The 144,179-nt window shown below is 37.7% G+C and overlaps 6 protein-coding genes and 2 long non-coding RNA genes across 11 annotated transcripts; 2 read left to right on the top strand and 6 right to left on the bottom strand.

The window, feature by feature from the left end:
• Window positions 1-23,698: 23,698 nt before the first annotated feature.
• Window positions 23,699-34,119, bottom strand: iars2 (isoleucyl-tRNA synthetase 2, mitochondrial). The gene is made up of 23 exons (XM_039694134.2): window positions 33,827-34,119; window positions 33,519-33,641; window positions 33,202-33,355; window positions 32,962-33,110; window positions 32,321-32,370; window positions 32,111-32,220; window positions 31,910-32,000; window positions 31,706-31,821; window positions 31,450-31,619; window positions 31,265-31,355; window positions 31,025-31,176; window positions 30,206-30,366; window positions 30,023-30,125; window positions 29,330-29,423; window positions 29,080-29,188; window positions 28,820-28,922; window positions 28,615-28,740; window positions 27,997-28,128; window positions 27,808-27,914; window positions 27,566-27,711; window positions 27,283-27,473; window positions 26,056-26,200; window positions 23,699-24,584 (listed from the first exon to the last, which is right to left on the bottom strand). The coding sequence occupies exons 1-23, from the start codon at window positions 34,004-34,006 to the stop codon at window positions 24,439-24,441; spliced, it is 2,949 nt and encodes a 982-aa protein (XP_039550068.2). The 5' UTR covers window positions 34,007-34,119; the 3' UTR covers window positions 23,699-24,438.
• Window positions 34,120-35,519: 1,400 nt separating this feature from the next.
• Window positions 35,520-38,014, top strand: LOC120495291 (uncharacterized). Its single transcript, XR_005626026.2, has 3 exons — window positions 35,520-35,665; window positions 35,867-36,899; window positions 37,519-38,014. It is a non-coding gene; the product is annotated as an uncharacterized LOC120495291 (long non-coding RNA).
• Window positions 38,015-42,046: 4,032 nt separating this feature from the next.
• Window positions 42,047-48,973, bottom strand: qrsl1 (glutaminyl-tRNA amidotransferase subunit QRSL1). Its single transcript, XM_039694371.2, has 11 exons — window positions 48,779-48,973; window positions 48,334-48,493; window positions 48,154-48,252; window positions 47,959-48,055; window positions 47,621-47,782; window positions 47,001-47,176; window positions 46,804-46,916; window positions 45,884-46,076; window positions 45,595-45,712; window positions 43,780-43,985; window positions 42,047-42,622 (listed from the first exon to the last, which is right to left on the bottom strand). Exons 1-11 carry the CDS (start codon window positions 48,845-48,847, stop codon window positions 42,405-42,407), a joined length of 1,611 nt encoding a protein of 536 aa, XP_039550305.2. The 5' UTR covers window positions 48,848-48,973; the 3' UTR covers window positions 42,047-42,404.
• Window positions 48,974-49,105: 132 nt separating this feature from the next.
• rtn4ip1 (reticulon 4 interacting protein 1) lies at window positions 49,106-54,368 on the top strand. Its single transcript, XM_039694493.2, has 9 exons — window positions 49,106-49,337; window positions 49,927-50,078; window positions 50,174-50,242; window positions 50,374-50,498; window positions 50,962-51,010; window positions 51,173-51,309; window positions 51,403-51,586; window positions 52,331-52,423; window positions 54,173-54,368. Exons 1-9 carry the CDS (start codon window positions 49,106-49,108, stop codon window positions 54,293-54,295), a joined length of 1,164 nt encoding a protein of 387 aa, XP_039550427.1. The 3' UTR covers window positions 54,296-54,368.
• Window positions 54,369-60,970: 6,602 nt separating this feature from the next.
• Window positions 60,971-103,943, bottom strand: crybg1a (crystallin beta-gamma domain containing 1a). Of its 2 annotated transcripts, XM_039694705.2 has the most exons (22): window positions 103,525-103,943; window positions 83,374-83,521; window positions 77,579-78,744; window positions 71,661-76,344; window positions 71,158-71,196; window positions 70,868-70,986; window positions 70,599-70,773; window positions 70,285-70,424; window positions 69,337-69,463; window positions 69,192-69,227; window positions 68,184-68,365; window positions 67,913-68,039; window positions 67,586-67,731; window positions 65,048-65,174; window positions 64,898-64,927; window positions 64,452-64,564; window positions 64,215-64,347; window positions 63,472-63,611; window positions 63,228-63,351; window positions 62,619-62,777; window positions 62,370-62,532; window positions 60,971-61,391 (listed from the first exon to the last, which is right to left on the bottom strand). In XM_039694705.2, the coding sequence occupies exons 1-22, from the start codon at window positions 103,830-103,832 to the stop codon at window positions 61,303-61,305; spliced, it is 8,475 nt and encodes a 2,824-aa protein (XP_039550639.2). In that variant the 5' UTR covers window positions 103,833-103,943; the 3' UTR covers window positions 60,971-61,302. The 2 variants fall into 2 exon arrangements, with proteins under 2 accessions (XP_039550639.2, XP_088976500.1); XM_089120374.1 differs by lacking the exons at window positions 83,374-83,521; window positions 103,525-103,943 and adding an exon at window positions 80,656-81,090.
• Window positions 90,620-91,747, bottom strand: LOC148973565 (uncharacterized). The gene is made up of 2 exons (XR_016146689.1): window positions 91,274-91,747; window positions 90,620-90,727 (listed from the first exon to the last, which is right to left on the bottom strand). It is a non-coding gene; the product is annotated as an uncharacterized LOC148973565 (long non-coding RNA).
• Window positions 103,944-106,670: 2,727 nt separating the features above from the next.
• clic4 (CLIC family member 4) lies at window positions 106,671-128,283 on the bottom strand. The gene is made up of 5 exons (XM_089120373.1): window positions 127,962-128,283; window positions 112,059-112,168; window positions 109,659-109,993; window positions 107,405-107,586; window positions 106,671-107,238 (listed from the first exon to the last, which is right to left on the bottom strand). Exons 1-5 carry the CDS (start codon window positions 128,028-128,030, stop codon window positions 107,074-107,076), a joined length of 861 nt encoding a protein of 286 aa, XP_088976499.1. The 5' UTR covers window positions 128,031-128,283; the 3' UTR covers window positions 106,671-107,073.
• A 2,375-nt stretch (window positions 128,284-130,658) lies between these two features.
• Window positions 130,659-142,392, bottom strand: srrm1 (serine/arginine repetitive matrix 1). 3 transcript variants are annotated; one of them, XM_039695007.2, is made up of 17 exons: window positions 142,261-142,392; window positions 141,656-141,745; window positions 141,079-141,201; window positions 137,907-138,077; window positions 137,689-137,783; window positions 137,404-137,592; window positions 137,061-137,258; window positions 136,850-136,963; window positions 135,759-135,934; window positions 135,498-135,572; window positions 134,751-134,837; window positions 134,478-134,619; window positions 133,832-133,924; window positions 132,985-133,728; window positions 132,718-132,904; window positions 131,628-131,804; window positions 130,659-131,458 (listed from the first exon to the last, which is right to left on the bottom strand). In XM_039695007.2, exons 1-17 carry the CDS (start codon window positions 142,279-142,281, stop codon window positions 131,351-131,353), a joined length of 2,790 nt encoding a protein of 929 aa, XP_039550941.2. In that variant the 5' UTR covers window positions 142,282-142,392; the 3' UTR covers window positions 130,659-131,350. The 3 variants fall into 3 exon arrangements, with proteins under 3 accessions (XP_039550941.2, XP_039551018.2, XP_088976498.1); XM_039695084.2 differs by having other exon boundaries at window positions 130,659-131,451; XM_089120372.1 differs by lacking the exons at window positions 141,079-141,201; window positions 141,656-141,745; window positions 142,261-142,392 and adding an exon at window positions 140,636-140,766.
• Between the last annotated feature and the right edge of the window lie 1,787 nt (window positions 142,393-144,179).

The following is a 144,179-nucleotide window of genomic DNA, read 5'->3' as shown; positions in this document are numbered from 1 at the left end:
GCCTCCATTTTTGCACTCAGGTCAAAGTCTCACAGCCCTCTATCATAATCCAGAGTTTTGAGAAGATTGGAGAAACTTAATTTTTTGCCTAAAAACAAAAAAAAACAAAAGGGGTAACACTGTCGTTTTTTTTTTCGGGTCTAAATTTTGAATTCCGATATCTCAGCTCTGGAAATGTCTAGAGCCTCCATTTTTGCACTCAGGTCAAAGTCTCGTGGCCCTCTATCAGAATCCAGAGTTTTGAGAAGATTGGAGAAACTTAATTTTTCGCCCGAAAATGAAAAAAAACGAAAGGGGTAACACTGTCGTTTTTTTTTCGGGTCGAAATTTTGAATTTTGATATCTCAGCTCTGGAAGGGTCTAAAGCCTCCATTTTTGCACTCAGGTCAAAGTCTTGTGGCCCTCCATCATAATCCAGAGTTTTGAGAAGATTGGAGAAACTTAATTTTTCGCCCAAAAACGAAAAAAAACGAAAGGGGTAACACTGTCGTTTTTTTTTTCGGGTTGAAATTTTGAATTTCGATATCTCAGCTCTGGAAGGGTCTAGAGCCTCCATTTTTGCACTCAGGTCAAAGTCTCGTGGCCCTCTATCAGAATCCAGAGTTTTGAGAAGATTGGAGAAACTTAATTTTTCGCCCGAAAATGAAAAAAAAACGAAAGGGGTAACACTGTCGTTTTTTTTTCGGGTCGAAATTTTGAATTTTGATATCTCAGCTCTGGAAGGGTCTAAAGCCTCCATTTTTGCACTCTACTCAGGTCAAAGTCTTGTGGCCCTCCATCATAATCCAGAGTTTTGAGAAGATTGGAGAAACTTAATTTTTCGCCCAAAAACGGAAAAAAACGAAAGGGGTAACACTGTCGTTTTTTTTTCGGGTCGAAATTTTGAATTTCGATATCTCAGCTCTGGAAGGGTCTAAAGCCTCCATTTTTGCACTCAGGTCAAAGTCTCACAGCCCTCTATCATAATCCAGAGTTTTGAGAAGATTGGAGAAACTTAATTTTTCGCCCAAAAACGAAAAAAAACGAAAGGGGTAACACTGTCATTTTTTTTTCGGGTCGAAATTTTGAATTTCGATATCTCAGCTCTGGAAGGGTCTAGAGCCTCCATTTTTGCACTCAGGTCAAAGTCTCACAGCCCTCTATCATAATCCAGAGTTTTGAGAAGATTGGAGAAACTTAATTTTTCACCCAAAAACGAAAAAAAACGAAAGGGGTAACACTGTCGTTTTTTTTTCGGGTCGAAATTTTGAATTTCGATATCTCAGCTCTGGAAGGGTCTAGAGCCTCCATTTTTGCACTCAGGTCAAAGTCTCACAGCCCTCTATCATAATCCAGAGTTTTGAGAAGATTGGAGAAACTTAATTTTTCGCCCAAAAACGGAAAAAAACGAAAGGGGTAACACTGTCATTTTTTTTTTCGGGTCGAAATTTTGAATTTTGATATCTCAGCTCTGGAAGGGTCTAGATCCTCCATTTTTGCACTCAGGTCAAAGTCTCACAGCCCTCTATCATAATCCAGAGTTTTGAGAAGATTGGAGAAACTTAATTTTTCGCCCAAAAACGAAAAAAAACGAAAGGGGTAACACTGTCGTTTTTTTTTCGGGTCGAAATTTTGAATTTCGATATCTCAGCTCTGGAAGGGTCTAGAGCCTCCATTTTTGCACTCAGGTCAAAGTCTCACAGCCCTCTATCATAATCCAGAGTTTTGAGAAGATTGGAGAAACTTAATTTTTCGCCCGAAAATGAAAAAAAACAAAAGGGGTAACACTGTCGTTTTTTTTTCGGGTCGAAATTTTGAATTTTGATATCTCAGCTCTGGAAGGGTCTAGATCCTCCATTTTTGCACTCAGGTCAAAGTCTCACAGCCCTCTATCATAATCCAGAGTTTTGAGAAGATTGGAGAAACTTAATTTTTCGCCCCAAAAACGAAAAAAAACGAAAGGGGTAACACTGTCGTTTTTTTTTCGGGTCGAAATTTTGAATTTCGATATCTCAGCTCTGGAAGGGTCTAGAGCCTCCATTTTTGCACTCAGGTCAAAGTCTCACAGCCCTCTATCATAATCCAGAGTTTTGAGAAGATTGGAGAAACTTAATTTTTCGCCCAAAAATGAAAAAAAACGAAAGGGGTAACACTGTCGTTTTTTTTTTCGGGTCGAAATTTTGAATTCCGATATCTCAGCTCTGGAAATGTCTAGAGCCTCCATTTTTGCACTCAGGTCAAAGTCTCGTGGCCCTCTATCAGAATCCAGAGTTTTGAGAAGATTGGAGAAACTTAATTTTTCGCCCAAAACGAAAAAAAACAAAAGGGGTAACACTGTCGTTTTTTTTTCGGGTTGAAATTTTGAATTTCGATATCTCAGCTCTGGAAGGGTCTAGAGCCTCCATTTTTGCACTCAGGTCAAAGTCTCACAGCCCTCTATCATAATCCAGAGTTTTGAGAAGATTGGAGAAACTTAATTTTTCGCCCGAAAATGAAAAAAAACGAAAGGGGTAACACTGTCGTTTTTTTTTCACGTCGAAATTTTGAATTTTGATATCTCAGCTCTGGAAGGGTCTAGAGCCTCCATTTTTGCACTCAGGTCAAAGTCTCACAGCCCTCTATCATAATCCAGAGTTTTGAGAAGATTGGAGAAACTTAATTTTTCGCCCAAAAACGAAAAAAAACGAAAGGGGTAACACTGTCGGTTTTTTTCGGGTCGAAATTTTGAATTTCGATATCTCAGCTCTGGAAGGGTCTAGAGCCTCCATTTTTGCACTCAGGTCAAAGTCTCGTGGCCCTCTATCAGAATCCAGAGTTTTGAGAAGATTGGAGAAACTTAATTTTTCGCCCGAAAATGAAAAAAAACGAAAGGGGTAACACTGTCGTTTTTTTTTCGGGTCGAAATTTTGAATTTTGATATCTCAGCTCTGGAAGGGTCTAAAGCCTCCATTTTTGCACTCAGGTCAAAGTCTTGTGGCCCTCCATCATAATCCAGAGTTTTGAGAAGATTGGAGAAACTTAATTTTTCGCCCAAAAACGAAAAAAAACGAAAGGGGTAACACTGTCGTTTTTTTTTTTCGGGTTGAAATTTTGAATTTCGATATCTCAGCTCTGGAAGGGTCTAGAGCCTCCATTTTTGCACTCAGGTCAAAGTCTCACAGCCCTCTATCATAATCCAGAGTTTTGAGAAGATTGGAGAAACTTAATTTTTCGCCCAAAAACGAAAGGGGTAACACTGTCGTTTTTTTTTCGGGTCGAAATTTTGAATTTCGATATCTCAGCTCTGGAAGGGTCTAGAGCCTCCATTTTTGCACTCAGGTCAAAGTCTCACAGCCCTCTATCAGAATCCAGAGTTTTGAGAAGATTGGAGAAACTTAATTTTTCGCCCAAAACGAAAAAAAAACGAAAGGGGTAACACTGTCATTTTTTTTTTCAGGTCGAAATTTTGAATTTTGATATCTCAGCTCTGGAAGGGTCTAGATCCTCCATTTTTGCACTCAGGTCAAAGTCTCGTGGCCCTCTATCAGAATCCAGAGTTTTGAGAAGATTGGAGAAACTTAATTTTTCGCCCGAAAATGAAAAAAAACGAAAGGGGTAACACTGTCGTTTTTTTTTCGGGTCGAAATTTTGAATTTTGATATCTCAGCTCTGGAAGGGTCTAGATCCTCCATTTTTGCACTCAGGTCAAAGTCTCACAGCCCTCTATCATAATCCAGAGTTTTGAGAAGATTGGAGAAACTTAATTTTTCGCCCAAAAACGAAAAAAAAAACGAAAGGGGTAACACTGTCGTTTTTTTTTTCGGGTCGAAATTTTGAATTTCGATATCTCAGCTCTGGAAGGGTCTAAAGCCTCCATTTTTGCACTCAGGTCAAAGTCTCGTGGCCCTCTATCATAATTCAGAGTTTTGAGAAGATTGGAGAAACTTAATTTTTCGCCCAAAAACGATAAAAAACGAAAGGGGTAACACTGTCGTTTTTTTTTCGGGTCAAAATTTTGAATTTCGATATCTCAGCTCTGGAAGGGTCTAGAGCCTCCATTTTTGCACTCAGGTCAAAGTCTCACAGCCCTCTATCATAATCCAGAGTTTTGAGAAGATTGGAGAAACTTAATTTTTCGCCCAAAAACGAAAAAAAACGAAAGGGGTAACACTGTCGTTTTTTTTTCGGGTCGAAATTTTGAATTTCGATATCTCAGCTCTGGAAGGGTCTAGAGCCTCCATTTTTGCACTCAGGTCAAAGTCTCACAGCCCTCTATCATAATCCAGAGTTTTGAGAAGATTGGAGAAACGTAATTTTTCGCCCGAAAATGAAAAAAAACGAAAGGGGTAACACTGTCGTTTTTTTTTCGGGTCGAAATTTTGAATTTCGATATCTCAGCTCTGGAAGGGTCTAGAGCCTCCATTTTTGCACTCAGGTCAAAGTCTCACAGCCCTCTATCATAATCCAGAGTTTTGAGAAGATTGGAGAAAGTTAATTTTTCGCCCGAAAACGGAAAAAAACGAAAGGGGTAACACTGTCGTTTTTTTTTTCGGGTCGAAATTTTGAATTTCGATATCTCAGCTCTGGAAGGGTCTAAAGCCTCCATTTTTGCACTCAGGTCAAAGTCTCACAGCCCTCTATCATAATCCAGAGTTTTGAGAAGATTGGAGAAACTTAATTTTTCGCCCAAAAACGAAAAAAAACGAAAGGGGTAACACTGTCATTTTTTTTTCGGGTCGAAATTTTGAATTTCGATATCTCAGCTCTGGAAGGGTCTAGAGCCTCCATTTTTGCACTCAGGTCAAAGTCTCACAGCCCTCTATCATAATCCAGAGTTTTGAGAAGATTGGAGAAACTTAATTTTTCACCCAAAAACGAAAAAAAACGAAAGGGGTAACACTGTCGTTTTTTTTTCGGGTCGAAATTTTGAATTTCGATATCTCAGCTCTGGAAGGGTCTAGAGCCTCCATTTTTGCACTCAGGTCAAAGTCTCACAGCCCTCTATCATAATCCAGAGTTTTGAGAAGATTGGAGAAACTTAATTTTTCGCCCAAAAACGGAAAAAAACGAAAGGGGTAACACTGTCGTTTTTTTTTTCGGGTCGAAATTTTGAATTTTGATATCTCAGCTCTGGAAGGGTCTAGATCCTCCATTTTTGCACTCAGGTCAAAGTCTTACAGCCCTCTATCATAATCCAGAGTTTTGAGAAGATTGGAGAAACTTAATTTTTCGCCCAAAAACGAAAAAAAAACGAAAGGGGTAACACTGTCGTTTTTTTTTCGGGTCGAAAATTTGAATTTCGATATCTCAGCTCTGGAAGGGTCTAGAGCCTCCATTTTTGCACTCAGGTCAAAGTCTCACAGCCCTCTATCATAATCCAGAGTTTTGAGAAGATTGGAGAAACTTAATTTTTCGCCCGAAAATGAAAAAAAACAAAAGGGGTAACACTGTCGTTTTTTTTTTCGGGTCGAAATTTTGAATTTCGAAATCTCAGCTCTGGAAGGGTCTAGAGCCTCCATTTTTGCACTCAGGTCAAAGTCTCACAGCCCTCTATCATAATCCAGAGTTTTGAGAAGATTGGAGAAACGTAATTTTTCGCCCAAAAACGGAAAAAAACGAAAGGGGTAACACTGTCGTTTTTTTCGGGTCGAAATTTTGAATTTTGATATCTCAGCTCTGGAAGGGTCTAGATCCTCCATTTTTGCACTCAGGTCAAAGTCTCACAGCCCTCTATCATAATCCAGAGTTTTGAGAAGATTGGAGAAACTTAATCTTTCGCCCAAAAACGAAAAAAAACGAAAGGGGTAACACTGTCTTTTTTTTTCGGGTCGAAATTTTGAATTTCGATATCTCAGCTCTGGAAGGGTCTAGAGCCTCCATTTTTGCACTCAGGTCAAAGTCTCGTGGCCCTCTATCAGAATCCAGAGTTTTGAGAAGATTGGAGAAACTTAATTTTTCGCCCGAAAATGAAAAAAAACGAAAGGGGTAACACTGTCGTTTTTTTTTCGGGTCGAAATTTTGAATTTTGATATCTCAGCTCTGGAAGGGTCTAGATCCTCCATTTTTGCACTCAGGTCAAAGTCTCACAGCCCTCTATCATAATCCAGAGTTTTGAGAAGATTGGAGAAACTTAATTTTTCGCCCAATAACGAAAAAAAACGAAAGGGGTAACACTGTCGTTTTTTTTTTCGGGTCGAAATTTTGAATTCCGATATCTCAGCTCTGAAAATGTCTAGAGCCTCCATTTTTGCACTCAGGTCAAAGTCTCGTGGCCCTCTATCAGAATCCAGAGTTTTGAGAAGATTGGAGAAACTTAATTTTTCGCCCAAAACGAAAAAAAACGAAAGGGGTAACACTGTCGTTTTTTTTTCGGGTTGAAATTTTGAATTTCGATATCTCAGCTCTGGAAGGGTCTAGAGCCTCCATTTTTGCACTCAGATCAAAGTCTCACAGCCCTCTATCATAATCCAGAGTTTTGAGAAGATTGGAGAAACTTAATTTTTCGCCCAAAAACGAAAAAAAACGAAAGGGGTAACACTGTCGTTTTTTTTTCGGGTCGAAATTTTGAATTTCGATATCTCAGCTCTGGAAGGGTCTAGAGCCTCCATTTTTGCACTCAGGTCAAAGTCTCACAGCCCTCTATCATAATCCAGAGTTTTGAGAAGATTGGAGAAACTTAATTTTTCGCCCAAAAACGAAAAAAAACGAAAGGGGTAACACTGTCGTTTTTTTTTCGGGTCGAAATTTTGAATTTCGATATCTCAGCTCTGGAAGGGTCTAGAGCCTCCATTTTTGCACTCAGGTCAAAGTCTCACAGCCCTCTATCATAATCCAGAGTTTTGAGAAGATTGGAGAAACTTAATTTTTCGCCCGAAAATGAAAAAAAAACAAAAGGGGTAACACTGTCGTTTTTTTTTCGGGTCGAAATTTTGAATTTCGAAATCTCAGCTCTGGAAGGGTCTAGAGCCTCCATTTTTGCACTCAGGTCAAAGTCTCACAGCCCTCTATCATAATCCAGAGTTTTGAGAAGATTGGAGAAACGTAATTTTTCGCCCAAAAACGGAAAAAAACGAAAGGGGTAACACTGTCGTTTTTTTTTCGGGTCGAAATTTTGAATTTTGATATCTCAGCTCTGGAAGGGTCTAGATCCTCCATTTTTGCACTCAGGTCAAAGTCTCACAGCCCTCTATCATAATCCAGAGTTTTGAGAAGATTGGAGAAATTTAATCTTTCGCCCAAAAACGAAAAAAAACGAAAGGGGTAACACTGTCTTTTTTTTTCGGGTCGAAATTTTGAATTTCGATATCTCAGCTCTGGAAGGGTCTAGAGCCTCCATTTTTGCACTCAGGTCAAAGTCTCGTGGCCCTCTATCAGAATCCAGAGTTTTGAGAAGATTGGAGAAACTTAATTTTTCGCCCGAAAATGAAAAAAAAACGAAAGGGGTAACACTGTCGTTTTTTTTTCGGGTCGAAATTTTGAATTTTGATATCTCAGCTCTGGAAGGGTCTAGATCCTCCATTTTTGCACTCAGGTCAAAGTCTCACAGCCCTCTATCATAATCCAGAGTTTTGAGAAGATTGGAGAAACTTAATTTTTCGCCCAATAACGAAAAAAAACGAAAGGGGTAACACTGTCGTGTTTTTTTTTCGGGTCGAAATTTTGAATTTCGATATCTCAGCTCTGGAAGGGTCTAAAGCCTCCATTTTTGCACTCAGGTCAAAGTCTCGTGGCCCTCTATCAGAATCCAGAGTTTTGAGAAGATTGGAGAAACTTAATTTTTCGCCCAAAACGAAAAAAAACGAAAGGGGTAACACTGTCGGTTTTTTTTTCGGGTTGAAATTTTGAATTTCGATATCTCAGCTCTGGAAGGGTCTAGAGCCTCCATTTTTGCACTCAGGTCAAAGTCTCGTGGCCCTCTATCAGAATCCAGAGTTTTGAGAAGATTGGAGAAACTTAATTTTTCGCCCGAAAATGAAAAAAAACGAAAGGGGTAACACTGTCGTTTTTTTTCGGGTTGAAATTTTGAATTTCGATATCTCAGCTCTGGAAGGGTCTAGAGCCTCCATTTTTGCACTCAGGTCAAAGTCTCACAGCCCTCTAACATAATCCAGAGTTTTGAGAAGATTGGAGAAACTTAATTTTTCGCCCGAAAATGAAAAAAAACGAAAGGGGTAACACTGTCGTTTTTTTTTCACGTCGAAATTTTGAATTTTGATATCTCAGCTCTGGAAGGGTCTAGAGCCTCCATTTTTGCACTCAGGTCAAAGTCTCACAGCCCTCTATCATAATCCAGAGTTTTGAGAAGATTGGAGAAACTTAATTTTTCGCCTAAAAACAAAAAAAAAACAAAAGAGGTAACACTGTCGTTTTTTTTTTTCGGGTCTAAATTTTGAATTCCGATATCTCAGCTCTGGAAATGTCTAGAGCCTCCATTTTTGCACTCAGGTCAAAGTCTCGTGGCCCTCTATCATAATCCAGAGTTTTGAGAAGATTGGAGAAACTTAATTTTTCGCCCGAAAACGGAAAAAAACGAAAGGGGTAACACTGTCGTTTTTTTTTTTTCGGGTCGAAATTTTGAATTTCGATATCTCAGCTCTGGAAGGGTCTAGAGCCTCCATTTTTGCACTCAGGTCAAAGTCTCACAGCCCTCTATCATAATCCAGAGTTTTGAGAAGATTGGAGAAACTTAATTTTTCGCCCAAAAACGAAAAAAAACGAAAGGGGTAACACTGTCGTTTTTTTTTCAGGTCGAAATTTTGAATTTCGATATCTCAGCTCTGGAAGGGTCTAGAGCCTCCATTTTTGCACTCAGGTCAAAGTCTCACAGCCCTCTATCATAATCCAGAGTTTTGAGAAGATTGGAGAAACTTAATTTTTCGCCCGAAAATGAAAAAAAAACGAAAGGGGTAACACTGTCGTTTTTTTTTCGGGTCGAAATTTTGAATTTCGATATCTCAGCTCTGGAAGGGTCTAGAGCAGGGGTCCTTAACTAAATTGGCAAGAGGTCCACTAACCCAATGAGCCCAGTAAACGAGGGTCCGGACATGCAAAAACACCCGGCAAAATAAGTTCTTTCATTTTATTCAATTGTAACCATGTCAACAAATTGACAAAATCTTTGACAATAAAATCTTTATCTTTAAATGTATTCAACTGATTTTGTTGAAATTCATTCAAGTATTATTTCATTTTAGTGCAAATATTCAAATGTCAAACTTTTCATCATAAATAACAGCAACAGGAAGCATAATTTTTATTGGCAGATAATTTTCATTGAAAGTTGTGTGTCTTGTCTCGAAATGCCGCTTGATGTTTCCACTTATAACAACAGCAACAGACTCCGAACAAATAAGACACATGGGCCTCGTAGAGCTGTAAAAATGAACGCGTACACTTCAGTCCACTCATCTCGAAAGATGCGGTTTTCAGAGTCCACTTTTCTCATTTGACAAAGCCATAATAATCAATTCACAAATATCATAGTAATGTGTGTACAAGCCAAAGTTTGTGATCTCTCCAGAACCCGGCTCTTGCAAAGGACCTGACACACATAGCTGCCCGCGCGCACGCCTGTTCAAAAATTACTTTCGGTAAAAAATAATTTTATTTTTTTTCATAAACTTTTTAATAAAAATGTTTAGAGGTCCGGATAAAAAGGTATTGGGGTCCGGACCTGGACCCCGGTCCGCCAGTTGGGGACCCCTGGTCTAGAGCCTCCATTTTTGCACTCAGGTCAAAGTCTCACAGCCCTCTATCATAATCCAGAGTTTTGAGAAGATTGGAGAAACTTAATTTTTCGCCCGAAAACGGAAAAAAACGAAAGGGGTAACACTGTCGTTTTTTTTTTTCGGGTCGAAATTTTGAATTTCGATATCTCAGGTCTGGAAGGGTCTAAAGCCTCCATTTTTGCACTCAGGTCAAAGTCTCGTGGCCCTCTATCATAATTCAGAGTTTTGAGAAGATTGGAGAAACTTAATTTTTCGCCCAAAAACGAAAGGGGTAACACTGTCGTTTTTTTTTCGGGTCGAAATTTTGAATTTCGATATCTCAGCTCTGGAAGGGTCTAGAGCCTCCATTTTTGCACTCAGGTCAAAGTCTCACAGCCCTCTATCAGAATCCAGAGTTTTGAGAAGATTGGAGAAACTTAATTTTTCGCCCAAAACGAAACAAAAACGAAAGGGGTAACACTGTCATTTTTTTTTTCAGGTCGAAATTTTGAATTTTGATATCTCAGCTCTGGAAGGGTCTAGATCCTCCATTTTTGCACTCAGGTCAAAGTCTCGTGGCCCTCTATCAGAATCCAGAGTTTTGAGAAGATTGGAGAAACTTAATTTTTCGCCCGAAAATGAAAAAAAACGAAAGGGGTAACACTGTCGTTTTTTTTTCGGGTCGAAATTTTGAATTTTGATATCTCAGCTCTGGAAGGGTCTAGATCCTCCATTTTTGCACTCAGGTCAAAGTCTCACAGCCCTCTATCATAATCCAGAGTTTTGAGAAGATTGGAGAAACTTAATTTTTCGCCCAAAAACGAAAAAAAACGAAAGGGGTAACACTGTCGTTTTTTTTTCGGGTCGAAATTTTGAATTTCGATATCTCAGCTCTGGAAGGGTCTAAAGCCTCCATTTTTGCACTCAGGTCAAAGTCTCGTGGCCCTCTATCATAATTCAGAGTTTTGAGAAGATTGGAGAAACTTAATTTTTCGCCCAAAAACGATAAAAAACGAAAGGGGTAACACTGTCGTTTTTTTTTCGGGTCGAAATTTTGAATTTCGAAATCTCAGCTCTGGAAGGGTCTAGAGCCTCCATTTTTGCACTCAGGTCAAAGTCTCACAGCCCTCTATCATAATCCAGAGTTTTGAGAAGATTGGAGAAACGTAATTTTTCGCCCAAAAACGGAAAAAAACGAAAGGGGTAACACTGTCGTTTTTTTCGGGTCGAAATTTTGAATTTTGATATCTCAGCTCTGGAAGGGTCTAGATCCTCCATTTTTGCACTCAGGTCAAAGTCTCACAGCCCTCTATCATAATCCAGAGTTTTGAGAAGATTGGAGAAACTTAATCTTTCGCCCAAAAACGAAAAAAAACGAAAGGGGTAACACTGTCTTTTTTTTTCGGGTCGAAATTTTGAATTTCGATATCTCAGCTCTGGAAGGGTCTAGAGCCTCCATTTTTGCACTCAGGTCAAAGTCTCGTGGCCCTCTATCAGAATCCAGAGTTTTGAGAAGATTGGAGAAACTTAATTTTTCGCCCGAAAATGAAAAAAAACGAAAGGGGTAACACTGTCGTTTTTTTTTCGGGTCGAAATTTTGAATTTTGATATCTCAGCTCTGGAAGGGTCTAGATCCTCCATTTTTGCACTCAGGTCAAAGTCTCACAGCCCTCTATCATAATCCAGAGTTTTGAGAAGATTGGAGAAACTTAATTTTTCGCCCAATAACGAAAAAAAACGAAAGGGGTAACACTGTCGTTTTTTTTTTCGGGTCGAAATTTTGAATTCCGATATCTCAGCTCTGAAAATGTCTAGAGCCTCCATTTTTGCACTCAGGTCAAAGTCTCGTGGCCCTCTATCAGAATCCAGAGTTTTGAGAAGATTGGAGAAACTTAATTTTTCGCCCAAAACGAAAAAAAACGAAAGGGGTAACACTGTCGTTTTTTTTTCGGGTTGAAATTTTGAATTTCGATATCTCAGCTCTGGAAGGGTCTAGAGCCTCCATTTTTGCACTCAGATCAAAGTCTCACAGCCCTCTATCATAATCCAGAGTTTTGAGAAGATTGGAGAAACTTAATTTTTCGCCCAAAAACGAAAAAAAACGAAAGGGGTAACACTGTCGTTTTTTTTTCGGGTCGAAATTTTGAATTTCGATATCTCAGCTCTGGAAGGGTCTAGAGCCTCCATTTTTGCACTCAGGTCAAAGTCTCACAGCCCTCTATCATAATCCAGAGTTTTGAGAAGATTGGAGAAACTTAATTTTTCGCCCAAAAACGAAAAAAAACGAAAGGGGTAACACTGTCGTTTTTTTTTCGGGTCGAAATTTTGAATTTCGATATCTCAGCTCTGGAAGGGTCTAGAGCCTCCATTTTTGCACTCAGGTCAAAGTCTCACAGCCCTCTATCATAATCCAGAGTTTTGAGAAGATTGGAGAAACTTAATTTTTCGCCCGAAAATGAAAAAAAAACAAAAGGGGTAACACTGTCGTTTTTTTTTCGGGTCGAAATTTTGAATTTCGAAATCTCAGCTCTGGAAGGGTCTAGAGCCTCCATTTTTGCACTCAGGTCAAAGTCTCACAGCCCTCTATCATAATCCAGAGTTTTGAGAAGATTGGAGAAACGTAATTTTTCGCCCAAAAACGGAAAAAAACGAAAGGGGTAACACTGTCGTTTTTTTTTCGGGTCGAAATTTTGAATTTTGATATCTCAGCTCTGGAAGGGTCTAGATCCTCCATTTTTGCACTCAGGTCAAAGTCTCACAGCCCTCTATCATAATCCAGAGTTTTGAGAAGATTGGAGAAATTTAATCTTTCGCCCAAAAACGAAAAAAAACGAAAGGGGTAACACTGTCTTTTTTTTTCGGGTCGAAATTTTGAATTTCGATATCTCAGCTCTGGAAGGGTCTAGAGCCTCCATTTTTGCACTCAGGTCAAAGTCTCGTGGCCCTCTATCAGAATCCAGAGTTTTGAGAAGATTGGAGAAACTTAATTTTTCGCCCGAAAATGAAAAAAAAACGAAAGGGGTAACACTGTCGTTTTTTTTTTCGGGTCGAAATTTTGAATTTTGATATCTCAGCTCTGGAAGGGTCTAGATCCTCCATTTTTGCACTCAGGTCAAAGTCTCACAGCCCTCTATCATAATCCAGAGTTTTGAGAAGATTGGAGAAACTTAATTTTTCGCCCAATAACGAAAAAAAACGAAAGGGGTAACACTGTCGTGTTTTTTTTTCGGGTCGAAATTTTGAATTTCGATATCTCAGCTCTGGAAGGGTCTAAAGCCTCCATTTTTGCACTCAGGTCAAAGTCTCGTGGCCCTCTATCAGAATCCAGAGTTTTGAGAAGATTGGAGAAACTTAATTTTTCGCCCAAAACGAAAAAAAACGAAAGGGGTAACACTGTCGTTTTTTTTTCGGGTTGAAATTTTGAATTTCGATATCTCAGCTCTGGAAGGGTCTAGAGCCTCCATTTTTGCACTCAGGTCAAAGTCTCGTGGCCCTCTATCAGAATCCAGAGTTTTGAGAAGATTGGAGAAACTTAATTTTTCGCCCGAAAATGAAAAAAAACGAAAGGGGTAACACTGTCGTTTTTTTTTCGGGTTGAAATTTTGAATTTCGATATCTCAGCTCTGGAAGGGTCTAGAGCCTCCATTTTTGCACTCAGGTCAAAGTCTCACAGCCCTCTAACATAATCCAGAGTTTTGAGAAGATTGGAGAAACTTAATTTTTCGCCCGAAAATGAAAAAAAACGAAAGGGGTAACACTGTCGTTTTTTTTTCACGTCGAAATTTTGAATTTTGATATCTCAGCTCTGGAAGGGTCTAGAGCCTCCATTTTTGCACTCAGGTCAAAGTCTCACAGCCCTCTATCATAATCCAGAGTTTTGAGAAGATTGGAGAAACTTAATTTTTCGCCTAAAAACAAAAAAAAAAACAAAAGAGGTAACACTGTCGTTTTTTTTTTTCGGGTCTAAATTTTGAATTCCGATATCTCAGCTCTGGAAATGTCTAGAGCCTCCATTTTTGCACTCAGGTCAAAGTCTCGTGGCCCTCTATCATAATCCAGAGTTTTGAGAAGATTGGAGAAACTTAATTTTTCGCCCGAAAACGGAAAAAAACGAAAGGGGTAACACTGTCGTTTTTTTTTTTTCGGGTCGAAATTTTGAATTTCGATATCTCAGCTCTGGAAGGGTCTAGAGCCTCCATTTTTGCACTCAGGTCAAAGTCTCACAGCCCTCTATCATAATCCAGAGTTTTGAGAAGATTGGAGAAACTTAATTTTTCGCCCAAAAACGAAAAAAAACGAAAGGGGTAACACTGTCGTTTTTTTTTCAGGTCGAAATTTTGAATTTCGATATCTCAGCTCTGGAAGGGTCTAGAGCCTCCATTTTTGCACTCAGGTCAAAGTCTCACAGCCCTCTATCATAATCCAGAGTTTTGAGAAGATTGGAGAAACTTAATTTTTCGCCCGAAAATGAAAAAAAAACGAAAGGGGTAACACTGTCGTTTTTTTTTCGGGTCGAAATTTTGAATTTCGATATCTCAGCTCTGGAAGGGTCTAGAGCAGGGGTCCTTAACTAAATTGGCAAGAGGTCCACTAACCCAATGAGCCCAGTAAACGAGGGTCCGGACATGCAAAAACACCCGGCAAAATAAGTTCTTTCATTTTATTCAATTGTAACCATGTCAACAAATTGACAAAATCTTTGACAATAAAATCTTTATCTTTAAATGTATTCAACTGATTTTGTTGAAATTCATTCAAGTATTATTTCATTTTAGTGCAAATATTCAAATGTCAAACTTTTCATCATAAATAACAGCAACAGGAAGCATAATTTTTATTGGCAGATAATTTTCATTGAAAGTTGTGTGTCTTGTCTCGAAATGCCGCTTGATGTTTCCACTTATAACAACAGCAACAGACTCCGAACAAATAAGACACATGGGCCTCGTAGAGCTGTAAAAATGAACGCGTACACTTCAGTCCACTCATCTCGAAAGATGCGGTTTTCAGAGTCCACTTTTCTCATTTGACAAAGCCATAATAATCAATTCACAAATATCATAGTAATGTGTGTACAAGCCAAAGTTTGTGATCTCTCCAGAACCCGGCTCTTGCAAAGGACCTGACACACATAGCTGCCCGCGCGCACGCCTGTTCAAAAATTACTTTCGGTAAAAAATAATTTTATTTTTTTTCATAAACTTTTTAATAAAAATGTTTAGAGGTCCGGATAAAAAGGTATTGGGGTCCGGACCTGGACCCCGGTCCGCCAGTTGGGGACCCCTGGTCTAGAGCCTCCATTTTTGCACTCAGGTCAAAGTCTCACAGCCCTCTATCATAATCCAGAGTTTTGAGAAGATTGGAGAAACTTAATTTTTCGCCCGAAAACGGAAAAAAACGAAAGGGGTAACACTGTCGTTTTTTTTTTCGGGTCGAAATTTTGAATTTCGATATCTCAGGTCTGGAAGGGTCTAAAGCCTCCATTTTTGCACTCAGGTCAAAGTCTCGTGGCCCTCTATCATAATTCAGAGTTTTGAGAAGATTGGAGAAACTTAATTTTTCGCCCAAAAACGAAAGGGGTAACACTGTCGTTTTTTTTTCGGGTCGAAATTTTGAATTTCGATATCTCAGCTCTGGAAGGGTCTAGAGCCTCCATTTTTGCACTCAGGTCAAAGTCTCACAGCCCTCTATCAGAATCCAGAGTTTTGAGAAGATTGGAGAAACTTAATTTTTCGCCCAAAACGAAACAAAAACGAAAGGGGTAACACTGTCATTTTTTTTTTCAGGTCGAAATTTTGAATTTTGATATCTCAGCTCTGGAAGGGTCTAGATCCTCCATTTTTGCACTCAGGTCAAAGTCTCGTGGCCCTCTATCAGAATCCAGAGTTTTGAGAAGATTGGAGAAACTTAATTTTTCGCCCGAAAATGAAAAAAAACGAAAGGGGTAACACTGTCGTTTTTTTTTCGGGTCGAAATTTTGAATTTTGATATCTCAGCTCTGGAAGGGTCTAGATCCTCCATTTTTGCACTCAGGTCAAAGTCTCACAGCCCTCTATCATAATCCAGAGTTTTGAGAAGATTGGAGAAACTTAATTTTTCGCCCAAAAACGAAAAAAAACGAAAGGGGTAACACTGTCGTTTTTTTTTCGGGTCGAAATTTTGAATTTCGATATCTCAGCTCTGGAAGGGTCTAAAGCCTCCATTTTTGCACTCAGGTCAAAGTCTCGTGGCCCTCTATCATAATTCAGAGTTTTGAGAAGATTGGAGAAACTTAATTTTTCGCCCAAAAACGATAAAAAACGAAAGGGGTAACACTGTCGTTTTTTTTTCGGGTCGAAATTTTGAATTTCGATATCTCAGCTCTGGAAGGGTCTAGAGCCTCCATTTTTGCACTCAGGTCAAAGTCTCACAGCCCTCTATCATAATCCAGAGTTTTGAGAAGATTGGAGAAACTTAATTTTTCGCCCAAAAACGAAAAAAAACGAAAGGGGTAACACTGTCGTTTTTTTTTCGGGTCGAAATTTTGAATTTCGATATCTCAGCTCTGGAAGGGTCTAGAGCCTCCATTTTTGCACTCAGGTCAAAGTCTCACAGCCCTCTATCATAATCCAGAGTTTTGAGAAGATTGGAGAAACTTAATTTTTCGCCGAAAATGAAAAAAAACGAAAGGGGTAACACTGTCGGTTTTTTTTCGGGTCGAAATTTTGAATTTCGATATCTCAGCTCTGGAAGGGTCTAGAGCCTCCATTTTTGCACTCAGGTCAAAGTCTCACAGCCTTCTATCATAATCCAGAGTTTTGAGAAGATTGGAGAAAGTTAATTTTTCGCCCGAAAACGGAAAAAAACGAAAGGGGTAACACTGTCGTTTTTTTTTCGGGTCGAAATTTTGAATTTCGATATCTCAGCTCTGGAAGGGTCTAAAGCCTCCATTTTTGCACTCAGGTCAAAGTCTCACAGCCCTCTATCATAATCCAGAGTTTTGAGAAGATTGGAGAAACTTAATTTTTCGCCCAAAAACGAAAAAAAACGAAAGGGGTAACACTGTCGTTTTTTTTCGGGTCGAAATTTTGAATTTCGATATCTCAGCTCTGGAAGGGTCTAGAGCCTCCATTTTTGCACTCAGGTCAAAGTCTCACAGCCCTCTATCATAATCCAGAGTTTTGAGAAGATTGGAGAAACTTAATTTTTCGCCCAAAAATGAAAAAAAACGAAAGGGGTAACACTGTCGTTTTTTTTTCGGGTCGAAATTTTGAATTTCGATATCTCAGCTCTGGAAGGGTCTAGAGCCTCCATTTTTGCACTCAGGTCAAAGTCTCACAGCCCTCTATCATAATCCAGAGTTTTGAGAAGATTGGAGAAACTTAATTTTTCGCCCAAAAACGAAAAAAAACGAAAGGGGTAACACTGTCGTTTTTTTTTCGGGTCGAAATTTTGAATTTCGATATCTCAGCTCTGGAAGGGTCTAGAGCCTCCATTTTTGCACTCAGGTCAAAGTCTCACAGCCCTCTATCATAATCCAGAGTTTTGAGAAGATTGGAGAAACTTAATTTTTCGCCCGAAAATGAAAAAAAACGAAAGGGGTAACACTGTCGTTTTTTTTTCGGGTCGAAATTTTGAATTTCGATATCTAAGCTCTGGAAGGGTCTAGAGCCTCCATTTTTGCACTCAGGTCAAAGTCTCACAGCCCTCTATCATAATCCAGAGTTTTGAGAAGATTGGAGAAACTTAATTTTTCGCCCGAAAACGGAAAAAAACGAAAGGGGTAACACTGTCGTTTTTTTTTTTCGGTTCGAAATTTTGAATTTTGATATCTCAGCTCTGGAAGGGTCTAAAGCCTCCATTTTTGCACTCAGGTCAAAGTCTTGTGGCCCTCCATCATAATCCAGAGTTTTGAGAAGATTGGAGAAACTTAATTTTTCGCCCGAAAATGAAAAAAAAACGAAAGGGGTAACACTGTCGTTTTTTTTTCGGGTCGAAATTTTGAATTTTGATATCTCAGCTCTGGAAGGGTCTAAAGCCTCCATTTTTGCACTCAGGTCAAAGTCTTGTGGCCCTCCATCATAATCCAGAGTTTTGAGAAGATTGGAGAAACTTAATTTTTCGCCCAAAAACGAAAAAAAACGAAAGGGGTAACACTGTCGTTTTTTTTTTCGGGTTGAAATTTTGAATTTCGATATCTCAGCTCTGGAAGGGTCTAGAGCCTCCATTTTTGCACTCAGGTCAAAGTCTCACAGCCCTCTATCATAATCCAGAGTTTTGAGAAGATTGGAGAAACTTAATTTTTCGGCCAAAAACGAAAGGGGTAACACTGTCGTTTTTTTTTCGGGTCGAAATTTTGAATTTCGATATCTCAGCTCTGGAAGGGTCTAGAGCCTCCATTTTTGCACTCAGGTCAAAGTCTCACAGCCCTCTATCAGAATCCAGAGTTTTGAGAAGATTGGAGAAACTTAATTTTTCGCCCAAAACGAAACAAAAACGAAAGGGGTAACACTGTCATTTTTTTTTCAGGTCGAAATTTTGAATTTTGATATCTCAGCTCTGGAAGGGTCTAGATCCTCCATTTTTGCACTCAGGTCAAAGTCTCGTGGCCCTCTATCAGAATCCAGAGTTTTGAGAAGATTGGAGAAACTTAATTTTTCGCCCGAAAATGAAAAAAAACGAAAGGGGTAACACTGTCGTTTTTTTTTCGGGTCGAAATTTTGAATTTTGATATCTCAGCTCTGGAAGGGTCTAGATCCTCCATTTTTGCACTCAGGTCAAAGTCTCACAGCCCTCTATCATAATCCAGAGTTTTGAGAAGATTGGAGAAACTTAATTTTTCGCCCAAAAACGAAAAAAAACGAAAGGGGTAACACTGTCGTTTTTTTTTCGGGTCGAAATTTTGAATTTCGATATCTCAGCTCTGGAAGGGTCTAAAGCCTCCATTTTTGCACTCAGGTCAAAGTCTCACAGCCCTCTATCATAATCCAGAGTTTTGAGAAGATTGGAGAAACTTAATTTTTCGCCCAAAAACGAAAAAAAACGAAAGGGGTAACACTGTCGTTTTTTTTTCGGGTCGAAATTTTGAATTTCGATATCTCAGCTCTGGAAGGGTCTAAAGCCTCCATTTTTGCACTCAGGTCAAAGTCTCGTGGCCCTCTATCATAATTCAGAGTTTTGAGAAGATTGGAGAAACTTAATTTTTCGCCCAAAAACGATAAAAAACGAAAGGGGTAACACTGTCGTTTTTTTTTCGGGTCGAAATTTTGAATTTCGATATCTCAGCTCTGGAAGGGTCTAGAGCCTCCATTTTTGCACTCAGGTCAAAGTCTCACAGCCCTCTATCATAATCCAGAGTTTTGAGAAGATTGGAGAAACTTAATTTTTCGCCCAAAAACGAAAAAAAACGAAAGGGGTAACACTGTCGTTTTTTTTTTCGGGTCGAAATTTTGAATTTCGATATCTCAGCTCTGGAAGGGTCTAGAGCCTCCATTTTTGCACTCAGGTCAAAGTCTCACAGCCCTCTATCATAATCCAGAGTTTTGAAAAGATTGGAGAAACTTAATTTTTCGCCCAAAAACGAAAAAAAACGAAAGGGGTAACACTGTCGTTTTTTTTTCGGGTCGAAATTTTGAATTTCGATATCTCAGCTCTGGAAGGGTCTAGAGCCTCCATTTTTGCACTCAGGTCAAAGTCTCACAGCCCTCTATCATAATCCAGAGTTTTGAGAAGATTGGAGAAATTTAATTTTTCGCCCAAAAACGAAAAAAAACGAAAGGGGTAACACTGTCGTTTTTTTTTCGGGTCGAAATTTTGAATTTCGATATCTCAGCTCTGGAAGGGTCTAGAGCCTCCATTTTTGCACTCAGGTCAAAGTCTCACAGCCCTCTATCATAATCCAGAGTTTTGAGAAGATTGGAGAAACTTAATTTTTCGCCCAAAAACGGAAAAAAACGAAAGGGGTAACACTGTCGTTTTTTTTTCGGGTCGAAATTTTGAATTTTGATATCTCAGCTCTGGAAGGGTCTAGATCCTCCATTTTTGCACTCAGGTCAAAGTCTCACAGCCCTCTATCATAATCCAGAGTTTTGAGAAGATTGGAGAAACTTAATTTTTCGCCCAAAAACGAAAAAAAACGAAAGGGGTAACACTGTCGTTTTTTTTTCGGGTCGAAATTTTGAATTTCGATATCTCAGCTCTGGAAGGGTCTAGAGCCTCAATTTTTGCACTCGGGTCAAAGTCTCACAGCCCTCTATCATAATCCAGAGTTTTGAGAAGATTGGAGAAACTTAATTTTTCGCCCGAAAATGAAAAAAAACGAAAGGGGTAACACTGTCGTTTTTTTTTCGGGTCGAAATTTTGAATTTTGATATCTCAGCTCTGGAAGGGTCTAGATCCTCCATTTTTGCACTCAGGTCAAAGTCTCACAGCCCTCTATCATAATCCAGAGTTTTGAGAAGATTGGAGAAACTTAATTTTTCGCCCAAAAACGAAAAAAAACGAAAGGGGTAACACTGTCGTTTTTTTTTCGGGTCGAAATTTTGAATTTCGATATCTCAGCTCTGGAAGGGTCTAGAGCCTCCATTTTTGCACTCAGGTCAAAGTTTCACAGCCCTCTATCATAATCCAGAGTTTTGAGAAGATTGGAGAAACTTAATTTTTCGCCCGAAAATGAAAAAAAACGAAAGGGGTAACACTGTCGTTTTTTTTTCGGGTCGAAATTTTGAATTTCGATATCTCAGCTCTGGAAGGGTCTAGAGCCTCCATTTTTGCACTCAGGTCAAAGTCTCACAGCCCTCTATCATAATCCAGAGTTTTGAGAAGATTGGAGAAACTTAATTTTTCGCCCGAAAACGGAAAAAAACGAAAGGGGTAACACTGTCGTTTTTTTTTTCGGTTCGAAATTTTGAATTTTGATATCTCAGCTCTGGAAGGGTCTAAAGCCTCCATTTTTGCACTCAGGTCAAAGTCTTGTGGCCCTCCATCATAATCCAGAGTTTTGAGAAGATTGGAGAAACTTAATTTTTCGCCCAAAAACGGAAAAAAACGAAAGGGGTAACACTGTCGTTTTTTTTTCGGGTTGAAATTTTGAATTTCGATATCTCAGCTCTGGAAGGGTCTAGAGCCTCCATTTTTGCACTCAGGTCAAAGTCTCACAGCCCTCTATCATAATCCAGAGTTTTGAGAAGATTGGAGAAACTTAATTTTTCGCCCGAAAATGAAAAAAAACGAAAGGGGTAACACTGTCGTTTTTTTTTTCAGGTCGAAATTTTGAATTTTGATATCTCAGCTCTGGAAGGGTCTAGAGCCTCCATTTTTGCACTAAGGTCAAAGTCTCACAGCCCTCTATCATAATCCAGAGTTTTGAGAAGATTGGAGAAACTTAATTTTTCGCCTAAAAACAAAAAAAAACAAAAGGGGTAACACTGTCGTTTTTTTTTTCGGGTCGAAATTTTGAATTCCGATATCTCAGCTCTGGAAATGTCTAGAGCCTCCATTTTTGCACTCAGGTCAAAGTCTCGTGGCCCTCTATCAGAATCCAGAGTTTTGAGAAGATTGGAGAAACTTAATTTTTCGGCCGAAAATGAAAAAAAAAACGAAAGGGGTAACACTGTCGTTTTTGTTTCGGGTTGAAATTTTGAATTTCGATATCTCAGCTCTGGAAGGGTCTAGAGCCTCCATTTTTGCACTCAGGTCAAAGTCTCACAGCCCTCTAACATAATCCAGAGTTTTGAGAAGATTGGAGAAACTTAATTTTTCGCCCGAAAACGGAAAAAAACGAAAGGGGTAACACTGTCGTTTTTTTTTTCGGGTCGAAATTTTGAATTTCGATATCTCAGCTCTGGAAGGGTCTAAAGCCTCCATTTTTGCACTCAGGTCAAAGTCTCACAGCCCTCTATCATAATCCAGAGTTTTGAGAAGATTGGAGAAACTTAATTTTTCGCCCGAAAATGAAAAAAAACGAAAGGGGTAACACTGTCGTTTTTTTTTTTCGGGTCGAAATTTTGAATTTTGATATCTCAGCTCTGGAAGGGTCTAGATCCTCCATTTTTGCACTCAGGTCAAAGTCTCACAGCCCTCTATCATAATCCAGAGTTTTGAGAAGATTGGAGAAACTTAATTTTTCGCCCAAAAACGAAAAAAAACGAAAGGGGTAACACTGTCGTTTTTTTTTTCGGGTCGAAATTTTGAATTTCGATATCTCAGCTCTGGAAGGGTCTAGAGCCTCCATTTTTGCACTCAGGTCAAAGTCTCACAGCCCTCTATCATAATCCAGAGTTTTGAGAAGATTGGAGAAACTTAATTTTTCGCCCAAAAACGAAAAAAAAACGAAAGGGGTAACACTGTCGTTTTTTTTTCGGGTCGAAATTTTGAATTTCGATATCTCAGCTCTGGAAGGGTCTAGAGCCTCCATTTTTGCACTCAGGTCAAAGTCTCGTGGCCCTCTATCATAATCCAGAGTTTTGAGAAGATTGGAGAAACTTAATTTTTCGCCCGAAAACGGAAAAAAACGAAAGGGGTAACACTGTCGTTTTTTTTTCGGGTCGAAATTTTGAATTTTCATATCTCAGCTCTGGAAGGGTCTAGAGCCTCCATTTTTGCACTCAGGTCAAAGTCTCACAGCCCTCTATCATAATCCAGAGTTTTGAGAAGATTGGAGAAACTTAATTTTTTGCCCGAAAACGGAAAAAAACGAAAGGGGTAACACTGTCGTTTTTTTTTTTTTTTCAGGTCGAAATTATGAATTTCGATATCTCAGCTCTGGAAGGGTCTAGATCCTCCATTTTTGCACTCAGGTCGAAGTCTCACAGCCCTCTATCATAATCCAGAGTTTTGAGAAAAACCCTTTCGTTTTTTTTAGGGGTTTTTTTGATGCGAAAAAATAAGTTACTCCAATGTTCTTGAAACTCTTGATTCTGATAGAGGGCCATGGGACTTAGACCTGAATGCAAAAATGGAGGCTCTAAACCCTTCCTGAGCTCATATATTGAGATCCCACGTAGCATTTATGCCATTATAAATATCTCAATATCTCAGCTCTGGAAGTGTCTAGAGCCTCCATTTTCTGTCTCAGAGCAGTCAACTGATCAACAAAGTCGTCGAGATGCTCCCCGAAAACCACGCCCAGTATAGCCTTGCCCTCCACCTGCTGGATGCTGTGGACTCTTTACACGAAGAGCCCTGATATAGAGAAATGCATTGGAGGAGAAAGAATGAGATTCATGTTTTTAAATATTCCAGACTCAAAAACCTTCCCAGGAGCCTAAAGACCTGGATAACCATCCAGTCAGCAGCCTAAATAAATGCATCATCATCATCATTACTAATCTGCTTAATTTATCAGGCTTTAATCTTTTTTCCTGTCTGTCACTAAAATGTACAGTAAAATGTAAATATACAGTAGTCCTGTAATTAAAGAAGGGCGTTCTTTACAAGGAAGCCTTAAAATAATATTGTGCTTTAATCAGTATAATCAAAACATTACAGTGTATAAACACCATGAGGGGTATATTTTTCTAAAATATACCCCTCACATCTAAAATTTCAAATTTTAGATGTTCTCGTTCATTTATTCTGCCAATTAAATGTGTCTGTAATGTCTAATTGGTGCTGTTTATTAGTCAACAAGCACTAAAATGTCATCTGTTAATGTATGTTTATTTTAAATGTTCAACTTTAGGTGTGGTTGCAAGGTGAGAGAAAAGAAAGACCTCTTCTGTAGTGCTGACCTTTTATGCAGACCTGTACCAGCTGTGCCTGGCTGCTCATATTACATGTTACCAAAATTAAAGATAATTTCCGAGAACTGTTGTGCAGCTTATTGTCTTGAAAATGAAACTGGAGCATTAAATTATCAGCAACATGTCCTTAATGTGTTCATCAAATATGAGGAACATTGAGGTTCAAACGTGCTGGTTTTAAAAAAGTATTAGTTCTCACACAATTCAATAAAATAGATATTTTAGGGCCAATTAAACATTACAGTCCATGTAAACATAAGATTTAAATTTCATGACAGTGAGTGAACACATGAAGATTCACATTAAGAGACATTATCTTTTTTCTGTATGCATTGTTTATTGGCATAGCAATAAAACTCATGTCATAAAGCATAATTTACAGGTAAACAGAGAAACTAAAATTGAAAAACTCTCCTCGCACAGAGCCTCATTTATGAAAATAGCAGAATGAATGTCTACATTTTGTAAAGCCACTCTTTGATAAAACTGCCACATTCAATTGACGTCACAAAGAATGGTTTCACAAATTGCTTCTGCATGTTAAGTACATCTTCAATGCAAAATGTCACAATAAAATATACCCCCTAATGACTTGAATATACAGAAAGTACAGTTAAACGTGTTCAACCAAACCTTCCTTCCACCTCACACAAGCTCAAATTGACATATACAAACGCTCTTTTCAACGTACTGACAATAAGTTGGCTTAAACCTGTAGCAGAGAACTGCACTGTTAAATTTGTCAACTTAACACAGATCCCAGGTCAGAGCTTATATTGTAAGCATGATCTGAAATGGGATTTTGTATACGTTTTCTCAGTTGAGAATTTCCTGTTTGGTTTCCTTCTAAATTTTTGCTTTATTCTTTTATAACAGTTTGTCTCCTGTCCGACCCCTGAGTATCATGCTACCCCCCTCCCACAACTTCAGACAACTTTCTGTCTGTTACAATAGCAGCTTCATACTGGTCCATGGTAGCCCTTGTAGCCTTTTTCAACAAAGGAGGAGGAGGGCAAGTGGGTGGGCAGTAGTCATGGCAACAGTCAGGGTGATTACTTGGTATTTTCCAGCACGGTTTGGCATCGTGGGCAGAGGCAGTCTGCCTCATCTGCTGTGTATCGCCGACATCTCGGACAGCGTGAGAGAGAGGTGGGCATCGCGGCTACGCTGTATGAACTCTCTTCACGAATCATTCCCCCTTCAGAACACACAGATAAGCAGATCAATACCCAATTACTTTAGAGTTCCGAAATATTTCTAGGAATTGTATTAATTTTCTGTTTCTGAAGTAGTTTAAGTTTAGTTTAACTGCTTCTAAATGAAAACCAAATGTTGCCAATTGTATCTAAACCTGTGGTTCTCAACCTTTGTGACAGCATTGTCCAACACAACATTCAAAGCCCCAATATAAGGCAAGATATAAATATAATAAAAAATAAAAAGTATTTTGAAGTTTATTCAGAAATTGTGTTGGAGAATGAAATGTTTACTTAAAAGAGTGGCAAAGAAGGTGTTTTAAGAAGATGTATACTTTTGTTAATTCTTCAATCAGTTTAACTTAGTTCCTGCCTTTGCTTTGGAAGTATATGATTATGTTGCAATAAAGAAATGATGTAATGTCCTGCACACTCAAGAAAGGCTGTAAGAGTATTTTAAACCAACCAGCAAGGAAACTAAAATGTGCAGAAAACGTGCAGACGAGAATGTGTCATGTTCTGAATGCTATCTATTTGCATTCCAGGTGATCAGTTCAGTTTAAACTAATTTCCCTTTCGCCTTCAGAACTGCCTCAATTCTATTGGGTTGAGATCTGGTGACTGTGGGGCCATTTTTGTGCAGTGAACTCCTTGTCATGTTCAAGAAACCAATTTGAAATGATTCAAGCTTTGTGACATGGTGTATTATCCTGCTGGAAGTAGCCATCAGAGGATGGATAAAAGGTGGCCATAAAGGGATGGACATGGTCAGAAACAGTGCTCAGGTAGGCCGTGGCATTTAATCGAGACTCATCAGACAAGGCAACATTTTTCCAGTCTTCAACTGTCCAATTTTGGTGAGCTCTTGCAAATTGTAGCCTCTTTTTTCCTATTTGTAGAGGAGATGAGTGGTACCCGGTTGGGTGTTCTGCGGTTGTAGCCCATCTGCCTCAAGGTTGTGCGTGTTGTGGCTTCACAAATGCTTTGCTGCATACCTTGGTTGTAACGAGTGGTTATTTCAGTCAAAGTTGCTCTTCTATCAACTTGAATCAGTCGGCCCATTCTTCTGTGACCTCTTGGTTTAGTCCTCAGTTGTAAGTCGCTTTGGATAAAAGCGTCTGCTAAATGACTAAATGTAAATGTAAATAATCCTTTAGGTGAGTGTATGCTGCAGGTTGGAACTAGAAGTGCTAAAGATTTAAGTCATTCATTCATTTCATTTCATTTCATTCATTGGTGTTAGTGAACCTTTTTTAGTTTATATATATGGGTTGTATGCTTTGCTATTTGCATCTATTGTATTTATTGATGAGTAGTTTAGTTATTTATTTGTGAGTGGTTTTAACCGGACCTCAGTATCTAATTTCGTTCCAGCTCATGTACCATGGTTTGGAATGACAATAAAAATCCTTTACCATTACCTTTACCTTTAGTTTTTGTGATAGAAACACTGGGTAATTTAAAGCATCTCACCTTCCAGATTGATGAGGAACTTTCCTGTGCTTGTGACAGAATCCGATGACAAATCCCGCGGGAGGGAGTTTGTCAGCGTCGTGCGTGAGGCCATCATGAGCTCTGTCAGCTGAGAGCAGGTGGAAGTGGGCTCCTCTTGAAGAGACTGGCAGAAAAGGGTGGGGGAAAAAAACAACTTATAAAATGTAGGCGCAAGCAAATGAAGCACAATTATTATCTATTTAAAGTATCTATTATCTCTATTCATACCAATACAAATGTTTGTTATTAAAGCTACAGTCAGCAGCTTTTTTGTGTGTTAAAAAATTATCCAAAACACATATTTGACAAAATACATAATCAGCCAGTCTTCAAAACTATCTGCTTGCCTTAGCTCGATTCAAAGCGGTAAGTTTATAATAATATTTTTAATTCCATTGGTCCTTGTGGATTACCACGGGAAATTCGAGCATGTCTTTGCGTCATTACGTCACATTAGTACACATAAAAAAAGAGTCTCGGCTAGTATACGCTATATTGCGTGAGGATGTTGGAGGTGGAGATTTATAGCCTTTTCTCACAGCACTTGATATAATTAAACTTAACAATTTGATGGAGGGATCCAGAAAGGTTCAAACCACAATCATCAGTGACAACTAGAGATTCACCCGCTGTAAAATGCAAAAGACTTCGTTCGGACTTCGGAGTGGCTACAGAAAAAAAAAGAGATTGCAACCAGACCCATGCGAAAACATGTAGTCACGCAATGCTGACATTGTTAACATTAACAATTTGAGAACAAAGTATAATTTTTTATAAATAAATAAAAGTATAACAAAGTATAAAGTTTTGCATGATATGATAACTTATAAGCAGGGCCACACGCAATCTGCTGACTTTGTACGGGGTTACCCTGGTATCTATAAAAGAGCCACATACTGTCAAAAAATTGATTTGCATGTTCATTCAGCCTGTCTGCCATTTGTTATGATTTGGTCTAAACCAGGGGTATCAAACTCAATTCCTGGAGGGCCACTGTCCTCCAGTATTCAGTGCCAACCATCTCTAAAACAGCTGCCAAGAAGTTTCTAGTAATCCTGAAGACATTGATTAGCTCGTTCAAGTGGGTTGGAGCTCAACTCCAACTCTGAAGTACAGTGGCCCTTCAGGAGCCGAGTTTGACACTTCTGCTCTAAACGGACAAATCGCAAGCAAAAATTTAAATGAATTTCTGAATCCATGATGTACCTCCATGATTTCAAAGAACAGGCCGGGTTCAATGGCAATGATGAGGTCATACTCAGCAGCGTTACGTCCCGGAATAGACGACAGGAAGGAATCTCTGATAGCACATGCGCCCTCTACTGCTTCCTCCAGTCCTGGTTTCCGCCACACAGAATCGGTCTTAATCCAGCCACTACGAAACAAAGTGTCCCCCTCTACAGACAAAGAGAGAGTAATGAGAAGCATTACAGTGAGGTAGCTAGTCTGTAGCTGTAAAGCATCAGTTGCACAAAAATTGGGTGAGTACCATCATGTCCAGGAGAGTGCAGGTACACCTCCTCAGCGAGGTGAGGGAGGACAGGAGCGATAGAGCGACTCACTCCATCCAGAATCTCTTCTAGAACCGTTTGACACGACCTCCGACCAAGGGAGTCCTCAGGGTCACAATAAAGCCTGAGAGAGAGGCAGTGAGTGAGACGTTTTGCTTCGGAGCATAAAAAAATAGCTTAATTTTCGAACAGAAAGTTACATAATTGAATGAGTGGTTACCGATCTTTAATGATGCTGAAATAGAAGTTGGATAATTCTCTAGTGACAAAGGATTGCAGCAGGCGGATGACGCGGCCGCTGTCAAACTCGTTGTAGGCATCAGTTACCTACAGCACACACAACAACAATGGACAGCTGGTTTAAGCCCAGCCCGTACAAACATTGTAACCTGTTAACATTTAGACTCGCCTTCATGCTGAACTCTCTGAGCAGGTGTAGCATGTACTGATCTATGTAGTGCATTTGTTTAGTGTCCACAGCCTGGGAACGAGGATCAAATCCTTGGAGATTCCCCAAGAGAAACTTCAGTGTGTTCCTCAGCTGGTGACAGAGAATGGCAGGTTAATGAGAGGTCATTATCTCATAAACACTTCGATCTATACTTACTGTTCATAAATATGTGGTCGTTAAGATGTTTCGGAAAAATGTAATTTAAATTTACAAAGGATTAAAATACAGTAAAAATATAATATTGTGAAATTACTTTTCTATTTGCATACAGTTTCTTATTATTAATCAGTGTTGAATAGTTGTGCTATTTTTTGAGTAGACGGACAATTTTTTTTCCTGGATTCTTTGATAAACAGAAAGATTAAAAAGAACAGTGTTTTGAAAGAAAACTTTTGTAACATTATAAATGTCTTTACTCTAACTTTTGATCAATTTGATGAATCCTTGCTGAATCAAATTATTCATTTAAAAAAATAAATCTTACAGACCTTACTTAAACTTTAAAACAGTAGCATATATGTAAGAATCTCAAAGTGAATTCAAAATTAGCACTGACTGCTTTGATATGTGCCAGACCTTGTTGATGCTGTCTTTAGCAGCGTTCAGTGTGTTCGGTCCGATCTGAACCTCAGAAAACACGTTCGACTCTGCAACCCACCATCTCAAAACATCAGCACCATATGGAGGACAGACGGACAAGTCCTGAGAGAGAGAAATGGATGTTTGAAAACACTGACTGGATGACATCATTTAATTCTAGCATTGGTTGATCGTATCTCACCTTCCCTCCATTAATAACAACATCTGGGTCGACCACGTTGCCTATAGACTTGGACATTTTTTCTCCTCTCTCGCTCACAGCAAATCCATGGACCACTAGAGTTCTGAATACACACAGAAGGTAGGTGATTGGTATATTTTTTAACATATGTATTGGTCACATACACATGCAACAGCAGCAGCAATAAATACATTAACAACGCATATCCAATACAATGCTAAACTCTTTTGTGACGATAGAAATGCATTTTAATTACTCACTTGTAAGGGGCTTTATTTCGTACAGCTACACTGGTGAGGAGCGACGACTGAAACCAACCGCCGATTTGATCTTTCCCCTCCACATACGAGTCTGCACGCGGGTCTGATTCTGAAAGAGAGAGAAGTGACATAACACTACAATGCAACAAAGCATACCAAAGGACCCCAGACAAGCAATCAACAATATACTTATTGATTGCTTAAATAACCAGAAATACATGTATTGATAGGGACCACTTTGATGACTCACCCTGTAGTACAGCGGCCCATGAGACACCACTGTCAAACCAGATATCCAGGACATCTTCACCCCGCACATAATCAGATAGTGCACTTGCTTTACTCTGACAAAACACACAAACAATTTAGAACTTATACTAAATTTTATTCACTAGTTTACATTTCATTTTGCACTAAAGAGTATTTGTGGCATAAACATAAACAAAAGTTTGGGGTCAGTGAGATTTAAAAAAAAAATAATAGTAATAATAATTAGAAATTACACATTAAATTGATCAAAAGTAATAGTAAAGACTTTTTAAAATGAAGAAAATTGAAGAAAGCTAAAAAAATTTTTTAGCAGTTTCCATGAAAAAAAAAAAACGTAAATGTATCAGTTTTCATCATTGATAATAAGACATTTTTCTTGTGTTGCAAAACATCATATAATGATTTCTAAAGGGCCATGTGACACTGAAAACTGGAGTATGGATGCTGAAAATTCAGCTTTGCCATCACAGGAATAGTTTAATGACATTTTCAAATAGAAAGTAGTTATTTTAAATTGTAATATTTTACAATATTTACAACATTACAAATAAATCCAGACTTTGTGAGCATAAGAGGCTTCTTTAAAAAAAAAAGAAGAAACACACAAAAAAAAAAAAAAAAACACAATCCTACCGACTCAGAACATTTGAATGAAAATGTAGGGGAAAAGTACCTTCCGAAGAACCTCTGGAGTCAGAAATGTCTCCACTGGCTCCGCCCACCAGCTGTCACTTCCCTTCTCAGAGAAAACGTTAGCGATGTGTGTAACTGAATGTCTGAAGAAGAAGGAGGGAATTCTTAAACTTGCAGTTTATATGCATTTCTTCAGTATGTCTATGACAGTGTAAGTATATACTTGTTTAAGAGTGGCTCTCCTGTCTCTTTGTGGTAGAACACTGGGATGGGGACGCCCCAGCTCCTCTGCCGAGATATACACCAGTATGTTCTTCTGTCCAACATCGCCAACAAACTGGACCTAGCCGATTCAGGTATCACACGCACCTTCTGGAGGGCGTCCTATGCAAACACACTCACAGTTTATTTTATGCAGAAAACATATAACTGGAAATTTACTAGGAAATCGGTTAAATGTTTAATACTTCTAAGAAAAGTAACAAAAAAAAAAGAATAGAATAAATGCAGAATGTGCACTGACAAAAACATGTCCAAGTAAGTGTGAATGTGAAATACGCTCACTTCTCTCACTCACAAATAAAAAGTTACTTTTAACACACTTAAGTCAATTAATACTATTTTAGGAGGATCATGACATTTTTTGCATTGACACATTATTTCCACGACAATTTATATATAATTTCTTGCATGCAAAAAATGTCAGTCCTCCTACTTTACTCCACATTACAGTAATAATGAGAATGATTTTTTTTCAGCATCATGGTAATGATCATTTACTAGCTATGCAAAATAATAATAAATAAAAAAAGTCTCACTGTGGAACATGCATAATTTACTTGAAACAAATATAACAATAAATATTTGGGGGTGAATAATGACCAATTAAGGCAATAAAAAAAAACACCATTAGGAATACATTCTTGATTTTTTTTTTCACAGTACAGTAATGCGAATGAGGGTTTTTTCTGTATTATTCTGCAAAATATGACCCAGACATATTTTGATGGGTTTCATCCAGCTGCAGAGTATATTGCCTCACCTTAGCTTTGTCTTTGAGGCTGCCTGTGTTGATAAACCACTGTTTACTGGCTCTGGTAATGACTGGCTGTTTGGTCCTCCAGTCATACGGGTAACTGTGGACACAGTCCTCCTCCTTCAAAACTGCTCCCGCTGCCTGCAACATTGAGATTACTGTCCACACACACACCATTAGTTACATTCATTTTGATATATAATATTTATATAAATATTCTCACTTTCCTCCATCTTTCTCTCTCACCTGTGGCATTGCCTTCAGTCATTACGGATTTATTCTGCAGTTCAGCCCCAGCAAGTTCTGTAAACCTGCCTTCTTCATCCACCATGCACTCCTAGAAAGAGAGAGAGAGACAGCAAGTTTAAAATCAACAACAACCCAAGATTCTTCCTATTCCAGCATATATTGTACAGGTGTGGGTGACGTACTACTGGCAGATTAAAGTGTGTTGCAACACTGTAGTCCTCCATGCCATGAGCAGGAGCAGTGTGGACCAATCCAGTTCCCTTAGTCAAGGTCACATGATTAGCCGGCAACAAAGGCACTTCTTTTGAAGGAATTGTGGGATGCTGACAAACTCCACCTTCAAGATCTGACCCTGGAGATGAGAGAAAGAGAGGCAGATAAATGCTTAGGCCAGTTTAGTTCAGAAGGCATCGTTTTGGCCAACAACAGTGGATCTACCTGCGAACGTAGCCAAACTCTCCAGATTTGTCCCCAGTATAGAGGCGAGGTTGTTCATGCACTCGGTTGCCACTAGGAGTAGCTGCTCATTATCAGCTCGCTTCACTACAGAGTACCTGAGAAGAGGAAAAGCATGGGATCATGAACTTTTCCATGAAATCATATCATGTTCATCCCACAGATTCACAAGTGTGTGTGACTTACTGTACTTTGGGCATGTAACACACTGCCTGATTGGCTGGAATAGTCCATGGCTGGGTCGTCCATATCAAAACAGACACACGACCCCAACTTTCTAAATCACAGACGAAGATACTGACATCAGAAATAGGAACGTAACTTTAAATCTGTGTAGGTAATCTGTATAAAGCACATGGCACAGGTATAGACAGCATATACACACACCTGCTATGGAAGCGAGTTTGGCTGGCAGGGTGAGCAGGGGGAAAGTGACGTACAGAGCACGGCTCACGTGTTCTGGACAATACTCCAGCTCAGCTTCTGCAAGTGCAGTCCTTACAGAGGCAAATACAGCAGAAAAATATACCATATAAAAACTCAAAACCAAGGCAGCAAGGTCTTTATGTAATGCTGCAAACACTGAGCTTCTACTACCTGGATGATGGTGACCAGAAAACAGGCTTATAGTCCTGATAAATTAACCCCTGTACACAAAGAGAAGGGGAAAGTGAGAATCATTTCAATGACATGAGGGTAAGTACAGGTTTGGGGTCAGCAAAATAATAAAGAACTAATACTTTCAGCCAGCAAGGATGAACTTTTTATCATTTGACATTTGATCAAAAGTTAACCTTAACATTAAATAAAAATGACTGTACAATTTTTTTGTTTTGTTTTGAAATACTGTATTGCATGTGACGTTGCTGTGCGGCCGGTCATGAAAGCTTATCATTTTGTATCCGTTTTTAAGCATTGCGGTTTAAAAACAAGTGATTTTACACTGTTGAAGCGTAATAAGCAACTCATTTCGGAACATGTGTGCTGCTGTCCATGAAGCCGCTACTCATAGAGCCTGTGAGAACTGATTATAGCAGTTATTTTTGCTTCCTTACTGGGCTTGATTGTATTATTGTTAAATTGTAAAAATATATCACAATATTGTTTTTTTTTTAATCAAGTAAATGCAGCCAGGCTTCTTTAAAAAATATTTTAAAAATCCTATTCTTAACTCTTAACCTTGAAGACATGTCAGACAAACATGTCAAGCTGTGTTGTACAGAAAGAGCTTCTCTCACCTTGTTGTGCATCTCCAGGAAGACTTTAAGCTGGGCCGCTTCATATTTCCCATCAAAAGTATAATAACAATTGTCCCAGTCGGCCATCACGCCCCAGCGCTGGAACGCAGCACGCTGCCGAGAGATGGCCCTCTCTGCAAACTCCCGGGCTAAACGGAGAGCACAAAATAGCACATAAGCTTTTAATATTAAAACAAATGACTTTTTCACCAGAACATTCATTATACGTGACTTCCTGACCTTTCTGTCTGATCTGTAGAGGAGTCAGCCCACTGGTTCCCAGGTCTCCCAGTGCTTTGAGCTCAATGGGCAGCCCATGGCAGTCCCAGCCGGGCACATAGTGCACCAGCCTGCCTTTTAGCACTTCAAAACGGTTCCGGATGTCTTTGAGGATCTGCAGGAGAGATCACACAAAGACGTTGATGGGATATTATGAAGGTCATGAGAGTGTATCTTCATTCATATAGGTTTGGGGATATTATTGTATGATGTCTTTGAAGGATGTGGATCCAGGAACAACTACTTGTGTGACAATGAACTGACAGGAGGTAACTTGCCTTATTGAGAGCGTGCCCAACATGAGGGTCCCCGTTGGCATACGGTGGTCCATCATGAAGGCAGTACACCTTCTTAGCTTTTTTCTCTCTCTGCCATGTGTACAGCTGGTCAAAACCACATTTCTGGAGAACAACACAACAAAAAGTTCAAACACCAACACAAGACAAACAAGAGAATTGTGGCTATAGAAGTGCAGCAGAACTGTCAGAACTTAGTCATTCAGTGTGATTTGGGAACGCAACAAAACAGAACCGCTCAGTTTGCATGTGGCAGGTCCTGGATATGCTGTTAAATCTGACACTCTCACCTGCTGGATCTCGATCTCTCGTTCTAGAAGGTTTGGCCCGTTCACTTTCATGGGGAAGTCAGTGCGGGGCAGCAACACGGTGTCCCGGTACCGGCCCGCAGCGTCTCCGGAGCACAGACAGCGGAGTCCCCATCGAGCCACACCGCCGAAACCTACTGCCGAACGCCGAACCAGCAGCATGAGGGACTCTGACAGGTGAATTTCCGACCAGGGTGAGAGTTTGTTATGGGATGTGACCTCCTCCTCCGCATGGGCGGCACTCGATCGCAACCGGAATGACAGAAACGACGGAACTACGGAAGCCAGGAGGAGACATTCTCTCAACCATTCACATAAAACGAAAACGGCTTTTTCTTCTTGTGACTGCGGATTTGAAACGGAAGAGGGCGCTGTAGGGTCACTAATGTTGCAACCCGGTATCACGACAAGACGTGAAATAATTACGTTGGTCCACTTTGGAAAACGTGTAGATGTACGGTTTAACCCCCTCAAACGTGAAACTTACACGTTTGCGTTCATAGATATCATATAGAGAACCTTGCATAATATAATATAATAGCATAATATAATATATAGAGAAGCTATATATTATATAGACGAGGAGCATAAACGAGGAGCTGGGGGACGCCGGAAAAATAGACGTTTTACTCATTAGCTACTTCATTAAACGTGACATTTAGACGTTTTTCCCGGCGTGGATCAAGGCAAATGAATCCTTTTCACCTTGAAAATAATAAAAGTTTTTTGCATTTTAAATAAGAACATTTCTCAGTGAGCCTCAATAAAACAAAATTCAATTTTTCTCGGTTTAATGAAAACCAATAGGTCGTTATGGCAGAGGCGATTGCGTGTAGAATAATATCCGGGTATCTCTCCACTGGAACGTGTTAACGTAAACGTGTAAGTTTCACGTTTGAGGGGGTTAAACCGTGACATCTACACGTTTTCCAAAGTGGACCAACGTGATTATGTCATGTCTTGTTGTAATACCGGTTTGCACGTCTATAGGTTTTGTGGCCCATTACATCTAGAATGATATATAGTGTAGCCCACAGTCGAGAGTAAAACAGCCCAGTTTTATTAAGTCATGTTTGAAACATACATCTTAACGCGATTTTTATGAATAAATAATTATATATTTGAGTTGGGCCTACCAGTAACCCTCATGTAAACCCATTCCATTGCTCCAACAGAGACAAACTGATAAAATAAAATGTGTACCTTGCAATGAGTTGCTTTCGATACACATCCGCCAAATGCAAATCATTTTAACAGCTACCTCAAAATGATCATGTTTAAATGTATGTAATTCCAAGTTCAGTTCCTTTAGTCCAGGAAATGCTCATTTTGAGGTAGCTGTTAACAATAGAAATTTCTCTTCTAAGTCATTAAAGCTTTGACAGGGAAAAGATGTGTAGCCTACACCACAACCTGGGGTCAGTTGCATAAACAGCTAACTGTATCTCAATATCATATTAATTCGGTGATCCCCAGTTAGCTAAACGTAAGCTTTTTTGGGGGCAATATATTTTAAACAAAACAGTTTTTGTTATTCACTTGTGCTGAGTAGTGTAGGCCTACCTACTTGTTTTGTCAATGTAGCCAAGGGGCTAATTCTCCTCCCCCTTTTGGAGATCTTACCTGCAGCTAAATCTAATCTTGGGCGGGTGCTTTTGACGTCACTTGGAGAATAAAAGTTTCTGTCGTGCCTCCTCTGAGCACAGACCCTTGGTCCAGCAGTAAACTTCTCTGGAAGAAGACAACACAGGCACAAAAATGAATACAATTTGGATATTGTGCTTTGCGGTGCTGATCATAACCATACCATTTACAACACAGGTAGGCACTATGATTTTTTTTCCCCCATTTATTGTCTTCGGTTTTTAGAAGAGGATGGCAGGATTTGTTCACTAATTGTTTACTGTGTTCATGTTTTTCATTGCATCTATATAATTCACTACAATAAATAATGATAGCAAAATGCATCTACAAGCCCCAAAAACAGGTACTATTTTCTGACTTTCTTCATGTTTGGTTTAGGTGAGCTCTGATCAGAAGTCCGATAGTGGCTCTAATCCTTCCACAAATTCCAGTGCTGTAGGATTGGGTCCTGTGTCCACCACACTGTACATGCTGATCCCAGCAGCCACCCTGGGCTTCATCCACAGTAGATCCTGATGGATGGAGAGTGTTCGCCATAGATGACCAAAACTGAGACAGTGGCGAAATGGACAGAAGAGCAAATTTTCCAAAGTTCAAAAAGATATGACGCACAACAGCTCATTTTAAAGTGGATTTTTAACTAATGAAAATGAATACATCTGCTGCCTGCAACCCCATACAGAGGGTCCTCCAACTGAACCTCACCCTTGGGCTCTTTGTCATGTTTTGTCTAAAAGTCACTGTTTTAGGGAGGGCTCACATACTCAATGGCAACTTCTCTTGGAAGAGTTTGTTTCTCCTAGACTCAAAATATGTGATTTAGGTCAAGTAGGTTAAATAACTAGGCCTACTTAAATCATCAATCACTATGCATTTAAAATAACAGCCTAATTTCCATTTCTATAATGACATTGTGTACTACAAAATTTTACTATGAATATGATCAATGTAACCAATTTCAGAATGTGTCTCTACTGTATGCACAATTAAAGTGGATGATTGTATTTCTTGTATGTCATCTTTTATTCAATTTGGTATTAATGAGTTTTCTCTTTACACCGAGTATTAGTAATGCTTTAGATTCTAGTATGTAGAGTAGAAAACGGAAGTATAGATCGAAATCTATTAGAGAACTTTTTGAAAGCACAACTTTTATTTTGAGATCTCCTCAGACAGAGATGAAGTCTCTGTACAGAGGATGTGATCCTCCTCCAAAAACTGGTGGGTAGGTGTTTAAACACGTCAAAAATGTCAACCACTGTGAGAATAAAACTCCCTTCCTGTTCGGCATCACTAAACACAGACTCTCTTCCCCACAGAAACGTATCTGGAAGAAGGCAGCATAAAAATGAATAAAATATTGATATTGTGCCTTGGGATACTGATTACCTTACTTTGTTCAACTCAGCAGGTAGGCAATATGATTTGTTCATCTCTTGCATTAGAAGTTCTTCTAGCATTTTCCCCATCTTTCTCATTTATCATTGATCCTTTTGTTAATAAATTTTTATTAACCTATGATATATTTGGTAATAATTAGTTGTATGTGCATGCAAAATGTAGATTATACTAGAAAGGTGTCACCACTTCTCTTTATAACGTGTAGACGCAGAAGCTTGGGTCTTTTGCCGGAGTGGATTTACTTTTTACTTATACACATTACATTATAGTGTCTGTTAATTCAATAAGTGTCAATATCATTGGTTAAAAATATACCCACAACAATAATAATAGGCCTACCACATAAAGTGCATTTTTAAGCAGCTACTCCAAATAAACATTAATATAACATACACTGTTACAAAAAAAAAAATGGGGAAGGGTATCCTAAGGCACTCTGGATTAACATTAAAATTAACTGGCTTTCTTGAAAACAAAATTATTATTAAATATAGCAAAATCAACCTGACTAAACTTGGTTACAGCAACAAACATTATTTATGAGGTTCAGATCAGGCAGAAATTGTTCGGTAACAATTGTTCGGTATTGTTCGCTTGCATATTCTGACTTTTCTTTCATTTTGGTGTAGGCTAGCACTGGAAACACCACTGAATCAGTTTCTGATCCTTCTGTGGCCAGCGCTGCAGGATTAGGTCCGTGGTGGCCCACCGCGCTGTGCCTGCTGATCCCCATTCTGGCCTTCATCCAGTAGGTCCTAAACTGGTTGGAGAATGTTGTGATGACCGAGATCCAGTATCGGTCCAGTCACATGAAGAGCCAACTTTTCTACAATTCGTGAATAGAAGACACACAGAAGAGAGAAAGATGCCACAACAACTAAATTTAAAGGAAATGTACTTTCTCAGGACTGTACCGAGGGTCCTCCACACCCCAACAAAACCACACAATTGGGCTCACAGTTGTGTTTTGTCCCCATCAAGTCACAGTTTTAGATAGGTCTCACTTCTCTTGTAATCTGACCACTGTAATGCATTTCCTCCACAATGTTTTTGTAATGATTGTGATGAGCTATTAATTGGAATAATTAAGAATGTGTCTATGCACAATTAAAGTGGATGAATGTATATGTTTGCTTGTCATCTTTTATCCAAATTCATATTAGTGTGTTTTTAAAAATGCTATAAAAGAGTTTTATTCATGCATTTAGATCCCAGTATTGCACTGATATTATATAATTCTTTTAAGTCAGTTTGATCTTTGAAACAGACTGTCACTTTTTGGGCCAACCTGTGACTAAAGGAAATAAGGGGCAAGTGTGCAAGTGTTATTTCAGTTTTAACACTGAAAAGGCAGGTTACAAAACCCCCTTAGTTCCTATATACTTCTTTCTCTCCTCCCAGATTTAAGCATACTACTCTTCCATCTTCTATTATCTTATAAAAAAAATTCTTAGAGTACACTTAAGCTAAATTAAGCAATTTTAAACAACAGTTCCTGTTACTGTATTTAAGAGAATGAGGTCACTTTTGAGATGCTGATGTCTTTTTGTCACTGAGGTAATGGCATACAGTAAGTGTGAACTCACCCGAAACTCAAGAAGGGAACTTGGCTCATGTATGTTAGAAGTGTATAAAACAGCCTATCAATGGACATTCCTAGACGCACTCAAGATGTTTGATCAATAAAAGTAAGTATTTATTCTTAGGTTTCAATTACCTTGGGCCATTTCAATTAAAGACTGTATTGTTCCTCATAACGATCCCGTAGGAGCCAAAGTGAACAGAATGACTAAGCTGTGTTGAATATTTACAGTTAACATCATACATATGGTTTCTCATAAACAAGAGAGAATGTGGGATAATTTGCAGTGTATTTGACCCCTGATTTGGTCATGACCCCTGATTTGGTCAAGCCTTCAACGTGACTATTCTAGTGTTGATATGGAAATGGAAAACAAGGAAAATGTGTTCATGTGTTCAAGGAAAACAGTCTTTTACTTTTGTTCAAAAACACTAAAGTCCGATCACCACGATCTGAAAAGCTATTTCGGAGGAATCAGAACAATAAGGGTGTTTTGCCCCCGAGGTGAGAGCACAGACAAGCTAAACATCCTGTACCTCAACAGATCGAGATGACATGAATGAGAGCATTTGTAACCCTCCCTCTGTCTCTCTGATATCTTTCAGTCTGTTGTGTAAACATTAAGGCAGAACACTGTTTGTGTTGACTGAAGCTATCAATAATGGGCCTTTATTCAAGTCAGAGTGTCATTACAACAGTAGTTCTGCTGTTGGCTCCTTTGACTACCTCACGAGACCCCCGGCCACATCGGCCCTATAGGTCACCTCTTATTGCCCTAGGATAGGATAGTCCATCTTATTTCTTTTCTTGCTGAGATTCCCTCTTTCTTTTTTTGTATAACCTACAATCAAAATATCGGACAAAAAGTGAAAAGTTAAATGGTTGATCTGTGGTTATGTAATTGGAAACAGAAACCGATGCAGATCTTGTGTGGCTATACAAAAACCCACAGTAGTGGGTCAAATCACCCTACAGTGATAGTAATCTTTCAATCAGAGAACGTCTTAGTTAAGGTCTGTTTACACCAAGCATGATAACTAAGAACTAAAACTATAAAGTTTATCACAAGTTTTTCCTTTACCCATCTTTAAGCTAATAAGGCGTATTTGGCTTGCTGTCCGGAGTGTAGGGGCTCGAGAAGTCAGCTTCAACTCAAGCTTGGATAGCAAGCTTGTATATGGTAGCAAGATGCCTAAATTATGTTGGTGACAAAACAGCTGATGCCACAGCAAGATGAGCGGCTGTTTATATGCTCCGGCAGTTCATTTAAAGATTAGGTGGGTTCACACCTCCTGATATTACGTTGTGAACTTCACTAATAATGACTCTGATTCTATGAGCTGTAATGGTAATGACACAAGGAGCGATATCATTGGAATCACTTTCACAACAGCTTTTTTTCTCCAAATGATGAACAATGAGAACATTGAAAATTTAAAACTGTAATTCAAAAAATAATAATAAAACAATGTGTTAAATGGGTAAATCCAACAACCTTTTTTCTTCTGAATTAGCATGGCCACGATGCTACTAAAGTCTGACAATCACAATATTAACACAAGTGGTAAAGAGAAAGCCACAAGATGAACTAAAGTTCACAAGCAGCTTATCCACATGGTAAATACTAACATACTATTTCTAACAATCTATTAACAAAATAAGATAAAAGTAACAAAAAAAAAACAAAAAAAAACAACAACAACTGTCACATAGGGAATTCTATGAATGTCATTTTACAGCTTTTCAACATAAATTATACGATTTTACTTCCAAAAATGGTACAGATGGGGTTTGATTTGTTTTTCCCCGTAAAATTGTAAGGGAACTATACTGTTAACAGACTAACCGGTATTTAATGTAGCATTTTTATAGTCGTTTACAGATAAAATTAATTGCAAACATTTAGTGAAATTTTATCTATTTTCTCATATTATTAGGAATGATACATGCACTGAAGTGACGTCTAGAGACATTACAACACTGATTTCATTGATGGAAGTTGTTTTTGTTTCAGCCAATTGAAACTTAGGATCTAATTTGAGACTGTTTGAGAAAAGATGTGCAAAAAAATCAGTGAGACATTTTGTGTAACTGTGCCCATCATTTTTTGCCCCCATAACCTTTAATCAAAATAAATCTCCTCTTCTCTTCTTTGAGAACACGTTTTTTGGGCACGAGGGAGGTACAACCTGTCACTCACATGACATCATGACAACAGTAATCCACAACAATCCAATAAATTCTAAATGGAAACAAGTCCAGCCCTACACTGTTTCTGGTTTGAGAAGTGTTTACCCTGACTAATTCATGTGCAGTGACATCACATTTACCTTTGCTCGTTGAATTTTGAAGGGGCAAAATCCAGTCATTTCAATTGAAATCCATCCATGCCATCTAGAACTTCATGTGAAGATGAAAGATTCCCACAGGCATTTTTTTACAGTTGGTTCAAGTTGTTCAATTAAATTCACTGCGCTGCCACTGACTAACAGAAAGCTCATTTCTTTGAAAGAGACTTCCGTGTGAGCTATGTGTTGTGTGTGTGGTCACAGATGGTCAGTACATTTTTTTAATGTGGAATGAAATGGTTAAATGGAAACAAGTGTGCTTCTTCGTTGACTAAATTAGATACACCAGCTTCCTGTGGTGCTGCTGAGTGAATCACATTAAGTTTTAATAAAATAAAGAGCACCCTTCCAGCACTAATCAAAAGATACCACTGAACAAGAATGAGTGATTCCCGCTATACACAACATTAAGGGCAAATCTATAATTCACACTCTTTCATTTCCGGTCTAAGAAAGAATTTTAATTCGTTAGAAACAGGATGTGAGCACTTTCATAAAATGGTTAAAACAGCACCACATCTGCGGTTTGCTTGCAAACTTTTGCTTTGGTTGTGGTACAAACTGAACTCAGTATGGTTCTGATGGAGACTTACAACCATTCTCTTTGAATACAAGTTGTTTTACAAGCTTGCCCATATTGTATGACTGTATAAATGAGATTTATTTTACCTTCACTCAAGTTTTTCCTAAATTATTTATTTTTATGCTTTCACAATTACTGAGTAGTAACCACAGCTGCAGCAAAAGCTGCAATATAAGGATTACAGAAGGTCACTTTTAAGATCACAATAAGTTTATAATACAAAGCTATATATAATTATTTCAAATAAATTATATCACATACAATCGAATGCCGTGAAGGTGAAAGATTCCCTTTCTCAACCAGCTTAAGTTGTTCACTACATATTATTTGTGTCTGTCTATACATCTGGTCTATACATTGCTACGCTACTGACAAGTTGGCAACAGACATTTTTTGCCAGTGAAATTTCACCAAAATGTGACACGCACTGTCACTAATCCCTGTTTCCTCATGATGATGATATTCCTCATCAATAAAGAAAAAAAGAACTAGCCTAAAACAGCAGTTTTTGTCTCATCTAGATTTAAAAAAACAGCATAGCAAAAAATGATGTGTTGCGTGTATGTGAGTTTATATGTTTATAATACAATTCTATTTAATTAAAATAAATTATCACACATAATTAATTTATTAAAATTGGAATCTTTTTCCCAAATATGGTTCACACTTTATTGTCTCTATAATGTTTGACAAATAAAACAGTTATAAATTTCAACCTTAAGGATTTCTTGAGATATTTGCATTTTTATCTTTTATCAGCAGTAATGAATTCGGTGGCTCTACCTATGCCAATCCTGCAGAATAAATGTCACTTGAATTGAGTGAGCAAAGGAGAATGAATGATGCAGCCCAAAGTCCAAAATAGAGACTCCTATAGATCCAGTGTGCTGTTGCAGCATTTTCTGTGCATACTACAAAAAAAACATTCACACTTCATACTAAATTTATCTGCCAAAGGTTTCATTTCCTCCTAACTCTTTCCGTTCAGTCTTTGTGTGTTGGTTATAATCCTACTGTATGTGTCCTTTCTCTGAATGATTGGTCCAGCTCTCTCTTATTTGAGTCTTCATGAAAACGGACCAATGGAAAGTTGAGTTGTTGCTCCATCCAGTGGGCTACTGTCAACAACTTCCAGTCCTGTAGTGTCTGACCAATCAGCTGCAGGCCAATGGGAAGACCTCGGGGTGAAAGGGCTGTTGGCACTGTCACAGCAGGCAAACCTGTGGAGGAAATGCATATTAAAGGGTTAGTTCACCCAAAAATGAAAATTCTGTCAGTATTTACTCACCCTCATGTTGTTTCAACCCCTTAAGACCTTCGTTCATCTTCGGAACACAAATTAAGATATTTTAGATATTAAGATCGCTCCTGCATACAGTCCATAGGCTTCTTGAGGTACTGGCTCTTGCTGTCCCCGAAAAGTCATTAAAGACATCGTTAAAATAGTCCAAGTGACTACAGGGGCTCAATCTTAACTTTATCAAACGACGAGAACACTTTTGTGCGCAAAAAAACAACAAAAATAACGACTTTATTTCAACTATTCACTTCCTTCTCCATGAGCCTGTAAGTCAGTTAACGTAGTGTGATTGCGTAGAGCTACGTCACACGTAGGCTCACTATTGGCCGACGCTGGTCATGTGTGTGTAATGCGTGTGACGTACAATAACAGAAGCTTACGCTATTAAACTAGTAACCTGACTCGCGCAGAGGGAGAAATAAATGAATAGTTGAAATAAAGTCGTTATTTTTGTTGTTTTTTTGCGCACAAAAGTGTTCTCGTCGTTTGATAAAGTTAAGATTGAGCCCCTGTAGTCACTTGGACTATTTTAACGATGTCTTTAATGACTTTTCGAGGACAGCAAGAGCCAGTCCCTCAAGAAGCCTATGGACTGTATGCAGGAGCGATTTTAATATCTTAAATATCTTAATTTGTGTTCCGAAGATGAACGAAGGTCTTACGGGGTTGGAACAACATGAGGGTGAGTAAATACTGACAGAATTTTCATTTTTGGGTGAACTAACCCTTTAACAATATGGTATAGGACTTATTTTGGCTTTAAAAAAGATCACAAGAAGATGGATGGACTTTTGATTTGTTGTTTCATTGGCCCATTAAACTCAGCTGGGAGTTTGTTTATACTGCTTCAGGAGACAACCCTGCTGTACTCAGAAGTCATTTAGCTGGAGTTCACACGTCCTTGACGATTGTTGTGATCACGCAAAACTCCCTGAATTACCTCAAAACAGGTGATAAACAAACCACATGTGCACAGGTAAAACCAGATATGGACGTGCAAGGACATGCAGGATCTCTATTGAATCTCACTCCATTGAGAGGAGTAATTTCTATCTCATATCCACTTCCTGTGCATACCTGCCATGTTGACAGGCTGGGTGAAGACATCCTCCTGAGCACTGCGTGTTCGGTTGTCTTCCTGTATGAAGTCAGAGTAGCGGGGTGCATCGCTCAGAGTTGTGGGTGTGAGGAAAACGTCTATGCCAGAGCGGAAGACCGCTTTAAAGTCTTCAGTGATAAGACGGCGGGTTTGCTGGGCCTTCACAAAGTAACGCTCATAGTTCCTGAAAAGACAGGAAATGAAATGTGAAGATTTGAAACCCTGATATTTCTAACCACTCTATGAGAGCAAAAACCAAGGCAAAGCTGCATTAAAACATGCTACAGTACAGTAGGGTTGGATTGATACCATTTTTCTTCTTTAGCAAATCGATATTGCACCATGGTAACATTTTGTTAGTGCAACTTTTTTTGTACTTGTATGCAATGCCAAGCTACAATGTTCTGCATTTTGAAAATCTCTGTATAGGTGATTGACATTTCTTTTTTGGCGCTGTTTCCTGACAAAAAAAGTGCAGGCCATGTGTTAAAAATAACTTCTGCAAGTAGCTAAGACTCAAACTGGGAACTAATGTACACTACTGTCCAATAGTTTGGCATCGGTAAGATTTTGAAAGAAGTCTCTTGTGCTCACCAAGATTGCATTTATTTGATCAAATACAGTAAAAACTATGGAGTCTATAAAGGGACTTGGTGATCTCATCTCATATTTGTTCCCCTGAGAAACTTTGCATTTGCTCACAAAGAATTCAAATGTTTTGCAAGCGAACATAAATCTCTTGGGGGAACGCAAACATTCATTCATTCATTCATTCATTCAACACAGAGCATTGACAATTTTTCCTCTCATCTCATATTCTTTCCATCACCTTATCCCTTTAGTGGCTCCATAAAAACAGTAATAGTGTAAAATATTTTTACAATTGAAAATAACTGTTCTCTGTTTTATTGTACTTTTAAAATGTAATTTATTCCCTGCAATGGCAAAGCTGAATTTTATGCAGCCATTACTCCAGTCTTCAGTGTCACATGATCCTACAGAAATCTTTCTAATATGCTGATTTGGTATAAGAAACGTTTCTTCGTATTATCAATGTTGAAAACAGTTGTGCGGTTTAATATTTTTTGTGGAAACTAATACAGTTTTATTTCAGGAAACTTTGCTAAATAGAATTATCTGAGATTGAAACTTTTATAACAATGTAAAAGTCTTTACTGTAATTTTTGATCAGTTTAATGCATCTTTGCTGAATAAAATCATTAATTTATTTAATGGGATACTCCACTTTTTTTTTGGAAATAGGCTCATTTTACAACTCCCCCAGAGTTAAACAGTTAAGTTTTGCCGTTTTCAAATACATTTAGCTGATTTTTTGATATTTAGAAGAATATCAGTAACTAGACAGTTTCTGGTCTCATTGACTTCCATAGTATATTTTTTTCCTACTATGGAAGTCAAATAGTCAATGAGACCAGAAGCTGTCTGCTTACTGATAATCTTCTAAATATGAGAAAATCGGCTAAATGTATTTGAAAACGGTGAAACTCAACTGTTTAACTCTGGGGGGAGTTGTAAAATGAGCCTATTTCCAAAAAAAAGTGGAGTATCCCTTTAAAAAATAAAAAAATCATACTGACCCCAAACTTTTAAAAGTCTGTCTAACTATAAAGTCAGTGAAATGTATTGACAATGTATTAGTAGAAACTAAGCAAGTGAGCAAATTTGTGCATCTTTAAATAGAGTGTGCATGAGAAGGGCTATACAAACTAAGAATAAAGTAAAAGTGTTCAACGGATCTGAAACAATTGTGGTTCTGTTTTTGAGGCCCTCACGATTTCAGTAGGAAGTAGTTCCCTGAGAGGATTCTTCTGCGGACCACATTGTTGAAGCCTTCATGTCGTGTGGTGGCGTACATGGCATCTGTGGAGCTGTCAACCGCACTGCGATGGCCTGATGAGAAAAAGTGACAATTACAAAAACAAAAACCTTTTCAAAACTCAAATGGAGACGTAAAATTTTTATTTTGTAATCGTAGCTTTAAAAATAACACCAACATTTTAAACCCACCATGTAGATCTAATTGTTATGTGATGGTTTTGGAAATGTTTATGCTTTAAATACCATATTCAAGCCCATCGAAACGAGCCATGTTTGATGCAACCTCACAGCAACATAGGACGTGGTAACAGACGATGGAGTGCTGTGTGTGTGGAAGAGATACTTCTTGTACCCGCGCCCCTGCCTGCTCAAACATGGCTGCAACTCGACTCCACTGGGCCAGAGTGTCCTTAGACAGGCCCGGAGCATGATATTCCTAACATCATAAAAACTCTATTGAAATATTATACAAGCATATTAGCTGAATCTTACAATCAAATTTATTTTACCCCAAAAATCTGAAAAAAGAAAAGAAAATGAAGACCATTTTTGCATTGTGAAAGTATTATGCCAGTTAAGCATATTTTGCCCCATATTCTCATTACAGCCATAAGAAATAAACATAATACACTACTCCATTTCATTACTGTATTACACTAATCCTGCCTGGACACAATTATATTTTATTTAAAGCAGCATAAATTAAATTCAAATGAAATAATTACAATTGTGATGAATACTTAACATTTTCATTTACAAATGTACTATGCAAATTAAGTAATTTTTTTACATTACAGTTACATAATAAATAGGTTAAATTAATTTACGGAAAAAAAGTAATGAATACTTTATAAAAAAAAAAATAATAATATATAATATTATAATATAATATAATAATAAATAATAATTAATTAAATTAAACATTAAACTAAAATGTCTTGACTTTTTTTTTTTACTTGACAGTGAGATTCTCTCAAATGCTGCATTAAATATCAAATGAATAATTATCTAAATGAAATTTTTTTCATTTGTATATGGTAAGATAATTTGTCCAACTTTACAAACAATGCTTGTTTGAATATTTGAGTTACCAGGCAAGACCCTTTTGCTATTAACCACACCAAGCTGATGTCACCCAGTGGATGGTCTGAAGGCAGCTTTACCTTTGGTATGCCAACACATATGTCTCTAATGTCAAAGTGTTCAGGAAGGCTAGGTGGGGTGTTGGGTGCCTGGACAGTTGTTGAGTCTCTCTCATCTCGGCCCTGCAGTATCCCTGAAAAAAAAAAAACACCCAAAAACTTAAAGTACAAATTTAAATGAGTGACTCTCATATGTTAATGAACGAAAGCTCTCCTACTCAAGACAGTGGCAGCATCATGGACACTCCTGGTCATGATTCCCGGCACGTCCATTGAGTTGACCAGAGGGATGAGGCCGTGACGAGAGAGTAAGCCGTAAGAGGGTTTGAGAGCCACGACCCCACAGAGAGAACCAGGGTTTCGTGTAGAGCCTCCTGTATCAGATCCCAAGGCTCTAAGAGAATTTTTTTTAATGAATTCAAACATTTCAAACAATGCATTAACATGAACATGAACAAACATGAAAGACGCTCAGGACAGTTGATGGGCCAGTGTTGCATCCGAGAGCTAAATCTAAAATATCTTACACTGTGTTCCAAAGATGAGGAACAACATGAGGGTGAGTCATTATTATTAATGACATAATTTTCATTTTTGGGTGAACTAACCCCTTAAGTGACCCATACGTAAACAGTTGAGAAAGTAAACGCATGTATATCAGTATATTAGATCCATGCATTTGTCTTAAAGTGACAGCAGCCTAATATTTGTGCTGTCTGTTTTTAATATTAATCAAACAAAAGACAAAGAAAAAAAATGTATGCTTGTATTGAAGCGAAAGTCCAGGTGCTGGTGAATGCTGTAGCATGTAGAATTATATGGAGAGTTTTACACTCACAGGAAGCTGCTGAGAGAAGCCACTGCCGCTGCACTACCTCCTGAACTTCCTCCTGTGATTGCCCAATCAGAATCTGGATCTTCTTTGCTCTGCTCACGGTATTGTGTTGCATAGCTCCATGGGTTACGAACTGGACCGTACACCCCATCCGTACTGCCAGATCTTAAGAGAGAGAGAGAGACAGAGGAAATGCTCAGACTTGCAGAGCAGACATAATCTGTTCAATCTATTCAACTATGTACAGTATCATTGCTAAAAAAAAAAGCAAAACATTAATATTTCTTACTGACTCCAAACTTTTGATAAGTAGTGTAGGTTCACACTTGGAGATATCTTACCCCATTGCAAACTCATCTAAATTAGTTTTTCCAACAAGAACTGCTCCTTGATCCAGCAGCTTCTGGACAACTGTAGCATTGAATGGAGGAACGTAACCTACAAATCCAAACAGACTAAATGTAAACCGCTCACAAATCCCCAGACACACCTCAAAGGTGTCTATCCTTCAATCTTGTTATTGTATTTTAGCTGACCTTTAAGCATTTTTGAAGCACATGTGGTCTCAATGTTATCCGTACAGAAGTTGTCTTTTACAGAGAAGGGAATGCCGTCCAGAGGGCCAAGAGGTTTACCTTACAAGTATAAAAACATAGAGCACATGGAAATTATTATTCAACCATTAATCAAATACATTTAATGTGACACATACATACCTTTGCTGAGCCTGTTGTCTGCTCTTTTTGCTTGTTCCATGGCCGTCTCCTCTGTAACGGTGATATAAGCATTCAGGTAACGTGTCCTTTGTATTTGGTTGATGCACTGTTTGCAGAGCTCGGTGGCAGACACCCTTCCATCCCTCAGTGCCTGGGACACCTGTCGTAGGCAGAAAATGTGGCTTTCTATTTTAGTAGGGAATTATATAAATGCATGCATCTGGATATTAAATTAAAATCTCATTACACCCTGCTGTAAACAGCCTAAAGGTACTACTTTACTGGTCATGTCAGACTGTTTTATAGGCAGAATTTAGAAGAGTTCTGAGTTAAAACATTAAGTAACACAGTGCCAAGAAAAACAGCACGGTGAATCCTTATATAGTTCAATTCTTTGCTGCAAGTAAGCGATATAACTTAATTTAAGGTTAAAGTAATCGTAGACCTCTCTAATGGACAGGCCGAGCATCGCTGTAGCCGGACGAAACCGAAACGCCGCACTGGAGGCTGACATGACACTTTCTGTTGACCTCGCTGACGTACCATCACCTCTGCTCTCTGATTGGTCAATTGAATAGCAATGTGGCTTGTTATTGGTTCAGTGCATCGTGTGAAAGTTCACCGGAATTGTTTTGACTTTGCAAGACTAGAGACGCGCTTTGTGTAACCAAGGAGTAATAGGTTTTATTTCTAATCGATGAAGGGTTTATGATACCGAAATAAATATCCTCGGGAGGAGAGCCCTGGAATATTTTTTTATGACTGATCAATCATGGTCATGTGTAGACGGTGGTTGTTGAGCTCGCTGAGGTGTCAGTATAGGAGCTTCAGTTTCTCAGCCTCCCGCAGGACTGTGATGCCTGCATGGGTCATCGACAAATACGGGAAAAACGAGGTGTTGCGGTTCACTAAGAACGCGGCGCTTCCGATCATCCACTATCCCAATGAAGTGATCGTGAAGGTGCACGCTGCGGGTTTAAACCCCATCGACATCAGTATGAGGGGTATGGGACGATTACATCACTGACTGATATCATTGTGTTTATAGCATGTGTCATTTATATTGTGTAAAATGATTGTAGGCATCTTACATGGTTCAGAAATGTTTGTCACTTTCAGATATGACATAAGTGAGTGAGGGACAAATGACCACCATATTTCATGAAGAAAATATTTGACTTTGAACTGTAGCATGCAGTATTATAATTGTGGATTGCTTAGTCATTATGACCTGTCATTAGTGGTGCTTACTAAATATCATCATGTTACAATGAGTTAGAATTAGAATTTATATGTTTTTTTTTATATTTTAAATTATTTTAAATATATACATGTATATATGATATATTTACTGTATATAGTAATTTAAAAAAGTTTTAGTTTTTTTCTGCTTAATTTTAAATAAAACAACGTTTGTGAAAGGATGAGTCACAAGGCCTGTTGGGACCAGCCTGACTGGGTCCTTAACGCCATAAGTTAAACAATAAACTTGTTTTTTTTTTTGTTTGTTTTTTAATGTTCAATAAATAAATTAAAATATTTTCTGGTAAGTGTTTATAGTTTATTTAATAAAGTCTTTTATGTTTCCCATAGGTGGTTATGGAGCAGCTACTATGGCCATGAAACGTGATCCACTGAGCATAAACCAGGCAGGCAGTGAGTTTCCTCTAATCCTGGGGCGGGATGTATCTGGAGAGATCATGGAATGTGGCCTGGATGTAAACTACTTTAAACCAGGAGATCAGGTGCTCAATTTAGTTATTATTATATATAATATCATAACTATACTGTGCATATATTTATGTCCAGTAATTACCCTAAGGTCTGTTTTCTCTGTTAGGTGTGGGCTGCTGTCCCTCCATGGAAGCAGGGCGGTCTGGCAGAGTTTGTAGTGCTTAGTGCCAATGAGGTAATATTTCATGTTTTGTTGTTTAAATGGAGAGAGCAGTACAGCAGTTGACACGTCACATGACAATTGCTGTCCTATAGATAATTACATTACTCCTACATAGAGAAGTTCATTGTTCATCTCTGATTTAGGTGTCCCATAAACCCAAATCACTTAGGCATGTTGAAGCAGCATCCATCCCGTATGTGGCTGCAACGGCCTGGTCTGCCATCGTCAATACCGGTGGCCTAAAAAAAGACAACTGTGCTAAAAAACGGTAAGTACTTGTTTGTTCAGTTTGAGTGATTGTACCACATTGTCCGTTGCTCCTGTTGAGGCGAGTGGGAGTAGGTCTTTGTTTCGTCCACTAAATAGGCTCATCTCACATAGAATCATATTTTTGTCATTTTCTTGTTGTAAAAAGATCATTTATGGCTATATACTGTATATAGTATATATATACTGTATATATACTGTATATATATATATATGTCTCCTTTAAATTAAAAATTACATTAATTAGTTACCACATTGAAGCATGTATTAACAATTTTGTTACATTATTTTCAGATGATTATTATTTAAATACAACTGATTTGTTTTGCTTTGCTTTTGACCCTGTGATCTCAGCAACACTTGAACACAACAACGGTGATTTCAAATAATGCATTAGATGAATCATAATAGATGTGCAGCTAAGCCTGGCCGAAATTGATCTACATTATTCTTTCCCCATACAGCGTTCTGATCCTGGGAGGATCAGGGGGAGTGGGAACTTTTGCTATACAGGTGATGATGATAATTCTTTGCATGTAAGATTTTTTTCAATTTGCATAATATTAGAAACATTTTGGAAACAATTACAAATTAGTTAATAAGTAATAAAACACCTAATCATCGGTGTGTAACACCACTGTATAATTGACATTTTGATGTTGGTTTTCTCTACAGATGATAAAGGCCTGGGGCGCCCATGTGACTGTTACATGTTCCCAGAATGCAGAGCGACTGGTGAGAGATCTGGGTGCTGATGATGTCGTATACTACACTGCTGGACCAGTTGAAAAGCAACTACAGACTTTAGAAAAGTTCGTTTTTGGGCAATCGGTCAGTGGCTGTTTTTTTTTATGGAACTTGTGATTAAAGTTGAGTTAATTCTTTCGTCTTTTTCTCTCTTTCAGGTTTGATTTGATTTTAGACAATGTTGGTGGTGAAACTGAGAAATGGGCACTAAATCTTCTGAAACCCTGGAATGGTGCTAAATTTGTTACTCTAGTAACACCGTTCCTGCAAAACACAGACCAACTGGGCCTAGCAGATGGAATGATGCAGTCTGGAGTCACCATAGGATGCAAAGTGCTAAAGGTAGAGACTGCTTGTCCTTGTGCTGGTGAAAAACATCTGGAAATCTAGTTTCTTTTGGCATAGAGATTGCACAAGGCTGAATTTTCAGCATCATTACTCCAGTCTTCGTATGCCTTGTTTCCACCAAAAAAGAACTGGTACGGAACTGGTGTTGGTTCAACTGTGAACCTTCTCAGAACCTGTTAGTTTTTACACTGCCTAGATACAGTAGCCCAGCAAACAACGTTGTTACGTCACTGTGTACGTCGCCATATGTCTTAGCCCGACGTAAGCACAACGTGGTAAAAGAACGGTTTTCAGTAAGTCTTTTGCTTTAATGACTGGAGCTGCGTACACTCCACAAGTTTATGTCAAACCCGATGCTCATTTTCTCCAACATGCTGTGAGATGATCCAACGACCATCTTGTGCTTCAGTGGAAGCAAGAACATCTTTACAAAGTCACATGATCAATGTCACAAATCTACTTAATCGAATATTAATCTAGAAAAATGATTATGCCCTGATGACTCAGTGAACGGCATTTCATAATCAAATATACTTTCCTTTCACTGCTATGACCCATTATTGCTTTCCACCACCTTGTCCTGTGGCGTAGGAAAAAGAAGTGAATCCAGAATGAAGGAAATGAAAGTGTAGAAGTGTCGGGAACCTTAACCTGATTACCTGACATAAATTAATTTGTTAGTCAAGTTATAAATGTGGAGTTAGATTGTTCAGTACTAATTCTCTCTCTCTTTCTCAGCACCTCAGGAAAGGAGTGCACTATCGCTGGGGTTTCTTTGCTCCAAGTGGCCCAACGCTGGACGAGATCAGCGAAATGGTCGATTCTGGAAAGGTACATCAGACTGAGAGTGTATTTGATGTTTGTGAGACTCTAGCTGCATCTGAAAGCTGACAAATGCTGCCTCCGCAGGCATGTAGGAGGGCAACAAGCCATCTATCCTGTGCTTTCCATTGCGTGACAGTTTAGCTAAAAAAAAATAAAGATGGCATCTGATAGTTGCAGTGGGCAGTTACTCTGTCAATGTATGTTTTTGACCAACACTTTCCACTTAGATGTCATTTCTAGTTAGAAATGAGTATTGCAGCAAGTTAGTTATTTCTAAACCTCTCTATTTAGCCTGAGGTCATTAAACCCCTACGCTTCCTCGTTGTCAGACCTACGCCAGAGCCTCTACGCTATTGGTTTTTATTTATACTTCTGCGTCGTTATCCACGTTGATGCGTAATTACACATGCAGAGTGAGCATGAGAAAGCCGGGGAGCGGTTCTAGCAGACCAATCTTAACTTTATCAGCATGCAATACATATGTAATCACAGTTGCACATTTACCTTTGACTCTTAAGTCTTTACTGTTTGCTTGAACACAGAAATGATACAGAACAATCATTATGCGCTCGTGTTATGACAACTTGACTGTTCCATGGCGGGAACATGAAGGGCCACTACCCTCACGATAGACAAACACTGTACCAGACATAAACACAAGACAGCCGTATCATTGAAAGAGTAGTTATGGAGCTGTGGGATTTATGAATTTAATATCAGACATTAAAGAAGCGAAAGAAACCGAAAAGAACATTATAAAAGTTACCATTATTTGAATACAGGTGAAACTCGAAAAATTTGAAATCGTGCAAAAGTTCATTTACTTCAGTAATTCAACTTTTAGACTCATAACATGCAAAGTCAAATATTTCAAGCCTTTATTAAAATTTGCACGATATTCAAATCTTTTGGAGTTTCACCTGTATATCCTTTAAACTTTAATGTCAAACAACATTTAAGGGAGCTTTTTCTATATTGGATAGCATAAAAACTTTTTTTTTTAAAGTTAGAAACTTTTAACATCTAAGTAAAACTAAATAGTGATACAGAGAGCAACAGACAGGAAATGCATCTTATTTCCTTAAAATCATTGTGGTGTAGTGCCTGCATGTTCTGTTTGTTTCGTAACCAGGCATGTTTATATTTTCACTCTCAACTTCAAGACTGTGGTCAGTGAGGATTTGTTTAGATAAGATATTCTCCTTTAAAGTACATGATAATACAATATTTTTTGATTTAGATTTTTTTTTTTTTTTTTTTTTTTGTACAAAACAATACCCGGCCCGACTTTTGGTCTGATTTGTAAGTTACCTGTGTTGGAAGTTTAATTTATTTATTTGTTCTTTTTAGTGGTTATTCTTGAATTATGAATTAGTTGACTTTTGAGTTCGGCAGATCATATATTTTTTCAAAGGTGCCATAAAGTCTTTACAGAGACAGTTCCGGTAGCAAATCGTGCTCAAGGGCATGATGGTGAAGACAAGAACTTAAATCTTGTGTGGGTCAAACCAGCAACTTTCTGTTTACCTGCTTACAATACTAACTTCTACACATTTCACCCACAACTAAACTACTACATCCACTATGACTCAAGCATCAACTAATGCAGACCAAGCACACTTTAAAAGTTTATCTTCAGGCTTTTATATGAATTTTCAGTGAACCTGTTAGTGTTATTTAAAGTTACTTTTAGTTTTAACTTGAGTTTTGTCGTTGTGTGTCGTGTGTGTCGTTTGATCTGTTGTGTCGTTGTAGGTCCGTCCCGTGGTGGAGGAAGTGTTCTCATTTGCTAAGGTGCCTCAAGCCTTTCAGAAAATAGAGCAGGGTCATGCTCGTGGCAAAACTGTGGTGTCCATCACTGAGGACCAGAAAGAGTGACTATGGCAACCAAAAACCTATTGTTAAACCTGGCACTTTTTTAATGTCCGTTGAATTAAAAACATTTATCTAATGGCTTGAGTCTTTATTTTGCATTACATATTCGTATTGTATATATATTATATAAAAATATATATTAGTGTATATATATATAATAAGTCTTGTTCATTATTTCAAATATATACATTTCTGTCTTATTCATAAACAACTTGAAAAGCCAAACAAACAATACAAACGTTTTATTCTATATGTAACAGTATATTTTGGAAATCACGAACATAAAAATACTAAAACAGAAGACTGAACATAGACATATAGAAAATGTACAAACACACAAAACCAACTATCAAAAAACTTTATAAAAGAAAATGGAGACAGAAAATACTCTGCCTTTCCAATAAATGAGAGTATGTGAACAGGATTGAACTGATGCCAGATCAGCACGAATAGAAGGAAATGTTATATTTTCTAATATGTGCAATGGTGTTTTTTTTGTACTGATTTATCAGAATAGTCTCACATGTTAAACACTGTACAGCAACAGTAAAATAGTGTTTAATAAACATTCAGTGACTTTGTATGGCATATAACGTTGCCTTACATTCAGTGAAGTTTGTAATACCTGGAGAAAACTATCTATTTGTCTTCTGATTCCTTTCAACAGAAGTGGCTTATCTGGTGCAGGAGCCCTTTAAAAGTTTGTCATTTAAAATGTGCTAAATTTACTCATGAAGACCTTAGTTCTCAGGTTGTTTTGAACCAATAAATGTGATTAATCACTCTGTAGCCACAAGAAAATGATATCATGACTGCCGATTGACTGATAGCACATGAAAATGCACAAGCACTTTACAAGTGACCATCCTGAGGTGAGACGAGAAAGTTGAGATGTTAAAAAATAGTCTGTTTAAGAGCACTCAAAAAATAAGGCACTAGTAAAATATCTACTATACTATAATGAAATCTTTACGATTTATGTAATTCTTACAAAAAATAATTTAGTCAGAATACACAGCAACTCAAGAATTGGAGGAAGCTTTTTGCCCCATTAAGCAAGGGGTAAACTGCATCAAACTAACTAGCCAAACCTTGATTCTTTACAAATACAAAAAAATGAACAAGGCCATCTAAAGTGCAGCTACATACAAATCTTAATGCTATTGCACCCCCTTTTGGTAATATCTTTGCATTGCAAGCAGGTCAGTTATTTGTGTTTCTGGATCAACAACAAAAAAATACTAGCACTAAGTGGGTGCGTCTCATTCAGTTCCCTAGTTTACGGGATCATTCATGAATCAGTATTGTGTGCATAAATTCGGGCACTGGTAAAGAGTCGAGTAAGGACCCCAGGCTCACTACACATTGGGACATTAATGACTATTGCCTGCGACATTGTACAACATCACTACTGGTATTTATGAACAACAGCAGAACTGATATCTTAATCTGATATCTTTTTTAGTGTTAAATTAAAGTACATTCTTATAAATTATTTGCTTGTTACACATAGGTGCACAATTTCAGCCTTTAATTACAAACATTAGTTAAATTATTTTCATTAAAGCAGAACTAAGTAACTTTTTTTACCTTAACTGAACAGCTTTGGAGTCATTGTAATGTTAATATTACTGATTTCGTGTTGAATGGTGATCGTCTCACACCCCCCTGGTGCCTGTGAGCCGCAAAACCACCCTTGCAACTTTGGGCCGGCGGCTCGCCGGCCTCAGTGTTAGGAAGTATCGTGAGATTTCAGGTCTCGCGAGGTAACGAATTGCTTTACGGCACTATACGCGCACACGCATGCGTACACGCCCCCGGCCATCCAGGAGCCGGCTAGCTATAAGAAAAAGGTAACGCTAGATATTGAATTCTTCAAGTTTTCGTGATGGCTGATGTAAAAGAAGAAGAAGACAGCTCGGAAGTGTTTATCAGAGAAACAAAGAAGAGAAAACGGACCGGCTTTTTCAGAATAGAGAGAACTGAAAGAAAGCGAAGCCTGCAAAACCGATGCTGACCTGGCCTTCTTGCTGTTGCACTTGTAAGTATCTTTATAATAAACTGTGTTTAATGTTTGTATTTCTTGTAATTGTGACCTCGGGAGTCGGGATGTTTGCTATTGTCTGTTTTTTTTTTTATTATTATGCTCGCTGTCTGTTACCGGCTTACGAGTACGTTAGATACTGTAACTTAGATGTTAGCATTTTCATTAGCAAACAAACTTGCTTGTTTTCTGTAAGTAAGTGTTTTGTCCGTTCCTCTATCAGGGTTTATTTGTGTTTCTCAGATCGCCTATAAATCGATATGAAATTCTACAAATTATGCATTAGTTTAGCTTGTCGTCAGCCTCAGAATTAGTAACGTTATACTGTGCTGCTGACTTGATAATGCATAAACCGACACGAGAGCTGCTAGCTAATAATGCAACTTTTTTATATTTATTTACCCACATTTACACAAACAGAACTATAAGTAAACGATAAATTGCATTGCAACTTCACACATGCAACTCCATCTGTGCTATTTTGACCTTGTCTATAAATGATATGTTGATAAAAGATTGATACATTTTCTTTTTCCTTTTTAGCTACAAGCGTTGGCAAGTGTTATCAACTCCGAGGCACCCCAGACCACCAGTACCACCGGTCTCAAGCTTCAATAATAAAATAAACAAACTTGTAATAAACAAATTAAACGTGTTTGACTTTCTTTGGTCAATCGTTACGATAGACAACTCGGATCACCAGAAAAATTATGAATGTAACGTAACATGTATTTTGATAATGCATAATCAAAGTAGCTATAGCTGTAGGCTAAACTAAAAATAAATAAATAGCGGAAATATTTCTTATAGTATTATTGATTTTTAACCATAATGTTACTGATAACGTTTGGTAACACAATAAAAATATACACTATCTCAACATTTGAATAATATTGTTCTGAGAATCATACCTCAGTGGATATGGCTCGGGCGTCAGTTTTGTTTGAAATGTGCTGGGGACAGAGACGCATTCGGAAGGGTATATTCAAAAGTGCTGGGTAACGCATTCATTCTTTTTTCTCTTTCGAGTAGGTAATGTTTTGAACGACGATGTCCATAGCTTCCTGATGCACATAAATAAAAATGAGCACAATACAGTGATGGTCCGGCCAGAGGTTCCGCACTCGAATAGTTTTTATTTCCCCCTCATCAAAACCAATAATGTTTATCAGTGGTTGAATTGATATAATGTTTATCAGTGGTTTTATATGTTTTGATGAGTGGGGGAAAATATACGAGAGAGGAATTAGAAACCATGAGAAAAAGGGACACGTTTGTGTGCATTTTGATTTGTGATTTCACCGGAAAGAATCTCCGCAACGGATTGAAGCGCGTTTCTGAGAGAAGCCAACACATTTCAGTGCTAGATCGCCTGTTATTTAACAAACAAATGAAACGAATGCTGTTAACTGGAGATGTTTTATTTGCATTGGTACATCTGTGCCGCGAGATGTTTCAAAAGTGGTGGGGACAAAATCCGTTTGTTCGCCGGCTTCTCTGAAAACAAATTCACATGGCCTGCCTGAACGAGATGGGAGGGGGAGTTGACAACGAGTTTACGACAGTTTTCTCATATATCAGTGATTCTTGGGAATTTGGATAAAACAGGTTTTAATTTTGAAAATAAAAAGTTAGTTAAATTACAAAATCTGAAGGTATATCATTATAAAGCAAGGTCTTGGCTGTTCAGCAATGCACCGGTGCAACCTCCTCATTTTGTATTTTTATCATAAAATAGGCGTTTCTCCAGTTATCACTTTGTTTTTGTCAACACCGTCAGACAAAATAAATAGAAAATTATTTTTTATTTGTTTGGTCTAATATGTATTTAGAGTTTTTAAATCATTATCTGGCATTCTTGGTACACATATATGCTGTTAAATGTTGAATATTCACTTTTGTTCATTTTTTATGCTGTTTTGCGTGTACTCCTTTAAAAGATATAACATCATACAACATTTACTTTAAGCCTAAATAGAAAAATTAATGTTGTTTTATTTAACAAACATATTTTTGTATTAAAAGAGACTATTACTTTAATAACTCAACAGCACTGAAGAATCATATTTTAAGTATATTCATTTAAAACAAATAAAACTCCCTCTGACGGTGGTGACTTTAGAACTGACGGTGGTGACATTAATCTGACGGTGGTGACTGTGGCCTCTTTACAACATACAATTCCACAATGTATACCACTCAAGTCAATCAATTCTTGCTTAACAACTTCATTTAACTCTTTGGTCCAAAAAATAACAATCTTGAGCACTGTGATAAACATTTTTTTCCTTTTATGAGGTATTCCTCATTTAACTCTGCCTCACTGTGTATTTTCTCTCTCAGCTTTTTTTGGTATTCCCTGTTTCTTCTCCTTCTCTCCTCTACAGATAGCTGCTGCCTAGCCATAACTTTCTAAAATACATAAAGTCAAAGTTGAGTGTAATGACTATGAAATTGGGGTTAATTACAGCGAATGTTAGATTTGTTTAAATGATGTCATGCCATTTTCATTTGGCTTTAGTCATTGGAGATGCATAGCCTGGAATGGATAGTGCATACTATGTGCTGTAGGTAGGCAGTAGCTGCACTATGTGCATCCCAAATGACATAAGCCAAATGAACATGGCATAATAGTGAATTGAGAGAGAGGGAAGGCACACCTTATCCCCTATTGGACGATAGGCTGATGGTATAATTCATAAATATGTACACTGAACAAAATTATAAATGCAACACTTGTTTTTGCCCCCATTTTTCATGAGTTGAACTCAAAGATCTAGGACTTTTTCCCATGTACACAAAAAGCCCATTTCTCTCAAAAATTGTTCAAAAAATCTGTCTAAATATCAAGCGTAGCGTTAGTTCTGGCAGGTCACGTTAGTCAAGCTCGCATCAGTCGACTATTAGCTGATTAACCTCCCCCTATAGGAATATGACGCCCATCACTTTACACATATATAAGCTCCTTCAGTATTATCAGCAGCTATCACGTTTCTCAGGAGCTCATTACCCTCCTCCCTCCCCAGCTCCACTCGTCAGTCAGGACTTGACATTCTGATTCCCCAAGAATCTGAATAAATTCTCGAATTATATTGTACTTTAAATTTTGAAATAATCTGCAAAACATTCATGTTGGTTCTGTTCTGTTTACCCCAAGGGGGTTATTGCTGCTCCTATCCATGCTAGGCTTTAACAAATTTTTAGTGTGGGCAAAAATCTAAATGAACGTCATGAAACACAATTTAATCGCATCAAACGTGTTCAGATTAGAACTGCTGTATTCCTGCAGCTGAACCACAGCCGTGAGGATATCAGGAAACATCCTCACTCTCACTCGCGCTAATAGTAGCATGCAGTGTAAGCCTGTATGGAAGAAATATAGGGGGAATTAAATAAATAAAAATATTAAAGAGGTGAATGGAACATTACAGATAATATATTGGTATTTATTGTGATCAACAATTATATTCTAGCCTCTGTTATAGACCATTTGGGGGGTTTTGTCACCACCGTCACACGGTATGTCACCACCGTCAGATAGAAAACCTGACGGTGGTGACGTCTGACGGTGGTGACAAAACCTACTCTTTCACATGATATGCATGAGTTGTTCACATTATAGCCATCTTGTTTCCCCTCCGTTGCTAGCTACTTCAGACCTCTTCTTAAAAAGTATACAATTATGTCATAATCTAATCTAATATTTTCTATACAAAAGAGACGGTGTTGACATGTTATGGTTGTGACAGTAGCAGTGCCCAAATATATGAACAAGTTTAAGAGAAAATAGCAAAATTACGGGAGATTGAGTGATCTTGAAGCATGGTGAAAAGCTGAAGGTTTGAAAATGGGGTATGGAGGAATGTAGTTGACCTTGTAGTTGCCTGATTTTATTGCTTTTTATAAATATCTGACGGTGGTGACGAATATGTGGGACACATTTTGAATGACCACAAAATAATAGTAAATATTGTTCAAAACTCACTGTTTGTAGTTTTTAATACATATTATAATGTACTCTTTTGTGTGGTAAATATATTATTCAATTCAATTATTCCTTTTTGTTTTTTTAATCAAGTTGAAATGATTATCTCCTATCCGAGGACAGCTGATTTTGTAGGCAATGGGCCAGCATATAATCATTAAAATAATAAAAATGAAAAATAAACCTATAAAAGAACCTTACATATGTGCAAAGGACCCCCTGATTATAAACTTGATTCTTTTCATTCATGAAAATGTTATTAATTTCCAACAGAATTAGCACTTTTTTTAGTGGGACATGTTTTTGCCAAAGTTTCAAGAATCAGTGATATATATACTCCGAAACTGTAGGGGGAGCTCGAGAGAGAAACCTGCGAGAAAACAGCAAAGAAGTTTCCAGTCTTACTGAGCGCTGCTTTAACTGACTATTGACGTAGTTTATGCTGAAATATAATTAAATAATGGTTTGCATGTTTAAAAAAAACGTATATCTCGTGTCGTTGTGTGTAGTGAGTTGGCTGATGATTTATGTTTTGCACTTCAGAACTTCTGTTAGTAAGCGCCGATGCTCCCTGGTTTTCATGATGCATCGTGGGACGTTTTAGGTAATATGGAGCGAATGTTTTTAGGGAGGATTTTGCGATTTGAGACTGCTTTTAAAATGGCTGACTCCCTGATCAGTGCCCTGACTACTGAACTAGGGAGCTGATTGAGACGCATCCAGGGAAACTCTGGCAAGTCTTTTTAATGTCCTTGATGTAGTCAATGAACTTCTGTTGAATGTTCAAAGACACATCACTCATTTAGAAACTGTAATGTAGACGGATGATTTTAAGAGATTCAGTCCCCCCAAATATTCTTATCTTGGGATAACAATCCATCAGTGAGAGAGACTAACAGAGTCAGAGTAATTTTTGGAGGTTTAGATTCCCATCATCTTGAAGACTCAGAACAGCCTCAGATCTCTGTTGTGACTCAAGCACTAAAGGATTTCCACTGTCCATCTCTGGTTGTTTTTCTGCTCATCAAAGGTGTTAAGAATTACCTGGTTTTTATCATACTGTTGGCCACCTGGATGAAGAATAGATTAAGAAGGTCAAATAACTCTCAAGATTTTAACAAGAACTAACTTTACTTCAAAAACAAATCCTGACAAAAACATAGCATAGTTAAAATCACCTACATATTGGATGCCCTTGAGGTGAGCTAAAACATACCAAAAATTAATTTCAAAATGAACTATGCCTTTAAGTGACCACTAGATGGCAACACGGCTACTGCTGAGCGGACTGAAGTCAGGGTGGAGCTCAGGTTACAGTAATTTGAGTGAGGAACAGACTCATTCTGAATTCAGACAAACAAAAGGAGCCATACAGCAGTGATCTTTCATCAGAGATTACGGTCTCAGTCCAAATAAATCATTTAGCCTCATCTTACTTCTTGTTTGATGTCCCTGATCTCCTTATGCTTTAAATATAAAAACTAGTTTCCTTTCAAATATATTTAGCACCAGGGGCATACATAAAACATTTTGATCAATGACTTTTATAATTCAATGTTATGGCTGAATAAGGATTAAAAAAAAGTATATAAATATTATACACACACACACACCGCACATTCCTAGCTGAAGAAATAATTCAGTGATTTTATACTAGGCAAATCACACTGACCATAGAACCTTTTAAATTGTATGAATTATATATCTTTATTATATATTATAAACATATATTATATTTTAAACTATGTTAATTATATTAATATTTTACTATAGTACTGTTTGGAATATTATAAGCATTTAGATTGCACAGATTCTTTGCCTCTGACAGGATGTTGTGAAATTATGTGAGAGGGTCGAGCACAGTTGCTAATATCACACAGGTATGATGTGACATCAGAATGTGTCATCAGTACGAGATTATGAGCTCGTCAGTGGAGGGTGCAGTTTTATGATACACACACACCCTGTGCATGTGAATGTTTCTGTTTGTTTCATTCCAACCTTTCATTTCATTGTCTTTCTTCTTTCAAGCATATGCAAGTACTGACCTTTGACCTCCAGCACAAGGTCAGGCTTGAGGTTGTTGCGTATAATTCCGTCTCCCGTGATGCTCCAGAACTGATTGTCTTTGCCCGGTTCTGGTGAGACATTCAACCTGCAACCTGCCATCACCACACCACCAGACGTCTCCACACAACAGTCCTCTACCATCTGAAGAGCAAGAGAGAAAGATACTGGTCATGATCGGTACACAGAGCCATTACAGATGGAACAGTGTTGATCAAAGTCTCGAGTACCTTGCAGCGCAGTAGTCCGTTCTCATAGACCCACATCTGCTCTGGACCACCAGATTCCTCCAGCACTTGAACCCGGAGCAGCTTTATATCATCCAGTGGTCCAGACAGAGACATCAAGCACCCGGTCTCTGCACAACGCAGCCGGAAATAAACACGTTTCTATTGAGAAGACACAAGATACATGGTTGTGTTTGAATGATTACAATAGCTGTAGGAGAACTACTGTTCATAAACATTGACTAAATAAATCTTCTTTCATAAACTCCACTAAACCATGTATTATTAAGCCATTATGATGATTACTGAAATCATTCTGGATTTACTGGAGTATGTGCACATGTTGTAAATGTGTTAGCTTTGCCCTGCCTTCATATGTGCTGTTCCCAAATTATTAACTCTCACGCCTAAGAGCAAAACTATCCAACACCCCTCTGCGTCTGAACACATACTGTGCATATCAAATCATAAGTAATAATGCTTTGAGATGCTTCTGAGAACTAGAAATGTGCTAAATTACTCGTTGGGTTGTCTTAACCACTAGATGGTCATAGTTTGCCATCTCCAACTCTATTAGGTGATCTCTAGTAGAGACGTGCCGGTGTTTTATACCTGTAGTAATGGGCGAAGAGAGCCAATCTGCCCCCAGCCGCTGAACTTCTGCCAATCACCGATCTCGCTGGGATGGAGCAGGACCTGACGACCGCGGAAATTGCTGTATTCATACAACACCCAGCTGTCGACAAAGGTAAATCAATTATTTGATTATTTAATCATAAATGAGACTAAATATCACTAACTTTCTACATCCACACTGAAATCAGATTGAGCTTTAAATGGGTCAGAAAACACTCACATTCCTCCATTGACCAATAGAGAGCTGACCCGCCCGTTAATTCCATCCAGAGAAAGGTTCAAAACGCCGTCTGTCAGAACTACTTTACGCCCTCTGAAGCTGGATTTACAGAAGAGTGTGATTGAGGGTATAGAAAACTCCTGAGGTAGACAGAGAAACCAAAGAATGTGTTTATTATTAAATAAAAATTCAATGATTTAGTCACAGAAACCTTTGTCAGATTAGGCGGTGAGACTGTATTTGATACGACCAAAAACAAGGCTGTCCCTAGAATTGAATATGTTGGACTGTTGTGTACCTGGGTTTAGATCCTTCAGCGAACAAAACACTGACTATACTGTATATCACAAATTCTCTCCTGTCAACATTTTCATTTTACTTCACCACAAACATGATTTTAAATATACATTACATCTTTTACATTAGACTTTTCTATAGCATATGGTGAAATTCCTTTTATTTTTATTATTATTTTCAAATTCATTGTAGATATTGTTTCCAAGAGCATTGTTCTAGTTATTGAAACAAATCCACATCTCTTTTAGCCAGATAAACGTTGGCAAGGGTCAAAAATACATGTACATGACCAATGAAAGTAATGTGTTGTTGCAGGACAGCCCTCGTCTGATAGGGCAAGTGACAGTTTCTAGCCTGGCACATCCTCACAGCCTCATTTTCAGTCGGACCAAATTAAATATTAATCAGACAAGCCTAGGGACTCCTGTCATCTTTACAGTACTCACATGTCCTACACTATGGACAGAGCTGATTTTGCAATCTGAGTTGAGTAAGCCCATAGCCTCAGGATTGGGGTATTCTCCTTCCTCCAGAACATACATCTTCTCAGTGAACTGTGGGCCGTCGAACACCACCCAGCTTCAAGCACAGACATGCACAGAGAAATGTATCATTATTTTGAAACACTATGACTATACTATCCTCTTGGATTTTCTTTGATAGCACTGAACTGGGGTTCATACCTCCCAGCCAAAACTTTGCAGGACATGGGCTGGAAGCCCTCTGTCAGGAATGCCACACTTTCATCTAAGGTCTGTACTGTTCCCTGGAACCCCAGCTCAGAGAACAACTGCATCTATGAACCAACAAGAGGCAGAGAGTTATCAAAACATCACATTAATGATGCTTCAAAGAAGTTTCTTAATCTAAACTAAAATAAATGTAATTGACTAGAATAACAAGATCTTCACACAGTTCAAATTAGGCCTGCCTGGAATCTGAATTCACAAAGCATCTTGCTGCATGTTCATTTAAAAAAATATTCAAATTTGAATACGAGTGTAATTTCAGCTCCAATTAATTCATATCTGATTAATTCATTCAGATTCACAGTCAACGGAGAAGATGTGTATAACTGTGTGCAGATTCCATTTGGAACAATAACAATGTGCATGTCCATTAAACTCACCTTATATCTAGACAGTCCTTCAGCCTGATCCTGAGAGAGAGAGAAAAAAAAGATATAGGATGCCATGTGAATACAAACACCAGCATGGTTTAAGTAACAATGTAACTGTAACTTTGAACAAATAGGGCCAATATTGCAGATAATGATTACCAAAACCACAGGCTGAAGAGACAAGATCTTGAAGTTGTGTGCTCCCCAATCATCTGGACTGCCATAGAGACCCTTCTCTAAAACATACAGCTCGCCAGAGAAGTGTTCCTTCTCGAATGCTATCCACCTGTTCAGTCAGATATTAGAGAATTTCACTGACAGGCTTACTTTGTAACCCACCAGGCTTGGGGCCTGATGTAAAAAGATGTACGCACAAAAAAGGCATTAAATAAACATATGTAAATATATGCATAAACATGTGCGCACTGTCCACACACTCTAAACCATGCGTATGCATTGCTCTCTTTAATGACAGCGAAGAGTGCAAGGTGCATGATAATTACTCTTTAAACAAAATTGCAGAATTAATGATGCATATTTTTGTTTGGTGGTAGAAAAGTCCATTGGTCGGTTTAAAAAGATCAGATGACAATACTGTTGTGCAACCTGCTGTTGATGTTGTGCGTACACAAAAACAATTTTATTCGAAGGATAGAATTAGAAGGAAAAGGTAAGATTTGCATGAATATTATTTTTAAATGGCCCTACCTGTTTCCAATACAAATATACTGTATAAATATCCTAAAAAATGTTTTACCTTATAGGCAAAATTGCATAAATTTGATTCGTTTAAAACAATCAAAAATACTATATGGCCAGTGGAAATGAAAGAAAATAACTTCTCAGAAAACTATCTCTGAAAAGTATTTTATTTAATTTTGCTTTAACAGATATCTTTTATAAAACAAGAAAAGGATACTAAATGATTTTTAGCAGTGTAATGTGATGTTTAAAGTTCGTATCTCATATTTTCTTAATGTCTTGTACAGTTGTACAGTTTAACTGTTAAACAGTGGATTGGAATATGCATACGGAATATATGCAGATAAGAATATGCATGGTAAAACCAGGCGTCGTAAGCTCGATACATGGTTATTTCGGGGAGGAGACTGTGGAGATGCATATATGCACATGCACGCATGCACCCTCTGCTGACAGGGTTTTACAGATTTTACAGAAATTTTGTGCAGGTTCTGCTACGTACAACATGAGGTCCCTGATATCTGTAATATAGACCACATTCACATCCACAAAACTCACAATTTGCCACAAATTTCACATCCAATAAGGAAAATACGGACAGTTGAATGAATCAATCTCAGGTGGTAGGCAAAATGCCACTTATCTTATGAAGTAAACCACAGGCTTTAAATAAACAGAAATATATTGGACAGATACATAAAAAGACACAATAACATTGTGATTCAGTGTTAAATATGAACCCTATTCTTTTACTTATCTCATAATTTATTCATTTCAGTATCATATCATAGTCACACCCTTGACAGAGCTTCAGTGACACGTGTGCTCTTGAGTTGTATGTGTCTGTCTGTATGTGAACAAGAGAATAGAGAGATGGGTGTGTGTGGGGGGGGTGGTTGTGTTTGCCACAGTATGACTTTTTTAAGATAACTAGAGTATGAATCTGCCTCAGGATATATGACACTTCACACTTATGTGCCACTCCTTTTATTAACACCAGAGCAGGTATGAACTTAAACCATGAAACAGCTTCATAAGATACCATTTATCAGAGTTACAGAGTGAATCAAGACTTCTGCTTTAACACATTGGTTTTAGAACTAGTTTATAGATCTTACAGAACTAGTTGATGGATTAACGGACAAAATCATCCTCCATTAATCATAAAATAATATATATACACACGCTACTATTCAAAAGTTTGGGGCTGATAAGATTGTATGCTTTTGAAAGAAGTATTTTTCAAAAATATAGAAAAAAATAGTAATAATGTGAATTATTATTATAAGTTAAAATAATTATTTTAATATATTTTCAAATGTAATTTGTTCCTATAATGGCAAAGCTGAATTTTCAGCATTTATTACTCCAGGCTTCAGTGTCACGTTATCCTACAAAAATCATTCTAATATACTGATTTGCTGCTCAAGAAACAATTCTTATTATCAAGGTTTGAAAACAGTAAAGCTGCTTAAATATAATTTTTTTGGACACCATGATACTTTTTTTCAGGGTTCAAAAATAACCTTTTCTTTTAAAATGTAATGTTTTTAAATATAAATGTATTTACTGTCACTTTTTATTAATATAATGCATCCTTGCTAAAGAAAAGAAGGAAAAAAATCATTCCGACCCCAAACTTTTGAACATTGGTGTATATTGGTTTGATTTCCAAATATATTTTACCTTCAAAGCAAAGTTTTTAATGTTTTGATTCATCTTGAAGTTTGTTAGTTTGGTTTATGACTCTGAATTAGAACCAAGACTTCTAAAAATGTGAGTGGTGACTGGTGGACTCTTGAATGATGAGTTAGATAACATCAGGAGTAGTCAAAAGTTATAATTCTTTCATTATTTCTATCAGAAGTTTCCCATGAGGGCTAATAAACATTTCACACAGATTTACAGCAATACTAAGGTCAAAGGTGTTGAAAGAAAGGAAGAAAACGAGAGAGTGATGTCTGAAGGAGGGAGATGGAACAAACAGACACTCACACTCCAGAGAGGACTTCCACTGATTGCGTCTTTATGCCAAAGCCAGTGGCTTCCATGTTGATGACAGGTTCCAGCAGGTCCACGTTCATCCCTCTCTCAGTGAAATCACGCTCACTGAACATTCTTATGTGAGGAGTGATGAAATCCTACAGAAGGACACAAAACCATGAAATGACTTACAACCTCCTTATTCCAAGAAAACGTCGGTGCAAGTCAGAAAAGCACAAAGCTACACAGTTTGTTAATGTGAGGAGGTTGTGCTGTAAATTGTTTATTTAACATTAATCTTAAGCTCTTTTGTTTCTGAAATGGTCTCCATGTACATACTGCTAACACAGGACGTATAGATTGGAGCCTGTCTTCCAGTCCACCCCAGTCAGTGAAGTCTGCATACTCTCCTTCCTCCAGAAGATACTGGCGCCCCTCGAATCCTGGAGCAGAGTACCCTACCCAGCTATGTATGAACAAAAACATCAATCACTGTCTGAGCTAGCAAAAGGCAATAAACCAGCAAGAACTGAGGATATGTGTAGATCTTCAGACTTTGTGACCAACAAAACCAAGATCAGTCTTACTGCCAAAAAAGGAGCACACTCACAGGCCACTCAGGATCTTCAACGAACCGACAGAACGGAGTCTCTTTCTCCTGGTGTTGTCAGGACTCTCAGTCTCCTCTTCTTCATTTTTCTTCTCCTCTTCCTCTTCTTCATCAAAGTCATAAATGTCCCTTTCCATCTCTATGTACTCCCCTTGGAACATTGGATTTTCAAAGAGTACTGCCTAATTTCAGACAGAGAAAAACACTTTACAGCTTCCTGCAAAATAACTTTCAGTCAAACACATGAAGCAACATGAACAATTTAAGCAAGTTGCAGCAAGATATCTGTTTAGAGCATTTTTACTCAGATAAACAAATAAATAGCACAGACAGATGCAATAACACATCCTGCGTGAAGTGAACAGACCCGAACACAACATCCCAGAATATGACCAAATGAAATGCTACAGAGATCTTAGAGATGATTTATTTTTCATACAGCAAAATTTAACTAGGGGTGTGTTTATGTGTGTGCGTACATTTGTAGGCAGAATATTCTGAATTCTGTAAATTCTTCCTCCAGAGTTGGTGAGGCTCTAGCAAAGCCAACTCAAGGCCTGTATACAGCACTCAGAACCCAGCCAGACATTAGATCAGGAACGTCAGAAACCTTAGAGGCACAAATCACGCAAACTAACCCGGCTCCCTTAGTACATGTGTAATTAAATCATTATGGGATCACACGCCTCTGCTGTGAGATCCATGTACTGCCAAAGTTTTTTACTAACTGTAGTTTCAAAGTCAGACACAATGCTCCTGCTCTTTCACGGCTCAGAAATCAAAAGAACAAATGCTGGCAAGGCCTGAGAAAGCAAATAAGCACAAATCCCACATCTTGGCATGCTCAGTCTGGTCCAGACAACCTGCATCAACAGGAACCTTTAATTCCAGGCTGTACAGAAAGTCTTTCACCAAATAAATGTGCAAAATTAGTCTTTAGTCATTTCTCAGTGAACTACACTTATTGGCACAATCAGTGTTCAATGAGATTTAACAGGTACATCTCACCTTAACTTCATTGGGATTTTCCACCTTAATTTCACCCTGTGGAAATCATAAGGAACAATTTTATTTGAATCTCTGTTCATATATCTTGTTTATTAATGATGGAGATAAAATTAGTGCGTAAAAGTGAGTGGTGGAATGTAATTACCATTTTCAAGGGCCGCAGTGATCCGACAAATGGGGTGGGAAAACCCCAGTCCTGAGGGCAGGGATATACACCTTCCTCCAAAACAGCCAAAAGACCCTGGAAACCTGGGTCACTAAAGACCAGCCATCTACAAACACACAACTTCAGTAAGAATACATCTAACAGTCTTTTTACAGGAAAAAAAAATGATTTTTAAAAATAGTTAAGTATTGTGTTAAACCTGGTAAAAGATAACTTTCATTTTGTACATTAAAAACAAGCTTCTTGAAGCTTTGGCAAAGAACAAACATACCAAGGCATAAAAAAACTATTTTGAAAATGTCATCTCCAACCAACACGCAACAACAAGAAAGAAACATTCCATTCAGACACACAGTTTCTTTCTCTCAAAAAGTCTCGCAACTCCAATCATCGGTCACATGCTTTAACCTCAAAACTTTCCACTTGATCATGCAGCGAGGCCAAATATGAGGCTTGTGTCCTTCATCTCTCATTTTAGCTTTGAGAGATCAAAGTTTTACTCCCATATGCAAGATTTTTTTTTTTTTAAAGAAACTACATACTTTTATTCAGACAGGAAGCTGTCTGAATACGGAGTTAAATGTTACAAATGTCTTTACTATTTCAAATGAATGCAGATTTTTACTTTTACTTTCCATTCACCAAAGAATCCACAAAAATATTGAACAGCACAACAGTGTTAAACATTGATAATAATAATAATATTTCTTGAACAAAAAACAGCATATTATAATTATTTCTGAAAAATCATGTGAGTGGAGTAAAGGCTGCTAAAAAATCAGCTTTAAAATATATTAAAATAGAAAACTTCACAATATTACAATTTTTTTCTGTGTTTTTTTATCAAATAATTGCAGCCTTTGTAAACATAAGAATCCAATATAAGCAGACATTTTGACATTTATTTAAGATCAGAAGCTCACTTACACCCCACAGTGGACCTTAATGGACCCAGTACTCTGAGGAATACCAAATGAACAGGTTTCTATGGTGTCATCACAGAATGAAGACATTCGGCCCATCCCATTCAGCTCTGTGAACAGGTCTATTTTTGGTGTGCTGTAGTCCTGAGAGGAAAATATCAATGCAAATCAAAGATCAAACCATGCACGCCAGTGCTTCATTTGCATTTTTCAATGCATATTATACTTTTTTATTTAAGAGATTCTTTGAGTAATTGTACCGAGTAATTAGATCGGAGGTCAGGTGTTAATGCATGTGACTCATGATTTTAGACTTACCCTCAATGCAAGTCTAATGGAGCCAATGACCATGGGTGTAGTTGGGAGTGGCAGGCTGTTTGTTCCCATCTCCCCACTGGGCTCTGTCTCCGCCCACTCATTTGCTAAGTCAACTGACCCCTCCTCCAGTGCGATGGATCGGCCCTGGAAGCCTGGCTTTTCATACAGCAACCAGCTAACAGGACAAAACAGGAAACATTTGCAAACTTGCAATTTAAAGTGTCACCAGATTTGTCACATTCTGAAAGGGAGGAAGTGATTGTTCCTACCATCCTCTGACGACCTTTACAGAGATGAGTGGAGAAAGTGTCAGAGAGGTGGCATCCTCTACGTCTCTGAACACCTCGTATGCCTCTCCTCCAGAATGAGGTTGTTGGTATATAACAATCTGCAAGCAAGTATATTTAAACACTCTCCATAAGTTATATGGTTTCTTCTTGCTTATAACTGGAAAGTAGCAATAAACTAGTTGTACTAAAATACGTACTAAATAAATATAGTACTATAAATATTATAATTTATGATCAATTTTGTATAGATCCGTTCAGTTTTCCAATACCTTTCCTGGGCGTCTGTGGAAGCCTCTGACACCTGATGTCTAGAAATCAAAAACAAACTAGTTGATATTCAAACATTATATCCAATATAAACATAATACAATTATGACATAACATGTATTACATTTTTAAAACTACTTTGAGAGATTGACTGGATTTTGGTTTTAAAATAGTACTGCTCACTAAGGCACCGTCATCAGTGGTACAAACTGAAGCCTAGAGGGCTCAACATTCCCCTTAAACACAGAACAACATAAATTCCACTAATAAAAGACCCGGCAGGTACAGACAACGCAAGTGATTTCAACGGTGAAGCTAGACTTCACCACATCCCTGCAGCAAATAAACAATAAACAAAGCCTTTATACACATTATGCACTAGAGTATATAGTGCATGATGTTCACTATACTATACAAGCAAGAACTTAAAATGAAGACTTTTTAGGCTTTACTCAAAGGAGATTTTTTTAAACAGTGGGCATTCTGTATTAAGAAACTTCCTTACCTCTACATATGTTGGTGAGAGGCTGGTGGGTGTGAGTAGTGGAATCTGCTGAGTGCTGTTGGATGGAGATGTTAATCCTGATATACCTTGCAGTCCAATGTTTGAATTAAATGTGTTGGAGGTGAGACCAATATCCAATGTAGGGAGAGAGCTAGTGTCAGGCCTTTGCTGGTTAATTGAGTTGGATTCTTTGCCTTTATTCATGTATTTCTCCAATACGTCAGGCAGTTTGACTTCTGAGAAAGTTGGAAGAGGAGGAGGTGTCAATGGGCCCTTTATTGAATCACCAGGTTCACCCTTTACATTGCCATGATCTGGCAAATCACCAAGCCCCTCTTTTGGAGCTGTGACAGAATGGGACAGTGGTATACCCTTCTGCTCTCCTGAGGTTGGCACCACCTCTGGTGATGGCGTTATGGGGGACTGAATGCCATTAATGAGAGAGCTTGGTTCAGTTCTGGCTTTTCTTGATGTGTTTGAGTGGCTCACGAGATTCGAAATTATTGACATTCTTTCCAATCTTGAAGACATTTTTCCAGAGCCTTCTGCAATTTGTTTTTCTCCATCATTTTTCTCATCAGTAACTGTGAGCTTTTTAGTTTTGTCTTGTTCCCGTCTAGATGAAAGACCTTTATAAAGCAGCCTTTCCTCAGCACGTTTGGGCAATGAGTTGGTTTTTGCCCCTTCATTGTTCTTCTTAATAATCATGGCTGGAGAGGGGTCTTTTGGTCCCGCAGTTTTTCTTGTCCCAAACTGGAACTGTTCTGGGTCAAGAATCTTTTCAAAGTGATCTTCTTTAATGGCCGGCATGGCAAAAGGTGGCGAAGGCATCTTGTTCTGCCCATGTTTTCGTGGAGGCAAAGAGAAAGGGGAGCAGTTCTCTTTAATGTTACGAATGAAATCATCAAAGTCACCCGAAGTGTCAAGCTGATTGTCATCACTTGCAGAACAATCCAAACGTCTCTCGGTTTTCTTTTTCTCAAAACTTTGGTCCACGTCTAACCAACTAGATGGTGCCTTGCTAATTTGTGAGAGGTTTTTGGGGTCCAAAGGAAGATTCTGAGATGTAAATTGTTGAACGCTTTGGTCGGATGGTAGTTTCACCCTTTGCAAGTTAATAGGTGGTAGTTTGTTGGTATCTTTTGGTATCTTTGTAAAATCCTTGACTTTCAGGTTAGACTCTGTATTTTTAATTCGGTCTTCACTCTTCCTGTCCACTTTCAGAGTCCGTTTATCTGCTATTTTTTTAACTGATGGAAATTGCTGCTCTAAAGACTGATCACCTTTTTGAACAGGTTCTTGTTTAGAAACAGCCTCTGGAGCTGTGGACACTACTACTGCCGTCTCATCAACTTGCTTTGATGTATTGGATTCATTCTGTTTGACACATTCTGGGTTTGTTTTACTTGAGTCTTCAGACTGAACCAGTTGCTTCTCTTTACAACTTTCTTCTTTATTTTTAACCTTTTCTTCTAGCTGTATAGTTGTTTTTGGTCGTTTCAAATCTGAATTTGGAGCATTTTTCACACTGTGCTCTTTGGTCTCCATCTTCTGGACGATCTTTGATAAATTCTCTGAAATCACTGGAGTGATTTGTTCTTGAGAAGGGCAAGAATTCTCCATACCTTGAGAACTCAGATTACTGGTTGGCTCTTTCTCAAACCCAACAAGAGACTTCTCTTTGACAACATCTGGCAGCTCATCAGATGCAACTTGCACATGTGATTCTGTTGAAACTGGTAAATTGGATTCTGTTGGTCGTTTTATGAATTGTAAATTGTTTTCTGAATGCGACACATCTAGTTTGTCTTTGGTTTCAGCAGCACCAGATTTTTCATCCTTTACTTCAGAAGATGCTTTTGATTGTTCAGCTGTCTTGGGTTTTTTGGAAAGTTCATCTGTCTTAGTAAGGGCACATGTCTCTTCTTTGAATCCAAGAAACTTCTCTTTTTTGACAACATCAGACTGCATATCTGGCATAATCTGGACATGCGACTCTGATGAATCTGGTAGATTTGATTCAGACTGGCTTTTTATGGTTTGCAAATTGTTGTCTTCTGAAAATGACACTTCCATTTTGTCTTTGGTTTCAGCAGCACCAGATTTTTCATCCTTTACTTCAGAAGAAGCTTTTGATTGTTCAGCTGTCTTGGGTTTTGTGGAAATTTCATCTGTCTTAGTAAGAGCACATGTCTCTTCTTTGAATCCAAGAAACTTCTCTTTGACAACATCCGACTGCATATCTGGCATAATCTGGACATGTGACTCTGATGAATCTGGTAGATTTGTTTCAGTCTGAAGTTTTATGGTTTGCATTTTGTTGTGTTCTGAAAGCGACACTTCCAGTTTGACTTTGGTTTCAGCAGCACCAGATTTTTCCTCTTTCATTTCAGAGGAAGCTCTTGATTGTTTAGCTGCCTTGGGTATTGTGGAAAGTTCATCTGTTTTAGTAAGGGCACATTTCTCTTCTTTGAATCCAAGAAACTTCTCTTTGACAACATCCGACTGCAGATCTGGCATAATTTGGACATGCGAAACATCTAGTTTGACTTTGGTTTCTGCAGCACCAGATTTTTCACCCTTTGTTTCAGAAGTGGTTTCTGATTGTTTAGAAATATCTTGAATACTCAGATCAATGGCTGTATAATGGCCCATCTCAGGTATTGATGAAATATCATTTTCCTTGATAAGGCCATACTTCTCTTTCTTGAACCCAGTAAGCAGCTTATCTTTGACTGATTGCTTATCTGTTACATCGTGAACATGTGGGTGTGATGAAATCGGAAGATTTGTCTCTGTCTGGTGTTTTTCGAAGTGTGAATCATTCTTTTCTGAAAGTGGCAAATCCAATGTGACTTTAGTATCAGTGGCACCAGATTTTTTACCATTTGTTTCAGAAGAGGCTTTTGACTGTTTAGCCGTCTTGGATATTGTGGAAATTTCATCTGCCGTAGCAAAAGCACATGTCTTTTCCCCAAACCTATCAATATCCTTTTCTTTGGCAACATCTGACTGTTTATCTAATGCAACTTCCACATGTGGGTCTGATAAAATTGTTAGATTTGATTCTGTCTGTCGATTGGTTTGACAATCATTTACTGAAAGTGACACATCTGGCGTGACTTTGGTCTCAGCAGTATCACAATTTTCACTCTCCGTTTCCGAAATGGCTTTTGATTGTGTACAAATAATTTTAACTGTGTCAGATTTCAGAGCAGCGGTGGGTGTGACAGACAAATTTGTCACCATCTTCTCACATTTGGCTATTTTTGAATCTGAAACTGCAGTTGCCTCTGCCTTCCTAAAATCTTTCTTGGGTTTAAGTTTAGTGGGACTTTTGAGACGTGGTGTTGCTGACTGTAAATCACCCATGTCCTTAACAGGGCTTTTCAATTTGAGCTCTGGTGATACCCTGGCTGCAGCATTCCCAGTGGCTTGAAGACATTTGGAAGATTTTCCATTACTTTCAGGACCGATAACCAGTGATGACTCATTTCTCTCTGGCTTGGTAAGTGGCAGAGAAGTGGGTTCATATGACTCACTCTCTCCGTGGGCAACTTCTTCATCTGAGGGCTGTTTAAGCGGGCTCGTTGTTGTCATTCGAGGCAGCCTCCTTCCTGTTGGTGACACATCAGTCATGACTTTTCTTGGACTCTTTGGCCCGCATAGCTGGGTTTCGTTCGCTGACTTTTCCTTTTCTATGTTCTGCTCTGATTGGTCAATGCCAGGCGCTGAGGAAGACAGTTTTACCTGCGTTTTGTTGCCAGTGTCACCTGATTTGACTTTACTCTTTGAATAATGAAAGCTACTCTTTGATGTTGGACTTCTGTTATGGATATCTTTACATGCTTTGAAATCAATGTTAACCTTTGTTGAATTAGAATTCTCCAGTGAAGATGGGGAGGATGGGGATTTATCATCAGAAGCAGAAAATGATTTTTTTAGACTTCTTTCTCTTTTAGGCTTTGAAAGAGTGACCTGTTCATTAGTGGGTTCAGAAGTTTTTGTCATTAGTGAGGCATCCACCACATCCCTCTCTTCCACGCTCTTTGTCTGTGACATTTTCTGCTCTGGGCTTATTAATCCTGCCCCATTCTGACGTTTGGTGGACATCTGTCTTTCAGCTTCGGTAGACACACTATACACTGTGACAACCTCCACCACTTTTTTTGGTTTTGTTTGAACCTCAGGTCCAGTTTTCTTAGGAATTCTGGTCTTAGTGTCAATTGGTTTACTAAGTGTAACAGATTGGTCTTTTTCTGTTGGAGATCTGATCTCTTTTTGGTCTGTCTGCTTCTGCGAAAATCTCCGTACTGGAGGCATTTCCATCGTTGATGCCTCAGAGAGGCTTTTAATGCGAGACATTACAGCTTTTGTTTTAGGGGCAACTTGTGGTGGAGGGCTCTTCACTTTAATTCCCCCATTTGTTCCACTTGCAGCTCTGTCTGTACGCTTGGATGGCACAGATGAGTTTTGATGACTGCTCATCGCACTATTAATTGTTATTTTATGAATTGGCATTTCTGGGAAATCAGTAGCGTCTCTATTCTCTGTTGAAAGTTCAAAGTGGCTCTCTACATCCTCATCGAGAGGCTGCTCTTGAATGAAAACAGCACAATCTTCTACCGACTCATTTGTCTGTTGGTTGGACTGCTTGACATTCTCACTTTTGGGGTTTGGTAATCTGTGGAAAGACAAAGGCAACAGCAATGTTAAGAGACAGGTATGGGAGGATCCAAGCAATTGTAGGCTTTCAACAGCATGCATCACATTAATGAGAAATAATTCAATTTCTTCAAGCGTGTAAAAACTCGATGTGCTAAAGAGCTGAAATTATTTCAGAACATTTTTATGAACTTGTTTGACTGCATTTTTAACCTTGGCATCAGCATTGCACACAACAAACAGCTTAAACTTTTAACCATGACACAGACTATCAAATTATTGTGTAGGCTTTTAAGATTCCTCAGCTGAAAGGGCTGATTAATCAGAGGTGAACTTGCACAGAATTATTCAGGTAGATTTATTTTGTTTGAATTAAAGATCAAATCAAACAACAGCTGCTGATATAGAAACCCAAGCGATCCCTATCTTGACAGTGAATCACTTGCACTTAATTTCCATTGTACAGGTGTTCTTTTACTTTTATCACAGTTGTAGATGAAAAAATGATAAAGAATGAGAAAATCAAATCAAATGACATAGAAACAGCAGTTTTGAAACATTAGACAGCAACACTCATCTACATTCCTCCCTAAAGAAAGTCCACAACAAAACTAAAATAGCTATAAAAAAAAACTAGTTTAAATGTTTAGGGTGAGTAATTGTTTTAGTGAGAATGCATTAAATTTATCAAAAGTGTCAGCAAAAACATTTAGAAAGTTATATAACTTTCATCATGATTTCTTTAAACAATATTAAGCAACACTGCATTCAACTGATAATAATAATAAATGTTTCTTGAGCAGCAAATCACATTATTTAGAACGATTACTGATAGATCATTCAACACTGAAAACTGGAGTAATGGCAGCTGAAAATTCAGCTTTGCCATCACATTAATAAAATACATTTTAATATACATTAAAATAAAAACTTTGTTTTTTAATTATAATAATATTGCAAAATATTACTGTTTTATTGTATGCATTGTGTGCATGCGAGACTTATTTCAAAAGCATCGACCCCAATCTTTTGAACGGTAGTGTGTGTATATATATATATATATATATATATATATATATATATACACATACAGAAAATGTAAAGATCTGAGAGTCATTGTTCATCTCATACTCAAAATCATGGGAAACCAAGTATCATATTGCACACAGTAATCTGCACTGTACAGACTGAACAAAGGACTCGCTGCTCAGTAACCCAACACAGACACACAAAAACAACATAAGAGCACTTACATTTTCACCCTAGCCTGCTGTACATTCTGCGTTATATCCAAGTTATTCTCACTTTCAGTTTGTTCTTCCCCGTCTAGGCTTGATTGAGAACCAACTAACACTCTTTTAGCAAAGACTTTTTCACTCTTTGACAGTTTCAAGCTTCTGCGTTTCTCTTCATTGCTGTCAGCATGTAGGGGTTTAGGAATAAGTCTCTCTCGAGCTTCCTCGTCTGGTGGTTTAGTGCTGTCTTGTAAGGTGAAGTTGCCTGAAGAAAGACCAGGAGTGTTGCTGGCAACTGCACCGAGGATAGAGTAACTCTCAGTTGGGCTGGCCAGAGCAGGTTCTGCAGGAGAAAGTGAGTCAGTAATGGAGCTCTCACTCTCCTCCTCTGTAAGGTGAGTTTCCGCCCACACAGCTCTGTGTACTTGACCAGGTGAGGGACAAGACTGAGCTGACCTCTCCTCTGCCTCAGGGGAAGTAGTGTTTGTTGGGGTGAGAAGCTCATTATTGCCTTCTTGATTACTTAGTTTGCGTGATTTTCGTTTCTTCCCCATGCTTTCAGTTACCGTCTGTTCTCCAGGCTGAATGTCAGAGGATGGTGAGTTTCTAGAATGTGATCCCAGCGTCACCCCGACCAGCGCCGTGTAATTCCCACCTCCTGTGATGGTGGGTTTCAAAACTGTTTTTTTACTCTCAGTCCCCCCTGAGGCCCTGGAATACTTTGGCGTGTCAGGAGTGTGTACAGGGACGTCTGCACATTTCTTTTTTGTTGTGTCTGTTGTCACCTCTAGGTATACCTTGAGCTTCCTGTTCACTTCCTGCACCAGATGCTCGGTCTTCGTGTCACAGGAGGTCTCGACCCTGCTCACTTTGACCACTTCCACCTCTTTTACGCTCCCTCGTCCACTACTGCCACTGTCGGCAAAAGGCAAGTCTCCTCCACATGCGACGATGGAAGCTACGCTACACACACTGGGGCTTCTGTTCTCTGGACCAAAGTCTGAATTATCATCAATCTCTCTGTGTTGAGTCTGTCTCAGTTCGTCTGATCCTGAGTACTTGGTTGGGCTGTTTGCCACTGGCGACAAACTTTCATCCCTGTCATCTGATGTGGTCCTGGTTTTTTTCTTCCGAGTGAAAAAACTTCCAATACGATTCAAAACTCCACTCTTCTCCTCAGAACTCTGGAAGAACAAAGACAAGTAAGAACACCTAAATAAAATACAAATCTCAAATAACTATTATTAAACTTGAGTACTTGCAAATGTGCTAAGGGGGATACAGATTTTGAAAATTATTAGCAATTTTAGTTCTAATGACTAAATTATGATAAATGATTTATACAAAATAACACCAATAATACTGTGTATTTCTGTTTTGGCAAATAGTAATCCGAGTTCTGACATTTACTGATTTACAATTTACTTATTCAAAATATGCAAAGTAAAGAGTCACTGCATTGTTTGTATTCCCAGCAGTCTTGTTTTAGCATTCATTCCATTTGTTGGAAGGTAAAAACCCAAATCTATGCTTATTTCCCACATAGAAAAGCATAGGTAACTACGGTAACTGGTATTTGTTTTCCCCCAACTGCCAACTGGCCTCCTTAAATGACATCTATACGGCACAGCTTATCGTAACCGGATTGCTTCAAAATCAATTATTCACGATTACACTCTTACATAATGCATAAAACCTTAATTATAGTAAAGGAATTCAACACAAGATAGCCACACACAATCATTGGAAAAGGTATGTAAAATGTCTCCAGAAAGACAAGTGAGACTTGAGACAAGTCCCAAAACCTCTACTTTACAATCTATGGTCTTCAAAACCTGAACATGAGACCAACCCACTGGACCCAGCCTTTGCGGGCACTCTAAGATGAGTGATGTGCAAGAACAGTCACCCGGGAACAAGAGGAAGCGTACATCAACAGAACATTCAAGTCAGCACACACAACCCCAATTAGACATACAGCCTCCAACAAAATACTATATTTACAGTAATTATTGTTACCTAAAAATGTGGTACATGACATCAGGTTTAATACTTTATTTTTTAAACAGTGACATTAATGTAAAACTCCAAATATTACATTTTAAATGAATCAAGAATATTTTTTTTTTCAACGGAAACATAAAATATACATTTGATAGATAAACATAAGTAAACATATTAAGTACTTAATTTATAATTAATTAGGTTTGAGGGAGATCTGCTCCATCTTTCAGATACATAAACATAAATTGTAGCGCCACGTTGACAATAACATAAATTCCAGACTCCCGCTGCAGTTAGGCTACTTGTACGTTTTGGGGAAAAAATCTAGGCCTAACGTTAATTATATTAAAAAAAAAAAAAAAAAAAAAAAAAAAAATGAAATGACTAACCTCATACCGTGCCAATTGCCCGTTAATAATAAATGATCTTTTCCTCTACAGAGCAGTTCTCTGAAACATGTACCTCCTTGCTTTTATCTCCACCTACTAAAGTCTGATTCATAAACGAATCATTTATTGGAGTCGATACCTTTCAGTGATTCAGTGATTCATAAATATGTCTGGTGTGCGTTTGCCACAAGCATTGACAACTATGGTCGCAAGTTCAATCGAACTGTTGACAGAACCAACGACCAAATAGTTGGCTTTGAGAAACGCACCCCTGACCGAGTGAAAAGCAAACTTAACCGAATGATAGTTGTATCAATGGACATTAAACGTTTTCAGCTGAGATATGCAAAATAATGGCGTAAAAGAATCACTGAATTATTTTGAACCGGCTCGTTTGAACAAACTGTTCAAAAAAAGTGATTCGTAGGATCACTGTAACTTATCCTATAGGACAATGACGGTGTCTCAAAACCGAGTGTTGTGGCTGTCAACCAACACAGTATTTGGGCAGTAAAGAGGGTTTCGATTCAGCTCAGAGCGAACCCCTGCGTTAATAATAATTACCGATCACATAATATGATGGCAGCTCAATCATGTGTTTTAAGCCAGTCAAAAACTCTCCAGACACCATAAAACACCGAAAACAAACACAGCTACTTTCCCTTAACGTTTGATCCGTTTTAAATAAAATAGCAGTCTTACCATTTTATCCAGCTGATGGTAAATTTGTGTCTTTTAAAAAAATGTTTAGTTTGTTTGCTTTTCTTCTTTTTTTCATGCAGTGTACTGAAATCAGAACACAGAAATCATTGTATGCAGTCCAAAGTTCTCAGCAATAAAACAGAGAAGAACGAATAGCCGACAGGGTATTAATCCCGACAGGTTATTAATCCAGCTCTTTTCCCGATTACGAAATTCAGACCGTCTCGTTCAATCGCTGTTCAGTCGCAGACTGCATGAACCGAAAAAATGACAAAACTTTTTGAAGTTGCAATCATTTTCTGTTTACTTTGGTGGCGCCGATCCAGGAGTTTTGCAGGTTGTGCCACATGTAAGTGCACTCACTTTAGAGCTGTTGAGCAACGTTAAAGAACATTATTCGACCACAGTCAATGTATGAAGACCGACAACATTCAAACAAACGCCACACCCTTCCTGTCTAACGTGACTCTACAGACAACCGGGCATTAATAACAATAAATAATTCAACTAATAATGAATTAATAATAATAATAATAATAATGTTGTCAACCTTTAATGTATTATGTAGCCTAATTTATAATTCCAAAACAATTAAATATCTACACCTGTACAACAATGAACAATTACTTTACTGATTTATATTAATTTCTGTATTGCACTTGCCAACTGGATTCTTTAACTTTATGTATATATCACCAGCATCAAGTGAAACAGTGAATAAAATTAAATAAAGTTAAAAAAATATCATTATTAAATTTAGTTTGTGTGACAATGAACTGGATTTTTCGTTCGCTCACAAACTACGCATTGTGCATTAATTGAGTACAACACTTAATTGAAAAAATATTCACTCATTTAAGTATTGCTTTGGATGAAAAGTATCAGCTAAATAGAAAAAAACAAACCATAAGCATAAGTTATTGCTGATAACTTTTTAAAAAGGTGTGTTTTTGTTTGGCATCAGGTGGTTATCCATAGAAGGATATAACCTTGAAGTTCTCTTTGTCATGGACAACAGAAAGGTCAGCCTTCCTTAATACTGCTATTGAGGATTTTGTTTAACTTCACTGTTGTATGACTTTGACTTTACTTTTCTGTCAACTCAGTAGGTCAAAGTGAACGCTCTAATTTTTTCAATATTGTTACTGCAATCTTTGGTAAAGAGACTCCCAGTATAGAGGGGTGAAGGGAGGACATCAAAACCCAGAAGACTAATTCGTTACAGCAGACTAACCCTCGTTCCCTCGAGATCTTGGGGGTTTTATAAGGCTTTTTTTTTTTTCAATTTATGAGTAAAATAAAGCCATAACTTGATGATCATTTGAGGTTATGTTTAACAACACACTCACACCCCAAACTGTTTAGTTACATTTTCAAAAATACAGATTCAAAATTTCACAAGGGGTGTGTGTAATTTACTTTATAGAACAAAAACTCAAAGTAGCCTATCAAGTAAAGTTTACCACAGGCTATATTTTACTCATAAATTGAAAAAAACTGTTGTAAAACCCGATAGGAAAACCTTGAGGAAACTAGATGCGAATTAGTCTTCCAGGTTTTGACGTCCCTGCATTACTCTATTTCAGATCTAGGTAAGACGAAATGTTGTCCAGAAGTCGAAATCCAGGGATGACCTTACTTGTACCTAAACCAATCCATCTCCACCCCCTGATCCCTAACCCCACCCCTTATATCTGGATACAACTCCGCCCCCTGGATCTTGTGTACTGCAATGAGGTGCTACTGGAATAATGAGCAACCTGAACCTGAACTTTAGAATATCATAGAAACATAAAGTGAAGGCGTATAGGTTTTACCGTGTATGGATAACTAACAAATGGTTGTGTGGACAAACGGACTTTAAATGGACTATAAATGTATATAATCTTTAAATCATACTTCTATACACATTTTTCTGTTCCTTTGATGTCCATATTATGTATTTAATGTGTAGTTCAGTGAGTTGTTCAGCCTGTGCTGCCCTCTGCAGGCTCATGAAAGAGTTAACAACACTTGATTCAAATGAAAATTCTTCAATAATTCTGTGAGTAAATAATGACTTTTCTTTTTTGGGTGAACTATATTGAAGCTGTTCAAGAGATCATTACGTTATAAATGGAACTGAAACAGATCAGCAAATGGGAAAACCAAATATAAATAACTATAGCTTCTTATTTCACTAACATCAAACCATGGCATTTTTGTTGTAAATAGCCGATAATGCTTATAAAATGTACTGTATGTTTAACACATTTAAGCTGTTTTAATTCGCTAGAAGCTTAAGCCATAGTACAAGCAATGTACCATGTCCTTGGTTTGTGAACACATGATTCATTACAATTGAGTCTTCTCAAAAACCATCTGTGCATAATTCAAAAAGCCACATAAAACACGGAATATATTTCAGATTCAGTGTCCGTTAGTGTTTGTTGTACGGGGAGCTGTAACTGCTGTAATCTGATCAAAGTAGAGCAGCAGCTGCCCAAGGCTAAAGCAAACTCAGCAGAGGAAATCCAGTCAACTTCCTCTTCCTAACAGTACACTTTGGTGATGTCATCAAGATCAGTATGTTCTTATTGTTTAACGGGACAAAGTGTTAAGATATATATATCTAAAAATTCTAGAATATCTATATATTCAGGATTAAAAGACATACCACCTCCATACCATGTCCACAGTTTTACAGACAGACAGATAGAGCTACCATGATCTACCTACCTTCCTGTGTTTGCGAGTGGGAGAAGATGGATCTGAAAGGGAGATGAGGTCCAGGCTTATCAAGGAATTAGCCCGAGAGCGGACAGGGGTGGGGCAGGTGTCGGTCATCGAATAGTCTGCTGTTTGGATGCTCATCTGATCAAAACTCCTGTGGAACAGAGAACCAATTGTTAATGTAGTATAAAGATGCCATAGTTTGCAATGGTGATGTAAAGTATCAGTGCAAACAACTGTAAGGGGGCTCTATAACATTGTATTTGGTTTTTCTGTATTATCTTGACAGATAAAATGACTTTTCAATACAATTAATTCATTAATAATGTGAATCACATGTAACCAGTAAAGAACATGTTCAGGTCACATTTCAACCAAAATTCAAAGAGGGGAAAAAAGAAACTATAGGAAAATTATTTTATAGTGAAACATATTATAATATGAAATAATATATATATATTTTTAACTTTTAAGAGTATGTGGCACAAGTTAAAATGTCAGTGTTTTTTGTTAGCACATTTAAACAAAAATTAAAACTAATTAAGTGAATTTATTGCATATATTTCTTGGAAGGATGTGGTGTCATGGTCTCAGGTTCAGAATAAATATTTAAGTGCTGCAACAGCTTTGTTGATTTTGTACTGCTCACTATAATATGCATTGTGACACAGCAACAAGTCTATCTTTTAGCATTAAAGTGCAATATGAATAATTCATGGTAATGGGAATTAATTGTCATCTGTCAAAAGGGCTACCACCTTCTTGAATAAAGTTTGACACCATAAAAACGGTCCTTTGAAAGGATCCCTCCTCCATTCAATGTAGAGTCAGTTTTTATTGTGCAAGTTAACGATTGTGCAACTGAACCATTTTGCAATATAACCACCAGGGAGCAGTCTAAGATTAGTTTGGCTTAGTTCCACAAGTATGCTATCGACTTTTCCTTCACGCTGCAACCGAAATCAAATACATGTGACAAGACATATGTCCGAACAGTACTTATAACAGAGTAGCCAAAATGAACCCGAATTACCTATTACTTCTGTTGAAATTCTGAAGTGTGCATATGATAAACACTTTACTATCCCATGAGGCCACGGGTGGAGGATTTGTGAATGGCAGTGAAGCGACGCAACAACACATATGATAATGACAACATGGCGAATAGGCATATGTCCGGCTAACATTCACACATTTAAACTGTATTGGTCGTGAAGTAATGATTCAACATAATTCCTCTTAAATGGAAAACCTACTTAAAGAGGTTGTTCCACATTATTAAGCAAGTCACATGTTCTTAAGAAATGAAAGAAAGTTCTTTCTGAAGATGAAAAGCATGAAAAGGCATGACAAAAACTAATATTGTGTGAAAACTTTATATTAAACCTAATATTGTGAGATTATCTGTCAAAAGATTTGTGAGTGAGCCACAATCCTGTAATAGCATAAAATGGTTAGTTAGTCATTTTGACACTCTCAGAGACCTTAAAGAGACCATCCATCTTATTTCTTAATATTCCAGCCCAAAATAATCACCTGCAAGCTCTTTGCTGACGTCGCAGTCTTGTTGGAACAGGGTGGGTGGCCATTCACCAACCATCCAATCCATCCATCAAAACCATCCATTGCAGCACAGCATTCATCAATGAATACAACTATTTAAAATGAGTCTTCATGAATTTCTAAACCTAATGCAAATGCTTCTCTTTGTGAGCTTTTGTTAGGGGTGGATGAAATGCAACTTTATGCACATCTTTCAGCCTGGAGAAGTTCTTGGGACTCCAGAGACACCAGCAGCGTCATACCTATTTGCTACTCAACAGTGGCTTTCTTATAGCTGCTCTTTTAATACAATTAATATGTTTGACAGAAACTTCCTTTATTAAGCCTTTATCTGACCGAGTTCTTCTGTGGTCTAAATCACTAAGAAACCTTTTGACAGTTCGATGATCTCTATTCAGTTTTTGCAAAATATTAGTTATTTTTATGCCTTTTACAAGACATTACCCCATTTCATGCTTTTTATCTTCAGAAAGATCTTTCTTCCTCCCCACATTATGTGAGAACTGTGACTTGTTTAATAATGTGGTTCTCTTAGTTCTGAGACACAACTTCTGTGCCCCATAACGCAAACATATTATTTCATTTATTTTTCACTGTTAGAAATATGAGGAAGGTGCAGAAAGGATCCGCATACTTCCAAACTTTTCTAGAGAACAACTTATCGTAAATCTCAACTTTACAGCTTGAAGAATACCTGAACCCCGGTCCCTGGGGTCTATATGACCCCAATCGACTTTTCCTTGATAAAAAAAAATGGTTTCCTTTATCTGAGTGGAATAAGATTTTGTGACTTTTCCTACAAAATCTATCTATACACACACAAAAAAACTGGGCTTGATTCGGTTGTTCTGAAGGTGTGTAAAAAAAATGTTTACAAATCTGGTCTTCGGGGTCAATATGACCCCACATTGAAATGAATGGGAAATGTGAAAAAAACTAAATATTTTGTATTCATTTGTCCAAAAAAAATATAAATCCATCATAAATCAGAAAATTTCCACACAGAAATAAAGGCCTACTACTAGAGCATAAATGTGATGTAGAAAAAACATGCTCACTCACACACACACACACACACACACACAAAAACACACACAAACAAACATGTATTAGTGTACTGCCACAGAGAGCATTTTTTAGAACTCACAAATGAAATCAGTCACAAATGAAGAACAAAGATATTAAAGTGTGAGACCTAATACACACACACACACTCTCACACACTGATTATAGTTTTACAATTTGTTTTACATGTTTTTTGTAGCTTGTTATTGCTTTTTAAGTTCAGAATTTTATTGGAAAAAATGATAGATTAGATGTTCACTCATATTGCTTTTGTTTTCATATTATTTATTTTATTTATTTTGCATTCTAAAGTTAATTATTTATTTTTACACTTTGTTCAATAAAATCAACAATGTGCAACTAAAATCTGACTCCAAGTCTTGTCCTTTAGGTGTGTCTTATGTGGCATTTAGCTGTCCTTTTTCTGTGGCACTTTGTAAAAACAGACGTTTCAAAATGCATCAAAAACTACAACAATTATACTATTTAAAAAATTTATAATTTTAAATGTCCTTTCTTATGTTTATATATATATAAAAATTCATAAAATGTATTTCAAAAGTTGTGACAGAAGTAGTAGGCCACATGCAGTAAAATGAATGGCTCTCTATTGCCTCTGCTGGTCAAAACTATTTATTTCTAAAACTGTAAAGAATTTAGTTTTATCTCTAACCAGGAGATGGCGTAATTCTACACATAGCACCTAGCTCAATATCCAGAAGCAATTTAAATTAAATTTTGATCATTATTAAAGTGATTTTTTCATAAAAAATTAAGATTTCATTTGCAAGTTTATGGTGTGGTTGAGGAATTGTGTTGTAAATAGGCACAAAAGTACTTCTTATCTCCCAAAACACAGCATTAATGAATAGATGAGAAGTAAACAAAAAAATATATATATTATTTGTATTATTAAAAATGTATAGTTTTTGTACAATTTCTCTATCAATTGTTGGGGTCATATTGACCCCAAAGACCAGATTTGCAAACAGAAACAAAGACCTTTTGAGGGTTAAGGGGGAAAAGACAAACATTTTCTTTGACATGTTTATTATAGTAAAAGAAAGTCTCACAGATCTTCAGCAAGCAGGGTGTCTGATTTGGTGGTTCTGTCCACAATCCAGTGTTCATGCTCGACTTATCACATTATAGACTTCACATTAATTCAAGGGTGTCGAATGCGATTAAATGGCAAGGCATTCTGGTTTCTTAATCCAAACCAACAGCCCTGCTTCATCCTACTAAATTTTGAACTGACAATCTATGTTGGTTATAGACTTTCCAGAAATATTTTATTAAAAAATCAAGCTTCATATTGTGAATGACACCCATGTGTTTAGCTATGGCTCAAAAAAAGGGTTAATACTTCAGTTTCCTCTCTGACTGTTTGAGCCCTCAGGCAAATACATGATCTAGCATGTGTGTCAGTAAGAGAAGCCATGATCTCAGGGCTATGGATGCTATCACAAAAACCTGACAAGCCTGCCTGTGTGTTTTCATATAATCTAAATAAACTCAGATCCAGTTTAAGATTTTGTATCATACAGATATCCATGAATATTCCTTTCAGTGCATTTTGAAGTCCTTCGTTGTTTACATGACACACATTACTGGCAAATGTCTGAGGTTTTTTTTTTTTTTTTCAGTCAACCAAGCCTATTTATGACCCACTAACACAGATTCCTGGATTTAAAACGAAATGCATCCAATTAAGAAATATCGATAGTGTGACTCAAATGTGAAAACTTTAAACTTAAAAGGAATTGCTGATCAGTGTAACTTGTGACTCACACAGATGTGAATAATAATATGATGTGTGTTGACCTGTCACACAAAATTTGATTATGTATGCATAAAAAAAAAACATGATCTGAACATAAGTGATCATCTTAACACACATCCACTTGATCACATGACAGCACATCACTTGTCTTGTCCCTGTCACAAATTTTAGATGAGATCATTCGCCAATTAGTCTCCCTGTCCACCTTTGTTAGGTTCTATAATCTGGAAGTTCCTGCCCTGCAGGCTAAACTTCTGTCAGTATAAGTGAGATGTAAGTTCTGTCCAGACCTGCTCGTGCGCAGGCTACTCTCACGTGACTTAGCTCTCTTGGTTGAGCTGCACTATATTGGGTTAATAATATGCTATATGCTTATACGGGCCGGCGACGCTACTCTGTATTCCCTATGAGTGCTTATAATATACTTGCGCCTAATTCCCCGTTATCTGGGATCTCCGGGATTCCCTGGGACTAAGTGGATGCTTGGCGCGCACGTCGTTGAAAAAGGGTTCCAGTAGCGTAAGCTAAATTACGCAATACGAGAGAATTTCTCGCAAGAGAACGTATTGGTTACCTAAGAGGGAACGAGTATTGCGCGCGACTTTCGCTTCCATCGATGGAAACCAAAGAGACGGCCACCGAGCCCCGCTACGGCCATTCTGGCGGGCTAAGACATGATGAGGGCGCGAGCACCCTTCATTGGACGTGGCGGCACGCCGGGCTCAGTGGTAGGCTGCTGCAGTTGCCGCAGGGCAGCCAATGAGCATGCTAGACAGCCTGCTTTAGGTCTGCTAGCTGCTACACTGCGTTGACAAAGAATACAAAAATTAAGGAAAATTTTTTGGTTTCAATATCTCGAAAAGATGAATCTTTCCCGTAGCATAAGCTAACTTACGCAATACTCGTTCCCTCTTCTAGAGAGAACTGAGGTTACGTTAGGTAACCGATATGTTTTGGAAGATTATCAATAATATACAGACGAGAACAAAGAATTGAAAAAATTACTTTCAAAAGATGTGAGAGCAGTTGATCACCGAGTGTTATTTGTGGATTTTGAAGGAAAGGATTCCCAAAAAGGACTCAAACTTGGATTCTAAATCTATAATCAAAGATCTTTATGGTTTCATTACTTAGGACAATGCATTTGGGAGGGTTAGGGTACTTTAAGCAAGCAAATATTTGTGAGAGCTTTGGGCAAGGACAAAGATCCCCAGCAGAGGTTACGCTGCCCAGTAAGGAGCATTGGGCCACACCTAACTGCTACATTACATAACACTGACATTCTGACCCAAATCCACACACATTCTGACCACCCCCAAAAGACATAGACAATGTGTAAGTGTTTGTGTGTGCGCAATGAAACCCAATGCTTTTTGTACAAGGTCCACATTTTATGTTCATGTTGCATTCATCTGAGAGAGTGTGCCTTTTGTTCTGTATTCTGTTGTGTGTGTCTGAAATGACTAGATAAACAAATGTCAGCTCTTTTTTTTATCCTTACATATAAAGCAATATTCTTCAATACTTCATATTGTTAAAGACAAGCATGAGGCCGAACACAGTATTTGAAGTGATAGTTCACCCAAAAATTACAGTTGCATTACAATTCCACATTTAAGACCCCGATATACTTTGTCGAAATCGAAGAACGAAATGACGTGATGCAATTCCAAACAAAATCAGGCCAAAACGAACTTCGTTTGGAGTTTGAAACAGTTTGCTCTGGCTGGTAAACACCTTTGAATTATCATTGGTCTGTGGCCATTACGTAATAGGTAGGCGTTCGTGGAGGCTCCGCCTTCTTTCACTTTGAAATACTTTCTGGTTAAAGCAGCGCTCAGTAAGACTGGAAACTTCTTTGCTGTTTTCTCGCAGGTTTCTCTCTCGAGCTCCCCCTACAGTTTCGGAGTATATATATATGAGAAAACTGTCGTAAACTCGTTGTCAACTCCCCCTCCCATCTCGTTCAGGCAGGCCATGTGAATTTGTTTTCAGAGAAGCCGGCGAACAAACGGATTTTGTCCCCACCACTTTTGAAACATCTCGCGGCACAGATGTACCAATGCAAATAAAACATCTCCAGTTAACAGCATTCGTTTCATTTGTTTGTTAAATAACAGGCGATCTAGCACTGAAATGTGTTGGCTTCTCTCAGAAACGCGCTTCAATCCGTTGCGGAGATTCTTTCCGGTGAAATCACAAATCAAAATGCACACAAACGTGTCCCTTTTTCTCATGGTTTCTAATTCCTCTCTCGTATATTTTCCCCCACTCATCAAAACATATAAAACCACTGATAAACATTATATCAATTCAACCACTGATAAACATTATTGGTTTTGATGAGGGGGAAATAAAAACTATTCGAGTGCGGAACCTCTGGCCGGACCATCACTGTATTGTGCTCATTTTTATTTATGTGCATCAGGAAGCTATGGACATCGTCGTTCAAAACATTACCTACTCGAAAGAGAAAAAAGAATGAATGCGTTACCCAGCACTTTTGAATATACCCTTCCGAATGCGTCTCTGTCCCCAGCACATTTCAAACAAAACTGACGCCCGAGCCATATCCACTGAGGTATGATTCTCAGAACAATATTATTCAAATGTTGAGATAGTGTATATTTTTATTGTGTTACCAAACGTTATCAGTAACATTATGGTTAAAAATCAATAATACTATAAGAAATATTTCCGCTATTTATTTATTTTTAGTTTAGCCTACAGCTATAGCTACTTTGATTATGCATTATCAAAATACATGTTACGTTACATTCATAATTTTTCTGGTGATCCGAGTTGTCTATCGTAACGATTGACCAAAGAAAGTCAAACACGTTTAATTTGTTTATTACAAGTTTGTTTATTTTATTATTGAAGCTTGAGACCGGTGGTACTGGTGGTCTGGGGTGCCTCGGAGTTGATAACACTTGCCAACGCTTGTAGCTAAAAAGGAAAAAGAAAATGTATCAATCTTTTATCAACATATCATTTATAGACAAGGTCAAAATAGCACAGATGGAGTTGCATGTGTGAAGTTGCAATGCAATTTATCGTTTACTTATAGTTCTGTTTGTGTAAATGTGGGTAAATAAATATAAAAAAGTTGCATTATTAGCTAGCAGCTCTCGTGTCGGTTTATGCATTATCAAGTCAGCAGCACAGTATAACGTTACTAATTCTGAGGCTGACGACAAGCTAAACTAATGCATAATTTGTAGAATTTCATATCGATTTATAGGCGATCTGAGAAACACAAATAAACCCTGATAGAGGAACGGACAAAACACTTACTTACAGAAAACAAGCAAGTTTGTTTGCTAATGAAAATGCTAACATCTAAGTTACAGTATCTAACGTACTCGTAAGCCGGTAACAGACAGCGAGCATAATAATAAAAAAAAAAACAGACAATAGCAAACATCCCGACTCCCGAGGTCACAATTACAAGAAATACAAACATTAAACACAGTTTATTATAAAGATACTTACAAGTGCAACAGCAAGAAGGCCAGGTCAGCATCGGTTTTGCAGGCTTCGCTTTCTTTCAGTTCTCTCTATTCTGAAAAAGCCGGTCCGTTTTCTCTTCTTTGTTTCTCTGATAAACACTTCCGAGCTGTCTTCTTCTTCTTTTACATCAGCCATCACGAAAACTTGAAGAATTCAATATCTAGCGTTACCTTTTTCTTATAGCTAGCCGGCTCCTGGATGGCCGGGGGCGTGTACGCATGCGTGTGCGCGTATAGTGCCGTAAAGCAATTCGTTACCTCGCGAGACCTGAAATCTCACGATACTTCCTAACACTGAGGCCGGCGAGCCGCCGGCCCAAAGTTGCAAGGGTGGTTTTGCGGCTCACAGGCACCAGGGGGGTGTGAGACGATCACCATTCAACACGAAATCAGTAATATTAACATTACAATGACTCCAAAGCTGTTCAGTTAAGGTAAAAAAAGTTACTTAGTTCTGCTTTAACTTCCTCGGCTGGACTGCTTTATAGTAGAAAATTAAGTTTCTGAAGAAACGAGACACTGACTGACACTGTTTTTCATGTTTAATATGGTAAATTATATATGGTAAATAGATTATATTTGTGATCTTATTAGACCATATACAGCATCTAGGTCACTAAGATGTTGTGATCTGTCACTTTTATCTGTCCCTTTCTCTCTGTGTAAATCAAGAGGTGATAGAGCTTTCTCTGTTGTTGCGCCAAAGCTCTGGAACAGTTTACCTTTAACCATCAGAATCCAGTTTAAAAACCTATTTTTACTCTCTTGCGTTCGAATAAGGTCATGTATTTATTTTTAAATTAGTCGGTGTTCTACAGGTTGTATATGTCGATACACCAAAGGTTTTGCTACTTGATTTTATCTCTTTTTACTTTATTTATTTTATTTTATTTGAACTATTTTATTGTACTGGAAAGCACTTTGGATCAACTACGGTTGTGTTAAACCTGTGCTCTATAAATAAAGTTTGACTTGACTTGACTTGACTAAAGCTGCTTGATTTAAGCAATCTTTAAAAAAAAGTGCTATATAAATAAACATGACGTGACTTTACTAAAGTGCCGAATTGCAGAGGTCGTGTAAACAAACATATCCACTTTGCTATGATTAGATGCTTTTCTTATGGTTTATTAAAAAATGCTTGCTGTTTTCTTGTGTGTTTTGTTGTTGAGTTTTGTGTTGAGTTTTGTTGTGTGTAGTGTCAGATGTTCGATAACATTTACTTTTTGCAAAGGTCTAGATCCCCATTCACATATATTATGTGAATATTATATGAAAAATCCAACACAGTCTCATGAAAATGCGCATCTATACCAAGAATGTCATTTCTCGTGGCATTATACGGCAAAAATGTTTTTTTTGCGTATATATGCTACGCACTAAAAAACCCTGGGGTAGGTTTAGGGGGTAGGCGGGTGGGGAGTTTGTGCGTATTACACTCCAAAAAGTGCGTATCATATGCATGCGAAAAACGCGTACGAAACACGTTTTTGCCGTATAAATGGCACGAGAAATGACATTCATGAGATCGGGCTCAAAAAATCTCAGTATTATATTATTTTTTCTTCACTTATTTGTGTTACACAAAAAGAAAGACAATTATACAGGTTCATAATGACATAAAGACATAAAAAAAAATCATATTTGGGTGAATTAATTATTCCTTAAAATGTATATATATAAATAAGATCATTATGAGGATAGTTAAATGTAAACAGGTACAGTTAATGTGACCAAAGAATTATCTGATGCATCACTTGGCTTCATGGTACAGTGGTAATGTGACAAATTACCCACACACGATAAGCTGCTGCACACAGTGTTGGGAGAGCCACACCCCTTCATTACATAAAAACAGTTTGCATACATTACAGACTGTCCCCAGAGCATTCATTAAAATTCAGGATACAGGATGTGTGAAATCATGCAAGGAAAGACAACAGGCCACATGATCATAATAATAAAAATATAAAAAATAAAACAACAGAAAAACAGTTGTTGGTGGTTTTGGATTTTCTTTTCTTTTGTACAGGATGGTGAGTTTTTGTTTGTTTAGTTACATTAATGAAGAGGGAAAGCATAGACAAGTTAGCTGACCCGGAAGATACTTTTGTGTTTGTAATCTTGATTTAGGAAAGTTAACTCAGAATTGTAATTTAGATTAGTTATAGCTCACCAGTCCTTATGTAAGTTTTGTAGATGTTTATCTTCCTTGTTTGTTTGTTTTGTTACTTTTTGCTGCCACTAAATTTGAAAAACTTTTTCTGCAGAAGTTTATTTCTGCTACAAAACAAGTGAAATCGCCACCAACAGGGCATTTAAGGTATTATCTTGTATGTTTTGATCTTACTTGCCCAAACTCGTCAACTGGGCTACTTTACACAAACTGAATGCGAGTGCATTAGCAGGTAGTTGCTGAATCACAGGTGTATTATATATAAGATGAGGACATGGCTGCAAGTAGGCTTTGACTAGTTAATTTTTCTTAACATTATTTTATCTATCCGTTATACTGAAGAGACAATTTTGAAAGATATTGCTTTACTAATGCCCTTTTTGAGCACTTGCGCTAAACTAAAACTTGAGTGTTTATAGATGCTTAAGAGTCTTGTGTCGACATTGATTTATTGCAATATTTAGCTTTTAGAAAATAAACACGGGATTACTCTCCTCTCAAATAAACTCTTTCTTGTTTTTCACGGCATGTCTAGTGCATCTTTGAGCCTACATTCAGTGCGAATAAAATACTTAAGTCTTTTTTAAATGGGTTGTGAAGTGTAAAGAAACAACATCAACCACAACAAAAACGTAATTCAAAATTTTTTTCTAGTGTCATACTTTTATTTTGAAAGACATGCGTGAAAGTTTTTGATTCATCTGTCAGGGATTATACTGTGCTCTTCATCGCATGCACTGTATATCACTTCAGTATATTCTTTTCTCTTCTACTCTATATCTATTTTTTGTAAAAACATTACGTATACTGTTAGACTAAACTGGGAAGGGTCACACCACTTGCATATGACTGTTGTCGAGTTAGTTTAATTGCTTCTTTTGCTCTCCTCATTTGGAAGTCTCTTTGGATTAAAAGCATCTAAATGATTCAATGTAAATGTCAATGTATGAAAAGCAAATAAATCACGAGCATGTTCAATGAAATTACAGAAAAGTACTAATAAATAATGTAGGCTAACTGGTATGTCATGTGTTAGCTGGAAAGGAATTGCATGCAGGTATGATGTCCATTCTATGCATCTTCAGTATGTTTTTAATTCATGTTGTGTATTTGTCATGGAAATTGGTTTCCATACCACTTTAGTTTCACTTTGTGTTGTTTATATATAATTTTTTTATGATTGTGTCTCATCAACATAACAAAAAAAAAAGTTTTGGACTGCTATAAGCTTTTCCTTACTGTTCATCAGTGTAAGTGACATTTTTAAAGTTTATGTATGTTAAGTAGAGCGGGAGGCTGTGTGTGTCATTCATTTTTGATTCAAATTCCTAAAAATTTGGGTTGCAGCTTCATGACATGGGAAAATGTGGTTGAAAACCAAAAACCAGTTGAGAACCGCTTTACATCTCTGCTCTGAATCAATACGTTGAAAATATAAGATGTTGAGCTGCCACTAGGGCTATTTTATTATTATTATTATCTCTAAAGAGCAGTAATGACTTCTTTAAAAAAACAAAAAGTCTTACCCTTTTGTCTTTATCTTGAGCTGCCATTGAAAGGAATGATTTTAAACTCCCATAACCTTTCACGACGATTTAATTTTAAACCCACACTCACACCCACAAACACTAAAAGGTTCACCTGAATATGGTCACGGTATTGTAACAATGTGGCCTGGTCGGTTTCACAACTTATTTTGAAAACGTCAAATCAATCACTTTTAAACGACTATTGTCCAAAAGATAATATTTTAAATGGAGCAAATCGGTTTGGTAAATGAAAACTCCCACTCCCCTTTGCAAATTATGAAAATGACAGAAAACAGTTGTGGCCAGACTCAGAATTAATGGCACCCCTGGTAAATATGATCAAAAATGGCTGTAAAAATACATCTGCACTGTTTATCTTTCTGATCTTTCATTCAAAAAATTAGCAAAAATCTATCCTTTCATTGAAGTAAAAGAATTGAAAGTGAAAAAAAAAAAAATACTTTTTATATATTCATTAATGTGTATGTCTTGGTTTTGGTAATTTGTGTGAATGACTACTTGAACAGCCTATATGTGCATAGGTATCTCATTAAGGAGAGATAGATAAGAGATAAGATTTAAGTTTAAAGGTGAATTGTTATAATAATGGTTATAGTAATACTACTGATAACACTAACGTTTTGAGTCTTACTGATTTATTTATGTAGCACTCCAAGGCACATGATCAACATGGCAGTACAATGGTACTTTTTTGATATAGCAGGTTTCTCTATTTGTTTAACAGTAATATTCTGAGCTCATGTTCACCTCTTCTATTTTATATCCAAGAACACCATTCTGTTACTAATCCACTCACAAACACACAGTGCAAAAACAGTCAGCACTCTGACCCATGGTATGTGACTATGTCAAATGTATGCATGGTTGAATTCCTAAGCCTTCCCAGACAATTCCTTTAAGTGTCTTTCCTGTAAACACATGTCTCCCTGAGTCAACCTTCGTCTCCCAGGGATTATGTGTCTTTTAGAATGTTTCAGTTTTTGGTTTTAAATTCATGAAGTGATGGATGTCACCGAGTTCCCCCTCAGGATGTGGGTTTGATATCAACTAAAACGTATTTGATGCAAACTGTGCAGGATGCCGTACATTGAATCTGAAGATATCTCCTCTTACAGTGAATAAATGACTATTTATTGTGTTTTGGAAATAACAGATGCTATCATTCCAAATACATATTTTTTTTGGTTTATAGCCCATAGAATTGTCATGAAGAGAATAAATTGTGAACCAAACTAAATGTCTTTCCACCCTTGAAAGACACTACATGATCAAGTTTTTTTGGACCTCTTTGACTCATCTAAATTTGCAGGGTACCCATTCAAATGAATAAAGAATATAATGAAACTTCCCTGAAATAATGTGTCATTAGTGATTCATCAGTAGTAAAATCAGCTTTTACATGATAAGATACCGTATATGTACAACCTTTCTTTGATTTTACATTGTTTGCATTTCAACCCTTTATGGTGGACCCCCCAAGAGCTCGAACATAATTCAAGCCTATACAGCCTTTATTTAATCAGATTTCTGTTAGATGTGTCTGGGCTGGTTGAAACATCTCTGACTCTCACTTAAACAGATCTTGAATTAAGAGAGCCTATGTGTCAGCCTGTGCAAGTGTGGATTTCAGAAACCATAGATAAGACAAAAATATGTGTGATAAGGGGAGAAATAACAAGATTAAAATATCAGTAGAAAGTTATCACAGTTTTATCAATTTGGAGCCAACTGCAACAAAAAGAAGCATAAACCTTGCATTTGCAAAAGCACAAATTGCAAGTAAAAAAAAAAGTAATAGGGCTGCACGACATATCAAAATTATCGAAACATCATATGCATATCGCAAAGGCTTGCATGATTGACTGCATGGATTTAATTCTCCAAAAGATGGTAAAAAGTCCAAGTTTTGGGTCGACGCAAATACAGTAGCAGAGAGTAGACTGGACACATGAATGTTACAGTACATACATTTGACATACTTTATGTTATTAGGCGCAATAAGAGAAGTACTCACACACATAGAAAGCCACCTGTCGGACAGCGTGTTTCCGAATTCAGTTCTCTCCCGCAGCTTATATTGCCAAATACACTCAAAATTATGTCAAAATGCCTGTCTTGGTGAGTATTCATGTAAATGCAGTCAGTTATGTATGTTAAGTATGTTAAGTGGAGTAAACAGTTGAGAAAGAAAGCAAGCATGTAACAATATATTGGATCCATGCAGCTCTTAAAGGGACAGCAGCCTAATAAACCTGCTTCCGTCTGTGTGCTTAATGTTAATCAAACAACAAAAGACAGAGAAACTCACTCACTGCTCTTGAATGAATAACTTTTGTAGATTTAATAAGAATGAGTACATATTTAATTCATACAGTGAAGACGAAGCAATGTTTTATTTGTACATTTGATTTATTCAAAATAATGTTGTTAAATAAAACTGATGTGGGCTTGAAACCCTAAACCCCTTGATTTACACCAATCTTAAAATGACCCTTACGTTTTATGTTATGCTACAGTAAAACACTGCTGTTTTGTAGGGTTGTATAGGGATGCTTTCTTCTCACAAAAATAATGTGAAACATTGTTGGTTATATCCTTTTCAGTTTTTAAATATAATTTACATTTATTTTACTCACCTAAAGCATTAGCATATCACATATCAAAGATTGATTAACAAGTTATTGCATGTCGGATTTTTCCTCAATATCACGCAGCCCTACAAAGTAATATTAAAATAGGAAAGGAAATTTAAGGTCAATGATATACCAGACAATACAAATTTGCATCATTACACATGAATGAAAGCTTTTTTCTCACGTGTATAAAAAGCTTGCAAACAGCAAGGTCTTACAGCAAGTTGGAGATAATAACTTCCAGTTTTTAAGTCTGCCTTTATTATTGTTACAAAGCAGGTGCTGATGAATCATATTTTTAATAATTTCCCTCGAAAGTCACATGGAACACAATAACAAACTGTATTTAAATAAACAAAAAACTTCAGAGCAAAACGGGTTTCGCTGGTTTCATTAGGAAGCTCGGCAGACATGTTAAAAATACAAAAAGCATTGAATGATATAGCCTAAACTACAATGGGAAGGAGTGATCAGCTTCTGTTTTATCTCACTCACTGGGATATTTCACAATCACTCTTTACACATTCCTGCAGCATGAGTTTATGTGCTTATAGGAACATGCAGAGCTATACCCAAGACAAAGAGCTTTTCAACACAAAAAGAGGGGTGAAAGTCAAGATAGAGAGTGCACCCACCCTCAAGCACTTTTCACCAGGTTATTACAACTGTTGAAGAACTGATGGTCTGCTATGATCATCTGGTAACAATATTAACCGTTACATGACATTGTCAGTGGCATGCAAAGAAATGAACAATGGTCACATTACCTTGTTTGCGTAATGCGTATGCAATTTTCCTTCAAATAAATCAAATAAAATGGTAACACTGTACATTAGCATTGGTAAATACAATGGCTAACATGACATTAATCTAGCTTATCCAGTATACTAATACAGTATTATCATTTTAATTGTATAACGTAACCTAAAGCTCAGGAATTTTTATCAAGTGTGAATTTAAAAAAAAAAAAATCAATAAAAGTAAATAAAAACGTTTTTCTTTGTTACTTTGACCTAATGCATTGTTAAATGTTGACAATGTTAACTTAAAGTGTTACCAGTAAAATGTATTTTGAGAGACAGACAATGTGATTTTCCCATTGCATTTAAAAAAAATCTAAGATCTAAAAGAAATCAATTGTAGTCAGGACTATAATGTGCTGTTTATTTATGTGTGTGTTGCCTTGGCAGCAGAAAATTCAAAGCAGATACTTAAGTTGTTTATCGTGCCAAATCTGTAAAGAAACACTGAAATGTGTCTATACTGAACTCAAGCAAAAAGGTTGTATCATGAAAACACTCTAGCTGTAAAATAATGGAAGGGTTTTAATGGAAAAACAAATATGAATAAGATGAATAAAAGAAAAAAAACTTTAAAAAATGCTAAAAAAGCATGCTAAAAAACCCTCCAAACTCATCTATGACTGTTCTGAATGGAACAAATCCTTCTATTTCTGCTTTACAAAAGCATACAGTGTTGCAAATCCAGATGTTTGCCAACCACAGTGAGTCACTGCTCGTCCAGAGCTTTCTAATATGCCAGTTTTAGAACAAATCTGGCAATGGTAACAATTACTTTCTGATGTGATCCAATCCATGAAGACTTTTCACTTGAAACACACAGGTTTGTCTATGACTGTGAGGGTCTAATGTTTTTAGACTCACTATAGTCAAACACGCCAAAAACATACTTGTAAGGACATTTAAACATGACCATTTAAAAAGCTCATAAATTTCCCAAATCACCAAATAATTTTTTTTTTCTGGCCAAAATCATTTTCAAAAATATGCACTGCCACTAAAAGGAGAACTCTAGCGCAAAATTAACCTTTGGTGTAATAAAACATCGGTACCTAGTCAACGGTTCTCTGAGATTTGCTTTCATGATAATCGAATGTAAAGAGTTTTATCTGTTTGTTTATCTGGTAGACTGTTTTCCAAAGATGGCTCCTGTCTGTATACACAAAGTGAACTGTCTTTATAAAATATCTTCTTATTAAACGGTCTGTACACTTACAAAGTTCTCAATGCTTCGTTTTGCATGTAGGAACCCGCATTATGTTACTGCGTTAGTGTGGGGCTATTTTGAGCCTTGTTAGTGGTATAAACTACAGTAGCGATTTCTTTTTACTTATTATATATATATATATATATATATATATACTAGCGTTATACGCTAAACAGTTTTAGAGATAAAACTCTTTACATTTGATTATCATGAAAACAAATATCAGAGAATGGTCGACTAGGTACCGATGTTTTATCAGGCCAAAGTTTAATTTTTGAGTTCTCATTTAGGGATTTTTTTTTCTAAATTTACTTTAAGAGGTAAGAAAATACATTTCAGTGACTCGTTATGCTCAGCAGTTTTATCTAAAGCTCAGTCGACGGAGGTGTAGTGTTTTTCTTCAGCTTGGAAAAGCTACTTCACAGAGTGGCTCTTGCAGTGTTGCCACTTCCACTTATTAAGGGTTTTAAAGTGAGCAAGTGCAGGGCATTTTGGTCTTATTTTTAACATTAAGCAATCATTTGAATTTATTTCAATTTATTGAGGGCTTGTTCTTGTTCTTCTAGCTAGATCTGGCAACAAGAATGAGTTAAGGCTTGTACTGCTTACCCTGCGATTTCTTGCATCACACATAGAGAGAAACATTTGATGCAAGTTAATACACATTGAACTACTTCATTAAAGCTACACAGTGTAACTATTTTAGTTTATTCTTAGCTAAAAACACTTAGTTCTTTCAAAAATATATGTGCTCATTAATGTATATTTACTTCGTTCAAGTAATAAAGTATTCTCGTGAGTCGGTGAGTGTATAATATGCCATTGAAAATAGATACGGGTAAGGTATGTTGCCCCTCCATCTTGAAAGTACATTAGCCAAAGAGGGACATACCCGTTAATTCAAGCTTCGCCTTTCGCGTTTACGTTTGAGTTAACATTCATGGACGAGGTAAACTAGAAAGCCATGTTAATCTTGGACTACATTGGCCACTGTAGGAGTTAAAACAAAATCGGAATTGAGAGGAACAGAAACTAATATTCACTGGATGCTCATATACCTTTTCACCGCTAGATGGGGTAAAAATCACACAGTGTAGCTTTAACAATTAGTTAGTTCGGTTCCGTACACAGTACACACTGCGTAGGATTTGTGTAAATGTGGTTGTCACTACTGGAGTTAATTCGGTTGTAGAATGCGGTTGTCACTCCCATAAAATACTGAACTGTGTGTGAACAGAAGGATTAAGCACTAACAGGTGAAGTGACAACCACATTTAGTTGCAGTGTGTAGGCTACGTGGCATCACTAATACAGAAAAACATCTAATACAGAAAAAAACAATGTATGTAGAAATGTGTTGTTAGCATTTTATGTCATGACCTCAAAGCTTCCAGCAAATATCAGTCATCATCATTAAGAGCTGGATTTCTCTCAGCCCCCACCTGCCGCACCACACACACACACACACACAACACACACACGCCCTGCCCACAGGCAACTTTAACCATGCAGCTCACAGCCACTCTTTCACATTTCCAACTGATCAGTGTTTCCACACAGAGTGGTCATAAACAGTTTAGCTTAACTTTTTAATACCATAAAAATACCTAATGAACATGCTGTGAGTCACTTTACTTTCTCAAACTGTCAAAACTGCCAACTGCATACATTCTTTTCCTTTAATGTATGCAGTCTGCTTCTGTTGTGTTGGTGATCCTCAATCTTTACTCTGATCACATTGCTTTTCAGAGCCTTTTGGTTCATTTATAGTTTGAGAGATGAATCCCAAAAACCTGATAATTGTGTAATCTGCACTTTCCTGTCTAAAACCTAAAGAGGACGAAAAATGAAACTAGTGCAAGTGTACACAACAACCACCTAAATTCATGTGAGCTAAATTAACAATCATTGAGCAAATTAGATTGTTAATCTGTCAAATAATCTACAGCTATTTCAGAAGTGTTGGTTTATAAATTCAGATTAAGCCACAGATTAGTAGTTTAGAAGGCAGTGACTCTTGCCAACAGCAGCAGGAATTTCTTGCCAGTCCTCATCTGTAGTCGGTGATGGCTTTACTTCCTTTAATATACACCTTTAACTATAATTACAGACTTTATGATCTATAATCAAATCAAATCAGGCTGCTATTCAGTCTCTCTAACATCATCTGTTCTGAAAGTGAGATGATATATCACTTAAATCAGCATGCTTATTGAAGATGAAATACAAAACAAACTTTCATTTCTATTTTGTCCCAGGATTAAACTGGTTCTGTGGCAGGTGAAACAGGAAAAAAAAAAAAAAACGAAACAAAAACTAAAATGTCTAGCCTGGTGATTAAAAATCGTCTGTCCAACTGAACCCATTAATCCTGTGAAGCTATTTTGCTTTATTCATTTGATCATAAATTAATTTGAACAGTACTAGGTGTAGTGGAAGGTGGCATTAACATGTTGACGCATATCATAAATACTAATTAAATGTGCAGAAATGGTAGCTGGTTCATTATGGACAATGTTAGTTATTTTTAGATTATATGTTATTTGCTTCTATCCATGTAATCTGGAAAGAACAGATCACAGCATTATACAACAGATTAATTTATTTTACTTACTAAAACACCAGCATATGTGATTCATTAAATCTAAAAAAGCCCCGAACTTATACAGGAAGAAACCTGCTATTGAAATACAAGGACGTCTCATCCCAGTAAGCCAAAGGTGAGGGCCTAAACTAGTCAAGCAAAATCTCACCGCCTGAAAAAAAACAGAACCATGTGTCTATTTAACTACATGCTCTCTACATCAAATCAAACAAAGCTTCCCATCAAATGTGATTACGCAAGATGAAAATAAATGGGACTATAATGAACAACACTGCTGATTCTTGCCAGATTTTGCTTCTGTGTCCAAACCCTTGATTGTTCAACACAGACAAAGCCTCGGTAGAATTGTGTGAATAAAGAGTGTTTTGAATACTGCCTCAGTGGAAGGTAACTGGTCTTTAGCAAGTATAGAAATATAGCGTCTCTTGAGATGCGGTGATACACAGGCTGATCAGCACAATGCCGATTGAGCAGTGTTGTCAAACCGCTGACTGTCTTTCTACTGTGTTATGGCATGAGAACAATCCTGACACTACAACACAGTCCACAAATTCACAATTGTTTATGTCTAATAATATGCATTTAGACCAATGGTACTTAGTCATTTAGTTTAACCTCATAAACTGAACTTAATTCACTTTTTCTCATCAAAATCAAGAGATTTTTTTTTATTATTATTTGAGCCTATTTAGGACCATTTTTAGTTTACATTTGCTTCTTATTATATTCTCATAACAGTATTTTTCATTGAATAATTCTAATAAAGCTTTTCAGTAAAGCTTATCTTTATGCAAATTATAACTTCTTTACTTTGGATTTCGGTTGAAGTTTTGTGAGATTCACACAAACTAAGAATACATGAATCAAAATCGCATATATGAATTATGACATTTCTAACAATCATGACACCGTCTATATCAAGTAGGCCTAACAAATTATCTGTTGACCATGTTTGTTAAAAGACAATGATAAGAAATGTTCTCTACCAAAAAATGTTATCAATCACTACTAACATGAAATTCCCCACTTTTCCCCAAAGGATTTTTAGTCTGCCAGCCTGGCAAAGCTGTTGTTGAGCTTGTTTAGTTGGTAACCTACAGCTGATCTAAGTTACCAGTCAGACCAGCTGAAAACTGACCAGGTTAACGAATACCAGTGAATGTGGTTGCAATGAGGGATTCCAGCATGGTGCTCATTCAAAAATGCCTATGAAAGATATTTGTGAGAAAAAAAGCATTAGAAAAGAGGCGGCAGGTCACTCACCTGTAATTGAACATATGGTCCAGTTCTCCGGAACTGAGAAACTCTTTATCTTTATTTCTCGTTTTGGACCTCCAGGTCGGGAAACGTTTCTTCTTCTTCTCGATGGGGCTGGTGGGCAGTGAGTCCGGGCATGAGGTGATATCTACAGGACTCGACGGTAAAGTCATAGACGAACCTCTGAAACTAGCGCGGTCGTCTTCGGGTGAGGTTCCCCACTGACCCTCAGTCCTGTCATCATCCCTGGTTTCCTTACCTAAACTCTTTGACTTCCTAAATAGCTTCCTAATTTTGGACTTTGATATGCTCATGGTTAAGTAGGCCTACGGCATATACAAAAATAAAGTTTCCCTTTAGTCAAATGAAGGTGTTTAAACTGAAAGTTTGAAATGCGCACGCTTTGTTTGACGCGCGCTGGAGGTTTGGTGTTATTCACGCGCTCCTGAAGCTCACAGCAAAGGAGCGTGCTGGGCGGAGCGCGCAGTTCATATTTGAACTTCGTATTTACCTTGGTCTGAGCTGTAAAATTTAACAAAAGTAGATTTTAAAGATGAATATACTGGAACTGGATTATATAGACCCACAACTTGTTCTTCATTATCTATTGTCAATTTACAGAGCTTATTTTATTAAATCTAATCTCAGTTTGCTGTGTGTGAAGCAACTGTAATTTCTTTCGAATGGAAAGGGGTTATAGCGTCTTCTGGTGGCCAGATGTCTATGAAATCTGAAACTCACAACTTGTAATTAAATCATATCTTTTATATTTATATGACAATTAAGTTAATATATAGACGTTCCTTGATGTTTTTTAAATGTTACTGTAACTCTTTAAATAAAAATAATTTTTAATTAAAACATGAACAGTACTTCTATTAATCTGGTAACACTTAACAGTAAGGTTTATATGTTTTAACTAACATAAACGAACAATGAGCAATACCTTTGTTAGAGTAAGCTCTTTATTATTATTTTTTTAATGTTAGTTAATAAAAAATACAGCTGTTTATTGTTTGTTCATGTCAGTTCACAGTGCATTAACTACTGTTAACATATACAACCTTTGATTTTAATAATGTATTTGTAAATGTTGAAATTAATATGAACTAAATTAAAAATGTTTTGAAATATTTTTCATTCTTCTTAGTTTATGTTAACTAAAGTAGTTAACGAATTAACCATACTGTAAAGTATTTATGTTGATTTCAACATTCAAAAATACATATTTCAAATCAAAATTCGTAATTTAACATAAGTTAATCCACTGTGAACTAACATGACCAATGAACAATTGTATTTTATTTTATTAACATTTAAAAATAAATACTGTAATATGTTTATATTAGCTAATGATAAAGTTCTCAAAGGAGAGTTTATTGTAAAGTGTTAGCAATGTTCTAAACAAAACTTGTTTTCATTGTATTGTTTTTTCCTGTCTTCAGTTTCACTTTGTCTTTTGTAATATCCATTCGACAAAAGTCAGTGACTTTTTTTTTTGGTGTAAGTTGGTTTGTCTCACTTTAAAATGCCCATCCTGTTAGATAAAATGACAAAAAAACTACTGTAGCAGATTCTCATAATTCCCCCTCCCCTAATGCAAAAGCAATGGCTAAATTTAAATATATATCCATTCTAAAAAGGTTTTATATCTGTACTGCAGCCAAAATGTGTGGATATCCTAAACATTGGAAAGAAGGACTGAAATGGAAATGTCAGAAATCTGTTATGAAAGTGATGTACTAAATTCACATTGAGTCACTTCAAATTTGTCATAGCTGCCAGCAGTTTATTTAATGAGAGTGCGATGGCATATGGCAAACATGCAGTATTTTCATAATGTCAAACCTGTTCCTTGCACGCACACACACACAGACCCAATCAGAAACCTACAAAGAGCAACATTTTAACATTCAGTTACTCAGAGATATGGGCTGAATAGTCTGGAGGGAGCATCTCTCTCTCTCTCTCTCAAAAAAAAAAAAAATGCGCAAATGCACAAAGCTGAAAACAGATTTTAAAAAGGGGGCCCTGACCCAACTTTCTAATAACTTGCCAATGATCTCCATTAGAGAAGTCAAAGTGAAAGGATGGCAGACTGGAAAAATCCCTACATTTTCACTCAACCGTCCACTCCATTGATGGATCGGCATAAGCAGAGGAGTGGAAAAAGGAAACAAGCCCTCCTTCAACATAAACTTCCTGTTTTTTTTTTTTTTTTGTTCCCACCGGGCAGCAACTCACTCACTTCCAACCACGTTTTCTTTTTTGCTACCTTGAGGAAAGGTGTAAGGCCAGACGTGTCATTACAAGTATCATTCTATTACATTCAGTTCATGAATGTATAAACATTGCATGTTAATCCCCCCCCTCAAAAAAACAATTCTCTTTCCCAAATAGAATTGAAAAAACAAGAAAACAAATGGCAACCAATTTCTTTCAATATTATCTTTCGTCAAATCAGAAACATCAAGTTTACACTCAACATTGTCTCAACATAAAATGCAGTATTTTACTCTGGGCCTTTAATCAAACTTGATAGACTAATCTGGTAAGATTTTTCTGTCTATATAGCCATCCTTCATAACACCACATGTTAAAAACAATTCATCTTCTTTAAATGAGATGCCCCTTGTAAACCATTTCCTTAAAAAACAAAACAAAAACATTTTTTGCTACTCTTCAAATTGTAAAGGACACTTCTAGTGAAGTAGTTCTACATCTAGAGCTACACAGGCATTTCCCTTCATGTGTTTCGTGCCATGGGATGCAGTTATGATGGCGCGGCACTCTCAACATTAAATAACGAATCTAGAGTGAATAAGGCAGATCTATAGAATCTCTTCATGCATCTATAGTCTCTGTTAAAGAGGCTTTTCTTTCATCCAAAGGCCACAGGTGCTACGAATTTACTACATGGTATGAAAGGTGCCATTTCTGCAAACAACTGATGACTAATGTATATGATATGAACTTCATATTTGAGTATTGAACATCACAAGTCAATATGCACTTCATTGAAATCAGTAAAGCGTCTTTTGAGACATCGGTCGGTGTGTTCAGCGGGCTACACTGCTCTCTAAAACTCTGAAAATAAACACTGGAGCTTTCAACACTGTTCAAATGCATTTAGATACAAACAAAACAAAATACAAGCTTCGAAAAAGCATTGTTTTCATATTTTAAATCCATAATAAAACAAAAGGCTGGTGAACCCACTCTGTTATTGCTACATAGTGTGGGTGAGAAAAATAGATATGCGTGAGCCACATGCTCACACGCTGTTAGCCATCGATACAACTGAGAGTATCTGGCATTTTCTGCTTTAACACTTAAACTAGGACAAAGAAAAACAGCCTTTCGGCCACACCGAAATTGTATGATATGTCCTAAAGAGCTGTAACGGAGGACGGAGAAATCATGCATTGGGTATTTACTCTAAATAAAAGAGAAGGAAAAAAGGAGTCCATAAGCTTGTTTTTTTTTTCTCTTTCTCATGTGATGAAAATTAAACAGTCCCAGCGCAGGGAGGGGAGTGGAGGAGATTTTGAGCCATTATTTGACAAGCCGTTTTGCTACGTCAGCGTAGGCGATCTCAATCTCCTTGTCGCTGGGACATGTGTTGGTGAACTCCTCACGCTTGTAGGCATTGTTCAGGTATCTCCAGATGCCCGTCATGTCTTTAGGGATCTCAAAGCCTCTGTACTTCTTTGCCACCACCTGCAAACCAAAAGAGAGAAAATTAACTGGTAAATCCTTTGGCTCATTTTGTCATGTATTATGGCACATACTGTAATAATCATAATAAAAGATCATTTAAAGCCCAAAACAATATTGTGAAATTCTCTTTAATCTGAGGTAGAGGTTGACCTGTTCGACAGGTTACCTTAACGATGTGGAGTTTGGGCAGCAGGTTGCAGTCAGCCAGAGTCATCTCTTTACCGTCTAGGAACATGCGCACAGAGGCCTTCACCTCCTCCATGCTGTTGTGGTCGATCTCGTCCGGTAGAGGAGAGCACAGGTACTCATCCAACTTCTGCAAGGTCTTCAGCAGTCCCCTTTCCAATGCTATATGTCGTCAACAACAATTAAGAGATGGTTAAGAAGACTTTTTAATGTTAATGCCAGAGATAAGCTTTTTTTTTTTAAAATAAAACATTTTTTAAAATGTTTGCCATTCACAGCAAGTGAACACTCAAAAAGAAATCTAAAGCACACGAAACTGACCATCTCAGGTGGTCCACAGTGCGGTTGACTTCCAAGCAAGCAATTTTGTGTTTAAAAGACCCTGACGTCTAGCATAAACAAGGCAAAATTTGGGCTGTCAGTGAAAATGTTATATATGTCTAACCATAGCCCAAGAATAGACACACAGGCTATGTGAAACATGTCAAAGAAATGAAACCAAACACCTTGTAATCACTGCCGACTTGCTTATATGACATACATCTCGTTAGTAATTTTGGCAAAAATGAAATGTAACTTCATTTTGATAATTGTATGCAAATTCAAGGTTATTTTGTCCAGAAGGTGAATTTATGACTATTGCTTGCTGGTTGTAACATGTATTGTGATTAATAAAAAAATACAACTTAATCATATAAATCAAATTTGTTCCTCTGATTTTCACCTTGCAGACAGACAGCCACTTTAAAGCTTTTTTTTTAAATCTGGGTTTGTTTTTCCAAATTGCAAAGACACAACAAAGAGACACAAAATATCCCAGTTCACAGTAAATTAACTAATTCACTTAATTTAATGACATAGCATTGTGTTGTAAAAAATGAAGGGCAAGTTTAAGAAATAAATATGAAAATGTAATATAATAACATAATTTAATTAACTAAATTATAAAAAAAATAGGGCTGTCAAACGATTAATCGCGATTTATCACATCCAAAATAAAAGTTTGTGTTTACATAATAGATGTGGTTGCACTGTGTATAATTATTTCATATATATATATATATATATATATATATATATAAATACACACACATGCTTGTATAGATTTTATTTTCATGTATATATATACTGTATATAGATTTATATATAATTTATATTATATATAAATATAAATATTTTATATATAAATAATATTTTTTTCTTAAATATACATGCATGTGTGTATATTTATATATATATATACAAAATAATTAAACACAGTACATATACCCACATATATTATGTAAACACAAACATTTATTCTGGATGCGATTAATCGCGATTAATCGTTTAACAGCCCTAAAAACAAAAAAAACAAAAAACAACAAAAAAACAAAAAACAAAGGATGAATAGTGATCTGCCCTCTAGAGGGAGAAAGTTCCAAAAGAGAATTGCAGTGTTTGGTTGCACTTCTACTTAGCTGCCACATAAGGGCATTATTACACTCCAGTGAAAGCTGATCCTACTTCACATACACCTAATATCAGCAGGCCACTGTAACAGGTTACCTGTTAAGCTCTAAATCTTCAAAAGTGACTAACTAACTAACTAACTAACTAAATGCAGACTAAAATACTATGGCATGTTCTGCTCTCCACGAGAGGTCTCCTAGCAATTTCTCCTGTCTGCTAGCACTGAGACAATGTTGACAGACTCCAGCTGGAATAGAGAGGCCGTTATCACCCACAGTCAACATTTCATAAGGGTGGAGACTCTTGAAGTTAGTTTATGTTCAGGGTCACTGCCAAATTGTTATTGAGCCAAAGAGTCATTGAGATTGTGCGACATTACACCAAGGCAAATTCCTAGCATATTATTCATTATGACAACAGTTCTACACCTTCTGATAAAAATGCAGCGGCTTTTACTTTGACCTAAAGTCAGTTTCATGTCAACAGTGTTTAGTTTGGAAGTTGACCTAACTATCAAATTGTGGCCCTGCCTACAGCACTAAAGTATGTAAATGAAACACTGGATCCAAGCCCTGCGTTATCTAAACTAGAGACACACACTGTTTACATGCAAAACATAAGACATGGCAACCATAACCAGGTCTAATCTATTAAACTAGAGCAATAGAAAGTATTTGTGTGGTTAAACTAAGCTTATCAAATGTGTGATCATTCCACCGACTGAACAATGTACATTTGTTAGTTTGTTTAGAGGTGAGAGAGAGTTAAATCATTCTGGTTACCCTCATTGGCATCAGGTTTGGAGTTCTTAATGAAGGCAGAGAACTTGGCAAATATATCCATCCCTGCAGTGTTGGATTCTGGGTGTCTTGCACCAAGTTTAGAGTACCTGAGTGCACAAACACACATAGAGGTAGAAGTCATATAAAACATTTTGACAGGTTGTTGACAGATGCAACACTTAAATACACAAACATACTCTCTCACTAACTTTGGAGGGCAGAGGACGTCCTCTAGGAACTCTTCGATCTTGTTGACATCTGTCTTGACCTCTCCATTATAGGTGATGAAGGGAGGGTGGGTTCCTGGGGCTAGATTCTGCAGATCAGCTGGTTTTCTACCACAAAGAAAAACATAAGTTCAACATTAATATGGCTACGTTCACACTGTCAGGTTGGCCCATTGAAACAAAACTTACAGTAGCATCTCAAATACTGTCTGTATGAACATGCAGCAGGAGTCAAGCCTGTATTCTCTTACCAGTAACCATAGCAAGGTCCATAAAACTGAAAAGTTAGCACTTTTGATATGTCAAATGCCCAATCAAGCAAATGAGTTCATCCATCAAATCTTCATTAACTACCAGCAGCTTTTATATCTTGGTGGAGAGTGGAACATTTACACCAAACTTACTGGAGCAGCTCCAGTGGAGAACAGTGACTGAAAATAACCGTGCTATGAGTGAATGGAACCATATTAAGGACTCAAATACAGGACTGGCAACCGTATTCTGTTGCTGTGTGAACGTGGCCTATGAATCTACTTCCCGTAACAATGAAATTATTTGTTTTCAAAGAGACTCTTCAGCACATCTCAACTATGTTCAGTCCATAAACCCTACGCAACTTTGCTCAAACAAATGTGAGATTAGACCAAAGCTATGGGAACTGTAGAAATGTTTTAGTATTTACCTGCAGCAGGAGGTCGGCAGAACCCAAGGACATTTAATGAATTGTTTTTCTTTAGAATACAAGGTGATAAAATCCCCTCAGGGGCTGCGTACAGTTCGGACAATAAAGGGGTTTTCCAGAGCACTCAGAACCCAACACACACTTAGCTTTGTTTTAAACTAGTATTGGTAAATAGTTACTAAAGCTAACCCTAAAAGGAATACATTTGCCTTAAAAAACAACAATGTTCTACATTAATCATTTGTTTTCCCCAAACTAGGACGTCGTCCACTGATATCCACAAATGGAGACTGTGAAATATGAAAACACTTGAGTGTTCAGGAACAGAGGGGGGTTAGGTCCCATGAGGCCTTGAAGGCAGGAACACTCTGATCTTACCAACTGCAACAACAGGAAATGACCTCACACCTCTGGCATGAGCAGAAGGAGCACCCTATCCCTCGTGCTGGCACAAAGGAAAGGGTAAGAGAGAGGGTAAAACCAGCAGCTCGAAAGAAAGAACGACCAACCGGCAGAAAGGATTAGCCTAATTTCCACGTGCATTATCAAAAATTGCATTATCAAACAAAAGTGCAGAGGCCCATTGTACTGTATGTGTGTGTGTGTGTGTGTGTGTGTGTGTGTGTGTGTGTGTATGTATGTATAACCCCAAATCAGAAAAAGTTGGGACACTTTGTAAAATGCAATAAAATCAAGAATCTGTGATTTATTCATTCTATTTAACCTTTTATTAGCTGACAAAAGTACAAAGAAACGTTTTCCAATGTTTTCACTGAATAACATAATTGTATTTTGTAAATATGAACAAATTTTGATGGCTGCAACACACCCCAAAAACTGTTGGGACAGAGACCAAATAAAAGTGAAAAGATTATCCAAATTAGATTATCCAACTATTTGGAAACAGTGCACAATGTGCAGGAGAATTAGTAATAGTTGAGGGTATCATGTTTGGGTGTAAAAGTGCTTCTCAGTCTTTTTAAGCAAAGATGGGTCATGACTCATGACTCATCACTTTGTGCCAAAAATCTTGAGAGAATTGTCAAACAATTAAAAAAAAAAAAATCACATCTCTCAATGCAAGATTGCAAAGTATTTATGCCTTTCATAATCTTCCATACATAATACTGTCACACGATTCAGGGATTCCAAAGAAATCTCAGTCTGTGTTGGGTAAGGCAGTAGACCTCTGTTGAATGTGCGTGAGCCCTCAGATGGCATTACACAAGATACCATCATGCTACTCTGTCAAATACAGCCACATGTGCTCAGGAACCATTTTGGAAATCAATCTGGTGCACTTTGAGAGCTCAAAATTAAGATCTTTAACCGGATTTAACCCATGAACTGTGCACATTGAACAAAGAAAAAGCATTGACTTGTACCTAGACATTAAAGAGGGCTCAAACATTTTTTTTAATTACATTATCATTGGTGTTTTTGGATGCCAAACAATTATTATAATAAACAAAGTTCTATAAAAACACGCACCTCTTAAGGTCCACAGTGGTTACATTGAAGACCACACCCTTTAGCCACAGGATCATAAAGAGACGCTGAGAAAATGGACAATTGCCGATGCTCTCTCCATCACTGCCCGCCTGAAAGAGAAAGAAAAATGTGTAAGTCGGACTTCAGAAAAACATATAAAATAACTCACCAAAACTGTCATTATTCCAATGAGTTGCTGAGCAGTGAACATTTTGCAATCACAGGGTCATTATTGTACAACTCTGTACCAGAGAAACCAACTAAACCACAACAAGAATTTTAACCGTTAAACAATCAGCTCCATGTTACTGAGATGTATTTGATAGGAAGACTCACTTTAAACCAGCTTCCAACACACAAAACCTACATTAAGAGCAGAGGGCAAACATGTTGTCCTTTTCCAGAATTAAAAAAAAAAAAAAAAAAAAAAAATGTGTTTTAACCCAGTGGATGGCAAGAGCTACAACATTCTAACATAGTGCCCTTTCAATACCGAAGAGACCTTCCAAAACCTTCAAAGTCCTGATTATGTGCAGACAAACTTAACTATACAGACTACATCTATGTATACTAGAGATGCACCAATGTATCGGCTGATTTGATTAATTCACATCCATTGGCATATAGGCTATAGAATGAAAAAGGTTGATCTAACAAACTGATGGTTTATTAATTAACTGCGTGAAGGCACATAGTTGTATATGTCTGTTGCATTATCCAAGATTGTTATCTCATATTCCTCCTGCGTTGCTGTCTGCATTTAAACACAAGAAAAGAAAAATCACTCACTAACCTTGACTAAATAACTTTTGTTAATTTTATAAGGATTAATGTATAGGGTTCTATGATTTTCGCGATGCGGAAAACGTGGACTGAATCCAGTCATTAAAACGAAATTGAAAAAGTCCATGACATTCCACATTATACAGTAAAAGTTGTAAAAAAGTTAAATATTAAGCGGCAAAAAGATTATTTTCATATGAATCCTGCACTGTGTGAATGAATTTCAGTGTGTGAATGTTTCATTCCCTCACAGTCACACACGACACTCACTGTATTTTCAGCCTCTGCTGCCTCACTATATGAGAACACGAATGCATGAACTTCATCTCCACTTTTACCATTTCATTTGACAAAGTCTATTGTCACGGTCATATCATAAACAGACAGAAACTCAAAGGTCTTCATGGCAACCCATCAAAATAAAGGTTCAGTTTAATTAATTGTGACAGAAATATATTACTGTTGGACAATATAATTTAGCTATGTCTTAATGTAATAGAGTATGTATTTAATTTATACAGTGAAGAGAATATGCAGTATTATGTTACATTTGTTTACTTTATTTATGCACCTGGAAACTGCTAAATCTACCTAAAAGGTACTGTTTACTTCATATATCTTTATTTTGTTGTGCATTTTTGTTAGCCTGCTGAATGTTAAATTGATCCAATCCATGTTCATTAAAAGTTTTTTGATGAATGCATACAGAATATTTATACTGAGAGGAAAAATAATAGCAGTATAGCAATAATAGCCAACTGAGAACATAATTTGACTGCACATATGATTTTATGTGTTTCTTTATTTGCTAATGAGAGAAATGAGTGCCATTTAAAAAAAAATAAAGCATGGTTATATGCGCCATGTTAAGGAATGCTTTAACAATGTATTTTCTGGCATTTATTATACCAATAAATCTTAACCTCAAATATTCAGATATAACGAGTGTATGTGTGAACATTTTTAAAAGACATGAATTCCACAGTGGAGATATCACCTAAAGAGCCCAGCCTACTCCTCCACATTTCTCGGCTGAATACCACACTAAGTGTGAACTCCAACACACAACAGACCTTCGTGTTTTCTTTCTATCTCTCCTTTAGTCCACCGCTAATCTCCAGAAACAAGATGTGTATGATTCAGAGCACAGAGATGTTCCTGTGTGCTTCAGCAATTTAGATTCAGCTAACTATACAATGAGCGAACAGCAGTGATGTATGTCTCAAGACCACTTTTACGTGGTCTCGGTCTTGTCACGGCCTTGACTGTCCTTGGACTTGGTCTCGGACCTCTCGGTCTTGACTAGGTCTTGCTGTCTCAGACCAACATAGTGGTCGGGGGATTCAGCGATACAATACTACAATATCCACAACGGATTGAAGCACGCATCCCGAGTGAATACAGTGCCGTGTGCGCGAGCCACACGAGAAAACACCGTATCCGTGCCACTGATTGCAGCAGCAACGAGCACTTTGAACACTTGATTTTAACACATATCATGTACAGCTTTTGAAGAATTAATATTTAGTAAAACACATCAGTGACATGATGGGTTTTAACTTCATTCAGGAGATTTTTTTTGGGTAACTGCACAACTGACAGATGATGTGTCACCGCCAACGGTGTGTGTGTGTGTGTAACCATAGCGTTGTTGTGCCGCTTGATTAATTTTTTTCTGAATTCTTTGAACAAAAGTTCAAAAGAACATTATTTCTCTGAAATAAAATTATTTTGCACCATTATAGGCCTAAATGTTTTACTGCCACTTTAGATTAATTTAATTTAACTTGTACTTGCTGAATAAAAGTTTTTTTGTTTTGTTTTTTATAAATACACACACACTAACCCCAAACTTTGGACATTATTGTATATCCTTCGTGTACTGGGTGATTATCTCAGAATTTTTGCAATGTCTTAAAAGGATTTCTAAAAATATTTGAAATAATTTTAACAGGCTATTTATCATAAATAGTTTGCTGTATACATTTATGTTTTTCTATAACGCCTGTATTAAAATCAATTGAGTCGAGTTTCCTGCGCATTTCATGAAAGCCTTAGGTGTTACTAATTAGTCATGTATGAGTTTTTAATTACTGTTAGGATGCTGCCTCATAAGGCAGTAAGAAGAGACTGGGAGTATTAGCTAGATGAAATCACCATCATTTATTGAATAAAAACCCATTGCGTACAATTTCAGGAAGGCATTACGCAATCATAAATTGTCTGTTCTGAATTCTAGCACGCTCTCAGTTCAATAAGCCACACAGAGCAGCACTGATATCTGAATCAGCTTTTATTCTTCAGCAGTGTATTGTTGTTAGCTCTCTTGTTATCTAGTTTTGCATGTTGAAAAGAATCCAGCAGTCCAATAAACAACAGAAGACTTTGTTCTAGAGAGTTCTCTCTCTCGCTCATTCTCTCTCTCTCTCTCTTTCATTCATCCTCCATCTCTCTCCTGTCCAGACACCCTGCTGGTATCTCTTGTTCATACACTTTCACTCTCTGTGTGGTGAACAAAAGCTTTACTTTTGTTCAGTGCTCAATTGTGGCAGGTCCTTCTCCTGCAGACTCGGGGTTCATTTTGAGCAGTTTATTTTGTTAAAAACAGACAGATAAAGTCGGAATTGCTGCCACTTTCACATACATTAATCAGCTCACATATTCAACACAAACCCTGATTGATCAGAGAGGGGGGTAAGAGATTTAATGGCTCAAAATGATTACGTGATTCCTGGAGGCTTTCCTGTAGCTCAAACAGTAGAGCATTGGCGCTTGCAACGCCAAGGTCATGGGTTCGTTTTCCAGGGAACTGATAAGAATGTAAATGTGTACTTGAAATGCAATATAAGTTGCTTTGGATAAAAGCGTCTGCCAAATGCATAAATGTAAATGGATTCTGCCCAATGAAAGATACTTTGAGAGGAAACAGGAAGAGTATATGGACAGGACAGGACAACGGTTTCCATAGAGACACAAATGTTCTGTCTGTCCTGTGGAGTTCAGTCTATCAGGGCTGGCAATTGACTATATAAAACAACCTGTTACACAAACTACAACACTACAAATTTGGGTTATGAAGAAAAACATTAAAATCACAGCTCATTTGCTTTGTGTGTCTAAAACCTTCAGCAGAAATAAAGTAAAGATTTAAGTGCAATCCTTAATGTGTTTAAATTTATGAGAATCATCCTCGTGTGAGGGACTCCATCCTAAAATTTAAAAGGCAGCTATAAACAACACATTAAATTAATATTATAAATCTAAAGATTAGTTTCTATTAAAGTTACTTATTATATTTTTTCTACTATAGTAATATTATTTATTTGTTTAAATTTAATCTAATTAAATAGATTAATAACTAATGTAAAATATTTTATTCATTTATTAAATAATCTATTTTTTATTGTAATATTTAATTAAAAACATTATCAATATTTCAACATTATCAATGTTGAAAACCGAACAGTAAGTTGTGCAGCTTAATATTTTTATGGAAACTGTTACATTTCTTTCTTTTTTTAAGGATAATTAGAAAGTTCGAAAGAACAGCATTTAGGCTATTTGAACAAGAAATAACTTTATCAATTTATCTATTTATTTTCAAATGCCTTTGATGTCACTTTTGATCAATTTAATCCATCCTTGACAAATAAAAATATCTTACTCAACGTTTAGATAACTTTTGATACAAAAATTAGAAATAAGAAGATTAATATAATTTATGTATGCCTTCTTGTTCTCTTGATATCACAGATAAAATATCAAAGGAATCCTGTGTGAATGATCATGATTGGGGAATGACAGAAGAAACAGAAATCCAGTGATAGGAAATGTAATGATTAAAAAAAATAAATAAATAAAAACATCTCAAGTCATATCTTGTCTGCAAACATCAGGATATTAGAGGGCCTGAAATCATTATGGCTCTGTTTTTTTTTTTAAAGACAAAACCATTCAAATTTTGAAGGAAGTCAAATAAATTATTAAATCAGGCCACAAACAGAGGATAGTGTCAGTCCAATCAGTTTTCTTGTTGCAGTACCAGTAATGGCCTGCAGGTCACCACAGCTGTGGATTCCCCAGGGTGTGTTCTCTACTCATCTGCTCCATTCATCACAACAGAGAGCAAACAGACTTTCCACTCACAGAGGTTTAATAACAAGACCAATTGTTGGTATTAATGAAGGATGTAGAGAGAACAATCACTCAAAAGGACGCCTGCCATTGATGTCCTTACAGAATTTTATTTAAAAGAATCTAAATTTAATGTTATAAACCAACTCCAGGTGCTTTTCATTCTAATAAAAAAAAACATATTAAAGGTTCTCTAAGCGATGTGGGGCCAAAACATTTTGTCACATACATCAAACGTCTCCTCACTATCGGCTAGCTGCCTGTCCCCTAAACACACTGTAAAAAAACGCGGTCTCTGTAGACACCACAGGCTCCACAAACGGCAACAAAAACAATCATGTCTCACCCGGACCACGAAACCTAACAAACAGTGTTCCAGCCAATCACTAGCAAGAAGTATTTGAGGGTGGGTCTGGGGGGTAGTGCGCGTGCACATGAAGGGGGTGTGTGTGTGAAGGAGAGACTCATAGAAGCATCAGAGGGAAGTTTGAAAAATGGCTGACACACGACCAAAGAGACGTCGTTCTGAAGAACAAATTAAAAAGAAGGAGTCGGATAAAGAACGTGCTCTGTTTTTGCTGGACAGGTGGGTAACGTTAAATTGACGCTTATGTTCGCCAAACCCACACAAGGATATAATTAGCTAGAACTATGCACGTTCACAATTATTTCAGGAAGCACGGAAGGGAGGGGGAGATGAGATGCGGAGGAGGGAGGGTCTAGCTAGCCTCCGATTTGTTTGAAAATATTCTGAACGTCAACACCCAGGATCGCTGAGAGAACCTTTAACTAACTATGTCAAACCCTTCATAGTAAAGCAACAAGACAAGACAAGCATGAACAAAAAAGAGCAACAGGTGGGCTTTCACAAGCTTGAGAGGATTCTCTCCCGTTAACTTAAACACCCCTCCTGTCTTCATCCCCCTTTTTTACTCTTCCTCTTCTCTTTCCTCCCCTTCTGCAAGGCCTCTGAGGATGGTGGGGAGGGGAGCAGAATATATTCCAGAAATGTCCGGCATGGGCTGTTGTGAGAGGGTTTTGTTTAGGTTTTGCGATGTCGACAGAGGGCAAGCATTTCCTCTGAGACAGCTGCTCACTCATCTAATCTTTATTAAAACGCATTCTATTTGACTAAAATAAGCAACAGCTACACAACACACTACTACTCACACCTCAAGACACATGAACATCTGTGCTGCATGTTTTAAATCTGTCAGTTTTGAACAGAACTGACGTTGTTTCCTTAAAATCGGAATGGTCCAAATGACCTTTGAAAGAGGCACATGGTCAAAAATGAAGAGCAGCAGTGTGTTTGCATCTCTGTTTTCCATAGATGTTCTCTATAAACATCTCTCCATTCAAGGAGGTCTAGCTCACTCTCTGATCCATATGGACGACTCTCCAAACACAAACAGAGGCCTTTTGTTCAACACCTCTTAAAAACACATTGGGTGCATCCAAAAGAAAAGAGGGAAAAAACAGATGGCAGTCTGAGGACGTAAAAAGACAGGCTGTTTACCTTATATGGCAACGCCAAAACCTCTAAAACAGGAAGCGTATACTTTTTTAAAAATTAAATTAATTAATACACCCAATCAAAGACAGATAATAAAAGACTATTTGCTGCTTTTCCGTTTTAAACTTCCCAACTCTTTATCCACTTTGCTGCTGAAGTTTTTTTTTTAATTCAGTGAATCAGTTTAAAAAACTGATTGTCAGATTGTAGTAAAGACGGTTTTCTGGATAATTAAAAAAATAATTTGTAATTTTTTAAAATAAAAATATACACATAGGCTACTGTTGCAGACTGATCTCATGAAGTAGCGTGTGTATGACTCGCCAATTCGTATATCCATTTTTGGCATGCTTTCAAGACGCATAATCGCTTTTCAGCGTGTTTATGAATGCCGTTGACTTAACGTTATTACTGTATAAATAAATATATGACTTACCTCAACCCCGTCCCTAAACCTAACCGTCACTGGGGTTAATGGCATTTATGACTGTTCCCTTACCATCCTAGAAAAAAAAAAAAAAAGATCGCTCCCCAGATGTAGATCTACAGTACATTTTGCTTCGTTTTGCGCGGACATTTGACGGCGTGTACAGACACGCGGAATCACTCGGACGTTAATGGCGTAGACGCGGATACACGCGGATAGCTCAAAATGCGTAGAGATAACACGCCACTTGACTCGAAAGAACTTGACTTGAATAGTTGATTTTTGGAAGTTGGAAAAGTCTGCCTTCATTTATTTGATCCAAAAAAAAGTGAAGTAGTAATATTGTGGAAAAGTTTGTAAAAAAGAAACAGCATTTAGTAATTATGATAGTCTTCTTTAAATCCCCATTTCTCAGGTACCATTAAAAGGTATCTAGATGTATGTTTTCAACTATATCACCCAAAAACCTAGTTCATCATCACTATGTTCCCTGCTTTTGCTTTCAGTTGCATTATGCCACATTCTCTCACAGGTAAATACTAACTTAATAAGCTGTGCAACACTGTCAGGGACAGATTGAAGGATTTGAACTCCCTAAAGAAGCAGCACACATAGCTACAGCTGTCCAGTGGAGACAGTGAGTCATGATGCAGTAGCTGGTAAGTGTGTCATCGTCTCCATCTGATCTACGCTCTCATCTCTTCCAGCACAGCTCTAAAGACGTCAGAGGGCAACTCAATCTGAATGCAAGAAGGTGGAGTGTCTCTCTCTCTTATATAATATTTCACTATATTAGTGAAGACACTGCATAATGTCAGTAAAATGTCCTCAGTGTCATTTTTCATAATATTTCACTTTACAAGTGTGGACATTTGGCCCTCACAAGAAACCTGTACACCCATACACACTCCTGCCCTCTATTTCAGCCTCCCTTGTTAGGTCACACTGTGAGATTCCCACAGGACAGAAATGTGTGTGTGGAGGTGGGGCCGAGGGGAAGTGCCCAGCAGACTAAATTTAGAACTCCAAACAGCCAAACTCTTCACAATCACAATGTGCTCATTCTCCAGCCCCTGTGCACAATCTGACCATGGTGTTACCTTATAAGGAAGGAAAGAAAAGGGAAGGAGAAAGAAGAAAAAATAAGACATACAGAGTGAAAGAAGGATTTCCAATTACAGAGAAACAGATTGAGTCACATACATTTTCCAAATGATGTTTGCATCAGGAAAACTATGATTTTATGTACTGATATATGGATGGTATTGGGACCCCTTTTGGGTGGGAAGAAGTCATAGTCTCTTACAAAGTTTCTATTCAGACTCCAGGGGGAAACGGTATCACGGTTTAGACAAGTATTTTAACATTGTGGAATAAGATTTTCCAATAAGTTAGAATGATTTCTGAAGGATCATGCGACACTGAAGACTGGAGTAATATGCCTAATGATGAACAATTGGTTTGTGACAATTACATTTTACTTATTTTAAATTTTTATATTTTTTTTCAAAATCAATATTGTGAAACACGACATAACCTACCCCGTTTACGTGAAAGTGGTCAAACAAAATCACTATATATATATATATATATATATACACACATACACATACACAAACATATGTATATATATATATATATATATATATGAAGAGTTCAGATGCAAAAGCCTCTAAATGCCATTTGAAATTTTCTTCTAAAATGACCATTTTTATCAAGCTTGTATATTTAAGTTCAGTAATTTCACTTAAATTACAATTAATAGGTAATCTTCATTGCCATTTAAGTGAAATTACTGAACTTAAATATACAAGCTTGATAAAAATGATCATTTTAGAAGAAAATTTCAAATGGCATTTAGAGGCTTTTGCATCTGAACTCTTCATATACACACACATGTATGTAGTTTGAATTCTGCCTGTTTCCAGATTCCATGCAGGTCTCACGTACGCTACGAAGTCAGTGCAAACATTCCCAAAACAGCAGACCACATACTGATGACTCACAGCCACGCTCCCAGCCTGTCATTGGTCACCAACAGCACACACACACAGACACACACACACACACACACACACACAACGGAGACATGCAGAGTCTCATCTGACCTACACCACTGGTTACACAGTGTTGCACCAGCTGAATAAACAAGTGTTTTTCAAATGAACAAAAACATGGAGATCACTTTCTTTAGGAGAAGAGAGATGATCAGCTGTGAGACAAGACTAAATGCATGCAAATCCATGCCAGAATCCAAAATGAGCTATATTACACCATTCAGAGTCAAATCCCTCCTGCTAGATTCGAACCTGGTCAAATTTGCCTACATTTAACATTTAAAATAAAATTCAAATACTAGTGATGTTACAGGAGTCATAGTACAGTCCCACCCAATGTGTCATTATGGCACAGGTCACAGGAGATCCACACAATCCTGTTCAAGGCCTGTGAGAAAATCAGAGCCAGGCAGTGCTGCTGATACAGCTTTTATGCTACTGAACTCACAGGCATATGCTTGTTACACATGGTGGCAAAAGGCTGTCACACGCCAACACAAAGTTACCTCAACTAAGAGTGTGCGTTTCACAGAGAGAGAGAGAGAGAGAGAGAGGGAAAGAGAGGGAGAGAGAGAGACAGAAACAGCTGAGAAAACAATATGCGGCAAACATCTTCCCATACTTTGTCTCGAGACAACCACAAATATTAGTACTGTAATTTCGTAAAATATATATATATTTTTTTTAAATCAAAAATCATTCATGAAAAACCCCCATTACTTTTCTTCCCTAAACCGTGTAAACTATAAACTATAAACTATAAACATTCCCAGCAGTATACTAAACACAAACCTCCTTGTGTACTCTGACTCGCATATTCTTTCAGCTCCAATAAAGGAGGAGTGACTGACATGACAAACTTTTTATTGGTTTGAAAATAAAAGGACATGCCCACACAGAACCAAAGGGACGCAAATGAGCTCCAAACAAACGGATGAAACTTCATCATGAAGGCTCACTATCCTGAGATGACTGCAATGCAGCTTTCTAGACATGAACCGTCTGTTAACGTGACTGGCTGAAGGACAGAAAGAGAGAGAGAGAGAGAGAGAGAGAGAGAGAGAGTTTTGTATTTTCAGTCTGTTTGGTAAGGACAGATCTCATGCAGTGAAAGCATTTGACTCAGGTGCAAATAGAGCCCTAAAGGCCAAGAATGTGGACTCCAACACACAAACTTTCTCCGATCAGAAAACAGACACGCTGGTGTTCTCACCAATCTTTTGGAGCATTTAAATGTCTTTCTTTAGGCTATACAAGTTCCCATCTTGGCAGCAGATAAAAGACTGAATTGCATATTTAACCATCATTAAAAAGACTGATCACTAGTTCGGGTTAAAAATGGAAGCTGTGAGAGATGAAAGGACACTCTGAGCTGTCCCATAATCCTTCTCTAAAACGCTTGAGGGTTCAACAGATATGTCACTGTCTACAGCACAGCAGATCTGAGCCTATGAATGCAGGGCTAATCCAGACTAACTTTTTTTCACTAGGAGCACAGTGGCCCTCAACTGAAAATTTTAGGGGCACAACCAGAAAATTTAGGAGCACACACTGTAAATCAACATACTAACCAAATATTCACATTTATACTAATTAAATGTCCAGTGTATTACTAATAAATACTACTGATACTAGATGCAGAAATTACAATACCTTTGCACTCTGATTTAACATTACAACCTCTTGTCTTCTGAAAGAAACCAGTGGAGTTGCTTTTTGATTTATTACATGTCAGCGCATACCTTGAGGCTAAGATTGTGTTTAACTAGCATATTGTGTTTAAAAGTGCCTGCACTGTCTGCAAACTCCGTGTTCCCTGCAGTTATGGGATAGCGACTGCAACATTCGCAGTTCAAGGAATTCATCTCCTTACTGTACTACCTTAACCAGCTGAATTCTCGCAGCCAGTCTTCATGAAAATGGTTTGCCATTTTTCGCCACAAAAACCTCTCACTCTGAATCATCTTCCAACTGTGACACTGTACTATGGCTGCAACGTTTTAAATAGCTCACGGTTCAGTTTGTATCACGGTTTCGGTATGATTTGGTATATGTGCTCAGTTAAAAAAAGACTACTGTCAAATAAAATAAAGAAAAGATGAACAAATAACCTAACCACAAGCAAAAGCATAAATAAATACAACAGAGCAAATATACTAACAGAATAAACAATGCTTTCAGATAGGTCTAACATTAGTTTTAAGGTACAGAAACTGAATAAAATATTCAAATGGTAAAATAACGTTGCATATTTGACCATATAAATTAAATATTATTCCTTATCACAGTTACAAAAGCTAATTATTCAATTCAGAGCTGATTCAGTAGGCGTACACGATACAGTGAGTGTCTATCTTGAATAGTTTAGTTTAAACACCGATGGTAACGCCTGCAGTTTAGGTCTCGATCGCCGTCAATTCCCAGGTGATGACAGGTCATTTTCGAGCATTTGGCACTCACATTGAACAGTGTTAACAAAGAGTAATCGTTTTTTTGATTCTCGCTGTTGTAATGTATTATTTGGGAAACCAGCAAGTGGCTTTAACTAGCACACTAGCCGCAGGAAGAACGAGTCAATAGTTAATTTACTATAATAGTCAATAGCTTGTTAGGTTATCTCCGTCTCCTTCCCAAAAACGTTTAAACGCGCGCTTGAGTATCGACCCTCCCCCTCCACACATTAGCCACTTACAGTGGCCATTCCCTATTCTTCTCACACTCATTGGCCTAACACACATTCCGGATTCATTGATAAGCCCCTTCCACGTTTAACATGTAAAAAAATAAATAAATAAATTTGGTCGCAGTCTGGAGCCCTGGAATGCCTCATGAATATCAAAAAAGGTTAAAGGAAACATTTCACAAGACAGACTCAGAATATCTTGTTTATTGCATAAAGATCAATGATTCCTTTAAAAACTCATACGAAGATAGAAACATGAGGTCAAACTATGTCATTAAGTGATTAAACTATAACTCTTTAGTTTGAGCTGATGTTAGCGATTGTTCCCTGCAGACTGCAATCAAACAAGAGGCAAAACACACTGAAGTCATCTGACTCCACATGCAGCCTAAACAATAATTAATCTAAAGAGCCAATCAAAGCAGAACAAGGGTTACTGTGGTTGCATCATCAGCACCTGGACTGTGTAAAGCACCTGAGTGACAGTGTCCTTCTACAAAGTAAACATCACCACCGTCACATGGTGATCTGGCTCATTTTCAAGAGCCATCAACTCCATGTGCACACTGAGGTAGAGGATTGGGTAGATCATAAATTATTATAAATTGTAAAGAAAATGTGAATGAAACTCACACTGCTTACATAAAAATGCTATAGGGTGATGTTGGTGGTTGCTTAAGGGTGTGTTCACACTTAGCATGTTTGGTTAGATTAAAACAAACTCTGGTGCGATTGCTCTGTTAGTGTGGTTCATTTGAATAAATGTGAACGCTGAACTCAGACTACCTCCTTCAGGTAGTTTCGGGTTCGGTACCTCGGTGCGCTCCCAGGTCAGGTCCGCATGACAGCTCAACATTATCGATTTTCCAAGCGAGCCGTGCCCCATTCTGAACTAAACTGCCAGTGTAAAAACACCCATATGAACGCAAAAAGGACCAAAGACATGTAAATGAACCAAGAACGGGTAGTGACGTCACAAAATGCGACCCTAAAAAGGACAGAACGCTTAAGCATGCCCGTTTTTCCCATCACAGTTTGGTACAGGCATCAGAACTGCGTCTTCGCAGCAAATCTTCGTTTGCTGGATGGAGTGGAGGAATTCTTGCCACTGTTTTGACTCCTTTACGAACTTTTTAAGCTCTTCACACGCATATGTAGGCTATGCACACACAACGAGCGCAATTATCCAAGCACACAGCATTGTTTTCGATGTTCGTAAGTTCCATCTCGAAATATATGCCATAAAAGGCGACCAATCAGGTTGCGAACGTATACCTATACCTTTAAATTCAGTGTTAAAAATGCCACTGTAAATGCTAAGCGGACCAGGACAATGGCTACATCTAAATTTTCTGCTCTAAATATCGGTAATTTATCACACTTTTAGATGTTAAAGTCTGACATCTCATAACCATGCAAATCCTTCCGCCGTCCAAGGCTTCATTACTGCTGCATCATACTACCAGATTCAACCACACAAGAAGTCTGTTCAGAGCCCTTTTAAAACGCTTTGTATACTAACACATGCTGCAGTGTGCTTTAATGGTGATCAAAGCAAAAATGCATAGTAAAGATGACCAGCAGGTGCAGCTGTACAGAGGGAGGGAGGGAGGGAGGGAGGGAGGGAGGGAGGGAGATGACTGCATTATCAGCTGCTAGCAGGGGCACGGTTTGCTTGGTGTCTATGGCAACAAAGGGGCTGGTCCTGCTGTGATGTTGTGTAGTAAAAAAAGGTGGAACAAAGACACATGATTACATACATGCGGTTAATTATGAATGAGAGGGACATAAAATGAAAGAAAGTGAGGGAAAGAGGTCAGTTATCTGTTGCAGTGTGTGCACTTTCAAACAAATAAAACTAAACTCTCTTTACCCAGGCGCTATAGAAACAAACACACAAGCGTCACTGACGCTCATCTGATAACAGCAGACTCTGTCATTGCTGAAAGAGGGAGACCAGCGGTCTTTCTTCGTGCTGTTCCACATCAAAACCACAACAGCAGAATTGTTTTAGCACTGCTCATGTGCTAATTTTGGATGCTGCTGATTTACTATGTCATTATCACATAGTGTGGTCACTGATAACCCCGATCATAAAATCGCATCACATCACTGAGAATTACATTGTTATCAGACCAATATCAAGCACTTAATACATGACACATCACAACAAGATACTGAAGAATATTCTTAAAAAGGCATTAGGAAGAGAAAAAAATGGTCAATTTACATTTTATGAAATAAAAACGGTGGTTTTATGACTTTAAAAAAAGCCATTTAAAATGAGAATGACCCTATATATATTATTTTTAAAGTGCCCCTATTTGGCTATTTTTTTTTTAATTGTATTATGTTTTGGGGGTCCTACAAAGGTTGCATGCATCAAAGGTAAATTTTTTTTTTAATTTTCTCAATCTTTTCACCCATAGACTGTGGGGTTACGGAAGTTCTCACCTACCTTCAATTTTTGGCTTCAATATCTTGTGGAAAAGGTTTTCCCCTAGCGTAAGATATTACGCAGTACTTTTACCCTCTTCTAGAAAGAACCAAGGTTATGTTAGTACAATTTTACGAGTTTTATGGTAAAAAAACAAAAAAAAACATATTTTTTTAATATATTAATAATAATTTTAAATATTAATAGGCTTTTGGATTTGTCTCACTTATTATTATTGGATTTGTTTCAAAAGGAAATATACAAATATAGTAAAGAAAAAAAACTCTCTGTATTTAAAATATGAGTCTGTTCTAATGTTCAGCAGGGTCACTTCGCAACTTCTCGAAAAGAGCTGACCTATACAAGTGTCTTCTATTGTGACAAACTGCAGCAATGTTCATTGAATTATTAATTACAGTCCATTTAATGCAGCAGGGGCATCCTTTAATTAAAGCCTTGGGAATCATAAACTTCTGGTCAGCGTTTTCAAGACTGAAATCCAAAGTCCTTAGCTTTAATGCACTAGTAGTTTAGTAACCATGCAGTTCAGAGAGGAGAGCTTGTGTTGCACATTTCCAAACAGACATCAGACCCCAAATATCCAAAGTTAGGAGCCCCCTCCTCTTTCTGTAAATCCCTCCCCTCCTCCACTTCCCTTCTCTCCCTCCTTTCAGTCTTTCAGGAGTTTTCCCGCTCTGCCGGGCAGAAGGCTTTCAGAGGGAAAGAAAAGAAGAGAAAAGCAAGGGAAAGAAAGAGGACAGCAGGGTTCCCTGCAGTGGAGAGGAATTCGAATAATTCAAGTTTGATTACTCTGAGATCCAGAGGAGGACTGGATTCTTTCTATTCAGTTTATATTGGAACCAATGTCTTGAGAAACAAACCAACAATAAATAGATCCTAACACCATCTCTGGTTACATTCAACAGATATGACCGATTCCTGTGTGTGGAGTTAAAATATGACACCGTTATGAAAGAAAACATTGAAAAACAATGTTGAAGTAGATGAAGAAAGGCGAGTTTTATCTGTTCCATTCAAATGGTTTCACATACTACTGCGCTATGTACAGCACTTTGGTCAGCGTGAGCTGCTTTAAATGTGCTATAGAAATAAACCTTTACTTACTTACTTACTTTACATACAAACACAGTGCCCTTACTTAACAGACATATCTTGAACTCTAACACAGAATTTGGGATCTTTTGGCTCTGTTTATCAAGCCTGGGTTACTCAGTATCCTGTACCGGACGGATTTCCTGCAGTCGGGATTAGGAACTGCAGATGTGCATTGTTTCTAACGCAACCTCTCCTCAAACCCACGTGCTTTGTGCATTTAGCTGAGGGAGAAAACTCTTAGCCCTTTATTTATGTCACATATAATCATAAAAATATGAAAGAAACAGCATATAGTCCGATAGCGAGTGATATTGAGAAAACGTCTCCACCCATTTGACATTCACATGGACACACAGTGTCATCATTCAGTCTTACTGTAAAACACAATGGCTGAATCATATTTCTGCCATCGTTATGGATATACTACAGGTTAAGGGATTGTGAATTAAAAAATGAAAAATTATGAAAAAAGAATTATTAATCAAATGATAGCAAAGCATGTGGGTTTGGAAGGGTCACATTAGAGACTGACAGTCTCGCCATTCCCTTTCAACGCTTTTTTTTCCCATATAATAAAAGTAAAAGGTGACAAAGGGTTTCGTTCTGCACAGCATCTCGTTTGTATTCACAAAAGAAAGTCCTTTGGGTGAGTATATAATGAAAAAAAGATGCATTTTTAGGTACACTATCCCTTTAATCTCTAACGTTACTTAAATGATTGGAGTTTCTTGGTCAGACTATTGGTCTTACCTTCACAAAAAGCTCGATGACGGCTTCGTTATCCCCCTTCACACCGTTTTGAGGTACCGAGAGAGACATCCCGAACTTCTGCCTTTATACGGACACGTTCACAAAAACAAACCTCGATTTCTTCACCTTGGCACAAAAAGTTTTCCTTTCACGCCTCCCTCTTTCTCGAACCGAGTTTTTCGAACACAATATCACTATTGTGTTTTTTCGCAACCGAAATACAGAGAGTCCGATAAAATCAAGTACGTAAATGAGCTTTTCCACGAGACTCTACTAAGTTACCTAGAAACACATCACTGAAAAAAACCCGACAGAGTCCGCTATGTCTCCTCCTCAACTGCTCTCAGGATGGCGACGAAGAAGGGAAAAAAATCAACGGGAGTATGTAAGGCGGTGATGTCATGCGCAGTGGACTGAACGGGCGCGAGCCGAATCGGTACCGTGACGCGTGCACAAGAACTAGAGCTTCCTGAATTTTTTTTTCTGCTAAATTTATTTAGAAAAATAATCTACCTTTGATTTTAACTCTCATATATTTTTACAGAGAAAGCTTTTGACAGCACAGATAATAGAAAAGTAAATCAGTTTCTGCTAACGAGTTTACCTTGTATGTAAGCCTAACAATTCTGTAAAAAAAATAATAATACAGAATTATTAAATATGGCATATTTGGCAGAAACTGTGTAACGTATAGGCCTATTTCTTGGTTAAATTTTTTATTCTTCACAGCGAGTCGAATCTTTTGTTCGCTTATCCGTTTAATTATCTTTTCTATGCAATTTCAATATACCAGTAGGCTAACATACATAGCGACAATTAAAGTATTTAGTGACAAGTTAATTAAAAACTTGCCTGAAATCAGTGAAAACTGAGCCACACAGCATCTGATCACTGGATTTACAGAAGTCATTTCACTTTTAATGAGTGTTTTCTCCACATTGCATTTCTAATCAGCATTAGTTTAATTATTATTTGAATCATCACTCAGTGAGTCATTTAACGTATTACTTTCTATAGGAGAATTTGTATTTCAAACACATTCAAATGTACAATTTCACATTGACATGATGCAATGCAGGGTCAATAATGTAGTCAATAACATGTTCATGGTTCTCCGATTAATGGTCACATGACATGCAGGTAAACATTTTAAAAATATATCTTTTAGTAAATGTTTTTATTTGACAATTTTTTTTTAATGCTTATGATTTAATTACTTGATAGCTTTCTATTAAAATCACAAACCCCAGTGTGAAACCCTGACCGAATGTAATATCTGTGGCATTTCATATTGTTGCTAACAAAGAATGGAACATACTTTAATTCTCTTTAAATTTTTTATATCAATATGTATACAAGAGTTTCCTATTCAAATCAGTGTGATAAACGAGTTAAAAGTAATCTAAAAAGTAATCAAATCGTAGTCAGAATACATTACTACAATTCTTTGTCATGTAATTTGGAATCAGTAACTGACAACAAGTTGCAAGTAATCTACCATGCACTGTGTGTGTATACATAACATTTCTTACAAATTAAAAAAATAAATAAATATATTGTCATTTAGAGCATTTATTTGGAGAAATGACAACTGGTCAAAATAAATAAGATGCAATGTTTTCAGACCTCGAATAATGCAAAGCAAGTATCAATGTATTTTTTTCTTAAACACAATACTAAAGTTTTAATTTAGGAATAATATTGTAAAATAAATCAATATTTGGTGGAATAACCCTGATCTCCAATCACAGCTTTCATGCATCTGGCATGCTCCCTATCAGTCGGTCCTGAAAACATGAAAACCTCTGGAATGTAAGCAAGAGAGTCACCAGCCATTAAATAAAGTCAATATAAAGTCACCCAACAGCAATGTGACCGACTGATAGTGAGCATGCCAAGACGCATGAAAGCTGTGATAGGAAATCAGGGTTATTCCACAAAATATGGAAAGTAAATATTGCTTCAAATATTAACGTTAAAATATAAGTATTGTGTATAGATGTCCCAAAACCACATTCGATCCATAAACTAATGACCAATGGTATCAATCATTTGTCCTACAGCATACAGACATATACGATCGGAACAACAAAGGGGAGTAAATGACAACGGATTTTTTTATTTTTGGGTGAACTATACCTTTAAGATGTATTTTTTTTTGTTATTTACAATGATCTTCCAGCACACTGCAGAAGAAACAGCCGTTTCAGAAACACAGCTCTGCATTATTTAATCTGACCTCTAGAGACAGTGTAAGACCATGGTAAAGACAGACCTCATGTTCATCCCTTACACACCTAGGTATTCCCAAAGCAGCCTGCATTTAGGAAGCAGGTGGCACTATAAAATAACAACCAGGGCATAAACACTGTTGCCTTGGTCTGCTTTTTGCAGATCAGTCCTCATTAACCACATTAAACAGCAAGAACTCACTGAGTCTTCATCTGTGGCCGCTTAAGATTCATCTCCAATGGTTGCCAAGGTGACAACGCGTCATCACCAGACCTGGGACACCACAGGCTTTCCACTAGCAAACATATGTAAAATAGCCTTGCATGCAAAACAGCCTTACATACATTACCGTACATCCAAAATGTAATGCATCTAGTTCTATTTGAAACCAATCTTCACCATACTGGTTTGGTTTAAAAGGAAACACATCAAATTGAGAACAATTATACAACTCAAAGAAAAGGATTTGAGACAAACATTTTCTTTCATTTTAATGTGACTGTTCAAAGCCAGAAATTACTGCAGGGATCAACAATTCCAAACACAACTTAGGTTACAAAAAATATAAAGCAAAAATAAAGAATGAAAACAGACTTTTCTAATTTGTTCTCATGTGCACAGTAGAGCTCTGGAGCATTACCACAATGCTCAGATGAACAGAGCAGCCTGCTGGATCAGCTCTCTGGGTGTTTTGGTTTATGGATCATGCACACTAGAGGACAAATACGCTCGGGTCTGCCGTCCATGCAAACAAAACGCTCGTAAAAAGTCCTGCTGGAGTGAAGCGAGAATCCATAGGCCAACTTGTACATTATTAACTCAGAACAGCAAATAAGCTTGCTTCATCATGGCCATGAAAGCAACAGGAATCATGAAGAGCAATTGGGGACTAAAAAAGGTGTGTTTTTGGATAAACAGTCGTTGACAGTATTTAAGGTTGGAGAAGGACAAATTTTGATCAAGAAGCTTCAGCTGCTCAATCATTTTCACATCATAAAACTCCTCAGCAATAAACATTCCAAAGAAAATCCAAAACAAACAAAAGTCTAGGGTGAATTTTAACAATTTGTACATTCTAAAGCTGAACCAACATCAAACATTTAAAATGCAGAGAGTGGAAGAAAAAGAGGGAAATGTAGGGTGTGGTAGATATTCCCTCAGGACTGAGATGGAGACATCTGGGCCTTCCTCATTGAGCGGAGAGCTTTCTCACGTAGGTGCTTCTCCAGATCATCCAAACTGTCTTCTACTTCACTCTCTGATTCCTTCAGGAAAGGTAGCATTAATTATGTCTGACTCAAGCGTAACAACAAATATGCTTAGGCTTTTACCTTATATACAACTTGTATATGTATGGTAAAAAAAAAAAAGGACTTCATATTACTGGACTATTTTATTCTCACTGTACAGACAGCTTTAAAAGTGTAACTTCACCTTTTTCTGGTCAGAGTCTGGCTCTGCTTCCTGTCCGTGTGCTCCTGCCACCCCTCCGCTCTTTTCTTCTCCACTCTTCTCCTTCTTCTGTTTCTTATGCTTCTTGTGTTTTTTCTCTTTCTTGTGTTTCTTCTCTTTCTTCTTTTTCTTCTTCTTACCACCTTCTACATCTGAGTTCTACGGAACAAACAAAGATAAAAAATTGAGACACCTTTTTTGACATTAACGCTTTAGGCACTAGAGGTTTTTCATCTTAATCTCTAAAGGCTATATCTTAAGTTAAAAGACTTTCTGTAAATTAGAGAAAAATAAGGATGACCAAAAGTTAACGTAGGATTACAATTTTTTCGCATCTAATTTGCATATTATGACATCATATGTTGGAGCCAATCTTGGATTATACAATTTTCATGAAGTCACGTTTAAGAGATAATGCAGCACTTCTTTCCCCTCAAAATGTCCATCACCTTCTGTATGCTATATTGCACAACATTGAATGCTCAGGTATATAGTAAGTAGTAAACAAACTGTGTAAATCATTACTATTAAATGGTAGAAAAAAACCGAATGCATGTAGTAGTTGAGCTTTTGCTGTAGAGATATACCATTTACTAAATACAGTAGGCACTCTGATTCCATGTATGGGGAACATATATATTATTCATATTAGGCCTGTCGCGATAGTCGATAAATCACACGATAAAAAAAATTGATTTTTCCGGACGCGATAATTTCCATTTGCATGCTTGTTTGTTTTCCTCCTCTCTCTCTCTCTCTCTCTAAGAGACTGGATGACAACTCTTGGTTCCTTAGCATGAACTAGAGCTTAGATTCTCTGCCCGAGCCAGAACTTGACATGACCCGGCCCGACACTATCCTCAGGCCGCGCCCTTGATCTAGAGACGTGCACTGCCAATGCAATAGATTGCGGCGCGGCACTAGATTTGATGGCCAAGAACGAGCACGGGCGATATAATGCACTTTGTGTGTGTGCGTTGCGGGAGAATAAAACTTCGCGGGACTCTCGCAAACTCGAAATATCTATGAATAAAACCCAAGTGAGACCCAATCTTGGGCAGGTGTGGCATACCTTGTTAGGTGATGGGCTCGGGGAGACACTGCTGTTCTTTTTGGCAGGTGGAGGTGGTGAGCGGCTAGCAGAGCGAGAGGGTGAGACTGAAGCTGGTCGCTTGTGAGCGGTGGGAGGAGGAGGAGGAGGAGAAGCAGATGGTGAATGTGAAACCTGTCTCCTTACAGGCTGTGGGCTCTGAGAACCTCTACAAATGGACAGGAAGAGAGTCATTCAGATATTGTTCATCTGTTACACAAATAGAAGCGGAGCTATAGAAAAACGTACCTCTGAGATTTGCGTGGTTCTGGTGTGCGGGAAACCCTGCGAATCGGTCTGGTGCTGTGAGACGGGGACGTCTGGCGTCTTTGTCTCTGCGGGGATAAACTCGAGGGGCCGTATCGAGCCGGAGGACTGGAAGACACTCGTGTAGCATGGGCAGGGGGAGAGGAGCGGGCATCTCTGCCCCGTTGGGCTGCAGAGGGATTTGGAGAGCTTCTACGGTGGCGGGGTGGAGGCGAAGCAGAAGTGGGCGGAGTACGTCTTTTTCCTGGACTACTGCCACGGTTCCGTTTGGGGGATCGAGAGGAGCGACGTTTGGCCAAAGGGGAGGGCGATCCTCTACGCTTTGCCACTGGAGAGAGAGATGCCCTGCGCTTAGTCACTGGTGAAGGAGATGCCCTGCGCTTGGTCACTGGCGATGGAGACACTCTGCGTTTGGGCATGGGTGAAGGAGACACTCTGCGCTTTGAAACGGGTGAAGGAGACCCTCTGCGTTTTGAAACAGGTGAAAGAGACCCTCTCCTCTTGGACAAGGGTGAAGGAGAACCTTTGCGTTTTGAAATGGGTGAAAGAGATCCTCTCCTTTTGGACACAGGTGAAAGAGACCCTCTATTCTTGGATACAGGGGATGGAGACCTTCTACGCTTGGGAGGAGACCCTGATGAGCGTCTTTTTTGAGCTGGGGGAGGGGAGGGACTGTATCTGCGCTGGATGGGAGGAGTGAAACGCCGGTGAGGTGGAGATGGAGATCTGAAAAAGTAGGAACAGAATAAAGGGATGAATACCCACAGCAGGTCAAAAAATCTTCACAACCCAAAACCACAAACTCTTCATGAACTCAGCTGGATTTTACCTGCGCCTTGGGGGAGGAGAGGGTGACCTGCGACGGCGAACAGGAGATGGTGAACGATGTCTGCGGCCAGCAGGTGATGGAGAACGTCTTTTTCTGAAAACAGAGAAAGGGAGTCTAAACTCAGGATCTGACAGTAATGAAGCATCTCTCAGTTAAGTAAACCACAGGGCTGGGTATCGACTTTGTCTTGTGTTTGGCGAAGCTTTTGAATACCATTTTTGAAGTACTTCATCAATGCGTTTATCTATGCTTAAATGTGAATTACAATTCAAAGTAGATTGTGCACATCCTAAAAAAAAAGATCTGAAAAAATCTATTTTAATCCTAAAGTGAACAAAGCATCTTAGTAGTGACTTTAAGCAGGGGTTTTGAAGGGTTTAGTCAGTCAAATTTAAGACTTTAAGACCTTTTTATGACCATTATGATTCAAATTACGAAAAAGACTCGTAGACTATAGCTTTAAGGGATCCATTTTCTTAGGAAAAGGGAGCCTTCTGTTTCTTACTCTTAAGTATCAATAACACAGGAACAACACTTAATAATAATACATTTAAGAAGTGTTATGACTTTATGACTCTGCTGAAACCCTGTTAAGGGAGTATCACAGGTCAAATGCAAATTTCATGCAAATATTGTTGATTTTCACCTTGGGGATGCATCTCTGTGTCGCCTCCGTGGTGATGCAGGAGAATGGCTCCGCCGCCTTCTGATTTCCCCATTCCTGGCACCTGCCCCTCTATTTTGCCTCCTTGGACCTTCATCTTCAGAGGAAGAGGATGAACCAGTGTCTATAAGTAGCAACAACAACAACAAAAAAAATCTATATTCAACACGACTTGAAGGTACAAGCTCAGGTGTGAGAGGAAGAGAGAGTGGAAGTGGGGAGACGAGTGTGATGGGAATAAGAAAGAGTGGTAACCTGAAGAGGACTGCTGATTCTGTCTCCGATACTGACGACGCTGCTGGACAGAATCTGCTGTTGACCCTTTGCCCACCTTCTCCTCTTCTGTAACAAGACAGTGGAGTCCTTCAGTGCCCAAGAAACACCCACGTGTCCACCAACACAGAGTAATGATGTGCAAAAACACACAGCCACACACACACCCATGACATGAACCCTCTTTGAAATGAACAGAAGAGACTGAAGAGACTCGTGAGACAAGAGCTGAAGAATCCAAAACATTTATCAGTAGGGCTTTCTTGTCCCAGTCGATTAATTGGTCGATCATATGTTCTGGTTTGACCAAAATTCTGATTGGTCGGGTTTTTTTTGCCGCGTTCATTTCATCAGTTTTGCCGCGCTTATTTAATCAGTTTTGACGGCGTCATTTCATCAGGTGGAAAGCACTAACTGCTAATGGGAGTGTTTTCAGAGTACCTGTTTCACGGGTAACAGTCTGTCTTCAGAACACCCCCCTTGTTTTCACTTTTTTGGATTAACCCAACTAGACCCTGAAGCCGCCGCCATTTGCGCCATTTAGAATATCAGCCGGCGCCAGCCAATAATCTCGTAAGCGAAATTGAGCCGCCAGCTGATAATGTTTGGCTGAGCCGGCTATGCGTCAAATAATATTTCTATCACATAGACAGACGAAATATATAAACAATACAATACACGAGATCTATTTTTCCACTGGATTCACAGTGTTTAGGAGTCAAATCTCACCAGACTCTGATGCATCGGACCGTCTGGGTTTTGGAGAAGGAGTGTCATTTCTTCCACCAGGCCTGTGCTTCACAGCTGAAATTTTCACATGCATTTCAGTCAGAATCATTTTTACTGCTTATTATCCTACAAATAATATGGTGCTGACAAGGAACCATTTTAGATTAAAAAAAAAAAAGAAAGAAAGAAAAAAAAGACTATTTAGGAGTTATTCAAAGCATTTCAAATTTGAAATAACAATATTGACTTCTAGGAAACAACCTGAAGGGCTGGTGTCTGGTCCTGAAGGACTGCGGCCTCGTCTTCTGGAGGGGCTGACGGGGTCTAAGCGGCGTGGAAGTTTTCTGGGCGGTGTAGCTGACCTACGCTTCCCTGGTCTCTTATGGGGTGACCGAGAGGAGGAGCTGCCTGAGGAGGACCGGGAGCGAGAGCGCCGCCTGGTGAACGAATAAGATCAGGTGAACAAAAGCTGACTAGCAGTTCACAAGTGGCAGATGAAAGAAGTTTCATTTTTATATTAAAGATGAGTTAAAAAAAAAAAAATGAAAAAGACATGAGAACAAGAACATTTATAAAAATAAAATGCAACACCAGTGTGGCTTTACCATTAAAAAAGATTTAAGTTGTGCTTATTAGGGTTGTCACTAACAATTATTTTGGTAATTGAATAATCTTTAAATTATTTTGACGATTAATACGATTTTTTGTGGTAATAAAAATAGACCTATGGGAACAATAGACTACACTACCTAAAGGTTTATTAGGTTGTAACAATTATTAGGTTATACCCCGGTTGTAACGACTGGTTATTTCAAAGTTGCTTTTCTTTTAGAGAACACAAACTCTCTGATATGTTTAACAAAAGTTCTACCACCAGACCATTTAGGCACACAAGTGTTTTAGGCGAATTTATGCATTTCTCACTTCATCTCTGGACTAATATTCTATTATAGAAGACGTAAGGAAGAAAATTACATGTTAAACATGAGTTAGACAACCTAACCCCAGCTGCTCCCGACAAGCTGGATGGCGCCTTGCATGGCTGACACTGCCGTCAGTGTATGAGTGAGTGAATGGGTGAATGTGAGGCAAAATGTAAAGCGCTTTGGTGGCCATTGGGTCTGTGAAAGCACTATATAAATGCAGTCCATTTACCATGACTTCTGTGTTGATAAATTAAACTCAATGTACCATTGGAATTGATTTCTGGACATTGTAATGTTTTTTTTCTGCAATTGTTATTGTACATATTGTAATATTTTTATAGAAACCATTAATCAATTTTTTTAGAGTTCTTTAATGAAAAAAAAAAACATTTATTTGGCGTATTTGAAAAAAATGAATTTGCTGACCTGCGGACAGGTGAACGGCTACGTCTGTGTCTAGAGGGAGGTCGCCGTCTAGGGGGGCTCCTACGTCTCGGAGAGATTCGCCTCCTGGGACTTCTGCGGCGAGGAGAGAACGACCTAGAAGAGACATTAACTTATTCCCCGGGTTCAATCACTTTTGCAGCTAAGCAGAATTATCTAAGATAAGAAATCAACTGACTTCACCAAAACTCACCTAGAGCGGGTCCGAGGACGTTTGCGAGATCGAGGTGATCGAGAGCGAGAGCGGTGGCGTGGGCGATCTCTCCGTCCATCTTTATCTCGGTCCCTGTCTCTGGGTTTGGGCCTGTCTTCTGATTTTGACGTTTTGTCTGGAGAGGACTCTTTCACAGCCTCAGACACGGAGTCCGGCTTCATCTCAACCACCAGATCACTGACAGGTATAATTGGGGGGATTTCAGATTCATACACAGTCTTTCTGTGGTCCTTTTAAGACCATTTATATAAAAAAAATTATACCTATTGCACGGCCTTACCCTGTAGCAAATACAACTTTAGGATTGCATAGTGCAGTGTACCTTGTAGAGGAAGCCTCCTCAATGAGAGGCTCTGGTTTGGAGCTCTCTGATTGGTCTGGTTCTTGCTTTGGTTCTTCTTTATTATTGGGCGGACTAGAAGAAGGCAAGGCAGCCGGGCTCGGTTTTCGGCGAGGAGATCGAGTGGGACTGGATTTACGGTCACGCTTCACAGGGGAACGGGACTTCCTCCTGGAATTAAAAGTGAACCAGCAGAAAAAAAGATTAAAAAACAACCAAAATTTCCATTACATGCTGACTTTAAGCAAAATGAAGGCCACAACCAACCGTTTAGGGCTTTTTGACTGAGCTCGCTCTTTGATCTCCTTCTCCCTTTTATCATCATCTATTTTTTTTAGAGAGGCGAGTTTCTCCTGTTCAATCTAAATCACCAAATAGAAAACTGTTAAACAATTTGTAGTTTACAGAAAATGTCCAACCTTATAAATCCCCATCATAATCACTTAATCAGTATGCTAGTTCATAACATTTTAGCTCTTCGTCACCTGTCTCTGTTTGATCTCCTCTTTCTTTTGCTCCAGGAAAGCAGACGGGATACCAGCGATGTTCTCCTGGGCACTTAGCAACAGCGGCCAGAGATCCTTCATGAATTCTCGAGCGTTCTTCCCGTTCAAAAACCCTGTCAAATTAATCTGCATCATCTTCCCATCCGGGTTCTGCAACACAAACAGCAGGGAGGAAGAGAGAGGGGAGGAAACCATGCAGTTAATACTGACAGAGAACCAGTGTGGTGAGCTCTGAAAGTCTACCTACACCTTCCCTTCCTGAACATCCAGTAAACTGCTTTTCAACAAGAGCCCAGTACCTGCGGGCCTCAAAAATGTCTCTAAAACCAACTGTCAGAGCTGAATTTTATTTTTACTCAAACCAATTTAACAAAAGGATCAAAACACTTCTAAAATGAATAAACTCACTTTGAGCATGCATTACATGTTATTATCTGAACTGAGATGTACCCTCACAGTTCACATCCCCTCATCAAGGAGCAATAAGACCCTCCCCGCTACTAGGGCTGTCACTTCCTGTGCAATATCAAACTCCTGAGAGATAGAAACATTACAGTCCACAAACAGAGTGCATCAAAACCCCAAAAAGCAAGAACAGTCCAGTTGTCTTCAGTGTGAGTGGCGCAGGCTCTGTGGGCTGGGGGGGGGGCGGAGAAAGGCGCTCCATTGGCTGGCCTCCGCCTCACTACTGCATCACACTCAATCACCTTGAGTTTAATGCTATATCATTTATCTAAATTGCAAGAGACGAACAAGCAATAATGAGTACACAAGGCATGTAAAACTCTTTATTTACAACAAATGAAGAGGAAAATAAACCTATGAGATCCATGTGCTAGGACAGGGATGCTGAATCGTGCTCCTAAAGATTCAGTTGTAAAAATAGGGCTGGACCTAAATTTTGCAATAAAGTAGATCTCCAAGAGCAGGATTGAGCACCCAGTGTCCTAAAATGAGTTAAATTAACATTTCTGCTTCAATTAAGGTTAAGATCCATCGACAGCATCTGTGGAATAATTTAAGAATTTTCCCATTTTTGATACCAGAAACAAATATGATGATTTGCTTGCCCTCTTCAGACATATTTTGTATGTACATCAGGGGTGATACTGTTCCTGGACCTACCTGCAAAGTTCAGTTCCTACCCTGATCCAAGACACCTGTCTGTAATTATCAAGTGCTCCTGAAGATCTTAATTAGCTGGTTTATTTAGGCCCGGTTTACACGAGAACGCTCGCGGGTGAAAACGTTAAAATATTTTATCGGATGTGCCTTTCATTTACACGGCGATGGCGTTTTGGGGGCTTAAAAACGCAAAAAAGTGAAAGCACCCTCCAGAGTGGAAACCACCCTCCACCGCCGCGTTCCCGTGTAAACGGTAAAAACGCAAAAGTTTTCCGCTTGACAGTGAAGGTTGTATGCAGGCGCGCGGACTTGGTGGTGTTGTTATTGCTGAAGTGCATACTACATTGAATTTCACACACTTTTGCGTCATCATATGCACGCGGATTTCCCACCCAAAACAGTCGTCTAAACGCAGAATAAAAAGTGACAAGTTGACAACGCAACCCCACTTTTGCGTTTTCTCTTCAGAATCGTTTCCATGTAAACATAGCCTAAGTGTTTAATCAAGGTTGAAGCTGAACTTTGCAGGAGGGTAGATCCAACAGGAACAGGACTGGGCACCCCGATGAACAGTTTATGGACCCATTTAAACAGCGTTCAGGAAAAGATATAAAAAAAAGAACACGTTAGCCCTTTTGTTTTACTGTGTATATCATTATTGTACTCAAGCAATTATCTAATCAATTATTATTTTTGTTATTATAAGTATCATCTAGAAAAGAATGTTTGCCGAGGCCCCAGCTCCTTAGTTGAGAAACACTGTCCCAGTTTAAAAAACCCTGTAAAATCAGTTTCCGCTGAAAATAACTACAGGTTCATTCACCTAAGATTAGTAGTCCAATTGCAAAAATTAGGATTTAGACCATTTTTAGCACAAAATTAAGTGCAATTAAGTGCTTTAACCTCACATTATATGCATTTTTTTAGGAAACAGAAACAACTAAAGGAAGACTATATTATTCTCTGAGGTAAATTACATTATTCCACAAATGCTGTAGATCAAACATAACCTGTATCTAACATGAAACATTCCTTTAAGTTATCATATGGCTATGTAATTACAAAAACTGAAAGCACCTCTTCTATGTATGAGAATAAAGAAACACCTGTATGTATCATTAATAGGAACAAATACCTCTCTGGAATCCAAGCAAAAGCTTCCTGAAAATCAAATCTTTAGAGACTAAAACAGTGCCTTAGCTAAATTAATGAAAACGCAAAACTTGTCTCTCTTTGTTATTTGTGTCACATTGTGCAAACGGACAATCATACAATAAACCAAAATATTATTTTAAAACTGACAGCTGAGCTAGTCAATCAGACAGAGCATTATAATAATTATTGCCTAATAAACCCCCGTGAAAAAAATGACCATCTTACACCACCAATGTCGTACTGCCTTATCACATGCAATTTTAAGTTTTCATTGCATTCTTTAATGGTTGTATGTTGTTCTAAAATTGTCATTAAATTAGGCCTTTTCGTTTAAGATGTATTGCTAAACTTTGACTTTGAAAGGCACAAATGATAAAGCTGAAATGACTCTACCACTGGCACAATGTCAATCCCTGCTTAAAACTCACCTCAAAAAATAAAGCTCATCATCAAGGGAGAGTTGGATTCAGAGAGACTTTGGGCTCAGGTGAGATCTAATTAGGAGTTGGTGCTATACTTCAGATGCAAGGAATAAGATCCATATTGGTTCAGGCCTTTTAAATCATAAATCACATCAACATTAGAACATTGCTGTTCAGAAGGAACGGTGTCACAAATCATATCTTCAGAGAGAGAGAATATCAATTTTTTTACCCCTTGTTCTGTCTTTTTAAAACCAGACAGACACTTAAAGTCTGTGATGTTAGATGCTTTCTGCTGTTACATCTACACATGACAAATGTTTCAAATAACTGTCAGCGGTTATTCACTGATCTTCAAACCTTCTCTCATCCTCCCAAAGAACAAAACACACTTAATATATAATTGCAGCATGTGTGAAAATAGCGGGAGGAGCAGAGGGGGCGTCTACCTTTTCCTCCAGCTGGTTGAAGACAAATTCGATGACAACGTCATCCTCAAAGCCAAGGATCTCAGTCACACGCTGGGTGATCCAGGGCTTGATGACTTCCAGGTTGACCTTGGTCATATCCACCTAATGACGCATCAGAAAACACAATCATGAAGAACACAGGATTTTCCAAATATTTTTAGGGGGTAAATTTAGGATCAAATTTTATTTGGATTAAAAATAATTCAGTATTACATGACCCTTCAAGAATACTTTTAAAATTCTGGCACTCAAAAATATTTTTGTTAAAACTGATTATTTGTTGAATAATGTTAGACGGTCCAAAAGGACAGCATTTATTTGAAGTAGAAATGTTATGAAACATTATAAATGCCTTTACTGTCACTTTTTATCAATTTAATGCCCTTTTTTTGCATTGCAAAATTATAATAGTTTAGAAAATTATTATTCTACTAAAATGATTGAACCATTTAAAATATAATGAGCCCCAATGTGCAGCATGCTTATGGTAATATCATGGTGCAGTGAACACATTTGCACCAAAGAAAACAAGTATTTTCATATAACGTTACTCGACCTTCTTCTCCAGACATTCTGCAAACTTCAGCTGCTTCAACAGCTTCTTATGTTTGTTGCTGAAGCGGTTATCCTGCTCCGCACTGGTGCCCTTTAAAAATAAAAATAAACATGAAATCATAATTAAAACATCATGTGACACATTTTTATTTTATTTTTACCTGTATCTGATGTTAATATCCAATTGGCAGTAACGTTACGAGGTTAATGATTTTTTGTATATACACCAATAATTACATACATAAGTCTCTTAATCTTAATGCACAAGAACATTAACGTTAAATATCAATCTATATTTCAGTTTCAGTCTGTATTTCACAAATTATAACTGAAAAACGTCGACTAAAGATTACCGTAGAGTGGACTTTAGTTGTAATAATAAGTGCGATAATATGAAAATTAATTCGTTAAATCTGTTGTTCCTGATTAATCTGTTGAGTATTTTCAGGTTCTCTCACGCAGCCGCCATTACAGCCACACTGATACAGCACAACACACAAATACAGCCTTAAAACAACCAACTAGTCAACCAACTGACAAATAACAAATAGTAAGGACGTATTCGACCTTTATCGTGTGGTATTTGTGAAAGAATAAAACACTTACGCGGAAAAACCCCGCGTCCATTTCTGTCGTGTGTCAATATGGCACGATGTCCCAAAATCCACTGCGGCGCGGCAGCTTTTACGTCACTTCCGGAAGATGGGTGATCATGTGCCTGAAATCTATGCTGCGTCCGAAAGCTGGAAAATGCTGCCTCCACAGGCAGTAAACAGATATTGGAGGGCAACAAGGCACGTCCAAATCAAGATTTCGTGTCACATCCCACATCCCACATCATGTCTCTGAGACAGGCTACCTTCATCTGATGGATTTTTGAAGGCAGCATAGGCTAGATGTTTCCTTCCCTGCATGGCACCTTTTGTTTTCTTTTGTTTAAATATATATATATTTTTTTCATATGTACAAAAAAGAATATTTAGCTTGAATAAAAAAAAACTGGACCAGTGCTCAAATCTATTTAATTCTATTTAATGTTTTATAGCTAATATAACGGATTAATCAGTATACAATATAAAACATAAATTATTTAATTTCATTTCGTTTATCCTTCAACAATTGATGAAATGAAATGAAAATGCATTTGAGCAGCCTGCATTTTTAGAATTTGATTTATTGTTTGGAACTTTAAGAAGTTGATTTCTAATTTGAGCAGCTATTTTAATATTTTTATTTATTGTGTGATCATGTGAACATTTGATTTATCATTATATTTTGTCAGGAAACCTCTTCCATAAATTTTTTCTTAATGTTTTGTTATTTAATGCGCACAGCGTTTTTCCTAAATTAGTAATGCTGCTGTTGGTAGTAGTATATAAGTCCTTGAATGGTCTGGCGCCGTCGGATCTCCTGACTGATTAGTCTAAACAACTATCAACTGAGGCTACTGGTTCTGAGGTTCATGTTCTGAGTTTAAATCACACCTTAAAAATGTATTTTATTTATGCGATTAACCCATGACTGTTTATGTTTTATTGTATTATTTATGTTAGTATCTGCTTTTTAAGTTATGTAAAGTACATTGATCTGTGATCTGCGTTGTTTTAATTGTGCTATAGCCTTAAAAATGTATTGACATTTGCATTATCTGAGACTACTAAAGAAGTCAAAATGTAATAAATATATATAAAAATATTTTACATGGTTAATTTTTAAAACAACACTGAACAAATACATAAACTGTTTGCTGTATTGAAGTAATTTATTTGACATACACTGCATTTGTCCACTAGTTCTGAATGTGAGTCATTAGCAACTTTTGAGGTTAAATGATTGAAAATTAAGGCAGTTTCAATTTTTAACACAATATGTTTTGTACAGAAATCACACCTTTTTTCTTTCTTTTCTTTTTTTTGAAGGGGTGAGTCATTCTACATATTGTCTCAATTAAGACTCATTTTTATTTGTCTGCACTATAGGCAATACAGAAGGCAGACTAAGACTTTCAGACGGGCAGAAGCTAAAGAACTCTCCCTTTTCTATTGCAAGGCCACCTTGGGTGTTTTATCCAGTAGTTTTGCTCTTCTGAGTAAACAAAAATGTAAAAAAATATCTAAATAATACATCAGCAATGCTGAGTGATTAAGTACTTAATTCACACCACCACACTATACATTGTGAATCTAGAGCCCTTGATAACTGACTCCAAATAAAGCCAATACAAGCAATAGTGGGCAGAACCCAAAAGCTGACAACTGTGAATTCATTCCAAATAGGAGTTAGAACAAAGGCATCATCTTTTGATTCACACTAAAGCTGGTAGTGAAACTTTTTCTGCCCATGGCTGTGTTCAAACCCTGACACACAGTACATGGTCTAGAGCACTGTAGAGTGAAAGGTGTGTAATGGTCCTTACTGTATTTGTACAAAAAGACTAAAATTGAACCCCTCCCAAAAAGAATGACAGGATTGGTTAAGCAGTGAAAAAGCAGTGTTTTAGTTATAACATCAGATCGTTGAAGTCT

This window comes from Pimephales promelas, chromosome 15 (assembly GCF_988280905.1).
Source record: "Pimephales promelas chromosome 15, fPimPro1.hap1.1, whole genome shotgun sequence".
NCBI lineage: Eukaryota > Metazoa > Chordata > Actinopteri > Cypriniformes > Leuciscidae > Pimephales > Pimephales promelas.
This window is presented reverse-complemented; position numbering and strand designations above follow the sequence as displayed.

Coding starts and splice junctions, on each gene's coding strand:
- iars2 (XM_039694134.2), bottom strand. CDS start 34,006: ATGCTGCTGGTTCGGCGTTCGGCAGTAGGTTTCGGCGGTGTGGCTCGA. Junction 31,177..31,264: donor GACTGAAGGCAATGCCACAG/GTGAGAGAGAAA, acceptor GTGTGTGGACAG/TAATCTCAATGTTGCAGGCA. Junction 27,915..27,996: donor TCAGAGAGTTCAGCATGAAG/GCGAGTCTAAAT, acceptor TGTGTGCTGTAG/GTAACTGATGCCTACAACGA.
- qrsl1 (XM_039694371.2), bottom strand. CDS start 48,847: ATGTCAGCCTCCAGTGCGGCGTTTCGGTTTCGTCCGGCTACAGCGATG. Junction 47,783..47,958: donor TTAGATGAGTTTGCAATGGG/GTAAGATATCTC, acceptor CTCTCTCTTAAG/ATCTGGCAGTACGGATGGGG. Junction 46,077..46,803: donor TATGTGTTGGCATACCAAAG/GTAAAGCTGCCT, acceptor TTATGATGTTAG/GAATATCATGCTCCGGGCCT.
- rtn4ip1 (XM_039694493.2), top strand. CDS start 49,106: ATGGTCATGTGTAGACGGTGGTTGTTGAGCTCGCTGAGGTGTCAGTAT. Junction 49,338..49,926: donor CATCGACATCAGTATGAGGG/GTATGGGACGAT, acceptor TGTTTCCCATAG/GTGGTTATGGAGCAGCTACT. Junction 51,587..52,330: donor TAGGATGCAAAGTGCTAAAG/GTAGAGACTGCT, acceptor TCTCTTTCTCAG/CACCTCAGGAAAGGAGTGCA.
- crybg1a (XM_039694705.2), bottom strand. CDS start 103,832: ATGAGCATATCAAAGTCCAAAATTAGGAAGCTATTTAGGAAGTCAAAG. Junction 71,197..71,660: donor TCTCACCAACATATGTAGAG/GTAAGGAAGTTT, acceptor TTTGATTTCTAG/ACATCAGGTGTCAGAGGCTT. Junction 64,565..64,897: donor AAGGACTGTCTAGATATAAG/GTGAGTTTAATG, acceptor GTTGGTTCATAG/ATGCAGTTGTTCTCTGAGCT.
- clic4 (XM_089120373.1), bottom strand. CDS start 128,030: ATGTCTCTCTCGGTACCTCAAAACGGTGTGAAGGGGGATAACGAAGCC. Junction 107,587..109,658: donor CAAACCTGATGCCAATGAGG/GTAACCAGAATG, acceptor GACGACATATAG/CATTGGAAAGGGGACTGCTG. Junction 107,239..107,404: donor CCAAACTCCACATCGTTAAG/GTAACCTGTCGA, acceptor TTTGGTTTGCAG/GTGGTGGCAAAGAAGTACAG.
- srrm1 (XM_039695007.2), bottom strand. CDS start 142,281: ATGGACGCGGGGTTTTTCCGC. Junction 141,746..142,260: donor TGGACGCGGGGTTTTTCCGC/GTAAGTGTTTTA, acceptor TTATTTTTAAAG/GGCACCAGTGCGGAGCAGGA. Junction 134,838..135,497: donor GTCCGATGCATCAGAGTCTG/GTGAGATTTGAC, acceptor GTCTTGTTACAG/AAGAGGAGAAGGTGGGCAAA.